General features: G+C 37.0%; 2 protein-coding genes across 2 annotated transcripts; both read left to right on the forward strand.

The window, feature by feature from the left end:
• The first annotated feature begins 14,886 nt into the window (after positions 1-14,886).
• On the forward strand, positions 14,887-86,590 carry LOC131033145 (uncharacterized). The gene is made up of 5 exons (XM_057964281.2): positions 14,887-15,123; positions 22,948-23,284; positions 34,817-35,053; positions 35,175-35,392; positions 85,536-86,590. The coding sequence occupies exons 2-5, from the start codon at positions 23,027-23,029 to the stop codon at positions 85,828-85,830; spliced, it is 1,008 nt and encodes a 335-aa protein (XP_057820264.1). The 5' UTR covers positions 14,887-15,123; positions 22,948-23,026; the 3' UTR covers positions 85,831-86,590.
• Positions 86,591-136,989: 50,399 nt separating this feature from the next.
• LOC131033155 (1-aminocyclopropane-1-carboxylate oxidase) lies at positions 136,990-139,139 on the forward strand. Its single transcript, XM_057964290.2, has 3 exons — positions 136,990-137,187; positions 137,883-138,130; positions 138,390-139,139. Exons 1-3 carry the CDS (start codon positions 137,086-137,088, stop codon positions 139,012-139,014), a joined length of 975 nt encoding a protein of 324 aa, XP_057820273.2. The 5' UTR covers positions 136,990-137,085; the 3' UTR covers positions 139,015-139,139.
• Positions 139,140-144,179: the final 5,040 nt, after the last annotated feature.

Here is a 144,179-nt window from a genome sequence, read left to right on the forward strand (position 1 = left end):
ACATGGGTCCCATCGAGCATACAAGAATGTATGCAATGAAAATATGCTTTCAAAATAGACTAAAATAACTAAGAAACGAACCCAAAAGCATAAATCAAAGCAACTTCAATATTAGGCTAAAAGAGGTCATGAAGAGCATAAAAAAAGTATGTCAAACCCCTTGTGTGGATTTTCCCATGATGTTTGGTTGGATTTGTGCTCACTCAAAATTTCTACAACATAACGGTGCTCAAATGGAAAAGGAGCAAGAGATAGATTTTTGTGTGTGTGAGGGAGAGAGATTGATGAAGATGGAAGAGCATGAGGAAGAAGAGAATCAAAATCACTAATGGTTTGATAGATATCATTTGGGATGAAAAGGATGAATGGTTGAGATTGATTTATTAAGATCAATGGTTGAGGATGAAGGAGGAATAACAAGGAATTAAAAATTCTTTTAGGGAACATGAGTAAACAAGACCATGTACTTGTTTAAGAAGCCCATATGCTTGATGTGATGGGAGGAATTGGCTTCACTTGATCAAGGATTAAGTGTGTACACATGATTAGCGAGTGGATTGGGTGGAGATTAGGATTAGGAGGCAAGTGGGAAAGTTAGGAGAATGCACGTGGATGAGGGTAAGTAGGATTTTTGAATTAATTTTACTTCAAAAGTGGAGGAAAGTGGGGATAGGCATTTTAATTAAATAAACAAGGGTATTTATTTAAATAATGGATGAGGATCTAAGGAGTAGTGTTGAATAGGTAAATTAATTAAATTAATTACCTTAGGAAATAGAGGTATAAGGATGATTAGTTGAATAATAATGAATTATTTCATTAATATAAATAGCTAGAATAGATGAATAATGGGAATAAATTGATCAAACACAAGTGATCAATTTTAGGTGTCTACAGTGTCCCTTGTCATTTGTATGACACCATAATTGATAAGTTGTTGAATTTTTTACTCCAAAGTTTGACATTCATTAGTTGAATGATCATATACAGACAAATAGAAGGATTTTCATGATTTTTATTTACATTTTCTCCTTTATTTTGGCTAAGGGAGAATAATCACATTGGCTTGAAGAACTTTGAACAAAATATTCTCTTGTTTAGATTAAAATTTAGGAGAAGAAGACATAGATGTATTAGACAATGGGGGAGGGAATTCAACAAAAGGAGGAGGTTGGAAACCTAAACCTCCTTTAGAAAAGTATGATGCATATTTCTCATGAGCCTCAATACTTTGCTCAATATATCCTAGGCCATGTCTATTGTATTCATATTTAGATAGGATTTTAAAGACAGAGAAAGAGGATTTTGCGGTACATTCAGGGCTCTATTTCTCATGGCATTCACTACACATTAGGGAAACCTCACATTGTTGGCTACACTGAATTAGATTGGGTTGGTGATGTCACTGATCAGAAGTCTACTTCTGGCTTTATTTTCTGTCTTGGCTTTGGTCCTATCACATGGTCTTGCAAGAAGCAGACTACTCATGCATGATCATCTATAGTGGCTGAGTACCGAGTTGTTGTGCTCTCCAGTCAGGAGATCTTATGGCTTCGACAGTTGATGACTGAGTTTGGTTTTCCTCCTAATAGTCCCACTGTTCTTTGGTGTGACAATGAGAATGCTATTCATATTTCTCGCAACTCGATAGAGCATCAGCGGATGAAGCACATTGAGCTTCACATGCATTTTATCCACCAGTTGATTCAGGATGGTTCTCTTATTCTGGAGTACATTCCCACTGCCGAGCAGGTTGTAGACATCTTCACGAAACCTTTTGCATCGCCGCGCTATCTTTAGTTGTGCTCTATGCTTGGGGTGAAGGAAGTTGTCCTTGGGGGGTCTTTATGATGCCTTCCTTCCTTCTTATTTCTTTCAGCATGTTCTTTTATCTCTTTTTGGAGAGGAGTTTTTTCCCACTGGGTTTTCTCCTTTTTTCTCCGTTTCATAGAGATTTTATTGTATTTGGGTACTTGATCAGGCCTTGTTGCTGGGACCCATATTTCCTACTTTCAGTAGCTGTTCTAGGTTTGAGCTTCTCCCTAAGTCTAGCTTAAGGGGGGGTGTTAGAGTAATCGAGTCATTACTCGATTAATTAAACAACTTTTGTTTAATTATTTAAGTTCCCTTTATCTCTTTTTACACTTAAGCTAACATTAGGTGCATAATAATTAATTCTTTTATTAATTATTATGTGCAAGCCTAAGTTTTCTCTTTTAGGGTTTCTTGACCTATTAGAGGTTAATTTTCTTTTCTTTGTATCATTATCACATTACACATTTTGTGAATATTGAGCTCTCATCTTTTGAGCATATTTTTTGTGTATTTGTTTTTTCTGTTGTTGCTTCCTTGCATCTCCTTGTAACAGGTTTATTTCAGCTTGCAGAGATCTTTTGGGCTCCTGTGGTGTTGTATTTCTCAACTCTCATAGCTCAAACTTCAAAATTCCACTATAATACAAGAATTTACATTTTTACAATATTTACAACAAGCTAATCAATGAACTACATTTAATAAAATAGTTTAAGATGAATCCCATTTACAAGGATCTCTAACAATTCACCATCTAACATTTCCAACTCAAAAGCGTTATGTTGCTTGCATTCATTGATATGAAAAGGACCCTCCCATAGGGAATCAAATTTATGATGTTGTCCGGGTTTAGTTACACATTTGTTTTATTTCAACACTAAATCTCCACGTTTAAACCCGAGTCAGAGCTCTCCTTATCAAACCATTTTTTCACTAGTTATTGTCGGGTACCCATTGCTTCATGTGCTTTCTCTTTAGATTCTTGCAACTCGAGTGATTATGTCAACCTAACCTCCATAGCCTCATTCTCCTCAACTGTTGAGGATTTTAACAATTGTAACGCTAAAATTTCTATGGAAATGGGAAGCACAACCTCTTTTCCATAGACTAGCTCATATGGTGAGGTCTTTAACATTTGTTTTGGAGTGATTCTATCGACCTAGAGTGCTATCCTTAGGTTTTTGTGCCATTCTCTTTTGTGTTCTGATCCTATTCTTTTGATCAACCTAATCAGGTTCTTGTTCGTGGATTTTGCAAGACTATTTCCCTGCGGGTAATGATTTGAGAAATATTCCATTGTCCATTGCAAATTGATAGATTTTGGAGCCAAGGAAAGCTCTAGCATTGTTTGAAATGATAGTTTTTGGTGGCCTAAACTTGGCAACCAATTCTCCTAAGAAGTTCAAAATTTTCGCCTCTATTGCATTCTTCAAGGGGACTGCTTCCACCCATCTGGTAAAGTAGTCTGTCACCATCAATATCCATTTGTGCCCCACACTTGAGATTGGGTTGATTATACCGATGAAGTCCAACCGCCAATGTGCGAAGGGTTCATCAACCACGATGGGATTAAGAGGCATAGTTGAGTTCTTTCTCTTTCCTACAATGAATTGACATTCTTTGCATGTTCTGACTAGTGAGTGCACTTCACTGAACATACTAGGCCAAAACTATCCTGCATACATAATTTTGATGGTAGTAGTCATGGTAGAGAAATTCCACCCGAAGGGCTGTTATGACATTCACGAAGAATCCTTTTTTCTTGCTCCTTATTCACGCATCTTAGGAGGACTCCACTAGAGTTTCATTTAAATAACACTCCTCCGACAAGTGTGTAACCACTGTTTTGTAATATATAGAATCTTTATTTATGAAAAAGGGAGGCTTGGTGGATACCTACCCATTTGCATGAAAGTAATCCAATCCATTACCCAACAACTTGCAAGCTCCAAATGATTAGCCAAAACTTGCTCTAATTGGTTTCTTTCATCCACAGTTGTGATTTCATGTGCCATATATTATCACAATCCTTTCCCACAAACTACCTTGGTTGGCCTAACCTCAATATCATACTCCAAAATTTTGGTGATCCAGTTAGCCCACTTCTCTTTTATTTCTCCTTCCATGACATATTATCGCACACTGGGGTGTGCGACATAGACTATTATTTTATTGCAAGTGATCAGATGTTGAAACTTCTTTAATGCTTTGACAATAGCAAAGGCTTGTCTCTCCATGAATTTATACTTGACTTCATAATTCTTAACTGCATGGGAATTGAACGCTATAGGATGATCACCCCTTCCTTCACCATCATTTTGAGTGAAAACCATGACTATACTATGTTCATCATTACAAACATACATAATGAAACCTTTAGAAAGATCCAGTTTGACTAATACTAGGGTGAAGAAATGGCTTCATTAACTTTCTCAAAAGCTTCTCTCGTCTAACTGGTCCATTTGAAAGGTTGGTTCTTCTTTAACATGAGGGTGATAGGACTAATCGTCCCTACAAAGTCTGATATAAATCTACTAACAAAATTGATCTTTCCTAGGAAGGATTGAACACCTTTCTTATTTACTAGTAGGGGAAATTCTTTAATAGCTACAACCCGGTCTGGATCAGTTGCATCGCCCTCTTTGGATACATGTCCAAGCAACTTCCTTTGAGGAACTCCAAAAATACACTTCTTTTAGTTCTAGGACACTCCAGACTCTAGGCATTTCTGAAACACTAATTCTAGGTGGTCAAAATGATCCTCCTTGCATTTGGAGAGCATAGTGAGATCATCTAGGTAAATTAATATGATTTTATTTATCAACTCCTTGAAGGCTATGTCCGTTTCTCTCTAGAAGGTGGCTCCTGCATTAGAGAGACTTAAGAGAATTTTGGCATATGTGAATGGTGTTTTGTGCTGGTCTTCTTCCTTAATAAAAAATTGATTATACCTAGAAAAACCATCCAGCATAAAAAATATCTTAGATCCTACTACCATCTATAGGAATTTCTCCATGGAAGGCAGAGGGTAGTGATTCTTCAGAGAAGCCTTGTTCCGATCTCTAAAATCCACACAAAGGTGGATATCTCCATTTTTCTTTTGACCAAGAACTAAATTTGAAACCCATGTGTTGTGCTTGATTGGATATATAATCCATGAGTCAATCAATTTTTGGAGTTTTTGAGACATTAAGGTCTCAATCTTAGGGTTGACTGGTCTCTATTTTTGCCTAATGGGATTTGCACCTTCAACGAGCTCAATAGTATCTTGAATGATCTCAATATTATAACCTTTCAAATCATCATAATACCAAGCAATAACACAATTGTACCTCTCACACAAGTATATCAATTTGTCTTTATCCATCTGTAGAACATTCTTCCCTACTTTTAGCTTCTTACCTTCACCAACTTGCAACTCAGTACAATCTCCCTTGTTTGTTGTGAATTTTCTTTTATCATTTCGGGAATCATCATAATCAAACAAGTTCTCCAGGGTGATTAGCCCTTTAGGAAGCTTGTTAGTTTTGAGTTGGATGATTTGATTGTCATATGCTTCCACTACTTTGGGTTGCAACTACTCAACAAACTCATAGAATTGTTGAATAAATATTGCACTATGAGCATCGCTTTCAAACACCTGCCAATTTTGATCATTATCCGGGATGACTAGTCTCACTATCACTCGGACATAATGTTTCTATTCTAGTAAGTCAAAAACATGATCAAACTTGGATCCTACCGTAGCCAACCAATTTGTAGTCATATTTTGCTTCCTAGGAATCCATTGGATATTAAAAGCTTCAAAACTTTTGATCAAGTCCCAGACTCTATATCGGTAAGAGCACATGCAAACATTTTTTGTTGCAGATGTGTCCCGGACTTGGTTGAACACTAGCTCAGAATCCCCAAGAACCTTTAACTGTTTGATGCCCATACGTTCTGCAAGGCCTAATCCTTGGAGCAACCCTTCATATTCTGCTTCATTTTTTGAACAAGCAAATTGGAAGCAAAACACTCTAAGAGTTTGTTCTCCAAACGGGAGTGTTAAGCACACTCTTGCTCCAGATCCTGATTTACATCTTGCTCCATCAAAATATAGAGTCTAGAGCTTTGAGACACGATTTTCTTTATCATTTTTTTCTTCTTGTTGATTGTTAGAAACTTTAGGAATAATTTGATTTTCATGAAAAATCACATGTCCCAATACCATTATCATGATAATTGCCAAAAAGATCTATTTCTATGAATTCATTGAGGAAGACCTCCTCTTTAGGGGTTCAGTCTCCTACCACTTTCTCATCTTCTATCAATTTAACACAAAACATTTTATTGTTTGTGATAGAGGTATGAGTAGCTTCGAAATTCATCATAGCTTCTTCAACTATATGTTCTGAATGTAAAGGTTTTGATAGTATTTTCAATTTGACTCCTTGTTTAGTTCTCAAAATGAGATTTCACCAATCTAGGGAAAGGTATTCGCCTATCATTGCAGTGAAGTCTCTTGACAAACAGAGGTAAAAAATATGGGGGAATATCAATTATTACCACCTCCTGGGATACAGTGATACTAGGACATGCATATAAGGTTAGTGGAAGATTTTTAATTACCACTATGACTTGGACCTTGTTCCCATCTAGTTGCATAACCCCCCTAACCAAAGGTTCATATTCAAGTTTTAGAAATTCTGCTATTTGTTTAGGCATGACAGTGGTACTAGCTCCAGAGTCAATCATTGAATTATGGAGCAGTTTATCCCCTACACTAAGTATTAAAAACAAGGGAGTAGGTTTTTGTGTGTATCTACCTTTTCATTTGCGGCAACATCCTCTTCGTTAGTAAGTACTGTAGCTTGGCATGATGGACCCCCAACCTCCGGTCCTTTATCTTTAACTTGAGTGAACCTCATAGTTGTTTTGTTCATCATTAGCTTATCTGGTTCTCCTAGAGCTTCTCGCAATAGGGACTTTTGCTCGAGAATGGCTAGGATATTCTACAAGGATACATTTATGGGGGCCTTCTTGAGCTACTCCACCACATTTAGAGTTATTGGAAGAATGGGATTTGGTTCTTTAGGCTCATAAGGCATGACCTCCTTAGGTTTTTGGAAAGGTGGTATAATGCCACACTGATTTTGCACCTTATCTGGACCAACCTTAGGTTGCTGAATTACAGGTTCCCCTATCAGTCTACACTTAGAGCGAAGGTTGTAGTTGGATTGCACTTGAGGAACTTTTGATGTTGAAGCATCACTAGCAAATATCACATCTTCTCCCTCCATCCATGAAAATAGTGCATGATCGAGAGTAATGACATGCCTTGCATTTGAGCTCTAAGCACAACGTTATCCATTCTCGAAGAAAAATAATCATATACTCTGACATCAGGTGTATTCCCTTGATTCCATTTCTCAGCTACCCTTTCCTGCAAATTGCCTCACAAACAATTTCATGGCATGTGTGCTTTGTTGCAAGGGAAACACCGGGATTTAGTCTCATCCACTAAATTATTCTAGCCTGCAACCAATTCATTGTTTTGGTTTGGAGGAATGGTTTGCAAGGGTGTAGGAATGGGCACAATCTAGTTGTTAGGTTGAGCTTGGGATGTTTTTGTTGCTCCTCCTTGGTACTGATTTTATTGGTATGGAGGATTTCCACTCTTATAATTCTAGAAGGAAGGCATTGTGGGCGTAGCCTGCTGCCTCTTGATGTTGATTATCTCGTTTGATAAAGTCTTCAATAAGTTTTTCATTTCATTTACCTCTGTCGCTAGTGAAGTAGAAGCCCCATCATTGCTTTGTTGGGTATTAGGGTATACATACACAAATTGAGAAGGTGTTCGTGAACCAGGAGAAGCTTGATCTTGAACTGAGGCTGACAACTCAGGGAAAACAAGTAAGAGTGGCCTAGGCAAAAGATTTTCGACATTAATAAGATTATTCTCAATTTTAACTATCAAACTATAGGAATTTGGCAAGGTATTCCCTCCAAGGGATTGAATCATGACATATATGTCAGAGTTAAAAGCCTTTAAATAGAAAACAAAGGCCATATCCAGAGGAGGGCGATCCATCGTTGAAATCCTTTGCTAAGTGTTGTGAAATCTAGTGTTGAAGTCAGTTATATCTTCTTGTGGAACTCGCTTTCTGGTTATCAACTGTTGCAATGTTGAAGTCAGTTATAGCTTCGTGTGGAGCTCGCATTATGGTTATCAACTATTGCACTAGCGAAGACCAGTCTCCTTTCTTTGTGAAATTCTCAAAGAAACAATCAACGTGTTGGTCCCAGACACCAATTGAATTTGGTTGCAAGGAACAACACCAATCTCGTGCTTTTTCTTTAAAAGATGTCGTCGACAGTCTTAATGCCACATTTTTTTGTGTGACATTATGCATAGTACACACATCCCTTGCATCCTGCAAGTGTTCTATAGGGGTTTTAGAATCGTCCCTTGTGAATTTGAGCAAAGCTTTCAAGACAAAAGCTAGAAAACATCCCATTGTGTGGGAGGAGTAGGAGGAATAAGAGGACTCCCACTATTCCATGTCACAAAATTATGGGAAGGAGGGGCTACCATTTGCACAGGGGCTTGAATTGGGGCTTGTGTACTTCCTCTCAAACTTCTTGCTTGGACTGTTACTAGTGGTGGTACCAATAAGCTAGGATTTATTGCGGTTTGGGATCTTGTAATAGGTTTATGGTTCATACACCCACTTATGGTTTTAATGTTTTTGGTCCCACCGAGCATGCCGAAAAAATAACTATCGATGCCTAAAATTATTTTAAGACAACAACCTTATGGGAAGTTTAATGAGCAGGGGACCTATTACGCTTCAATGAACAACCTTCAAGATTTTAGAAGCCGACTCTTCATATGGAAACGAAAAAGAGAGAGAAAGAAAACTGAAAATAAAACAAATTAACTAAGGCGATGCGCTAGAACTTTAAAACCTTACATACATAGTAAAACATACATAAAATGCACAATTTAAAGGCTAAAAACTTAATAATCATAGTTTGAAACAAGAATTCACTAGCATCATAATGCAATTCAAACATAACCAATACTGAATTGAAAGAGCCTGAGACATGGTTCGTCCAATGAAAGTTATGCTTGATATTATAAAAGCTTATACGGATTATGAAATTTTAGTCCTGTCTATATGACATAAAGCATTGTCCCATAATGGTCATAAACAAACATGGAAAGAGGCCAAAAGTTAGCACAATATGCATGAAAATAGAAAATGCTAAAATCTGAGCTACTAAGCTAAAAATTGTGTTATGAATGTGAATCCCCCCCAAGACAATCCTACCTTGTTCTTTTATCACCTCTCTCGACCTTCGCACAGATTCAAATGTAACAGAAAAGATCCCCCTCTTGATCTCATGGTTTTTGGTCACAATTTTCTCCTCTTGTGCCATCATTATAGGTCCAATCGCCTTGACAAAAATGGTCCAATCTATCAGCCTGTGCAACCCCAGAATGGATGTCAGCCGCTAGATTGCACTCCTGCATTTCCACAAGCCTTGGTGTTCTTCAAAATTATGTCCCACCGACACGTGGAGCTCTGCCTAGATAGTTGGACGCATGACAGTAAAACGAAGCCCCTTGCCTCCTTATTTTCTTTCTTTTCTCAAAAGCTTGTGGGTGAGACACATGGCTCGTAGGCGGGGAGTTTTGGTGCATTTGCCTTACTTTCTCAGAGAAGCCCCACCCGCTTGACATGTGGCGGGTTTGATTTGAAGTAGACAACCCTTTTTAGAGGTTGAAACAAAAATGCTTGGAGAAGACAAGTGGCATCAAGGTGGAGCCTAGTGAGGATAAAAGATGAAAACAACTCCAAAACCACACCTTGTCGACATGTGGCGGAAAATGGAGAAAACTTAATTGAAACTCGATTTTTTGAACAAAACAATGAAGGGGCCTGGTTATATGCTATGGATTTTATCCACAAGTTGTATGCCTCCCATTAGGGTTAATGCTTTGTATTTGCAAGAGCAATTTTTAAGCTTTTAGTTGCAATTTATAAGCTTTTAGTTTAGTTAGTTGATCAATGATGTTCCCATTTTTGTGATAACCCCAAGGTCATTCTTGTTCGCCCTACCTTAGAGCTGCCCCAAATATGCAAGACCAAATTTGAAAATTTTACTTGCATAATCTAGTTGTTCCCTATAACACTAAATTGAATCCCTTAATATTTATAGGAGATGTTAAACTTAAATAATTTGTATTATATATTAGGAATGAATTGTCAATTACTACAAAAATATCAAGATTGGGAGATATTAGTTCCCCTAAAAGTAAGCTTAGAGGACACTAATCCTGATAGTGCTATAGAAGAATGTATTGGATTGATTGACAATGTGAGGGTAACAACAAAAATCCTAGAATACCGAAGGGAAGATTACAAAAGCTTAAAGAATTTGGTTATGGGACTTAATAGGGAAGCATTGAGATTTTGTCAAGCTAGATGAAATAAATTAACAAAGAGCCTCACTCCATCTATAACTACGTCACCTCATCCTATTGAGTAGATAGATAAATTGAGGCCTTCATGGAAAGGCATATCACTTGGATTCCTTTCACATTTCATCCATCCCTTTTCCTTTATCTAATACCACACTCTAGTTATGGATGCATACTTAGTAGAATAGATTCGATGGGAGAAGATAACAGGTCAGAGAGGGTTTTATTTGAAGCAAGGAAATGGGGTTATTGAGCCAACAAATTACATGCTAATAACATTAGTGTATAACTTAGGACCCTAACTTGCTTGGGGACAAGCAAGATGTTAGTTAGGTGGAGTGATGAGCCTTATAAGTGACCTTGTTTATTTGTTTTATCCTATAATTTTCATGACATTTTGTATACTCTTAATACAATACTTGAGACTTAATTAGTTTTTAAGAATTTTAGTTTGAAGGATGATATATATGCTATGATGATAAATGAATGCAGATTTGTGATGTTTATGGAATGTTATGGGTTTTTTATGTTAACAATGATAGTTAAATGTGAATGAATGCTTTTTGAGAAACTAACTTCCAACAATAGAGGCTGATTACTAACTTGTAGCTAAAGGATGATTACCCATAGCATGTATGTCCCCTCTAATTAAAAAAATAAATGGTTGTGGAGGCATCGGTCATGGCACAATTATTGAGAGTGTGGAGTAATTGTTAATTTTTGTTAATAAGTAATAAATGTAGTCATAGAACAAGGAAAAAATTATGGAATGATAAGAATATGGTTCATAATGATGTTGTCTTGTTCTTGCACATTTTCTATTTATTGTTCTTTAATGATTGTATGAGTTTAAAGGGGACTATGACACCCTTGACTCTCTTTAACTAGGTTTTTATTATTGGTTATGGAAGACTAAGTCACCTCCTTATAATCATGGGAGAATTGGTAATTGTTAGGGTAGTTGTTTAGAGTCCTAAAAACAATCCAACTCTTAGGCCTCATGCATAAATCTTGGATCTTGCTAGAGTTGGAAGGTGATAGATAATATATCAATTAGTTAGTCATTAGATTTTGTGATAGTATCGTTTTATCAACAAGATTGTGTTTATGTATTTCTTTGAATCTGAATAAATGAAGAATGTTGGTAATGAAATTTTGGGTTAAATATTTAGTACTATTAGTTGAGGCATTGTAACTCCCTTTATATCATAGTTTATTGTTGTTATATTATTGATTAATTTGGTAGACTAATTGTTAAGTTAATTTTCCTATATGGATTGATATAATTAATTGGTAATGATTGTTAAGATAAGTTGTGTGTAATAAGTTGCAACCTAGTTAAAGTCCAAGAGGATTAGTAACTTGCAACCACTACTATGTAGTTAGAATTGCCTTTAGCATAATCAAGTTTCCAAACATAGTTATGTTTCCAATTCAGTTTGTTGCTTTCAATGACTGACTTAGAGACTCCTTAGCTTCACATATAGTGCCAACATTATCCAAGAAGATATATCCCTAGTTGATAATTAAATGAATCCCTTTGAGACAATAGGTTGCTAGATAAAGGATTTGTAGGTCTATTGAGCCAAATGCATGACTTTTCTACATCAATCTATTATACTTAGGAGTCATCTAGTTACAAAAAATGAAACCCCCTTCACAAAAAATGAAATCCTTTCCTCTTGGCATTTAGATGACATCTCTCAATCTTTATGGTTTATTGTTATTAATCCAAATTTTGGATCACATGAGAGGAAGTATTAAAGTCCATAAATGACAAAAAGGGCAAAGGAAAACTAATAAATTCAACACACATTAGTACCTTAAGGCACATTGGTTAGTTATAACAAAGTCCTTAGTTCATGGAAAAGAAAACTATAAAAAATTGCAAACAAAACTTGAGCCATTTCTAAGGATAAGATTTGTAATGTGTAGCATCATAAATTTTGCCCTCCAATGGTGAAATCCCAATTTCATTCTCTATTTAGCACTTGCTTTGGCGTACACTTTCCTAATTCATTTTAGGATCATTTCTAGCCTTGAACTATCCCTCAACTCAAAGAAATGCTATGCTCAGCTCTAAAGCCTTTACCAATGACCTCAAGCTTGAAACTTTCATCAAATGCTCAAGACAAGAATATGTCTAGTATCTTGGGCCCATATACTTGAATATCCTGCTTTGAAAAGGAAAATCGGCTTAGACTTGGGCACCCAATGCCCCTGTCTTACCTATTTAGCTTAGAATTCTTGGACATGGTGTGTGTCAACCTTACTTTGTGTAATAAGCTTATGGTTTCAACAGTTGATCATTATGTGTTGGCTTTTTATCAAAATATGACCTTTTTGACTCATACTTAAGCATGAATTTTAGCATTTGAAAACAACTAATGATTTGAATTCTATGGGAAGTTTCTACCAAAATAAAGACCTAGCTTTGTAAATCTGAAAGTGCTCTTCATCTACATACAAGTTATATTGTTGTTAGCACTTTTGAAGTTATGATTGAAGCTCTTTGAATGTTGAAGGATGAGTTGGAATCATTGAATAATGACCAACTTGTACCTCTCCTATTGTGGTTTGGTATAGTTCTTTATATGTTCTCACGTTCTAAGTTTTGATCTCCTAATCTAAATTATCTTGATCTACTGCCCTTGAGCATAATATTGTTTCTTGGGTTGATTATCATTATCTTGTTCAAGGCATTTCAAAATCCACTCTAACACACTTGAGTAGGATTCCACATTTGTTTATTTGCATTTATCACTGCTTGCCACAATATTAGACACACTTAAGATTCAAAGCACACACTATTCGCTATTATCAACTTGACTATTTGTGGAGGTTAGAATACTTAAATAGGGGCTTTGCTAAAGTAAGCTCATATATAGCTACAATAATCTTTCCTCTCTTTGTGCCTGTGTAGGTTTAGATCCAAAAGTTAACGATGATGAGAGGATACAAATGGATTGTATAGATAGACAATATTCATCATCTAAAGTTTCAGGTAAAACCTTAGGACTTGGCCCCCCAACACGCCTATACTCCTAGTTTTAGTTGAAATTTACATTGTGGCAAATTAGATACCTCCTGAGATCATTCCCAATTTAGTCTTCAACGACTTGCTATTTTGGGATCTAGGCACCTAATGCCCATGGATAGCCTAGTTTGCCTCTATTTCTAGTGCCAAGTGCCTCTATGTACCCTTTGCTCCATCTTGTATTTGTCTCTATGGAAATTTTCTTATTTGTTTATATTACAATCACTTAATTGGCTTTCCTATTGCACTTTTAGACCTAATTAGACAACACATCAATCAATCTGCCCTCTTTGCAACAAAGGAATGAAGCCTAGGTAGCTTGACTCTCCTTTTAGGTCGATAACCATGTATATACACCTTTGGCTTGTTTGTGTTCCAATGTGTTGTGGAGACAAGGTTGATCCAAATTAACTTACTGGTTAGGCTAGGATCACTTTTCACACATCACAATATGATTATCTTTCACAAAATTGGAACAGAAAAATACTAATGGATAAATTTTGGATCACATCCTATTCAACCCCATGCGAAACCCAAGCGATATTCACACAATTCTTAAGCATATTTTTAAAATAGATTCTACTTACAAAATACTTTTGAGGATCAATTGTTCTAGCCTCTTGTATACATTATCCCACTTCAACATCCCAAAGAATTTCATAACTTTTCAAACAAATTTTCAAAATTCCTTCACAAACGATACCATGATCACTCTAGATCAACCACTTCAACATTTAATAACTTGAAATGTTAATAAGTTTAAATGGAAACTTATAAAAAAAAAAAAAGACTAAAAGCTTATGCACAAAAATACATAAAAAAACATCTCATTACACTATGAGAAAGCGTTAGAACAAAGAAAAGCCCAAACATCATTATGATTTTCAATGTCTTAGCTCATTTGATTATGAAAGATAAGATAATGGATTCCACTACAAAGGTAATCTAATCCTTATGATTTTCTTTTAATTGTATTTTGCTTTAAAAAAATTGAGACGATTCTTGACTTGGGTACCATTATAATCTCTTTTTAAAAAGTGACCTGTCAAAGTAAAATGCTCATTTTATCTTAGCACGTTTCTTGCTCTTCTAGAAACTTCTTTTGAACTACTGTTCTCGCCCCTCCCAAAAAAATAGTGGAAAAAAAATAAAAAAGTCGAAGCTCTTTCAAAATGTGTAGTCTTCAACATGTTTTGAACGTGTCAATACTAATTCCAAATAAAACAAAACAATAAAATACAATTTCCAATTTAAAAGCAACATTTTCCAAAAAAAATAAAAAATAAAAAATAATAAAAAAATAAAAACAATTTTGAATACTTCAATACAATATCCGAGTTACAAGTTCAGTTTATATACAAGTAAGTATTATTTTTGTATTAAAATATTTACTAATTATTGTTTTTATATAAAAATTAATTTAATATTCGATAGACTTTTTTTTTTCAACACAAAATATTATTTTTTAATATTAATTGACGTTTTATTTGAGTATTAAAATAGATGCTGTATTTGAACGAGAAATTTGAACTTGTCATTCTCCACGCGTCATTGTCCACGTCAGCATCGGAACCGCATTTTTGCCGGTGTTTTGATCTTGCTTGTCATTTACTCATGCAACAACCTTCTGAACAACTATTTCGAATTAAAAAAGATGTCAGCCGTCTCTTTGGAAATCTCTGTCTGCAGACAGTTTTAACAGACAAAGAATTCCAAGGTCAATTTAGCTTTAAACAGATTTGCTCTGGCAGGAACAATGGTGGATTCTGCAGATTAAAAAGTACTGCAAAATTAGTGAGACCTGGTAATTGCATTGTTGATCTATAATTTTTTCTGCCTTACATTTTTAATGTTTAATTTTCTTCACGATTTAAGATAACTTAAGGAAGCCGCTACATTCATATTCCATGTTTCTGCTTTAGATTTTTGTTTTTAATTTCTCACGGCTTTAAATTATAGTCAAAATAATCCAAGGAAGCACCCGTACTGTTAATCTGTATTTATTCTGCCCTAGATTTGTCTCTTTTCTCTCAAGGATTCATATTTTAGTGAAAATGCTTCACGGAAGACGCTACACTTAGAATCTGTAGTTTTCTTACCGTAGATTTGTCTTTCTTTTTGGTTGTCCTCTTCACGAAATTAATTTTTGGAAAAATAACTCAACCCCGTGATACTGTCTGATTTAACTCTTCGCACAAAGAAATCCTTGTTTAACCTGGTTGAGTTGCAGACAAACCCTTGGTAAGGAAATTTAGCTAGTAAAAACCTTTTGATTAAACATGAATTACGTTGTAAGAACCTAAATTATTCATATAAAATCCTAGTTTAAATATAGTTGGACGTGAGTTTTGTAGAGAATGCTTGCGTAAGGATGAAGAAACTCTATTTTAACCTGGTGTAGTGGCAGGGAATCCTTAATTGAAAAGAAAAACGTTTATAATAAGAATAAATCCTCCAGGAAGGTTTTGCAGGGTTTAAATTAATTGGGGAAAACTCTGGTTTAAACATACATTATGCAGGGAAACTCTCGGTAGAACCTGAATGATCTAGATGGTACATGACTAAGCTTCAATTATCTGAATAAACTCAGGTAAATGTTAAACCTGATTTTTTGGCCTGAAAAAATCCTTGCTTAAGACTAACTAAGTTTACATTCAGAATGATTTTCTTAGTAGATCATAAATTGTCCAGAGAAAACTCTAAATTGATCATGCAAGGAACCCTGGGTAGAACTTAAATTTTGTTCCAAATAGTTTGTTTTAAGATTTTTTCACAGAGTATAGGTTGGTAGAGTAAACCCTGGTGTAAGCATGCATTATGTGATTGTGGAGAAAACTTTTGTAGATCCTGAATTGTTTAGACACTGCACAATTATGCCTTAACTGTCTGACAAAACTCTGTTAATACTTAAAACCATAGTTACCAGGAGTTGGGTACTGGTACTGGTATGGTAGACGGGGATCTCAAAAAGTAATTTAAGAAGCAGAATATAACACCCAGTAGCAGTTTACACTTACACAAGATCCATCTGATTGTCGGCACAGGCCTCTTCATCAACTTGAGAATGTCCATTGGTACGTATTCTTTGCATTCTGGATGAAGGGTCATGATTATCCATTACTCCTGTACAGAACTGACTTCTTGGGAAAAAGCAAGTGTATCCAAAACTAGCTTAATTCTTTGGTAACATAAATGCTGCAACAGAATCCAGTCGAATGCGCTGACAAACTACAGTTAGTGCCTTTGCAGCATGCTGTTTGAAAATTAAACAAAGGATATCCACAGAGAAAACTTATGGTTGTTTTGTTTATTCTTTGCATGTTATGTGGTTATCTGAACTTGATTCCTTTTATTAGGTGCGCATGCACATGCACGTACACACAGCTACACATTTATTATTTTTATATGTTTTTCAACTTTTTGTACAGATGCAGCCAAAATGCACCAATGACAATTTTTTTTGCTGTACTAATCTGCTCAAATACCTGTACTGTACTTGATCCTGAACCTGAACATGGACATGAACTAGTAAATTAGAAATTTTGTATAGAAAAACCTTGGTTACCCAAGAATTATCTGAAAATTCAAAAAATCCTTGGTAAAGCCTGAATTATCTGTACTCCAGAGAATGTGTGATTAAGCTTGGATTGTCTCCAGAAATTCTGCTCAACCTGATACTACCACAAAAAGAACCTGTGATTTCTTGCTATTTAGCAAGAATAACTTTTCATTAAGCATCCGTGGAACCTATGTTATTTAGAGAAAACCCTGGGTTAGCCATATATTATGTGAAGGAACCTTTGGTAAAGCTACTAAATTTTGAATTGTCTAAAGAATGGTTGAAACTTGAATTATCTGGAAAAAGCTTTCTTCAATCTGATTTTGCCACAGAAATAGCCGAGCATTTAATTAGCTTAAAAAAATTAAAATGTTATGCCTACATGACTCTTATAGTAATCTGGGCATAATTAAGCTATCAGTCAAAGCCCTTTTTGAGCTTGGATTATGCAAAGAAATCTTTGGAAGAACTTGAATTATTTAGGAAATGCTGGATTCAGCTTCAATTATCTGAAGAAGCTTTGTTGAACCTTGTTAATCTGCAGAAAAAAACTGTTGGTTAAAGCTAACTTGCTAGAGAATCCTTGTATTAGGCACAGATTATCATAAGAAAGCTTTGAAGAGATAAAATTATGTGAACGTGACCATTATTCAAGCATGAGTTCTGTGAAGAAGCCATCAGTTATTCTTAGAGTATTTAGACAATACTTTCGTAAGCTTTAATTATCCAGAGCGATCTGTCTAAACCTAGAATAGGTGATACCCTTGCTTGAAATACACAATGGATTTTTTAGCATAACATACTTTGTTCTAGAAAACATTTTGAGACCAAAATTGTTGAGAATGTCCCTGGTTTAAATCCTAATAACGTAAAATAGATTAACTAGCTTTGGATAAAGGTGACTCATGTTGAAAAATCCTTGATTAGCCTTAGTCACCTTGTTACATGTGGGTCTTTGGCTTGGTGCTTGTAGGGGGAACCTAGTGTGAAAATGATGCGGTTTAAACTTTTGGGAGTCTAGGTTGCTGTGTGTTAAATAGGGGTTATAGTGAAAAGTTGGAGTCTAGGCTGCTGTGTTAAAGAGGGGTTATTGTGAAAAGTTGTATGTATTAGTTATATGCAGGATTTTCTGAATCAAAATAAAAAATCTGAATCACCTTGTTCCTCATTGATGGACTTTGCAAAATCAGAAGCATTGCAATAGTGCCTTCCCATGTGATTCAAGCCGCAGTAGGATTATGGATTCTATATTATCTGTGTATACATGGTCAAGTTCTACTTTTATACTTGGAGAAATGTAATATGCAACTCTTTCTTTAATTTTTTTTGTGAAATTTTGCCAATTAAGTGGACAACTTGACACTGCAAACAACAAGCTTTTTCTGATAAGGAATCTGATTGGAATCTTTTCAATGATCATTCAATGTTCTGTTACAGTGTTGTTCAAGATTTTGACATTCACACAAGCATTACAATATGAACCGATAACTCAACTGAACCTGCAATCAAAGCTTCAGAATATCTTATAAATGCAACATGATATAGCTGATTAGACTTGCTACAGTAGTGTCAAAAGATGGACAGTCGTAAATTTCTGCTAATAACATCACTGCTGCTCATGACATCATAGAAGATTGGCATATACAAGATAGCATCTTTCAGCATTTAACATACATAGCATTGTTCAACATAATAACAAGTTATTTGAGAGGGATACTGATCAACACACTATCCAAACTACTGAAATCAACAACTCCAGGTGGCTGCAATATGACAGGGGCAAGTGATCAGAAATCACCATAAAAACACACACACCATCATTGCTGGGTTGATTCTCCATTATCAAGATACTTATTTTAGATTTTTTCCAAGCTATACAATTACCTTCAACCCTCACGAAATACCCAGGTCAAAGGTCTTAGAAGACTGAAAGATGAAAGGCAGCAATGAACAGGTCTGATTAAACTCCACACTCTACTATAACCCAACAAAGATAATCAACAGAGAAGAGAACCTCCAGCTCAATGCAACATCACCAAAATGGCAAATGGAGTATGCAACAAGTCTGAAAACACCTCCAGCAAGATACCCACAAAATTTAAATTCTTTTTTTCTTTTTTTTTTTAAAATCCAAAAGAAGGTTCTGCAACTAGGGCATTGCTCTAAACCCTCAGTTGTCTGGCCAGCATTAAGAGCACCTTAAAACATCACCAAAAAACACCCAAAAATCTTCGCTAATCACAAAAAAGAAAATCAACAAATCTGCAATCAAAATACCTTGTATATTTTCATTTTCTTCAAACCTCGATTCCAAAAAATCTGTGAAAACCAATTTGTTTCCTGTATTGAAACACCAAACCAGCTGTGGAAGATCTTTCACCACTGAAATTAGTGTATTTGACGAGGGTTTCTGTCCTCAATCAGTCTTGGAAGAACTTCTCTGTTCATCCAACAACATTTTGTTGTGTGTGCAACATTTGAAAATGAATGAAATGCGAGCCAAAACTCCAATTTATAGAGTTTGGAGGGAAATAGGGCATATTAAATTTCAAATATTTTATTTTCCCTTGAACCTGGCACCCTCTCCCTCCCAAAAATCTCTGCTAATCACCAAAAAGAAAATCCACAAATCTGCAATCAAAATACCTTGTATATTTTCATTTTCTGCAACCCCGATTCCAAAAAATTTGTGAAAACCAACGTGTTTCCTATGTGATAACACCAAACTAGCTAGGTAGGATCTTTCACCACCGAAATTAGTGTATTTGATGAGGGTTTCTGTCCTCAATCAATCTTGGAAGAACTTCTCTGTTCATCCAGCAACATTTTGCTATGTGTGCAACATTTGAAACTGAATGAAACGAGAGCCAAAACTCCAATTTATAGAGTTTGGAGGGAAATAGGGCATTTTAAATTTCAAATATTTTATTTTCCCTCAAACCCTCCCTTCCCTCCGATATTTTAAAAACATTTTAAGCTCCTCATAACACTTAGGCATCCAACTTTGGGGACAAAAGGTAACACTTTAATACTTGAACACTAAAGTGAATAATTAAACGCCATTTTATTACTTTATTGCAAATATTAAATAATACCATTCACCTTGTGGAAAAACTCACCAAGACACCAAGGAAACCAACCATGCAAGAACATAATTGATGCTGAAGGATGATGATTGAAGTCGAAACAAGCATTGACTATAAATAGAAATGTTCTCCAAGGATTGAGGAGAACAAAGTTAGAAAAACCTAGAAAGACAGGTGCTGAAATGAGCACTTACTATTAATATGGGTGTTCTCCAAGGACTGAGGAGAACAAACCCCAAAAAACTTAGGAATACTGGTGCCAAAATGAACACTCACTATAAATAGTAGTGTTCTCCAAGGATTAAGGAGAAAATAAACCCGGAAAAACACAGAGTGCTACAAAGAGTGTTGTCACCAACAAGAGCACCAATTGAACTCCAAATTATCACCGAATGCCACAAAATCCCCACAATTGAGCCAATGCTCACAAAACAGGAAGGTGCAAAAATAGGGACATACAAGAAAAGCATTCCATGTTAAATTACTTGAACTGTAAAATAGTTGGTGTGGAGTCTATACTTTACAGTGATGCTCTAATATAGTGCAAGTGCACGTGCACATGCATCTAATATCTGTATTGAATGTTTAAATTTCGCCATCTCCTGCCTTAATGGTTTATGATGCAATGCCATATACAATTTGGAATCAGACTTTGCTTTGCAAATTCATACGTTGGTGCTTTGCTCTACAATATTGACATTGGTGAGCTCAAGTTCCTTTCATCTGTGTCTTGAGTCCTATGTGGATGACAAGCTCATCCAGATTTCAGTGATGAATTTGTTTTTTTAATTACAACCTGTTACAACAAACACAATTTCACTGATCTTATCTTGTTTTTGGTAAAAGCATACAGTAAATCCCTATTTTAATCTTTAGTTTGGATACATATTTCTTTCCTTTTTGTGGTACTCTAGAGTCTATAGGATTTTCTTTCTATTCAAGGACTAGAACAAAGTCAAATTGGGAGAATTTAAAGTGGAGCTAATATGAATTGTTTGATAGTTGTCTTTCTTTGTAGAGGAATCTGCTTGTTTATGATTCAATTATCTTGGAGATGAATTTGAGCAAGGTTTGGGAATATGTTTAACAATTGATTAATTTTCTTATGGAAAATTGTTTTGAGATTATTTGTCCGTAAATAATGAGAATTGGTATAAACTTGTGGCAAGTAGTATCTGCAAGAATATCTAAAATTCACTTAACAGTGAAGTTGGAAACATGCGACATAGTGGATACTGGATAGACATATAAAAGATAGGCTATCATAAATTCACAATGTTCAACTAATTACCATTATTTTCCTAAATAGCTTAGATGTAAGAAAATTAAACATCTTAAAAAATAGCTCTAGAGCTGGTAATCTAAATGAAGTGTTAGTGTAATAATATCAATATGAAACCTCTTTTAGGCCTACTTGCATGTAGAAATGTTGCTGGAGCTGAGTTGTTTGACTGGGTACACAAAGCCTGCTCTGTGCTACTCCCCATTTCCCTGCTGCTAACACCTGGAAATCGAAATAATGTATTGTATGCTGGATTGTTTTTCCTCTTCATTTTCTGCTTTAAGTACCAATTATGATATAATTTAACTATAAGATTTTGTGCAACACAGATGTTATAAAAGTCTCCGACTAATTAAATTATCAGTTTTTTCATGGAAACATTCAATAATTTTCTTTTTCTTTATCTCAGCAAGTTAGCAACCATAAATCTATTCAATCTCTGATGGTTTTCCCCTTTAATTTTTACAGATGGTGATAATTTTTTTTTTTCTAAAAACATTTACACTATTTGATTCTACTGCTATTTTGTCTTTCAAGTCAAATCAGCTAGCACTAAATTATGTCTTTTCTTGTTAAATTGTAGTTTCATTTTTTTTTTGGATTTTGGGAGTGTTGTTATGTCAATTGATATTTCATAGAGTAAAAGTGTTACAATTTTTTTTTCTGACTAATCACGAGTTTTTCTAACTATCACAACTTTGGGACATCACAAAAAATTTCTGGATTTTCAGGGAAATACTCAATTTTTTTTTCTGTCGAAACATCCGTAATTTTTTTTGATATTTTGACAGTTTTCCTCAATAATCTTTACAGATGATAGTTTTTTACTAACAATATTTATGGTATGGATTCTAATGGTATTATGCCTTTTTGAGCCAAATTAAGTAGCACACTATGGCTTTTCTTGTTAAATGGTTGTTTGCATTTTTTTGTTTTGTTTTGGGAGTGTGGTTATGAGAGTAAGAGGAAATTTTGAAGGACAGTTTTTCTTTTTCATTTGCAAGATCTATCTTGGGGTTAGTTCACTTTAATTATAGAAGACAGAAAAATAAAAAGAGGGAGATTGAAACCTAAGATAATGCAGAGCATAAGGCAAAGAAAGTTCAGAATGACCTGTACAAATACAGAAACTGAACCCCAGAGAGAAGGGGCAAAAAGACTTGAGAAATCCTTCTGAACAATGGCCAAATGGAGGACAAATGACACTCCAAAACCTTCTTTCTCAATGGCATATCTTATTTTGTTTCCACTTGCTCCTTGTTAGAAAAACATCCCTTGTCTACTGCGTTTTGAAGACATATTATTATGTTAATATTAGATCAGAAAAAGTAGCAATCGTTTCAACTTTTTTGTTTTCTTGAAGTAGTTTGAACAAATATTTTCAACAAATGTTATAGCATGACATGGAAATCTATCTTATTTGATACAAGGAAGGCTTCACTATAGACTTCTGCTGTCATAACTGTTCTGTTAGACAGATTCAATATGATCGTCTATGTTATATAAAGTTCCAATAGTCAATTTGGTGGTGTTTGTTGATTTTAGTTACTGTCACACAAGCTCTGAAGTTGGAAATTGCGAACTGTAGAATTTATTCCTGCATGTGCATATCCTTAATTGTAATGGTAACTATGTTTACTTGTGTACTGCAATTTTATTCATTATTTTGTCTTACTAAATATTTGCTCTATTCTTCCTCAGGGCTATACTTGACTTGGTTGTCACAACTTTCTGATAACCATAGAAGCAAAAGTGGTTTTGAAGCTACGACATTAAGACTATGTCCAATTCTCCTAATGATTTGATGAGGGAGAGTAGTGTTGTCAACATTGAGCAGCAAAGGCAAGAGGAAAGTACAAATTATGTGAGGTTGGGGTTGTCAGAAGAAACAGAGTCTGATGAGTTTATAAGACGGCCTGTGCAAAAGTCCAAGTTTGTTTCATTATTGTGGTGGACCAAGGTCCTCTCATTATTTATCATTATAGTGGTATCTATTGCTGCCTTTGTTATATGGGGTGTTCCATTCCTTGTAGAGAAGGTATTTCTTATCTTTGCGAAACATCTTCATGCATGTTCATCGTTTCCACCTGTACTATGTATACACTATACTGCAACATACATTGGATTTGTTGCTTAAGTTATATCCACTGCTAAGAAAATGCTGGAGTTTAGAGCAGGTTGTCTTTTATTTAATATTCACTTCAAAATATCTTAAATAGCAAGGGAGGGAGATGGAAAATGGCTGACACCCAAGACAGTAAAATTGAATACAAGCACAGTACAAAGCATAATTTTGATACTCATTCTAGCTGATACAGACGAAGATGGCACTAAGTCAGGAATAACAAATTTTTTTCTTTAAATGTTTGTCAAATTTTAGGACACAATTGAAGTTCTATAGTAATTCAATGCTATGAAGTGTGATTATGATATAATGAATCAAATGTAGGAAACAATTAAATCTTTAATCTTAAGAGGAAAATGGAGAAAAAAATTTAAAAATGAAAATAAACAAAATCTTTGACCATGATAGAGAGACAAAGGAATAAGAAAAATTCTGTTTAGAATCATAGTAATCCCTCTAGGAAGACAATTAAAAAGCTTATTATAATTTCTACAGGAGGATAAAATCAATAAACACTGAATGTGCGTTGACAAACGCTGTACCAGAACATACATTGAGTAATTATTTGGTTGAACTAACATTCCAGTTCCTATATTAATTATTCTAAAATAATCAATTCTCTCTTGAAATGCAAAATTGAAGTGAATCCAGCAATAGATCTATCAGATATTGCTCCCCCGCTTTCTTTAGTTGATGGCCAACAAATGTCTTTCGTTCTTCTTCTATGAGGATAAAAGACTGCTTATCTTAATGCTTAGTTTAGAGCCACTGGTAACGACTGTAAAAGACTTGCTTATCTTAATGCTTAGTTTGGAGCCACTGGTAAGGGCTGCATCAGTGGCTCCTCAACATGTCCAGCAGATTCTTGTGTTAGGATCTTAGTGGTGCTTCTTCTACAAATCCCTTTTGACAAAAAATTGAGCTGTAGTAATCTCCAGTAATTGTGCAAATAACAGACACAAAACACTCCAGCAGCAACTATACTTATTTATAGTTTTTTATACTTTCTGCTAACAACATACATTCAAAGGGAAGTCTACCAATGCAGTGCAACTTACTGGGTAGTCCCAGCATGCAAAATCTATCCTAACTGATCTGTACTGCTCCAGAGGGTTTCTGTCCCCAAGATGATAGGTTCATGCCTAAAGGGTTTCATCTCCAATGTGTCCAGCTGCTGTAGCAATGCCACTAACACTGAAATGAGAGCTGAATGTTTGTTAATTTTTAAAAAATGTCTTCGCTTCTGCCCTCTGCTCTGTTTTATAGACTCAGCTCTCAGTGATCCTCAATCATGGGAAGTCAGTCCACAAACTTCACAATTAACTGACAATCAATTTCCTCAAATGCAGGCAGCTAATTGAATAACATTTCCTCAAAACTGCCAATGCACAAACATAGGCATTTACTTCTAATTTCTAAATTGGTGGCATTTACTTCTAAATTAGGCACTGAAGACTCAGCCACTTTATTCTTAAGATGTAACATACTTTTTAAACTAAAAGCTGAAAGTAACGACCAGCTTATCTGATTTCTAATCTTATATTGAGAACCCATTCACTAAGTAGCGGTGGATTGAAAAATGGGACAATGACAAGAGCTCAGGTCTCTGTGCAGATGTCATCCTGTAACAATTTTTAAGTGATCGCATAATTATATTAAATCAGATTGTGCTTCTGACATGGATCAGTGTTCAATCGCTTTCTATGGGTGTAGAAAAGGTCTTCAACCTTAATTTAGTGCTGCTTCAGGTCTACCTTTTTCTGTTTCTTTCTGCATGTGGGTCTTCCAAACCTTATATGTAATCATGCAGATTGCATGTCAAGCAATTTGTCAAGTATCTAAAAATAGTAGCATACTCATTCTCTGTCATCTATATTTTAGTTGCTCTATATGTTTATTCTGGCAGCTTTAAGTTAAATTAAGTACATTTCAGACATCTTTTGTGTCACTCTTGCCTTTGTATAATGAAAACTGAACACAATATTAGGGAAAAAGATCCTTGATAGATATATTATTAGATTGTGAAGGGGACTTTTGGTGAAGTTGAAGGAATTTGGTTGTCAGGTAAATTCTTAGCTTGATTGTAAATTGTAACAAAGGTAGCTGGTATCTTATGACAAAACTAGCTGGTTGAAAATACCTTAGCACAAAATATCTCTGATGAAGCTTATCTTGTTTGTTGCCTTGAATAATTTTTCTTTTAGAAGGAAAAAGACAAATATTAAAAAAATCCTACTTACACAACATATGAATGTTAAGAAGTCTTTAAAACAGATTGACAGACCTGTAAAAAGTATTGCTGCATAACGGTGACTATTGCAAACTCAGCAGTTGGGAAGGATTTCCTAACTGTATGAAGACTTTCCAGCAAATCTCTGCAAAGAGGTTGAATATGGGATTTAACGTGCCCTCGATTTGCAATAAAATGAAGTTTCATAAGAAAAAGCACTCATTAAAGTAGTTTTTTCACTCATTTCAGATTTTTAAATATATTCCTGGATGATCCCATATCCATGAAATTTATTTGATATTGAAGTATTACTTCAATATTTTTCCAATACTTTGAAGGTAAAATCCTATAAGCTTTGCCATTTTCTCTGATTTGAGAAGACAATTCTTTCTGCAATGCTCTTGCAATCCAATTTCTATAAGGGTTTTTTATCAGATTAGTACCCAAATTTTTATAGGGAATAAAAGCCCTTATGTATCAGATTCCCATGCATCTTCTGTTTTTCTGGTCTATAGGGACTAAGCTGCATTAAATAGAGATGAAGGCTTTCTATCCTCATCTGGAGTATATGAATGGTCGTGATAATGCATGCTTGCATGGATAATGCTCTTAGTTTTCCATAAATCTGATTATTTTGAAGGTTGATTGTACTTGGAGAAAACTGGAATGGGAATAGAGCTTGATGCAGATTACTGACTGTAAAATCCAGAGTTGCATGGAAATAGATATGGTATCAGATATAAATACAGTATAAAACACAGATGTATTGATTTTTCAAGACCCCCTGATACAAGTACAACAATCACAAAAATACACATTTTCAATTTTTTATGCACCTTAAAGCATAGAGCATAACATTCAATTTCTCTTTTAGCTAAGGGCACTTGGGGAAATCTCTGTGCTGTATCATGCACATGGCAGCATACCTAGAGTAGGAATTTAAGCATGTTATGCCTGTCTACTGTTTACACCACTTAATGGTGGTGCCCCATTAACAGGGAGTCATTAGGCAGTAGGTCATCACGTCCCCTTTGCAAATCAAAGCTTGGGGGTCAAGGTTGAGGCCTGATGCATTCCAGGTACCATGAATTGTGTATTGGAAGTTCTGCTTGATGTGTGCTTAAGTATTGTTAGGGATCAAGGTTCTGGGATGCTAGCCAACCCAAGCCAGAGTGTGGGAGTGGAGGGCTAGAGAGTTGTTGACTATGAAGGATCAGGGGTGCAAACATCCCAAAGAATGACAGGAAAAGGCAGTTGAATTTGGGGCCTTGGCACCCAAACTGGTCTTGGCCAGCTAATTTGTTTTGTGTATTGGTAGCTAGGAAGACTTTTCATTGTTAGGCATCATATATTATGTTCTGTATTTGTAGAACACTCATGTCAAGCCATCTTCTATGGACCAAAACCCCTAGGAGATTGTGATCAGTAGATGAAAACCCATTGATTTCTGGAATTGGAGGAAAACCCTTTGGTTCTTGACTGCATTCTCACTTCAGGGAGTGTAAATCAGTCCCCTTTGCAGTGGTGATACTATTATAAGTGTTGTGATTCAGTTGTGCAAGTTTATGTGTATTGTTGGTGTTTAATTACTGCTTTTGATATAGTCTGGTGAAGATTTTGTTAATGTTATTGAGCGGACATTGTGTCTATATTGCAAATTCATTGTTTCCATTAAAATTCTAGAAAGGTACATTACATATGCCACCTTATCATGAAGTGCGATTCAGATTTGGAACTTAAGACATACCAAGATGCCTAATTAACGTTACCCCATAATCCAATGCATTATAACACAAATTTTAAAATATTTTATTTATGTATATTTTGGTTGTAGTTATTATTTTGTTGTATTTTGTGATTCAATTGTGCAAGTTTGTGTATTGTTAGTGTTTAATTACTGTTGTTGATGTAGTTTGGTGAAAATTGTGTTAATGTTATTGAGTGGACATTTTGTCTATATTGTGAATTCATTGTTTCCATTAAAATTCTGGAAAGGACATTATATATGCCACCTTATCATGAAGTGAGATTCAAATTTGGAACTTCAGACTCACCAAGATATCCAATTACCATTACACCATCATCCAATGCATCATAACATTAAATATTTTATTTATGTATATTTTGGTTTTTGTTATTATTTTGTTGTATTATATTTGTGTCTTTAGTGATTTAATTATGTGTCTATGACCACTTTTTTAACGTTTTATTTCTTTGCATTGTTTGATTTTTTCATAGCCCTAAATCATGTTGGTGTAATTTTCATACTTCACTTTGAATAATACTTTATTCTAAGTGTGATATTGCACCTATTTAGTAAGTTTACATAGGATGTTAGAAATATTAAATTTTCTTTGCATTGTTTGATTTTTTTCATAGCCGTAAACCATGTTGGTGTAATTCTCATACTTCACTTTGGATAGTACTTTATTCTAAGTGTGATATTGCACATAGGATGCTAGAAATATTTAATTTTGATCACCTAGATAGCTAATAATGATGTATGTACACTTTGACTGGAGCTACTCAAGTGCCCCCATTGCTTCATGTTAGAAATATTGTCATTGATGTCAAAGACATATTGGGGATATTGTTAGTATGGTCATTGTCATTGATGTCAAGAAAGATGAAATGAATGTCACAAATCATGATGTTAATAGATGCAAAGAGTGTTAATGTTAGAACCAGAAACATAAGACACAGAAATCTGAAACAATAAAATTTCACAAGAAAAGATACACAAGTATTTATCCTGGGAAAACCCTCCACCTCAGGGTGAAAAACCCAGCCACACCAAAAATCAATCTTTATTAATGTCGCAAACTGAATACAAAGCTCTCAAGCTGAATAATTTAAACACAATTGAAAACACTTATCAATCAGAGGATGAAGCCGATAACACCTGCAACTGAAGGCTTCTACAAAACAGTCAGCACAAAGCTTACTGGGACATATAGTAATTATCCCCCTCGATTACACACAAGACAACAGAGAAAATATATAAGCAGAAGAAGATGCTGACTCTAAATGATGCACCGAAGATCACATAAAATTATATAAACTCTTTCTTGAACTTTTTCACACACTTGCGAAGCACAACAGCAACATGCCTTAATAGGTAAGGCTCAAAACAACTCTAAGTCAGAAGAAGGTGAAAGGCCGAAAACGGAAGCAGATGAAAAGCCAACAATAACGTCCGCAATACACAAGGTGTCAGTTACGATACAGCTGTTCCATAAACCACCGACGAAGGGAGCCATATAGACAAAGAACCGACTGCACCTCTCCTAGGATGAAATATGATAAGTAGAGGAGACACAACAATCACGCACAACATACTCCATGAAGGTGCAAGGAATATGAAGAGAAAACAGACGGTTATCAAGAAAACCGATACACTCCAGCTAGATTGAGGAGAGAAAGAAACACAAAACTCAATAGTCGAACAATATAGGTGAACTGAAAAATTCACAACCATCGCAGGTGATGACGTCTACTGAAGCTACAACATTAACACTCCCTCTTAGCAAAGGAGATGTCATTTAGAGATTTTCAAGTCATGGAGTCTCTCAACATTACAAACATAATGGCTATGCCCATATGTGTAAAAAGCAAAACTTTATCACGGTTTCTCTCAATGTGATAGCATCATGGATTCACTCAACATGATGTTCACCATGGCTACTCCCATGTGTGAAATAAACACAAGCTCTCATCACGGAGCGACTCAATGTGATGTTGTCATGTAGTCTCTTGACATGAGATCCACTATGGCTACTCCCATGAGTGGAAAGAGCAACAAGGGCTTTCACCTCAAATTTCTCTGTCACAGAGAAAAATGCATTACAAGGGCTTTCACCTCAAATTTCTCCGTCACAGAGAAAAATGCTTTACAAAGGCTTTCACCTCAAATTTCTCTGTCACAGAGAAAAATGCATTACAAGGGTTTTCACCTCAAATTTCTCCATCACAGAGAAAAATGCATTACAAGGGCTTTCACCTCAAATTTCTCTGTCACAGAGAAAAATGCATTACAAGGGCTTTCACCTAAAAATGCATTACAAGGGCTTTCACTTCAAATTTCTCCGTTACAGAGAAAAATGCATTACAAGAATCTTCATGATGACGGTCTCCCTCTGAATTTGATATCAGCCTTCTGATCTCCTCATCCAAGGTTGCCTCTAATGAAATGTCAGGCTCCTTCTAAAGCTAAAAAGTCAAGCTCCCTCTGAAGCTGAAATGTCAGGCTCCCTCTCACTGGGAGAGCCCTCTTGTCTCAATTATAATAATTTCAGTGTTGTAGTGGTCAAGAAGTATGTTGGAGCATACCCCAATTCCAAATCTCCCATCAGCAGAGTGACCAACACTTTCAGTAGTATGGAACATAATGATAGCTTAGACGATGCTCAAATATAGCATTCAGTTTCACAAACACATGCTATGCATCTAGAACATGTGTAGCCTCCACCCCTTTATTGCCGGTTCCCATTGAGTTAGTCCTGTAGCTGATTCTTATCTTGGCATAAGACTCCCCCGGCACTGTTCTTTATATTAGGAATCTTTTGGTAAGCATTAAGGTTTGCTCAAATACACCACATACTGAATGTTCTCTCCTTTGAACAAAACAGATATTGCAGATTATAGCAATGACAACAATGTGATAAATCATCATAGCAAATACAAGCTGATAGGATGCAGATGAGCAACGACACAGAGAAGCCGTGATCTTGTCCTTCCAAAAACAATAAAGTGGACTTCACATGATGTGATACCCTCAGATCAGTCGCATTCGAGTTTTTGCAGGGGCGCTCAAGAAATCCGAAATAGGAAGAAATGAAATCACAGCTTAGAGAATGTCATAGTCTTCAGAAAAACATAGTTTGAATAACACCAAACAATAAACAAGCAACCCTCCCAGAATCCTAAGGCCTACACAAGTATTTATCCTGGGAAAACCCTCCACCTGAAGGTGAAATACCCAGCCACACCAAAAATCAATCTTTATTAATGTCGCAAACTGAATACAAAGCTTTCCAAGCTGAATAATTTAAACACAATTGAAAACACTTATTAGTCAGAGGATGAAGCCGATAACACCTGAAACTGAAGGCTTCTACAAAATAGTCAGCACGAAGCTTATTGGGACATATAGTAAGAATCCCCCTCGATTACACACAAGACAACAGAGAAAATATATAAGCAGAAGAAGATTCTGACTCTGAATGATGCACCAAAGATCACATAAAATAATATAAACTCTTTCTTGAACTTTTTCACACACTCGCGAAGCACAACAGCAACATGCCTTTATAGATAAGGCTCGAAACAACTCTAAGTCGGAAGAAGGTAAAAGGCCGAAAATGGAAGCAGACGAAAAGCCAACAATAACGTCCGCAATACACAAGATGTCAGTTACGATACAGCTGTTCCATAAACCACCGACGAAGGGAGCCATATAGACAAAGAACCGACCACACCTCTCCTAGGATGAAATATGATAAGTAGCGGAGACACAGCAATCATGCACAACATACTCCATGAAGGCTCAAGGAATATGAAGAGAAAACAGACGGTTATCAAGAAAACTGATACGCTCCAGCTAGCTTGAGGAGAGAAAGAAACACAGAACTCAACGGTCGAACAATAGAGGTGAACTGAAAAATTCACAACCATCACAGGTAATGATGTCTACTGAAGCTACAACATCAACAAAGAGCAGTTTGAGAAAATGGACGGTGACCAATGTAATTGCTGGCCAAGATCTATTTTACTTGGACCTTTAAAGATCAAAGAACAAAGCCAATAATATCTAAGGCAGTACCCAAACATATTCAATAAAGTCTACTATGAAAAAGAAATGTCTTATTTGCTGGCCAACCTCTCTCTAAATAGATTAATTGAAGTTTAAACTAATATTTACATCATTTGGGTGGACCTTCAAGTCATATTGGTGCATTCATCATATAGAAGGCAAACTATATGATGGCCGACTTTCTTGGTAATATGAAGACTAAAAATATCTCATTGTGGCCAGCCATATCTTGGGAAAAGATAGATATAAATACATATTCATTGGCCAAGTCAGAGTAAGGTAAGTCTAACAAAAAATGCAAATGCAATATGGCAGTTATTTTAGGCAGTAATAAAGATTAAAGTGAGCATTGTTATGAGGAACAGCAAGTATAATGAAGAGTAGATTACATTATTTAATCACAGTTTATGAAAAGCAGCGATTTTCATTATGAAGTGGCAGCAATTAAGGTGGTGAAAATACAGCAATCTCATAAAGGATAAAGGCAGTGATTGAGTTAAGGCAGATTTATTAGAGAAGGACATGACCATTCAAATGTTTGTATCTATTTTAAAGAGTTGCATCTTTTCATGCAGGTACGAAGAAGATGTAATTAGAAGGTGCGATTGGAGTTAGAAACGCATGTATTAATGTAGATCACTCAGATTTAAGCAGATGTAAAGAAGAGTTTAAAAAGGAGATAGAAGCATGGAATAATGAAGAAGATATGAATAAGTTAAGTTGAGGAAGAGTATAACAGCAGATTTTGTGAAGGGGGTACATGCAGATTTGAAGGAGAAAGAGTATAGAATACATATAAGTATATAGCACGAAGGCCAAAGAAAATAAAGTATAGAATTATCGAGTAAATATATGAAGTAGAACAAATTGACCATTATCTGTTGAGGAAGCAACATTCAAAAGGTTGAACTTTGTTGTGGAAGTTAGTACTTTTTAAAGGAGAGATTGTTGTCTCTTGCTAAGTTGGTGCTTAGCTGTGGGGGTTGGTGCCTTAAGTAGGTTGATGCCTATGAATTGTGGGAATTGGTGTCTACCGTGGATTGGTGCCTACAAATCATTTAAGAGGGGTTTGTTGTCTCTTGTGAGTTGGTGCCTACAATGTTGTAAGAGAAGCATTTATATAAGCAATACTTTGCTGTGGTTTTCTCGTGTAAGGGCTTTCATATAAATCTTGTGTTGAATAATTGTTAGATCTTGTGTGATTGATATTGCTATGGTTGTTCAAGTTTTGAAAAAGTACAAGTTTGTCTTGTACTGATTCACCCCCTCGCCCGCCTCTCAATATAATTGTGTGCTCATCAATTGGTATCGGGGCGAGTTACTTCAAGTATAGCTTAGTTGCCAAAAAGAAGATCTTAAGAGCACACATAGCAATAGAAACAAGGAATGATATCTTTGAAAGTGAAGACAAAAGAAAAGAAGAAAAGGCTTTAGAAGAGGAAGAATATGACAAAGATGAAGAAGAAGTTGATTTGGAACAAGAACGCATTTGTGCTCTTAGTGAAATCAAAAAGCTCAAGAAAAAGAACATGAAACTGAAATTGCAAATCCAACCATTTGAAAGAGAAGATGATGATTCCAAAGCAAAATTATCATAAAGACTTGAGGAATCAGAAAAATTCATTATTGACTTAAAGTAACTTGAAGAAGCAAAAAGAATGGAGGAAGAAATCAGAATTCAATTAAACAAAAAAGATGAATATTTTGAAAAGCTTGAGTCTGAAATTGTTTCGTTGAAGAAGGAATTGGAGAAAACATGTGCTCAATTGAATAGAAGCTTGAAGAATGAGAAGAGTATGAACATGTTAGATGATATTATCAATAGCCAAAGGCCAACTTACAATAAGACCGATATTGGCTATGAGGAAAGTCAAAGTTCAAAAGCTACACAATTCTCAGAGAAGATAAATGGAGAAAAGCGAAAAGGCTATGAAGATGTCCTCAAAAGTCCTATCAACTAATGAAGGTAGCAAGAATAGTAAAGTCCCATAGAAATGAAGCACTCCTAAAGTTAATAGAAGCAAATTCAGAAAACATTTTCCTCCAAGGCAAGCACACATGACAATGTTTCAACATTCTTTCTTTGTTTATTGCTTTTCATGTAATCATTTTGGTCATAAGGCAAGAGATTGTAGAGCACATGTGGGATATAATTATGGCTGGAACAAAAATAGTTGTTCTTATGGATGGACAAATAATAACTCTAATTCATTTGCTCCTTTAGTAGATTATAATATCATAGGCGACAAATGCAACAACTATGGGCATAGAGCAAGATTTTGTAGAAATTGTCTTATAGAACTTAATCTAAGCAAGAAGAAGGAAAAGTTTGGAAGAAGAAGCAAAGCAAGAGAAGGAGAAATCTATACTTATGCAAATTGCATTTCATGCACAATAGGTATTACTAAGTTCAAAGGAGAAGTACAAATTCAGGGGTAGCTAATCATTGCATTATCTTTCAGCTCCATCAAGTTCTTGATTTGTTAAAGTTGAGAGGTTGATCCAAATTATTTCTGGACAGATATAGAGAAAAGTATGTCACCCAAGCGACATAGAAACAAAGGGGGAGAGTTACATTAAGGGGGAGCTTTACATAGAGCAGGAACATTACAGAAAAGAGAGTTAGCAATTGAAATGCCAAACATTTCATCCCTAGTTTTGATGGTTGGTTTTTTTGTTTTCTTACCTTGGGGAAGCTGAGGAGAGATATTAACTACCTTTCTCATGTCTTAGAAGAGGTTAGACACTCTTTTTTGTGGTGAGTAGAGCCATCATTGTGTGTGCATGTGTGAGTTTGTAAGACTGAGTGATTTAGAGCTCTTGAGTCACATTAGAGCTTGTTCAGATTATATTGTGTTGTTCCAGATCATGCTTGTTGAGTTTATTTCCACAATTGTTGATGTTTAGATCTCCTTTATGCCATGGTATACATGCCTTTTATAATTGTAAACCATCATAGATGGTAGAAACTGAAATAGTTGTCAAGGTGGGTTATTTTTCAATGACTAGCATGTCCTCCCTAGTTTATGGATCAAAATCTTTGAGTATGCTTTGTAGGTTAATTTAAAAGAAAAGTACTAGTGATTGGGAGAATCCTTTTAAAACAAAAATGATGTTGCACAATGCAGTTTGAAATTGACATGTTAAGCTAAATGTATAGATACCTTTCATTCTCATTCTAGTTTTAAACAATCATGATATTTTATAGAAGTGAACCAGTTAGGCCTAAGCATTACTGGTGAATGCCTGATTCTGTCTGAGCAATTTGTTGCTGTGAGAAATAAAGTAGGAGATTTGTGGTCGCTCTCATTTGAGTGTAATTCATTTGCCATGTTTACTTACAGCAACATTTTCTTCATTTTTTCTTCCTTCTGAGAAATGTTTTTTCTTTGGATTGTGCTAGGTTGTCCTACCACTTATGAAATGGGAGGCATCAACCTTCAAAAGGCCTGTTCTCGCATTTCTTCTTACTGCCACTATGGCCATTTTTCCTGTTTTCCTGCTACCATCAGGGCCTTCCATGTGGTTGGCAGGAATGATTTTTGGTTACGGCCTTGGATTTCTGATAATAATGGCAGGAACTACAATAGGCATGGCATTGCCTTACTTCATTGGATCACTCTTTCGGAATCAAATAAATGTATAGATTCTGACCACAAATTATAATAGCTTGCTATGAGTTTAGAGTTCTTGGTAGAATTTTCAAAAGGCATATTTCATTCAAAGTTGGTACTAACAGATTCTAAAATTTAATGATTCAGAGATGGCTGAAAAGATGGCCTAAAAAAGCTGCAGTGATAAGGTTAGCAGGAGAAGGTAGTTGGTTTCGTCAGTTCCAAATTATTGCGCTTGTGAGAGTATCACCATTTCCATATACTATTTTCAATTATGCTGTTGTTGCCACAAATGTCAAGTTTGGCCCATACATTTGTGGGTCAGCTGCTGGAATGGCACCAGAAGCCTTAATTGCCATATATAGGTGAGAAATTATTTGCTTTTGTTTACTAAAATAAACTTCGTATATGTTATATTTATTAGTAAAATATGACTTTTAGTTTTAGACTATCTTCTTGTTTTGATTGGTTGTTATTCTGTTAATTGTGAACTTTGTATCCAAAGTTCCAAACAATAATACCATTCTAAAACTTTTGAAACTTGGTATGACTAGTTCAAGACTGATATTGAGACTCGGTTTTGATTCTGTTGGTCTGGCATTGGCTTTTCAAAAGGCAGACCCTTGTTAGGAAGCCTGGAACATCACCGAGAAAATTAAAGTAGGGTGGAGTTATATTTTAGAAATTACAATTTCTTGGATGTTTTCAATGACTATTCTGTTCTTTAAGATGCACAACTGCCAAGCATGGAACAAACTTTTAATCAGATGTGTAGAAACAAGACCTGATAAGATGATTAAGAATTGCGTTTATTAATTTTTTTTCTAGTAGCAGTTATCCTGTCCAGAACATCATTTGTGGGATCTTCATCCCTGTCATTTAAATTCCTTGCTTTATAGAGAAAGTGAAAGTGAACAACTCTTCCTTTTCCACATCTTTGCATTAAACGTGTTCTTGTGCTATTTGTCTGGTGCCTCAATTTCCATCATCTATCTAGTCATCTTGGTCTGCTTAAACTCTCTCTTCTCTCTTCTTGGAGTTTGATCTGAAATGTTAGTAATAAAAATATACAGTCAATTCCAGAAAAATATTGGCTAGCATTTAATATGGACTGTGGAAATTTCATGATTTTAATCTTATGCATCAAGTATGTTTCATAGGAAAAGTATCTAATGCTATGAAGTTTAGTCTAAATCTTCCATATTAGAACTTTGGTAATTATAATTTCTTCTTAGAATACACATGCTTTCCCAGAATTGCTTTCTTTTTATATTTCATGTCTTTTGTAGCAGTCTCGAGATTTTCCAGATAAGAAAATTTGCTTGGAACAATTGTTGGGACATCCAGATTATAACTGTTTTTGTATAATATTGCTATTATGCCTTTCCTATAAATGTGAGAATGATAGTGGTGTGTTGGAAGTTGTAACATTGTTTTTGTTTCATGATTCCGAGGCAGAATAGTCTCTATTGATGTTTATTAACATCTTACTGGCTTTTTTTTATCTATCGAGTATAAGTGTAGTAGAGAAATAGAAGAAAGACTTTCAATATTACAAAGCCGCAAACAAGTGACACTTTCTCATTGTATTTGTGCCCATTAAATTTGCTTATAAAAGGAAGTCAAGTTGACTATCTGTCAAACAGCTTACACACAAACAGAAATGAAATCTCTACAAGAAAATTGCTCTCCTAATTTGGGTGCTAGCTTAAATGGAACCACTAACATGAAAATGTTTGATCAATTAATGACTAATACATCTACGATATATCTAGCATGCCTCCTAATGGCTCAATCAGATTCAAGTCCAATCTTATCTCTATATTTGATAAATTTATCTTTACCAAGCAATTTAGTGATTTTGTTTGCAGTCTGCTCCTCTGTAGGGTGGTAATAAATTGGCTTATAAAGGGAAGTCAAGTTGTCTATCTGTCAAATGGCCTGCACGATCAAAGATAAATGAAATCTCTACAAGAAAACAGCTCTCTTAACTTGGGTGCTAGATTATACAGAAACCCCTAACATGAAAATATTTGATCAATTAATGAGACTAATACACCTATGATATATCTAGCATGCACCCTAATGGCTCAATCAGATTTAAGTCCAAGCTTATTGCTAAATTCGATAAATTTATCTTTACTAAGTGATTTAGTCCTTATGTCTGCAATCTGCTCCTCTGAAGGGCGGTAATAATCACAAATGTCTTAATTATCAACCAATTGGTGAATTTAATAGTGATGAACTTCAATATGCTCAGTGCAGGCATGATAGACTAGATTCTTTAGCATCTTGAGGGCTTTCTGATTATCATAAAAGAGTGAAGTCAGTGTAGTTTGACCATGTTGAAAGTTAAGTAATCCTTTGTAATCACATTGCCACATATCCTGTACTAATAGTTTTCATATATTTTGCTTCAATGCAAGAAAAGTCAATTGTATGTTTTAACTTTCTTTGCCATGAAATTACTACAAACCTGAGAGTAAAAATAAATCCAAATTTAAATAGTGAGTATCAATTGATCTAGCCAAATTGAAATCAGCATATCCAGAATCCAGAGTACTGATAAACAATGTCAAAGGTGAGCGTTCCTTTGACATATTGAAGAGCACATTTTGTAACTTGCCAGTGTTCTTCTTGAGGCTTGGACATGAATGTAGAAGATAGCTGACTACAAAACACAAGTCCAACTCACTGGTAGTGAAGAGAAATCAAATTACCCACTAGTTGAAGATATATTGAATCATTGACAGGTGGTGAATCAGAGTTAGTTGAGAGTTTTATCTCGACGGCAATACTTGGAGATTATAGTCAAGAGTTTTATCCAAAGTTCCAACTGCAATACTTGGAGATAATAGGTTACACTCATTTTTGAAACTTTCTAGAATAGCTTTGGCATACTTAAGTTTGTGATAGAAATATAGCATTCTTAAGTTGCCAAAATCCTACACCTTAACAATAATGTAGGAACTTGTGATGGCTCATTGAAAATAGAACAAAGGTTGAATTTCACTTTTTAAATTGGCTTGGCTTTGTGGCCAGTAATGATAAGATTATTTTCCTAATTGTTCTTATCATTTTGTCTCTATCTTGCTGCTGTATGTACCCTTCCATTCCAATGCACAGGTCTTAAGGGTAGTAATGCTGCAACAAGTTGTATGTCCAATACAAGAGATCTATGTTGCATGCTTTCCTCCCTTGAATTAAAGGCATTGTTCCATGAGATGCATCCCTTATCCAAATCCTTACATTTTAGAGAGTGGGATTTTCCTAAGAGGGGGAAGAAAATAGTCCCTTGAAAAGAAACAAAAAACCTTTTATGAATTGCAAAATATCCTTTTTAAATTGCAAAAATCATTTTTTTTTAACAAATCGGAAACTTTAACTGTCTATATGGAGAACAAGTGGTTTTCAGGCGACTTCTTTGTACGTGGGAATTCGTTTTGCTTGGGAGTGGCCATGGGCAGGAAGCTATTTGTGTAGGCTAGAGGAGGGGCATCCTGTTGAACATCAGTTTTCTTGCTGGATTTTGGCATGTGGAGCACAATAAGGTTGAATATGCTTGCGTGACCTCACACCATACACAATTGTAATTTGTAAACAATAGTTAATGTATAGGACAGATATAAGGAAGGGGAGCATGAATTAATGCTGTATAAAAATTAAAATTATGAGTGGAGGATTGTGGGGGATCCTTGTAATCATATGGACTTTTGTTTTACTTAAATAAATATTGCAGTATTTTTTATAATCTATATCTTATATAATAATATATATTTATAAATTGGTGGCGAGGTTTTGCAAAATTTGAGAGGTTAGTGAGAATGAAGGCATGTCAAGACAGAAACCTTCATATTGTTTTTTGGGTTGTGAACAACCACCATTTTAGAAGGTTGTGGAGGATATGCAAGTGGTAGGGTAAGGGGATGTCGTAGAGAATGGGAAGTGAGGAAAATAAAGAGAAGGAACAAATCACTCCATGGGTGAATTTTGGTCTCGTCAGGAGAACCATTTGGTTGCTAATAATCTAGTGCATGTCATGCCAAACATGCTGCAAGGTCGAGAGGAAAAATGTAAACAAGTTCTGTTTTCTGAAGAATATACCGGCAAGAAGGCTGTGAACGGACCATCCTACATGGATATTATGAGTGATTTGTCTTAGGGCAAGAAGAGAAAGAAATAGAAGCTGAAGGTCAAAAGCTAGGTATCAATGGTTGGCGGTTGTAGTTTAAAGATAGCCAAAAGGCCTATAGTGGAGTTTGTAGAGGACATGTTAGAGGAGATGGGGCATTACTTGGAAATGGGATTGATTGGGAGGTTTAGTGCTCTTGGGCCCTCTCTTCCAAAGTTGAACCAATGGATTGAGTATACGTGGAAGCCTTTTTGGAAGTGACAATGGTTATCCATCCTAGTGCGCGGATATTGTTGTGGTGGTATGCGATTCTTTGTTAGAAATATGATTTTAGAAAAAAAGGCTGCATTTCTATTGGGATTCTTCTTTGTTCATAAAGTTGTGGCTTCTGAGCTTTAATCCATTCATAGAGAATTTCAAAATATCACCAACATGGTAAGGCTGCCAAATCTTCCTTTGCATTTTTGGATACATTCAACATTGAGAAATTTTGAAGATTCCTTTGGAAAATCTTTAACAATGTTGCTAAATACCCACAAGCATACATTATGAGCAACTATGCGAATCTTGTTGGAGATGGATTTACTTAATAATTTACCTTTAGAAATTGGGCTGAAAGTAGCAAAAGGTACTTTGGAACCAACCTTTAGATTATTAAAAAAAATTCTTTTCGTTGTTGGACTTGTTTTTAGGTAGGACATAATGCAAAGGAATGCACAAATTTATAAAAGGTCTTTTAGGCAATCCTCATGGGGGAAGGACACTTGTCCACAACATCAGCTGGTTGGTAACACTTTAGTTTTGGCACCTAATAGCTCAAAGAGTGATAAGATGGAAGAAAGCAATAAAATATCAAGAGATAGGAAGGAGATAGAGATAAAATCAACACAAGTTGAAAATAAAAATGTTGAAGAGATCTAGGGTATGGTTGAGGAGCCAAGGCAGATCAAAGAGTGTAATTGTGATGTTGGGGCAATAGAACACAGACAAACCAAGAGTAAATGTCAAAACTTTTATGTTTGTCATATGCTAATTCAGAAGAATGTTAGACATGCAAGGTCTCCCATAACCCTTTGAAGAAAAATTTACCCTAGAAATAGTTAATAAGAGTGAGTATAAAGATGATGGCGAGTCTCTAATTTGTCCCAAAAACAAAGGATAGACAATGGTAGTCAGTAAAAAATTCAAAAAGGTTGTTGGGATTCTTTGAGGGATGGAGATAGTTTTATAGCTACTAGGAATATTTTATTTTGATAGAAATTGTATTGTATCTTTGATTATTCATGGGCAGAGGCCCTATAGAACCCCTCACTAATCTATCTAATAAACAAATAATATACTTATTATTAATTACTATTAATTTAATAAATACTAAATGCAGTATATATTAATTGTTAAAATATTTATACAATATTATAGATAGTAATAATAAAATAATAATTATAATTTTAAAACTATACATGTTACATATACATATATTGTAGTTACAAGACTTGGACATGGCTTAGATTTGCTAGGCTGATTTTTGAATCAGACTTGTTCTCGACATGTAGACTTGACAAGCTGAAAAACCATTAAATATGGATTTTTAAAGGGTTTAAGCTTTTACTATGCACCCTTCAATAAATAAACTTTAAAGACATAATTAGTCTGTCATTTAGAAGCCACTTTACTACGTAGATAAGTATACGTTGATGAAACAAGTACAAAAGTGGATTTGAGTCTAGGAAAACAATATTTTTAAATATATAAATATTCTCAAGTGTTCTAGGTGTACAAAAGTCATGTATTATGATATCAATGGCACTAGAAACTAAAATTGATAAGAACTTCACCTATAATAAAATAAATAAATTGCAATAGATAGATCTCACATGACGCAAGAGATTTATGTGGGCCAATATGCCCTAATATCCAGTATATGCCGAATATAGTAAACCCTTAAGGTAGAGTAACACCATGTAATACTCCTTATGGAAGAAGCCACTACACGCTATATCTCCAAGAGATCCCAAATGCAATATCATACTTCACATGTCTCTTACAATCACATTGACATTCGCCTTCCTTTATACATACCTCTTCCTAATAATACTATGGAAGGGTAAATCCTAATGAAGGCCTACTCAACTCCTGATATAATTAATTACATAAATTCATAACATGACCCAATATAACTAACATAAGGGATGTGTGCCGCATGTCAACATCTCCATCCACCTCAATCCCTTATAGTATTGCAACGTCGTAAATTGCACCCCGTGCAATTCCACGTCACATAAGCACTTTCGCCTTAAGCTGATTGGGAACATTCATTGCTTGTTTGTCCTTTTGTCCACGTGAATTGCCTTCTCAGCTTAGCGTTTGTACTTCTTATCAACATGTTGATTGATTGACTAGTGGACTCTAGTGCACCGTAGAGACATTCACATGTTGCGCTAGTGTCTTGTGAATATGTCAGTCCGCAAGTGGCTGTTTGAGCATTATGTCTGCGCTTGGAAGAGTTAGTAACACCTTTGTCCGTGGCCACCGACATTGGGATTCCTCTTAGAAGGCTATATCTTATGCATTTGGCAATTTACAAGGACTTCTTGATCATTTGGCAAGTTCCAAGCTGTTAGCATATTTTCTCTAGGTCTCTCACAGGTTTCTCTAGTGATTATCGTCCACCATTGTTGCAGCTTCAAGAGCTTCTTGGGTGTTTATCTTCAATCCTTCGAGCATCAACTTCTCGTGTGTTGAAGGGAAGTTCTCTCCCACTTTCATTCATCGTTTATTGCTTCCATTATCATCTTATTGCTACATTCATTATCATTTATCAATATCTCTCTCTTTATCATTCACCTTTCCATTGTTACTATCATCTGGGTTGTCCGTGGAGGTGGGATCACCAAAATGGGGGTCTGCTTGAGGCAGACCTCTAAACACAACCCCCAACATTTTCCTTTGTTGCTTGTGTGCAGGCTTCCAATTGAGGAAATAAGCTCGTTTAGCGGGAGGCTTCAATTGTGGACGACTTGTGAGTTTCCAACCACCTTTTCCTATCTCATTCTAGTTTCTTGCATTCCATGCTGTTTACTTTTCTTGTTATTATATCATTTGCTTAGTCGTATAGTCGTGTTTGTGTCTTCCGTATGATCTCTGTACCTTGTCCGTATAGGACGGTAGCGCACCGCATTAGTGTCCCAATTCTGCGTGTTCGTCCCAAAGGTAGAGGCTTAGCAGAGTTGTTTGTAAGTCTTGTCTGTAGCTTGTTAGTTTAGTTTTGTACTTTGCATCCTTTAGCGCCAATTCAAGTGAGGTAGAGAGAAGGTTGGTTTGTTCCTTGGAGCTTATCACTTCAAGGGTAGCAAATCCCGTCCTCTACAAGTATTATATCCCTAGTTATGTAACATGCCATCCCTCCTTGACATTTTTCATCCTTGAAACATGAGAAGAAGCAAAAGAGTATGATTGCCACAAGTTATTACAAATATGATGCCATGACCAATCATTTAGCCATCCATAATTGATTCTTGCTGTACCTTTCACTTGATAATTCTTGGATACCATTCTTGAGCCATAATTTGTTGCATCCATTTGATTTCATTCCTTATTATAGTAATTCCTATGCTTCCTTGAGTAGTCATTACTTTTATGATACCATTGATTGTTGTAATTATGCTTTTGATTCCAGCTAGGTCCATAGTGATTGTCTTCTTTATTTCTTGTACTATCATTCCAACATGATTTTTTCCTCTCACAATGATGTGGATTCCTATATACTATACCTTGTGCTCTCATTGGAACCTTCTTTGATTGTTCACAATTTTCTGCCACTTGTTTTAGTGATTCCTTAGTAGAATTATTTAACTCTTCATTTTTCTCAACATCTTGATCCTCTTGCTTTTCTCCTAATCCATTGTTACAATGAAATTCTTTAATTTTCTCTTCCTTGACCTTCCTTTGGATTTCTTTGTGTAATATCTTTTAATGTAATTTTTTTTCTTATATATGCCAAAGCCTCGTGAATTTGTTTTGCACATTGATATTCAATGTTCCCAAGGATTCTAACCAAGGATAACCAAGAACAATATCCAATGCATCCATATCCAAAGCATGAAAGTTTGAATGTAAAACATATTTTTCTATAAAGAGCTTTAGATCTTCATAAATTTGAATATCCATACCTATATCATACTGTCCTTGATATTCTTTGCTTGTATATGTATCTTTTTTGCTAATTCTTTGTTGATGAAGTTATATTTGCTGCTAGGGTTCATAGAGATAATAACAATTTCCTTTTGAATGCATCCATGAAAAAGAAAGATTGAATCTTCCTTCCTTGGAGCTAAAGTGCATGTACCTGTATCATCTTCCTCTTCTTCTTCCATATCTTCTTTATTTTCTTCCTCTTCCTCTTCCTCTTCTTCTTTATCTTCATCCTCATTTTCTTTCTCATCTTCTTCCTCTTCTTCCCGTCCTCCATTATTTTGAGCCCATCTATCTGTTGATGTGTTTTTTATGCACATGCGATCACAAAATAAAATACCTAAGGTACTGTTGACGTGTATTTTGTACACAATCATACACAGAATAAAATACCTAAAGGCATCTTATCCTCTCTTGAGAAAATAGTCTCTAACTGCTGAAGATTCGCGTAAAGGATCAGTTAGGTAGACTCCAAGGTTCTTTTAGTGGGGTCTCCACGTGTGGACAAGCTCCAGTGGTATGATGTGATTTGCTGGAATCACAAGGGGACTTACATGTGATGATTGAACTTCCGATCTGCTTTGCTGGACACAGGCTCTTACTAACTTAGATTAAAAAATGGAAAAAGGATGGGGGTGAAGAGAGGATCTAATCCTAACACTAAGAATGTAGGAGCAATGATTTGATTTTTGATGAAACTCTAACTAGGTCTTGTTTTGACATCAATGGAACATCTACACAAGACTAGTGCGATCTTCTAAGGGGAGCTTTATGATGTTCAAATTATCACCGCAGGCATAGACACCATCCAAGTTGATGCATATCAATGAAGAGGCGACAAATTGAAATTGAGCTTAAGCTGAACGATTCCAGTCGACTACACAAGGCAAGTTTGCAATCAACAAACTGCTAGTAGTATGGATGTACGAATTCCACCATCAATCAATCACATTCCCTCCATTCATTTAATCATCTACCATCTAAGATTGAAGACTCAACAAGAAACCATGCAAATTGCAAGAAAAACGACATATTTCACCATTACTTCAATGAAAATGGAGTTTGTTTACAATCAATGGCAACAATTTCTTGCCTTGTCCTCCTATTCTACTCTAATTGCTATTCTATCAACTATATTCTAACTCTTCCAACTATTTACAACTCTCTCTAACAATTGCTAATTTATTGCTAATTAGCCTTTACAAATGAAATGCCTGGGCTTATATAGTGCCCACAATACAATTTGATGGCTTAGATCAATTCAAGATCAATGGCCAAGATTTTACAATGAAAACCCTAATTAGGGTTTGTTACAACCATTACATAACATTTAATGTTTGACCAATGATAAAATTGTATTGCTTGGACACATGTCCCTTTTAGAAAAATTGACCAATGGATAGCCAGGGTAGGTACATCGGAGTTTGTGCCACCTTCCATGAGTTAAGTACATTGAATCTGGACATGCTGAGATGGACTTCACTGATTGGAGAAATGATGACTAGGACGCCACCTCATTTGACACTTGGAACTTGGTAGATATTCAACTTGATGTTGTTGAGAAGCTTGCTTTAATTAATTCATCTGGAACTATTTTGCTTCTTCAACGAGCCCTTGTTCTAACTCCTTGCGTCCTTGATGTGCAAGATGATGATGTACCTCGCCTTGGAACGCTGGATTGAAAGAGTTCGCCCTTGTCCTGGCTTGATCGTCCTGGCGAAGACCGTCCTTGATCCGGCTTGATTTTCCTTGATGAGATCTCCATTTGATGCCTACACAACATTTCAAAGTTAGTACCATGATTTTGCAATACATAACATAAATTAGAGAGCAAATTTTTAGGAAACCTAATGATAAGTCCTTTGTTAACCATTTCCTAAAAACGACTGAGCTTATTGAAATTCAAAATTCAAAATTCAAAATTAAGGCAATGACGATCAAAATTCGAAATTAAAACAAGAGATCTTGCCATACCTTACTTAAGAGCTAACTCTAGAATGCAAAATGAATAAAATTGCCTAGGCAAAATTGAAATTCGATAGTCTTGATGTGATCTTCAAAAGAACGTTCCTCTTATCACCTTCGCCACCCTTCAAGTCTTGGACGTGATCTCCTCTTCAAGTTAGCAATTTCGCCATCTTTGATATGTCATTGACGTGATCTCCAATGCCTTGGACAAGTTCGCACTTCCTTGGATAGTACTAACGCCTTCCTTTGGATATAAATTCGCACCTCCTTGAACACAACTTCGCACTTCTCCCTTTGTCTTCCTTAAATCGCACTTGAGATGATAAAAATGATAATGTGAAAATAAAAATCTTTCACCTCCCTTATATAAGCGCCTCTCACCTCACAACTACCTTGAGGCCGACTTTGGTAAAAATAAAGCAATTAAAAACGAATTTTAAAATAAAGTAAAAGGCCGACTTTTAGTAAAATAAACAAATAAATATCAAGCGCTCCACTCAATTTTTATTAAAAAACTTAATTAATTATTTGCCAACGTTTTTTTAATTTAACAATTTCGATTTTTTACAAGGCAAAAACAATTAACTAATATCAAGCGCAATATTTAAATGCCATTTAATTGAATTTTCAAAACTTATCGAATTTTAGCACTTAAATAAATTCAAAAATGTTTGTTTTAGCGTCCAAAAATGAAAAAAGTGGGAAGATACGTACCTCATCGCCCTGGTCCCTGACTGAGGGACAGGAGCGATCCATCAACTTTGTCATGACTCTTGCAATTTTTACGTCCAAGGTCCTCATCTCCACGTTGATTTTGCGATGTTTGTTGGGTCCTTCAAGCTTGAATTTCTTTCTTGTGCGAACAAGTGCATCTCATGACCATTATCGCCCTGGTCCCTTGGAGAGGGACAGGAGCGATCCTAAGGTTTTCGCTTGAAATTCTCCATTTTGATACGATCCTTTCCTTGTATCATCTTCCAAATGCCATTTAAAACCTTGTGCGTCCTTGTCTTAACGTGATTTTCAAAGAATATCATGTGTTTTGCCTAACATCGCCCTTGTCCCTTGGAGAGGGACAGGAGCGATCTCCATGTCTTCACGTTCATCTTGTATCTTTGACCTTCGAACTTCCATTGTAAGGCGAATAATATCATTGCTTGTCCATTCCACGCACGTCCCACTTGCTTTCATGAGGTGTTTGGATGTTATAAGGATCATCGCCCTTGTCCCTTGGAGAGGGACAGGAGCGATCCATGTCTTTTCTCCGTTTTGAGCTCAAGTTGGTAACATTTGACCATGGTTCATCGTTTATCGTCTTCGAAATAATGTCTTTTTACCTCGTCCATCCTCGCCTTGACTTGCCTTTGAAGGAGTATGAGTGTTTTTGCAATAATCGCCTTGGTCCTTGTCCAAAGGATAGGAGCGATATAGACTCCTTAGCTTGATTAATAACATTTGGACGTTAAAAACCCTTGAATATCACTTTAAAAAGATGTCTTGAACCTCGTGTGACCTTGAAAAAACTTTGACTCAACGTAATTTTGCATGAATTGATCAATACACTCAATATCGCTCTGGTCCCTTCCTGAGGGACAGGAGCGAAGTTCAACATTGTGAGCTTGTTCTTGTTTTTATCAACTTGCAATTATCTTCAATGCGTGTAATGACGTCCTTTCGATCCTCTTGGTAGCTTAACACTTGCTTGTCTTTTGAAATCGATGCCTTAATGGAAATAACGCTCTGGTCCCTTCCTGAGGGACAGGAGCGATCCTGGGTCTTAGAGTGCAAATCCCTTCAATGCGACGACCTTGATGCTTGCGTTCGATTGAAAATGCCTTGAAACGTCCTTTGCCTCCTTGTTCATTGTCTTGGAAGGTCCTGAACTTGGAGGAACGGCATCATACTTATTATATCGCCCTGGTCCCTTGGAGAGGGACAGGAGCGATCTTGCTCTTGTAGGCTCCATCTCACTTTGTCATCTTCGAAAATTATATTCAACGGATTCGCAATGCCTCCTTTCATTCCTTCGAACATAAAATTTGCTTGATCTTTGCCCAGATCGTACCTTATGAAGAATTTCGCTCTGGTCCCTTGGTGAGGGACAGGAGCGCATCGCCTTGGTCCTCCAGTGAGGGACAGGAGCGAAATTCTCTCTGGATCCTTAGTGAAGGACGGGAGCGAATTTTGACTTTTCGCACTCTCTATCAGGATAACTTTTATGGAATATAACATTTAAGTATAAGAAAGAACTTATACTTTAAGTTATATTCCATATATACTTTCAGGATGTTTGAGAGTGGTTTCAGACCTCCAGGAGTTATATTGCAAAATCTAGTTTTTGGAGGTTTTTTCAGTTTCCAGACTTAGTCAAATTTCAGGATCAGGACATTCCAGACTTAGCCAAATTTCAGGATCAGGACCTTACTCAAGCCGGACCTGCTACCCTGTAGATCTCCCCGACAGCGTTTCAAGTTATATTCATTTGATAAAATGCACCTCTTTGGACCCTTTCACATCGTCAAGACGTTAAAATCTTGCAAGGACAAAGCAAAATTGGATTTGTAGCTCCGGTCCTTCACTGAGGGACAGGAGCGATTTTTCCCCTGGAGGCATTTCTGTGCTCATGAAAATCTTCAATTTGTATTCAATGGAAAGATCTCGCCTTTCTCCATCACTTCCAATTCGTAATTCATCTTGACCCTGCAGGAATAGTAAAATATTTGAAAACGAGCTCCCGTCCTTCACTGAGGGACAGGAGCGATTTTGCTCCTAGAGGCCAAAATATCATGATTTTACACATTTTAACACTTCACAAGGCGAAAACAAATCATTAGAGATGCCTAGGATCAAAAATCAAAAATGTCAAAATTTGGTCAAAAATATTCAATTGGACAAAAATTCACATTTCATCTTCAACACTTAGACAAATTTAAGCTTTGCATCAACATTCCAATTGAAAATTAGACCATTTTGGCGAATTTATTGCATTCAAAATTTGCATCCTAGAAGAGGAAGCTCAAAAGCTCTCAAAACTGACTGGATTCTGGCCTGAAAAGACGGTAATTAGAACCCTAAGGCTTGACCCTAAATCCAGACAACTAACAAACTAACAAAACCCTAGAAAAAGCAAAGCGAAAACGAGCAAAACGAGCAAAAAACATGGGTCCCCATTTGCAATGGGGCGATGTGTGAAAACGTCACAACAGGTACCTTATCCTCTCTTGATCAAAGTTCCCGATGCTGAAGATTTCGTCGAAGGATCAGTCAGAGTAACTCCAAGGTTCTTGTATGTAGGTTCTCTACGTGTGGATAAGCTCTTTGTGGTATGATGTGATTTTGCTGGAATCACAAGGAGACTTACGCTCGATGACCTGAATGTCTGATTTGTTGGAATCACAAGTCCTATTTACTAACTGGAAGATAAACAAATGGCAAAAGATACAGGATTCAGGAAGTCTACTCTACTACCTAGAATGCGAGAAGATGGATGAATGACTAGGTGGAGTCCTACTGGGCTGGGTCTCACCATCAGGTAGAACAATTCAACACCAACTCAGTGCGATCTTCTAAGGGATGTTTCAAATATGTCCAAATCGTACACCATCAGATACTGATCACCATTCAAGATAATGCGTGAACAATAGAGGTGTTATGACTCGGGATTAAGCTCGTTCTATGCCAGTTGACCACGCAAGGTGCACTTACAATCAGTAAGAGGCTAGTGGTATGGACCAGACGGATTCCACATAGGTGCATTCAACAATTTTCTTCATTCAATCTAATTATTTACCATCTATAATGAAGGTTCAATAAGAGACCATGCGTATTGTAAAGAAACGACACATTTCACCATATCTTCAATGAAAAAAGGGTTCATTTACAATCAAGGCAACAATTTCTTGCCTTCTCTTCCTACTTTATTCTAATTTCTATTCTATTCACTATCGACCGTTAGCTATTCTAACCTCTATCAACTAACTATTAACTATTAACTCACTATCCACTATTAACCTTTACAAATGAGGAGCCAGGGCTTATATAGAGAAACCTTTTACAAATAGATGGCTCAGATTGACTTAGAACCAATGGCTAGGATTACAAGATAGAAACCCTAATTAGGGTTTGTTACAACAAACTTCCTTAGCCAATGAAATAATTGCATTATTTGGACACATGTCTTCTTTGGAATATTTGACCAATGGATAATCGGGGTAGGTACATCGAAGTTTGTGTCATCTTTGATGAGTCGGGTACATTGAATCTGGACACGCTGAGGTGGACCAATCCGACTGGAGAAGTGATGACTGGGATGCCACCCTGTCTGACACTTGTAATTTGGTTGATGTTCAATTTGATGATGCTGAGAAGATAACTTTAATTAACTCTTCTGAAACTATTGGCTCCTTCAACGGACCCTTGCTTTAACCTCCTTTGTCTTTGATGTGTAGGATGGATGGTGTACCTTTCCTTGAAATGTTGGATTGGAAGAGGTCTTCCTCGATGATGCTGGACTGGAAGAGGTCGTCCTCGATGATGCCGGACTGGAAGAGGCCGTCCTTGCCCTGGCTTGGTCTTCTTTCATCTGCAAAACAAACCATAAGATGATTAAGGACACATAATGTATTTATTCTAACATAGCATTTTCTACCTTAAATCATCAACAAGAAGATATCAAAATGAGTTTGCTCAAGATTCTTTCCAGGGACAGGCTCTATAAGAATTTCGCCCTGGACCCTTTGGAAGGGTCAGGAGTGAATTTTGCATTCCTGGCTCAAATTCTTCTCACTTTGTGACCGTACTTGCTTAGATACATGCCCAAGGATGCCCTCATTCTCAACCAACACCAAGCTTGATGTAAATTTGGGGCAAAAGAGAGGTTTTAAGAATTTCGCTCTGGACCCTTTGGGAGGGTCAGGAGCGAAATTTGTATTTTAGGACAAAATCCATTATGTCTCTACTCCAAAATGCCTTCCAAGGCAAGCACACACTAGTCTTCTCTCCACCAAAGCCTGGGAATCCATCTCTTGATCTTCATCATGAGCAATTTAGGTGAAATTTAGAATTTTGCTCTGGACCCTTTGGAAGGGTTAGGAGCGAAATTCAAGTTTTAGGTCTCAACTCTTCATTTCCTTCACTTCAATTTATCTTGCAGGGCAAAGCAACATCATTTCAACCTCAACCACGCCTTAAGACTCCAAGTCTTGACTTGACACAAGGAGGAAATAGGTAGATGAAGAATTTCGCTCTGGACCCTTTGGAAGGGTCAGGAGCGAAATTCACCTTTTAGCTCAAAATTTGCATTTTTCATGGTCAAAAATCTTTCCAAGGCATTCCAAATAGCTTCTCCCACCCTAGTCTAGGCTTGACATCACTCAAAATTTGGAGAAAAGGATGGTTTTAGTGTTTTTCGCTCTGGACCCTTTGGAAGGGTCAGGAGCGAATTTCTCTCTATGCTTGTTTTCCCTCACTCAACTCCATTTCTTTCACTTTCTATAATTGGAATCTCATCCTTGGATCCCTCTCCCATGCTTGCAACATTTTGTTTGACCTCAAAATGACTAGAAAAGAGAATTTCGCTAGGAATCATGGCCAGGGACAGGACCTATAATGAATTTCGCCCTGGACCCTTTGGAAGGGTCAGGAGCGAATTTCTTCCTGTAGCCAAAAATCATCATTTTTGAAGGCAACAAACCATTCAAGGGCAATCCTAGGGGCATCCCCAACTTGGTCTAGGCCTGGCTTGGCACAAATTTTTGGAGGATAAGATGGGTTTTAGGATTTTCACTTTGGACCCTTTGGAAGGGTCAGGAGTGAAAATCTTGTTTTGAGCTCATTTCTTCATATTTGATGACTCTTGGCAATTCAAGGACATGCCTAAGGACACCTTTAATCTTGATCCACACTAGACTTGGCATAAATTTGAGGGAAAATATAGGTTTTGCACAACTTCGCCTTGGACCCTTTGGAAGGGTCAGGAGCAAATTTCTTGATCTTGATCATATTCCTTCATCCTTTCAACTTCAATTTTCCTTCAAAGGTAAGGTCAAGCCACCTCCCTTCCATCTATGCCATGAAAACCAAGGATTTAACTTATTTTGAAGGGAAAAATAGGTGATTATAGGAATTTCGCTCTAGACCCTCTGGAAGGGTTTGGAACGAAATTCTTGATTTGGCTCAATTCCTTCAATTTCAATGATTTCTAGCAACTTGAAGTTACTCCTAAGGACCTCTCCCATCTCAATTCACTTTAGTCTGCAATTGCCTTTGCATAAAATTGGGGAAAAAAGGTGGTTTAGTGAAATTTCGCCCTGGACCCTTTGGAAGGGTGAGGAGCGAAAATCATGATTTGGGCTAGATTGTTTGTTTTTCAAACTTCAATCTTGTTTGGGAGGCAAACACAGATCATTTTCCACTTGAGGAACCAGGTTTTAAGCCCATTCAAGGTAGCAAATGAGGTTTATAGTGAATTTCGCTCTGGACCCTTTGGAAGGGTCGGGAGCGAAATTCATCTCTTAGGCAAAATCTTGATCTTCCAAAACATCCAACTCCCTCTCAAGGCAAGAACATACCAATTCATCCACCATCATGCCAATGCCTAGTCAAAATAAGGAAGAAAACAAGAGCTATAAGGATTTTCACTCTGGACCCTTTGGAAGGGTCAGGAGCGAAAATCATGTTTTGACCTTGATTCTTGATTTTTCCAACTTTAATCTTCTTTGGGAGGCAAACATAGGTCACTCTTCTTGCATCTCCATCTTGGTCTTGACTTTGGCAAAGGGGAAAAGGAGTGTTTTCAAGAATTTCGCTCTGGACCCTTTGGAAGGGTTAGGAGCGAAATTCTCATTTTAGTCTAGAATCCTTCATCTCATCCTTCTCTAGTCATTCCCTTAGGCAAAAAACATGTCAAACACTTCCATACATGCCTTAGAGACCAACACTTAGCCAAAATTAGGAAGGAAATGAGGGTTATGAGGATTTTCGCTCTGGACCCTTTGGAAGGGTCAGGAGCGAAAATCTTGATTTGTCCAATTCTCTCTCAAACTTTATCAATTTCAAGATCCTTTCAAACTCCATTCATCATTTTAGGCAAGATAGAAGGTCAAATGGAAGATTTCGCTTTGGACCCTTTGGAAGGGTCAGGAGCGAAATTCACCTTAGGCTATGATCCTGACTTCATTTTTTCACATTTCTTCATTCAAACAAGTGTTTTTACCTTCATTCAAGCCTAGGAATGGGTTAGCTCATAGTTTGGGTCAAGGTGGAGTGTCTTGTAGAGGAATTCGCTCTGGACCCTTTGGAAGGGTCAGGAACGAAATTCCTATTTTAGGCTCAATTCACCTCCAAACTGACTTGACTTTGTCTTAGACTTGATCCTAGATCCATTTCCTTCTATATCCTTGCAAATTTGCTCGACCATTCAATGATTTAGGTGAAGAATTTAGGTCCTTTGTGTGTGAGATTCTGCGAGAAGCGAGAATCGAACCAAGATTTGATGTCGGTCGTAGATCACATGCAACTCCTCACGCAACAGATGATCAAAGATCAAAATAGCTGAATGAAGATAATTTCGATATGAGAGAGAAATAGAGACAAAGAAGAGAATTTGGAGAAGACTCTCACCGAACTATCACTTCACCTGCTTGACTAGTGAAGGTGAGAGTATAGTGCTTATTATATAGAAAAATATAAGCATATACATCCAAGGGGTGCATTAACTCCTATTCCCCATAAAAAGTGGGAGGTTTTACCTTCTTGGTAAATGCCAAAACATGTGGCATAACCTCCTTACATGAAGACAAAAAAGGAGTTGAGAAAGTTGGCACATAAGGCCAAAAGAGGGTGTGAAACCCAACTACCCCATAACCCACTTAGGAAATGACAAAATAGTGGTTATGAGAGGTGGCACAAGCAGCCAAAAGAGGGTGTGTAACTCAACTACCCATGTGAGGTGGAGAGTTACACATGTAGCTGAAGTATTTCACCACGTGTCCTCATATAAACCACTCCTATTAACCTAAGCAAGCTTAAATAATATATGTGTAGGAAAAAATAAATATCCCCTAACATAAGGAAAATAAAAAACCTACACTAACACCCCCCCTTAAGCGTAGCTTAGGTGGGTGAAAATATGGGTCCCGGCAAATGCAACCATGTTAGGTACCTGTTGTGACCATTTCACACATCGCCCCATTAAAATGGGGACCCCCTCTTTTTGCTTGTGTTGCCTGTTCTTTTTCTCTGCTTTTTAGGGTTTTTGGTAGTTTGTCAGTTGTCTGGATTTAGGGTCAAGCCTTAGGGTTTCTGTTTTGTCGTTTTCAGGCCAAAGTCCAGTCACTCTTGAGAGCTTTTTGAGCTTCCTCTCGCAGGATGCAATTTTGAATAAAGTGAATTCGCCAGAGGCTAAGTGAGTTGGTCTATTTTCAATTGGAATTTTGAATGAATTTGCCTAAGTGTTGATGATGAGATTTCGATTTTTGTCCGATTGAGTAATTTTGACCAATTTTTGAGAATTTTGATAACTGATCTCGGGCATTGGAAATGACTTGTTTTTACCTTGTGAAGTGATTAAAATCCCAAAATCTTGATATTTTGGCCTGTAGGAGCAAAATCGCTCCTGTCCCTCAGTGAAGGACCGGAGCTTGTTTTTCAAAATCTTACTGTCTCTGCAGGATCAAGACGAATTTCGAATTAGAAGTGATAAAGGGAGGCATGATCTTTCCGTTGAATATAATTTGAAGAATTTCATGAACACGGAAATGCTCCAGGAGTAAAAATCGCTCCTGTCCCTCAATGAAGGACTGAAGCTCAAAATCAAACATTGCCTTGTCCTTGCAGGATTTGAACAACTTGACGATTTGAAGAGATCAAAGGAGATATGTTTTATCAATTGAATATAACTTGAAGTGCCTTCGTGAAGGAAAACGGACCAAAAATACAAAGTTCGCTCCTGTCCCTCAGTCAGGGACCAGGGCGAAATTCAATGTAGCTCCCGTCCCTCTCCCAGGGACCAGAGCGAAATTCCTCATAGGGCAAAATTTGGGTAAAGATTGAGCAAGTTTTGAGTTTGAAGCAGGAAAGGAGGATGAAATGAACCCGTTGAATACAAATTGAAGATTACAAGACATCAATAGGAGACTCAAATTGGCCTAGGCGCTCCTGTCCCTCACCAAGGGACCAGAGCGATTTTTGCCTTAGGACAATTTCTCGCCAAGTTTGAACAAACTCCCGGCCAAAGATGAAGGGAAGGGGACACAATGAGTCCATTGAAGATAAATTTTGAAGTTAGCAAGTTGTGATGGAGCCTACAAGTACAAATTCGCTCCTGTCCCTCAGTCAGGGACCAGGGCGAGATGTTTGTTATTATGTCTTTCACTCAAGTTCAAACCACTCCAAGTCAAGGTGAAAGGTGGCAAGGACGTTTTGAAGCGTCTTGACGAAGAACGAAGTATCAAAGGTCGCCAATGTTGGGAGAATTGCACCAAATATCCAAGATCGCTCCTGTCCCTCAGTCAGGGACCAGAGCGAAATTCCTATGAAGGCCTAAGTTTTGAAGGTTTATCAAGTTTCGAGTGTCCAAGAGGGATCAAAGGACCTCATTCTACATGGTGAAAGTGATTGCAAGTTGATACAAACAAGGTTGAGCCCAGAATACCCAAATTCGCTCCTGTCCCTCAGTCAGGGACCAAGGCGATAATCATCATACTAGCCAATTCTTTCAAAAATCACGCCAAGTCAAGGTTGTACAGGGTTGCACAGGGTCTAAGGTGATCTTGAGAAGATGATATGCGAGAAAATCAAACTTCAAAAGGTGATCAAATTGAACCAAGAAGCTGTATCGCTCCTGTCCTTCAGGCAAGGACCAGGGCGATTTTCACATCACTCATTATCCTTCAAGATCACGTCAAAGCCAAGGTACACAAGATCAAAGATATCGTTTGGAAGGCGATGAACGAGAAGTTGAGGTTAAGAACGAAGAATTTTGGCTAAGAGCATAAAGATCGCTCCTGTCCCTCACCAAGGGACCAGGGCGAAATCCATCTAAACATCTAAATGCCTTGTTTAAAACGAATAAAGCAGGCGTGGAATGAAAGGACAACGTCATTACTTGCCATATGATGAAGATTGGTGATTGAACAAGCAAGATCAAGGAGAAAACACCAAGATCGCTCCTGTCCCTCGCCAAGGGACCAGGGCGATATCACCTCAGGAGGCATTCATTTACAAAGTCAAGTTAACCAAGTTTGAAATTTCCAGCAAAAATGCCAATTCAACGTAAAGATGGATATTTTGAACGTCGAAAGCACGAGATTCCAGGCTAAAATGGTAATTCGCTCCTGTCCCTCAGTCAGGGACCAGAGCGATAATGGTTTGCATCTTTCCCTCCTCCAATTTTGGCGCTAAACATTTTTGAATTTTTATTAAATGCTAAAAATCGATAAATTGGAATATTTAATTGATAGCATTTAAAATTTGCGCAAAACATTTATTTAATTAATTTTGCCTATTTAAAAATCGAAAAAATTAATTATAAAGGCAATTAATTAATTTATTATTATAGAAAATTGGAGCGCTTGGATTTATTTTATAAAAGTCGGCCCTTGTTATTTATTTAAAAATCATTTTAATTTCTTTATTTTGGCAAAGTCGGCCTAGAGGTAAATGAGAGGTGAGCGCTTATAAAAGGAGGGTGAAATTTTTCATTTTCACATTATCATTTTATCATCTTTCATATGCGATTTTGGAGAAGTGCGATTGGTATTCAAGTGGAGCGAATTTCCATTCCAAGGAAGGTGCGAACATCATCTTCAAAGGGGAGTGCGAGCTTAGTTTCAAGTGAGGCGAACTTGCCAAAGACTACGTCAAAGGCATCCCAAAGGTGGCGAAATTGCTAGCTTGAGAGAGATCACGTTGAAGTCACCAAATATCGATTTTTGCCTAGACGATTCTCTTTATTTTGCATTTTAGAGTTAGCTCTCAAGTGAGGTATGGCAATGTGATCCCTTGTTTTAAATTTTGAATTTTGATCGTCATTGCTTCAAATTTTGAATTTTGAAATTTTGAATTTCAATAGCTCAATCGTTATTTAGGAAATGATAACTCAAGGATTTATCATGAAGTTTCCTAAAATTAATCTAATCTATGTTATACATTGCAAAATCTAGTTCTTATTATGAAATGTTGTGTAGGTATGGCGACCCCGAAGGCAGGAGTATCCACCAGTCGTCCAACTCTCATGAAGGAAGATCAAAAGACCGAAGAAGTGGAGACCAAGATCGTGTCTAAATGGAGCAACATTGGAGATACCAACTTGGGCAACTTCAGTACGAAGAAGTTTCGAGAGGTCCCTTACATTGGCAAGCCATCACCTGTCGCTCGGAGAATAATTGAAAGTGGCATCATTAAGGCGGCCGGCTTCCCTCCAGCGGTACAGTGCCATGAGTTGATGATCGAGTGTGCTCGTCATTATGATCCTCAATCCAGAACGATCGTGTCCAAGGAAGGAAACACTTTAGCTTATCTTTCAGAGGAAGCTATAAGTGAGGCTTTCCATCTTCCAGAGCACAGAGATATGGTCTACAAGAGCATAGAAGGAGCCAGGTCCATGTACGAAGATGATCCAGATGCTTGCCTAAGCATCATCAACAAGAACTGGTTACTCAAGAGTCGTCCTCGCCTGAGCAAGATACCGAACACACCACACAGGATTGATTTCCAGGAGGAGTACAGAGATTTGATTACAATGCTCAACCGAGTCACAGGTGCACCTCAAGCTTTTTACTTTGAAAAATGGATGTTCTACTTCATCCAGGTGATAGTTCAGGGTAAAGGAACAATACATTGGGCAAGAATGATTAGCCATTGCTTGGACGTACAGTTGAGGAGACTAAAAGCTACCAAGTCCTTCCACATGAGTTCATACGTCATCTATGCCTTGATCAGAAGCTTTGAGTACGCAGGACTACCTCACAGAGGAGTGATTGGAAGAGGACCCGGCGAGGTCAGAGTTTGTGATTCCTATGTTCACTTGCATCATCCGCCAGGAAGCAACTACAAGTTAGTTAATGATACCTTCACAATGAACATTACAAGGACGTTGCAAGGCGGGATTCACAACAGATTATCTCAGGATGCGCAGGAACTAGTAAAGAGGTACGGTGCTTGGTTTATCCAATTTCCGAAGTTTACTTATATCAGAGTTCATGGATGTCCTTCACCTCCATACATGTTGCCAAGATATCCGACAGACAAAATAGTGTTACTTGAGGTAACAAGACAGTTGGCAGCTTATGCGAAGGCGTTCAGACACAGGCATGGGAATGGAGTTCCGGTACCTATCATATTGGGCAATTCAGTTGAGGTATGTCCTAATGCTTTAGCCATGGATGACGCAGAGAAGGAGTTAGCTTTGTATTCTTTTTCATTCTTTGCCTTGAGAGAAAGCTTTGATCCACATGGATATTTAGAGGAGACAGTCGGTAGGAAGTTTAAGCATGAGTTTCAGATAGAAGATTTTATGATGAATCTCATAGACGATCTTGAAGTGAAAAGAAAGATGCATTCTAGATTGCCTTTGGATTTCATCAGGAAATGCAAGATTTACAGAGTGGCCGACCAAGCTCAGGACAGTGGTAGACATCTCCAGTCATCCTATGATCGAGAAAGCAAATCAGTAAGGTTAGATTGGAATGAGCCCGAGGTTGTGGATCTAGATGCTTTGATGGCTCCAGTCTTGTCTTGTACTCGCAGATGGGTTGATGTGCAGCATTAGAAGTTGAGAGAGCAGGGCATAGCTATGACTTTCACCTTGGAGGAGAGACCAGCTGAAGGAGGAGCAAGTGTAAGCGAGGGCAATCCTAATCCTAGAAATTCAAGTGAAGGCAACCTTCGAAGTGTAAGTGAAGGCAATCTCCATCCAAGAGGCTCGAAGAGGAAAGAGAGACCTGGAAAGAGAGAATCTTCCAAGAAGAAACAAGAGGCCAGCCGAGATCGTTCATCCGGTACATCTTCTCGACAAGAGAAAAGGACATCTGAGATAGAGGAGTCTATGGAGTCAATGGTACAAAATGATAAAGAAGGACAGGCACCTCAAGGGTCACCAAGTGGATCTCTCCAAGATTATGAGTTACATGAAGACAAGAACAATGACGAGGTAACATCCCCTCCTAGAGAAGAAGAAGCATTGCATAAGGAGATACAAGTTAAAGAGACAAGATCGGCTATCCCAGATTGGTTGAAGGAAAGATTAACGAAGGTGATTGTGATCGAGGACGAAGACAATGTGATTGATTTAGAGAGCCTTGTTGGACATTCCCAGGAAGTGACAGAGAAGAGAAAGGCTACCAAGATGTCCAAGATGATTAGAGATGAGACTGGATCCATAAAATTACAGATAGCTACACCGTCCGTGGACAAGTACGAAGGTGAGATCCTAGCAGAGGAATATGATATAGAGACATTTGAGCTAGGTCCATCCACAGCCGAGCAGACACTAGATGATGCCACCGATTCGTTTGAGGCGTTGAAAGATAAGCTTAGGGAAGAAATGGAGAAGAGTAGAAAGCTTGAGAGAGAGGTCGGTGCATGGAGAACATATTTCAGCCATCTCAATCAGCCTTTAGGATGTCAGGATCCAGCAAGATCACCCATACAGGCACTTCCCCTTCAATCAATTGGTGAGGCAGAGAGATTCAGGAGTATGGTCCAGCGTATGAGTACTTGGATGGATAAATCTCATACAGTCGCCACGGAATTTGCAACAAGGATGATGCAGACCATTCATCGAGCTATTCAGGTTCTTGAGATCATCCACAACTTGATGATAACAGTGGCCGCTTTTGCTCATACCAAAGATGTTATCATCCCTGTCTTGCGAGTAATCAGACAAACATCAAGGAAGGTCTTAGCGCAGGAAAAGATCATGGATGGAGGACCTCACAGTTTACTTCAATGGTCAACCTTACTCCAGATGAAGGAAGTTCTCTTCGAGGACATCAGTACTAGATGCAGTCATGTTGAGGAGGTGATCAACCCGATCCAGGACAGAGTATTTGAGGTACTTCGTACCATTCTTGGCAGGAGGATCGAAGTTGAAACAGATGTGGATTTGCAGGAATTAGAAGATAGAATCAAGGTCATCTTTTGCAAGGACGCTAATATTACAGATGAGCAACAGGACCAGATGTTTGCTACCATGCTCTTGATTGAAAAGACTAAGGAACTTGAACCTGGATGGGTCGCTGCTCTTCTCGAGGCATTTGATCAGGTCATCCACTTGGAAGAAAGAATGAAGAATCTTCCCGAGATTCCAATTGTTGAGATCGAAGGAATCGTATCAAGATTCATTGCATATGCTAAAAAGGAGCATTGGAAAGGGAATAAGATTCTAGATGAGAGGTTGTTGTAGATGACATGGCACCTTAATTGTCATTGGTCTATGTCTCCTAGATTTTTGTGTCAAATTTAATATTTGGCTATGCATTTAATATTGTTCAGTAAAAAGGGGGCTATTTGTAATAAACCCTAATTAGGGTTTAGGTGTCATGATCTTGACCGTTGATCTGCTTTTTGATCTGGACCGTTCATTGTAATTGAGGATGCTATTTATACCCTCATTTCATTTCATTTTGTAATAGCTAGAGAATCAGAGAGTTAGAAATTATTAGAGAGATTAGAGTTTAGAAGCAATTTACTTTTGTAGCAAGATTGAGCTTTGGGAAAGGAATTCAAGCAATTGTTGTACATGATGGCTTTGAGATCAATGAAATATTGAAGTTATGGTGTTTTGTTGCAATTTTCTTGGTTATCTTCATGGTTGTTCATTTTCCTTGAATCATTCTCAATCAAAGTAGTGTGTTAATTCGAAGGACAAAGTGTTGGACTTGATCCTTGGTAGGATTCGCTTTCCAAACCACTAGCTTCTTGCTGATTGTAGGAACGCCTTGAGTAGTCGACTGGAGATATTTGAATCACTTAAATCTTCAATCGTTATTGTATCTTGGATATGTACCTTCGTGGTAGTGTCTTGATCTTTGATGTATTGAAAAATCATTTGTTACCTTAGAAGATCGCATCAATTTCAATTGAGTTGTTAATTTATGGCAAAATTGAAGTTGGTAGAATCTCACCAAGTCTTGTTCACATCAAGTCATTCTTAGGGTTAGACTAGATTAGACCTCTTGCAAACCCTATCCTTTTGATATTTTTTGAAAAGCTTGTTTAGTTTAGCAAAATCTTCGGCAACGTAAGGCCCCTTGATGACACAGCAATCACAACGACCACTGGTGCTTATCCACACGTAGAGACCCTACTAAAAAGAACATTGGAGTCATCCTAACTGATCCTTCTTGCGAAATCTTCAGCAGTTAGCGACTTTATTCAAGAGAGGATAAGATGCCTTTGGGTATTTTATTCTGTGTATGATTGTGTACAAAATACACGTCAACAGTACCCATGTACATAGATAGCCCCCCCAAAAGAAGAAGCCCCCCCATAAGAGGAATAGCCCCCCCCCTAAATAAGGAGAGAAAGAAAGGAGGACAAAGAAGTCCCTCCTGCAGTAGACACCTGTCGTATCCCAAGCAGAGATCGCAAATGAAGGAACTTGCTTTCGGTGAAGGGTTTGGTGAAGATGTCCACAATTTGCTCCGTTGTAGAACAATACTTAAGATCAATGATGCCTTCCTAAATGAGCTCCCAAATATAGTGCATATGTATCTCAATGTGTTTCGTCCTCTGGTGATGAACTGGATTTCTTGAGATCTGTATAGCACTTTGATTATCACAAAAGATGATAGTAGGCTTCCTAATTGGAATACCAAACTCAGTGAGAATATTCTGAAGCCAAATAGCCTCAATGGTGGCATTAACTGCCCCTCGATACTTAGCCTCTGTTGATGAAAGAGCAATTGCAAACTGCTTCTTACTCGACCAACAAACTGGACCATAACCAAGTGAGAAGCAATACCCTGAAGTGGATTTGCGATCCTGAGAATCACCCGCCCAATCTGAATCCGTATATCTCACCAAGTCAATATCCATGCCTGCTGCATACTGAATTCCATAATTGTGAGTACCCTGAATGTAGTGGAGAATCCGCTTAGCTGCTTTCCAATGCAACTCATGTGGCTCTTGCATGAATCTAGAGACCATGCCCACCGCATATGAAATGTCAGGTCTTGTATGAGTCAAGTAGATGAGACTCCCAACAATTTGTCGATATAAAGTGCTATCAACCAAGGGTGAAGGGCACTTAGCCTCAAGTTTGACCCCAGACAAAAAAGGAGTAGGTGCAGGCTTACAGTCGGCCATGCGAAATCTAGAGAGCATATCGAGTGCATACTTGGGTTGTCCAAGAAAGATGCCTGAAGAAGATTGAGTAATCTCAATTCCCAAGAAGTAACGTAGAAGACCCAAATCTGACATCAGAAATCTATCATGTAGAGCAGTTTTCACTACCTTGATGGTGGATGAGTGACTCCCTGTGATCAACAAGTCATCAACATAGAGAACTAGAAATGTGAGAGTATCATCCTGGTGCAGAATATAGACGTTTGGATCAGAATGGCATCGAATAAAACCAACTGTCAGAAGGAAGGAGTCTATCTTGGCATACCAAGCTTGAGGAGCTTGTTTGAGGCCATAGAGAGACTTTCGAAGTCGACACACAAGTGAAGGATCTTGAACAAACCCTTGTGGCTGCTCCATGTAGATTTCCTCCTGAAGGTCACCATGAAGAAATGCACTCTTGACATCCATCTGATGAACTTTCCAACGATGGGTTGCAGCAATAGCAAGGACAAGTCGGATGGAATTCATCTTAGCAACTGGAGCAAAAGTCTTAGAGTAATCAACCCCTGGAACTTGGGAAAAGCCTTTTGCTACCAAGCGAGCCTTATACTTATCAACCGACCCATCTGCTACAAATTTTGTTCGATAGATCCACTTGCATCGAACAAGTTTCCTTCCCTTAGGAAGAGGAACTAAATCCCATGTGTTATTCCTTTCTAAGGAATTAAACTCTTCTTGCATTGCAGCATCCCATTCGAGAACACCTATAGCTTCTCGAAAAGACTGTGGATCAGAAGCTGAAGCAATGAAGAGATGTGGAGCTTGCTGAAATTGTGACCTAGTTCTTCTAGAATCTGATGGATCACCAAGCCAATCTCCTGCTGACTCAAAAGTTTGTCGAGCCCAAAGAGGCACTGAAGCTGGAGAGTCTGGGGGAGAATCATCAACCTCTGAAAGATGACTATGAGAAGAATGTGAATCCTCACCATCACTGTCACCATCTGAAGTGGAGGAAGAAGACTCCTGAACAGGATTAGGATGATTAAGATCCTCAGAAGAACTGTCAACATCATGCAATGTCTTCAATGTGATAGTGGATGGAGAAGTGGTATGAGAAGAAATAGAAGAACTCTCCTCAAAACGAACACTCCTCTCAATGAACAACTCATGTGTAGAGGGATGGAGAAGTCTATACCCTTTGACATCATCTGGATACCCAACAAATATGCAAGGCTTGCTCTGCGGATCCATAGTCTTGCGTTTCTCTGCTGGAATGTGGGCCCATTTAAGAGAACCAAACACTCTGAAATGCTTAACTGTAGGTTTCCGACTGGTCCAAGCTTGAAAAGGAGTTACCCCCTTCACAACTTTATGAGGAACTCGATTCTGGATGTAACATGCACAATTGATGGCCTCTGCCCAATACTGAGGTGCCAAAGACTTGGAGTGAATCATACAATTTGCCATCTCCTTCAAGGACCTATTCTTCCGTTTTGCGACACCATTTTGCTGAGGACTGTATGGAACTGTGTGTTGCATGTTGATACCTTCTGAAGCACAAAATTGTTCAAACTGATTATTAACATATTCAGCCCCATTATCTGTACGCAGAATCTTGATGAACTTCCCAGATTGTTTCTCTGCAAAAGCTTTGAAATCTAGAAAATTCTCAAATACCTCAGACTTTTGTTTGAGAAAGTAAACCCATGTAAATCTGGAAAAGTCATCAATAAATGTTAAGACATATCTAGCCCTACTGAAAGATGGTTGTGGAAATGGTCCTGCCAAGTCACTATGTACCAACTCCAATAGCTGTGGAGCTCTCCATGCTTTGCCTTTATCATACTTCCCCTCAGGATGCTTACCAAGAATACATCCCTGGCAAACTCCATCAAAAAATCGAATAGAAGGCAACCCTGAAACCATGTCTTGTTTACTGAGTTGTTGCAAGTAACGATAGTTCAAGTGGCCAAATCGTTGATGCCACAAACAACTAATCTCATCTGCATGAGTGAGTAAAACTGTCGAAGGAGAGTCAGGAACAAAGTGAGAAAACTGATATAATCTGGATTGATGATCTGCTTTTCCCATAGCAATAGTAGACCCATTATGCATTTCACTGATTACCACTGTATCTGGCGTGAACTCAACTCGCTTGCTAGAACCAGTGTGAGTGATCTGATAAACAGATAGGAGATTAGTTGATAAAGATGGAACACAAAGGACATCCTTAAATGTTCCTTCGCCCACATCAACAGACCCTCTCCCATGCACTTCAACAGGAGTGTCATCACCCATTAGTATGGAAGGCATAGAACATGGCTCTAAAGAGGTGAAATCATCTTTTGAAGAAGCCATGTGGTGCAAAGCACCCGAGTCAATTATCCAAGAATTGGGTTGTGAAGCAACAACAACTAGGGCCTTACCCTTTCCTTTCCCTTTACTCTTATCTGTATCCTTAGAAGATCCTTCTGATGAACTCTGTTTGACTGAATCAGGCACCTTGATATTATTCTTTTCAAGAAGATTTGAAAGGTGATCAATTTGTTTCTTTAAACACTTATGTTCATCATGACCGGGCCTCTTACAATAAGAACACTTGACCTTCTCTTTCTTAGGTTGTTCACCTCTTGATGAAGAGGTCTGATTATTTGCTTTTGAAGTAGCAGATTTCTGATCTTTTTTCTTCTCTCCTTGGTTCTTTTGTTTCTTATCTTGCTTACTAGACCCTTTTTGTTCTTTCGTGCCTTGATTTACAAGTAAGGCATGTGACTTAGAGGGTTTTATTGTACCCATTTGAACCAATTTGTCTTGCTCCCTAGTGAGTGTTGCAGCAAATTCATCCAGAGAAGGCATTTTGAATGTGGTACCTAGGGCACATTTTGTAGCATAGAATGTAGAAACAAACACTGAATAGTTAGGACCAAGCTTAGAAAGAATACTCAAGATCAGTTGCTTATCATCTTTCTTAGTTCCACACCGTTCCAACTGCAATCTTACAGACTTAAGTTTAGTGAAGAAGTCTTGTATAGTATCAAAATTGGTTGGATTCAACCCTATGAGTTCATTCTCTAAATGATGACCTCTTAACTCATCCTGCTTACCAAAGAGGTTTTCCCAAAGTGGTCCACACTGCATTTGGTGTAGTGGCAGATTCAATGTGAAAAAGAAGGTCTGAAGAGACTGACATACATAGAGTACCAAAAGCTTCATCACATTTATTAAACCATTTAATCTTTTCTGCAACATCTTGAAGTTCAGTTTCAAGTCCCATAGTAACACGATGATATCCATGTCTTTTCAGATATATTATCATCTTAGATTTCCATTCAAAGTAATTATATGGTGTTAAAAATGGAACTATAGATGCATCCATGATAGTAGAAAAGAAGATTGCAAAGAATCAGGAAAAGTGCAAGAAAGAAGGCACAAGAGACACCCCCCCTTTTCACTAGTCTCAGAAATCACCCCCCCAAATATTACAAGGTTGGCACTTTATAATTAATGCATTTACAAGGCTTTTTATCAGATTACAATTCTTTAAGAAACCAATAGAGATTTCAAATACAAATAATTTGAGACAAGATCTGAAACAAATCAGCCTTATAACTGCTTAATTTATCTCAATACCTTTCCAACAACTATTAGTTTTGAAAAACAGAGTTGTGAGGAGAAAGATATGACCAGTTGAAGAGAAAAAGAAGCAGCTGGTACAACCTTTAATATCTGATAGAAAAAGGCAAAAAATTTCAATTAGACTTGCAATAATGGAGAGTGCTCATTTCAAGCTTTCCGTCAAGTATTTGTTTGCAAAAATCTGACACCCGAGGCAAAAGTTGTGCAACTTTTAAGAAATGTTGCTGAATTTCCTTGATAGAAAAACGGCTTAGGCCCTATTCAAGCTCGATTTCTACAAAATTTATTCATTCTCTGGAAATACCATCTGAAACCCAGAAGTTTTTCGACGCTGAGAAGAAAACTCAGAAATCATTTTTTGTGAAAGTGAACAGAAGTTGAAACACTAAAGTTGAAATGAAAACAGCTCCAGTAAAAAAAAATTTACTCTGATTTTTTACTGTGTCCTCCAAACTTTGATTTTGGTGAAGTAAAAGTCACTTTTGACTTTGTCAAGCCTTATGGACACTCTGAAAATTCTTATTAAGCTTTCAATATTACTACAAAGCTACAATCACCCAGATTTTACAAGAACACATACATGTAAACCAGATTTAACTAGAAGCTATTTTCCTTTAAACTGTTTTGATTCTCCAGATCACACAAGAATGCAGGAAAAGAGCATACTTAGTTTTTAAGGAAAATATTAGCTATATAAAAGTCTCAAATCTCTTAAATAAAAAAAAAAAAAGCAATGAGCTATACCAGACAATAAGCTCTGATACCATGTGAGATTCTGCGAGAAGCGAGAACTGAGCCAAGATTTGATGTCGGTCGTAGATCACATGCAACTCCTCACGCAACAGATGATCAAAGATCAAAATAGCTGAATGAAGATAATTTCGATATGAGAGAGAAATAGAGACAAAGAAGAGAATTTGGAGAAGACTCTCATCGAGCTATCACTTCACCTGCTTGACTAGTGAAGGTGAGAGTATAGTGCTTATTATATAGAAAAATATAAGCATATACATCCAAGGGGTGCATTAACTCCTATTCCCCATAAAAAGTGGGAGGTTTTACCTTCTTGGTAAATGCCAAAACATGTGGCATAACCTCCTTACATGAAGACAAAAAAGGAGTTGAGAAAGTTGGCACATAAGGCCAAAAGAGGGTGTGAAACCCAACTACCCCATAACCCACTTAGGAAATGACAAAATAGTGGTTATGAGAGGTGGCACAAGCAGCCAAAAGAGGGTGTGTAACTCAACTACCCATGTGAGGTGGAGAGTTACACATGTAGCTGAAGTATTTCACCATGTGTCCTCATATAAACCACTCCTATTAACCTAAGCAAGCTTAAATAATATATGTGTAGGAAAAAATAAATATCCTCTAACATAAGGAAAATAAAAAACCTACACTAACATTGTGGAATTTCGCTCTGGACCCTTTGGAAGGGTCAGTAGCGAAATTTGACATTTTGGCCTTTTCGTTAGGATTATTTTATGGAATATAACATTTATGTATAAGTGACATTTATACTTTAAGTTATATTCCATATATATTGTCAAGATGTTTGAGAGTGGTTTTGGACCTCCAGGAGTTATAATGCAAATTCTAGTTTTTGGAGGATTCTTCAGTTTTCCAGACAATCAAATTTCAGGATTAGGAAGACATTCCAGACAATGCCAAATTTCAGGGCATTTGAAGATCAGGATGACATTCCAGACTTCATCACTTACCAACTTGACCTAGCCTAGACCCTCAAGGATGATACTCACTCACCGAGCAAGACACAATTAGCAACAAGAGAAAAACCAGGCCCTAAGGAAGACTCTCAATGAAACCCTAATTCTGGGGCCCCATGGACTCACCCTGGCTTAAGCAAAGCCTTCCATCCTAGTGATCCCTCTGGCAACACTCAAAATGCAAAGGCTAATAGACAAACCCTAAAAAACCCAGAAAGCAAAAAAGAAGGTAGGGGTTCCCATTTGCAATGGAGCGATGTGTGAATACGTCACAACACTATCCAAGAAATCTTGTTCTAGTTCATCTAAAGAGGAAATATTTTTTATTTAATGTTGCATACCATTTCTTAGCTTCACCCCTTAAACATTGTGAAAACCAAGATTTCCATAGTCTATGTTCACCATAATTTATTTTATATTTGTGCCACCACCATTCTAATACATCTCCACTTCCATCAAAATAAGAATAATCCATTAACCTAGGGTTTAAGAAAATATGATATCAATAGATTACCATTCCATCAAATCCAATTGACCCAACTTTGATATGACCAAATAATGATGTAGTCGGCCTTGAATCAAAAACTTTTATTCATAGACCCCCAATTAATTTTGATGAGCCTTCCAAAAATGTAAGAATTTCAGAAAAAAATGTTGATTTGCGACTCGGAAGGTGAATTTATGAAAATTAATAAAATTGCAATAAGTCACAAAGTACTAATGATAAAAACCTGATTTTTTGACTGTAGCAGATTCATATATCTCCTCAAACACCCTTTAAAAATTAGGCATAAATTCGCTCAGATCAGTGAGAGATGTGACTTAAAAAAATTAGGGTTAAAACCTTGATTCTGTAATAACTCGCCCAATTCGGCTTCAACTGCTCTAAAAATTGGATTGAAGATGCTTTAATATGTGCTTCAAAAACTCTTTAAAATTCAGAGAAAAATTCACTTAAATCGGAAAGATATGCGATTTCCAATATGACTTTCAAATTTGAAGAAAAATGCCTTGCCTTCACGGTGCCAAGATCATGCTCAGATACCACTTGATAAGAACTTCACATATAATAATAGAAATAATAAATTGCAGAAGATAGATCTTGCATGACAAAGAGTTCTATGTGGGCCAATATGCCCTAATATCCAATATATGCCGAATATAGTAAACCGTTGAGGTAGAGTAACACCATGCATTACTTCTTATGGAAGAAGCCACCCCACACTATATCTCCAAGAGATCACAAATACAATATCATACTTCACACGTCTCTTACAATGATAATCACCTTTTCTTTCTATATATACCTCTTCCTAATAATACTACGGAAGGGTAAATTTTAATGAAGGCATACTCTAACTCCCAATATAATTAATTACTTAAATTATTAACATGACCCAATATAACTAACATAAGGAATGTGTGCCACATGTTGACATGTCCATCCACCTAATAATATCATATTTCTAGATACATAACAAAAATCGTAACATGGAGTCATCGACAATGGCAGAAAGGTGCTTGTATCCCTCACCCTAGCATCACTATGTGGGATTTTGCACTAGTATTTTAGACAAGTCTACAATGTTTATTACAACCATAGGAGGATCATCTAGGATTCAAGTTGACTCAACAACGAAAAGAATTAGTTTAATTCAATTAATTGGGGTTTAATTGAAAACAAGCCGACAAAATAAAAAGCCGCCTTGCTTTTTAATCTTGTACAGCCCACAATTATTCCCTTTTTTTCTTTTCTTTTGAAACTAGAGCGAGTTTGGGGACAGCAGTCCCTAGTGAGGTCAAGGGCTAGCGCCCTTGTGTGCTCCCCGTTGTGATATAGGGTGGGGTTGAGGGGCAAGGTCCCCACCACCAAGCGCAAGTTAAGGCCTTTGAAACCACACAAACTTTCATGGTACATGCTAATTTTTAATAATTTTATTGCTTATCAGCAAGCTCAATGAACTTAGATGCCTCGCATACATCAGTTTTAACGAGTCCCTTTGTCAAAAAAACAAACATTTATTTAACTAAGCAAATAAGAAATAAATGAATAGAATCTGATTTTCTCCCTAAATTGACATATTATTTAGTTATTTAAATTTTAGTTTTTTACATCTAATTCATTTATAATCTAGAATTTAATTGTAAATATGCTTCACATTTACTCATTTCCATTGATCAACATAATTCATGTTAACAACTTTATAATACAATTTTGCGTAGGACTATTTTTCACACATGGTGCATATGAGAGAATTATTCTTCCTATAGTTAGTTTACTTCAGAAATATACAGTTTGGTAAGACCAATGGTCATAATCCTGATCACAAGTACAAGCATATTGTCTTTGTAGCAACTGTATGCAGGGAGAGCATCATCTAAGTACATATTAGTTAGTTTCTATTTTTCTTCTGTTTACGATTGTTTCTTAATAGAAACATCATCTTCGTGAATGCTATATGTACACTTTCATTCTTTTAATAAAATCATTGCATTCCATGAACATGGTATCAGAGTGGGAAAGAAAAAAAATCGTTTTTTTTTAAAATTTCGAAAGAAACTTTCAAGGTTTTTGAAAAACGATTTTTTCTAGTGACCTGTGTTTTGGGTTGACTTTTTTTATCTTAAAATTTTCGCAGGATTCGTGGGCAGCAGATTACTTCTTTGCACAACTCGCGATTTTCTTTTCGCGTTTTTTGGGCTCGTGGTCTCTGGTTTCCGTGATTTTTTCTTTGCATTTTGTGCTCACAATTTTCCTTTTGTGCGTGACATCTTCTCGGTGATACGCGACAATTTCCTCGCGACACACAGCGTGGGTTTTCTCTTCAGTTTCAGCCCGTGACTGGTGTTTCTCTCTGCTTGTGACGCATTTTTTGTTCGCAACGATTTTTCATTCATTCTTTTTAGTGTTATGTGCATTACGGGATTCGTTTTTTTTTGTAGTGATTTTTTTTGTCTGTGATTTCTTCTGAGATTTTCAGTGCTGGACCTCTTTCTTCCGCCAAGGTTTTTTTTTGGCTTTTCGATGCGAACTATTATTGCCGCAATTTTCTGCCAAAATCGTCTTTGCATTTCGATCGAGGGTTCTAATTCTTTTGGCTAGGGTTTTGCAGATTACCCTCTAATTTTTGCCGGAATTAATTTTCAACAACAGATTCCTTGTGGGTTTTTCTCATACTTTTATGGGTTGTCATCGGAATTTTCTGGGTTTGTAAAAAATCTGTGCATTGGGATATGTGCCATCCGTACTTCTTTCAATCTCGAAGTTTGTACTTGAATCTGCCTTAGATTTTGCATTGGGATTTGTGCCTCAGGTTTCGTGCTCTTCAAAAATCACTTTTTGCCTCTAGTAATTCTCGTTTTCCGTGCCTCGGGAAGTGTGCAAGATGTTGTCTTTGACCAACATAATGTTGGAAGGCAGTCGGCGATTTAACGGCAAAAATTACAGCACATCGAAGCAGTGGATGATGATGATCTTTGAATATCGTTGCCTAGATGATCTCGTTTTGGGTAAGGAGACTTGTCTTACCATAGCTGGACAAGATCAGGATAATTTTGACGAGTGCAATTGGGAAGCAATCATGCTTATCAAACTTTCGGTTACTAATGATCTGTTGCCTCAAGTGCCGTCCGACAAGATAGATGCAGAGATCTGGACTATTTTGAAGGATCTCCATGAGACATCAGACAAGAGCTGTGCGTTCTTTATGAAGAACCATCTATTTTCTATCATGATGGATGAGGGTATGTCCTTACAAGAGTATTTGATGAAGATTAAGGACATTCGAGATCAACTGGAAGCAATCGGTCGAAAAATGGAGGAAGAGGATATGGTAATCATCATCCTCAAGAGTCTACCTAAATCCTATGAGCACTTTTTAGAAACAGTCAATGTTACTTCAATGAATGATGACTTGAAATTTCCAGTATTGCGCACCAAACTTTTGCAGCAGGATCATTGGAAACAACAGTTTGGCAGCAGTGCCACTTCATCCTCCTCTGAAGAAGCAAGCCTTCGCAACCAAATCTTTTCGCAAGGATAAAGGCAAATCTCAGTCCTCTCAGCACAAAAGGCCCCAGTCAATCTCAGGATAGCTTGAAGAAGGAAGTTCAGTGTAACTATTGCCACAAATATGGTCACTTGATAAAGGACTGTCGAAATAGTATGGCTTCCGAACAACAAAAGTAGGGAGAGTCTTAGCATAAGGCCAATGTCGTAGAGCATTCAGAGCAGAAAGAATTTGCATTTTACACTTTCATCGCGAAAAGACTTGTGGATCATGTGAAATCTTCTGCTTGGTACATAGACTTAGGTGCATCTCGAAATTTCACTCATTGGTGTGATTGGTTCACAGACTTCTCTCCTTTCATTAATTTAGTCATTTTTGGAGGAGGTGAAAAGTATATTGTTGTCGGAAGGGCAACGTTCAAATACAGTCTGGTGGGAGGAATCTCATTTTCCTCAATGTATACTACGTTCTTGGCATGGAACTAAACCTTCTCTCCATGAACCATATTATGCGGCACTCTCCTCAGCTTGACGTGGTATTCAGTTCACACAAGTGCTCGATTGTTGATCGTGCGACTCGCACTACTGTGGCTGTTGGCATCGAGGATCATGGTCTATACAGACTTGTGGATATGGGTGATTCTCTAGAGCATGCCTTTGCACTAAATCATCTTCTATCAGCATTCTCTGGCATCAGCGGTACGACCACTTGAATGTTCATTATCTTGCTTAGCTTGTTCGAGAAAATTTAGTTCATGGCTTACCTAAGATTTAGACTCAAAATCAGCGAGTTTGCAGAGCTTGTCAGACTAGGAAGCAGCACAGGACACCATTCAAGGATGGTGACTCATGATGAGCCTCCAAGGTACTACAGTTGGTTCATGTTGATGTATGCGGACCAATGAATACACCTTCTATTACTGGTTCCAGGTATTTCTTGCTTTTTGTAGATGATTTCAGTTGTAAAATGTGGGTGTACTTTCTTAGACAGAAATCAGATGTGCTTACTGTATTTATGAAGTTTAAACTTTAAAGCCTTAGTAGAGAAAGAGTCTGGCTGTCCCATAGTCACTCTTAGGTCAGATAATGGGGGGTAGTTTTTCTCTACCGCTTTCTCCAACTTTTGTGATACTCATGGCATCAAACACCAGTTAACCACACCATACACCCCTCAACAGAATGGTGTTGTAGAGTGTCGCAACCGCACTATCACTGAGATGGCTAGGTCAATGTTGGAACACATGAGTGTTCCCAAGAAATTTTGGGCAGAAGCAGTATACACCGCAGTCTATCCTCCTTAATCGGTCTCCCACACAGGCTGTCAAGGGGAAGATGCCTAAGGAAGCTTGGATTGGTCGCAAACCTAGGATCAGTCATCTAAAAGTCTTTGGCTCTTTAGCATATGTTTGGATTCTAGATGCCAAGCATTCCAAGTTGGATTCCAAGAGTCAGAAACTTTTGTTCATAGGGTATAGTGACAATGTTTTACCTCCAACCACAAATCAGGTGCCCCCCTACTCATCTCCATTTTGGAAGTGGCCTCACCCTTCAACTAGGGTGGCAGATAGTAACATTTATAGAAATGCCATAACCAATCTCAGAACCGAGTGTATAATAAGTACAATCACTATTATATGCAGTTAGCCATGTAGACTCTAGATACCCTCTAGCTACTCATGACTTCTGACTATCATGCAACCGTGATAGTATGAAATATACCAGCACAGAAAATACTTTGCAAATCTAAAAGATGACTCAGAATAAGCATAAAATATGTCAATTCAGAATTACTCTGTAAATCCAATATAGATTGTTCACAATGAAGAAATCAACACCACTGATCTAAAGCTCAGTTCAGGAATACATATAATAGCAGTTCAGAAATACGTTTGTCAACTCATACAACAACCCTTGGTTCAGAAGAAAGATCACTACACTTGTTGCAGAAAACAGGGAAAACAGTGGCAAATCTTGTAATCGTCCATAATCATAATAAACCCACAACATACATAGTTTGAATCAGAAATGAGAGTTTACACAAGTCGGGTTGCTGATTGCAGGCATATGCAGTCAGTGGAGGGCTTGAATGTGCGCATTGGCAGTGGTGCAATAAGAGGTTTGGAAGTTGATGTTGATCCGGCGATAATTGATCTGGCCTGCTGACTCATTTAGTCCTGGCTGCGTTCCAGAATAGAGTTGCCTTCCATGTTGTGTGTATATCTTAAGCAGTGACCTTGTACTCTTGCAATTGGGAAGCTCCAGTGATTCCTGGACAGGTGAATGCTTGGATAACTTGGTAAAATAAATTGACGTTGATTAGCAAAGGCTGATCAAGTAAAGGTTTTGTTCTACTACTGCTAAGGTTTTCGTCCCAGACAAGGCACACCCTAAGCAGGGAATCAAAAGGCTTAATTCGTGATGCCCAAAATAAGACTCCCACCACCTATAAATAGGCGCTAGCAAAAATTATTCTCAAGGTCGGTCCAAAGAAAGAAATAAAATGGCATCTTACAGGTTGGTCACTAAAACAAATAAAATTTATTATTATTAATAATAATATATTTAATACTATTATGAAATTATTTAATATTATATATTAATAAGCAATGTTAAAAAACACTCTATTTCTTGCTTTGAACATGTCCAGCTGAAACTTATTTGGTGACATGATAGTCCTCCCCTCTCAGACTTTGCTTGTCCTCAAGCAATGATGACCACCAAATCACTGCCCACTTCATGCCAATGATGCTTCTTGATCGTGGGTGCTGCTCTTGTGAATATCTACTCCACAATCCAAACAAATCTGCAGCATTTTTAATTAGTTCTCTTCAAGAAACCACTTCTGAGATTCAAACAGTCCATCAAGATTAATGGCAGATGACATGCTGGTCATGTTCAGATTGAGAATCTCAAGCATCATTTTAACAAATTTAATCGAAATATCAAAATCATGAGAAGCAGGTGACTTGTTTCCAATGATGCTTCTATCCTGCCTTCCTGCTTCTGTTATCCCCTGGAACTTATCCAAGTTTCTTAACCTATGTGACAAAAATGGTACAGTATATGTTTTATTTTCAGCCTTGGTCCACATTGTCAATGCTTTTAACCAGAAAAAATAAGCTTCTGATTACACATTTTCTACCAGATGTTGAAACATATAAGTTGTTGCAGACCAAGTGCTTCTACAGGTGGTATGCATTCCCATTTTGCAAGTCATTTCATTTACAACCTCCAGAGTTAACTTTTCCTCTTGGGCCCAGCAAAAGTTTTGGAAAATGCAAGGATCTGTTTCCATTTTGTCATGTTCAGCAGCATAGTCATCCATAACCCTTGCCTCATCCACCAGTCCAGTTTACTGTTTTATGAACTTGGCATGACATTAAAGACAGAATAGAAAGATTCTAAATATTAACTGACTTATAGAATAGAAAGTTCCTAAAAACTAACTAAAAGACTAAAATGACCATTATAAGCTAAATATTACAATATTACTTTAATACCCTCCCTTAATGGTCATTCTACTAAGTACAACATTTGTCTCTTAATTTTACAACTAGCTGATACAACCCATGACCTTCGATGCCAACTGCAATGCTTTTCTTGTTGTTGAATCTCTGGCTGCCTTCCAGCACGATGTTGGGTAACGAAGCTATCCATCCCGTTATCTAGAGACACGAAAAACAAGATAAACTGTAGCTTCTCAAATACCTTCGATTTTTTTTTGATAAAAAATTGGAAAAAAAATTGAAACCCACGATTTAAATTCTGATTACCCATGATTTTATCCAAAAATTGTAAAGAAAAACTTGCTGAAGAAAACCCAGGTTTGATAAAAATTCAGAAAATTTGCAAACCCTCGTGTGCCCTAGAAACCCTAGGTGCACAAAACACAATTTTGTGATTTTTTTTTGTCAAAAACCAGGTCAAAAAGCCCCCATTGTTTTGGAGAAAAAACAGCAATGCCTACGATTATTAAAAAAATTTGCAAAAACTTAGTACTTTTGTAGGAATGTCGTTCACCCTAGAAACCCTAGACATGACCTCAAAATGCTGCAAAAAATTGATACCTGTGATTTTGATGAAACAATTGTGCAATAGATTGTCTCGGGCATAAAAACCTTGTTGTGAGCAGAACCCTAGTTGAGTAGATTGTTGTAGAGAAAATGCCCAGAAAACCACGATTTTTGTCTGAAAAAAAACATGCAAAAAAATAAAGTCTCAAAATCTTCAATAGTTTTGGCCAACTGCAAAAAAACCTTCACCAATCGCAGAAAAAACCTTCTTTCAAATGCGCAAAATAACTAGAAAACTACTCTTTTTTATCAAAAAATTGTTCAAAAAGTTTGCTGGTAAAAACCATCGATCTCCAATAGAAAAAACCACGAATTTTATTCTATAAAAAATTTGCCAACAAAACCCCAAGATTTTTGTTTTAAGAACTGATAAAAAAACTTTTACAAAATTTCTAGGTAAAGACCTGTTGTGACCATTTCACACATCGCCCCATTAAAATGGGGACCCCCTCTTTTTGCTTTTATTTTTTTTGCCTGTTCTTCTCTCTGCTTTTAGGGTTTTGATTAAGTAAGTGAGTTGTCTGGACTAGGGTTAAGCCTTAGGGGTTTCTTTTGGATATTTTCAAGCCGATGTCTAGTCAAATTTTGAAGATTATTAAGCATCCTCCTGAAAATTGCAATTTTGAAATAGGATGAGCCTGTCAGGAAGTCAAGTATGTCTCAGGTTAGGTCCAGTCAGGGTTTTTTGAGGGCAAATTCAAGCTATGTCTAAGTGCTAGCATTTTGAGGATGGAATTGTGCATTTTTCTCTGGGTAAATTTTGACCAAATTTTTGAAGGCTTGATAACTGGTCCCTGGCCTTGAAGATGACCTAATTATGCCTTGTGAAATGATTGAAGACCTAAATTGTGGATATTTTGGCTTATAAAGGTGAAATCGCTCCTGTCCCTCTCCCAGGGACCAAGGCGAAAATGTTTTTTGGTGCATATTGGTTACTGACTTGTTTAAATTGTTTTGTGCAGGGTCTCCAGGGGAGATGATTGGACGTGAATTGAAGATTTTAAGGATTTTGAAGATTTGAAAATGATGAAATTTGGAGGATTAAGATAAATTTGCTCCTGTCCTCCACTGAAGGACCAGGGCGAAATGATTTATTTTGGTCATTTTTGACCTTGGTTGATCAAATTGAAGCATTAAGGGTACAAGGAAGAATGAAATGAGCATAATAGAGTATCCAGACTTAGTTAAAAGCAATGAAAGGTTGAACTTTTTGTCTAGCAAGATGAATTCGCTCCTGTCCCTCACCAAGGGACCAGAGCGATTTTCTTTACACACACCTTTTTGGACCTTTTCTGGATTTGGGCTCTCGTTCATGGATTGTAAAAAGATGATATCTTCCCCAGCAAAGGAAATTTGAGATGAAAAGTGAAAAGATTTGGCCTTGAGGACAAAAGGTGCTCCTGTCCCTCACTGAAGGACCGGAGCTTGAATTCCAAATTTGCATTATCCTTGCAAGATTTAAGTGATTTCGCGATTTGAAGAGGTCAAGGGAAGTATGTTTTGCCCATTGAATATAACTTGAGTGGGCCACAATGAAGAAAATCAACCTAAGTAACAAAAGCGCTCCTGTCCCTCAGCAAGGAACCAGAACGATTTTCTAACAAGGCAAATATCTTACAAAGTTAAGGCAAGTTTTGTGTTTGAGATGAATGGAAGAGGGCGTAATGGATCCATTGAAGATTATTTCGGGAGCTAGCAAAGCACAAGTGAGCTCATAATAGCGAAATCGCTCCTGTCCCTCAGCAAGGGACCAGGGTGAAAAACACATTTTCTAGCTTCCCCCTCCAAATTTGGACGAATCGAGGCCAAGGCACGCGATTGCAATGATATTTAAAGTGTTTCAAGGAGGAATGAAGTTGCAAAGACCATAAAATTCGATGAAAATTGGCTAGAGCGCTCCTGTCCCTTAGCAAGGAACCAGAGCGAAATCTTCAAATATGCCTAATCGCCTAACATTTTGAAATGCTACTTTTGTTTCCAAGACTCAAGATGGAATGGGGAATCATGTTTTATGCCTTAGGAGTAACTGAAGGTCGATTTGGTCAAGAGATTGTGCAATAAACTAAAAGGCGCTCCTGTCCTTCACTAAAGGACCAAGGCGATTTTCTATAAAATCAACAATTTTCCTCCAAAACCACGCCAAGACAAGGTGATACAAGATGGGGAATGCCTTTCGAAAGATAGTGAACAAGGAATCGCCTCCAGAAATCAACAATCCTAGGCTCAAATACAAAAATCGCTCCTGTCCTTCACTAGAGGACCAGGGCGAAAATCTTTGGAAAGCCCATTTTGTCTTGAGAAAGCGAGTTGAACATGCATAGAACGAACAATGAAGATCATTGCTTACCCCCAAACTTGAATTGGCAATTTAGAAGATAAAGATCAAGGACAAAAGACAAAAATCGCTCCTGTCCCTCACCAAGGGACCAGGGCGAAAATGCTTTAAGGCAGGTTCCTTCCAAAGATCACATGAATTGAACTTAAAGTTCCCAATAAAATGCCATGTTGAACGCCAAAGGTGAGGTTTTGAACGTGAAAATAAGAAATGCAAGGTCTAAAATGCATGGGCGCTCCTGTCCCTCTCCAAGGGACCAGAGCGATGTTATTGATATCCATTATTTTCCCCAGGCTTGAGCGCTTACTTCAAACAAATCGCATTAAATGCCAAATTCACTAAAACCTTGAAATATTTTAATTAAATTGGCATTTAATAAGGGTGCGTTGGTATTTAATAATTAATTTAAGCCTTGGAAAATCGATTTTTATTATTATTAAGGCATTCGAAATTAATTATTATTAAATAAAAAATTAAAAGACAAGCGCTTAAGGTATCATTTTAATGTTTTGGGGCAAGTCGGCCTTCTCCTTTTATTAATTTTTGTTTATTTTTGGTTCTATTTTACCAAGTCGGCCTATGGGAAAAGGAAGTGGTGAGCGCCTATATAAGAGGTGTGTTGAGCGATTTTAACCCATCATTCAATCATTCATTCAAGTGCGATTTGGAGAAGCAATAAAAGGTGCGAAATCTGGTCTAAGTTGGAGCGAATTTTGTTGAAGGCTAGAGGTGGTGGAGTTGATAAAGGAAGCGCATTTTGAGGACTTCGATCTACCTTTTCCCTAGCGAATTTTCCTAATTTTGCATCATTTCTTAGAATTAATCCTCAAGTGGAGGTATGGCGAGATCTTCCTAGTCCAATGTTGAAATTTTGAATTTTGAATTTCAAATTGCGTAGTTAAATTTAGGAAATGATAATTCAAAGATTTATCATGAAGTTTCCTAAATTAAAAGCTTCAATCTTCTTTTCTACTCTATATGTTTAAATTGCAAAAATATATTGCTCATTATGAAATGTTGTGTAGGTGTCAAGATGGCGACCCCAAAGGCAGGAGCATCCACTAGTCGTCCAGCTCTCATGAAGGAAGATCAAAGGAATGAAGAATTGGGGACCAAGATCGTGTCAAAGTGGAGCAACATTGGAGATACCAACTTGGGAAACTTCAGTGTGAAGAAGTTTCGAGAGGTCCCTTATATTGGAAAACCATCACCTGTCGCAAAGAGAATAATTGAAAGTGGCATCATCAAGGCGGCCGGTTTCCCTCCAACAGTTTTGTGCCATGAGCTGATGATTGAGTGTGCCCACCATTATGACCCACAATCAAGATCAATCGTGTCCAAGGAAGGGAACACTTTGGCTTACCTTTTAGAAGAGGCTATCAGTGAGGCTCTTCATCTTCCAGAACATAAAGATATGATTTACAAAAGCTTGGAAGGAGCCAGGTCCATGTACGAAGATGATCCAAACACTTGCTTGAGCATCATCAATAAGAATTGGTTACTCAAAAGTCGTCCTCGCCTGAGCAAGATTCCCAACACACCACATAGGATCGACTTCCAGAAGGAGTACAGAGATTTGATAACTTTGCTCAATCGAGTTACAGGGGCTCCTCAAGCCTTCTATTTTGAGAAGTGGATGTTCTACTTCATCCAAGTGATAGTTCAAGGAAAGGGAACAATTCATTGGGCTAGAATTATTAGCCATTGCTTGGATGTGCAGTTAAGAAGACTGAAGGCTACCAAGTCCTTCCACATGAGCTCGTACATCATATATGCCTTGATCAGGAGTTTTGAATATGCAGGACTACCTCACAAAGGAGTGATCGGAAGAGGGCTCGGGGAAGTCAGAGTTTGTGAATCTCTTGTTCATTTGCATCACCCACCAGGAAGTGACTACAAGTTAGTCAATGATACCTTTACGATGAATATCACCAGGATATTGCAAGGCGGGATTCACAATCGGTTATCTCAAGATGCACAAGAGCTTGTAAAGAGGTATGGTGCTTGGTTCATCCAATTCCAAAAGTTTACATATATTAGAGTTCATGGATGTCCTTCACCTCCCTATATGTTGCCAAGATATCCGACAGACAGGATCGTGCTACTTGAGGTGACTAGGCAGTTGGCGGCTTATGCGAAGGCATTCAGACACAGGCATGGAAATGGAATTCCTGTGCCTATCATACTAGGGAATTCAGTTGAGGTATGTCCTAATGCTCTAGCCTTGGATGATGCGGAAAAGGAGTTAGCCTTGTATTCATTTTCATTCTTTGCCTTGAGGGAGAATTTTGATCCTTATGGGTATATAGAGGAAACAGTTGGTAGAAAGTACAAGCACGAATTTCAGATAGAGGACTTTTGGATGAATCTCTCAAGTGATCTAGAAGTAAAAAGAAAGATGCATTCCAGATTGCCTTTAGATCTCATCAGGAAATGCAAAGTTTACAAAGTGGCTGATCAAGCTCAGGACAGTGGCAGACATCTCCAATCATCTTATGACCGAGAAGACAAAGCAGTGAGGATAGATTGGAACGAGCCTGAGGTTTTGGACTTAAAAGCTTTGATGGCTCCAGTTTTGTCATATACTCGCAAATGGGTAGATATACAACATCAAAAGTTGAGAGATCAGAGCGTACCAATAACTTTTACTTTGGAGGAAAAGCCGAGAGAAGGAGGAGCAAGCGTAAGTGAAGACAATCCTCATCCCAGAAGCGCAAATGAAGGCAATCCTCATCCCAGAAGCGCAAGTGAAGGCAATCCTCATCCTAGAGGCGCGAAGAGGAAAGAAAGACCTGAGAAAAGGGAGCCCTCCAAGAAGAAACAAGAGGCCAATCGAGATCGCTCATCCGGTACATCTTCTCGACATGAAAAAAGGACATGTCAGAATGTAGGACAAGAGAAGAGGGTACCTGAAGTTGAGGAATCTATGGAATCAATAGTACAGAATGATACACACGAAGAAGGGCAGGCATCTCAGCGTTCATCAAGTCAATCTCCTCAAGTTAATGAGCTGCATGAAGACAAGAATAATGATGAAGTGACATCTCCTCTCCGAGAAGAAGAACCATTGCCTAAAGAGATATAGGTTAGAGAGACAAGATCCGCCATTCCAGATTGGTTGAAAGAGAGACTTACAAGGGTGATCGTGATCGAAGATGAAGATAATGTAATTGACTTAGAGAGCCTTGTAGGAAATTCTCAGGGAGTGACAGAAAGGAGGAAGGCCACCAAGATGTCCAAGATGATCAGAGATGAGACAGGGTCCAGGAAGTTGCAGATAGCTACACCAGCAGTGGACAAATATGAAGGTGAGATCCTGGCAGAGGAGTATGATGTAGAGACCTTTGAGCTTGGTCCACTCACAGCTGAGCAGACACTGGATGAGGCAACTGATTCATTTGAGGCACTTAAAGACAAGCTTAAAGAAGAAATGGAAAAGAATAGAAAGCTTGAGCGAGAGGTCGGTGCTTGGAGAGGCTACTTTAGCCATCTCAATCAGCCTTTGGGACCTCAGGATCTAGCAGTGTCTCCCGTGCAAGCACTTCCCCTTGAATCAGTTGGCGAGGCAGAAAGAGTTAAGAGCTTGGTTCAGCTTATGAGCTCTTGGATTGACAAATCCCATACCGTTGCCGTTGAGTTCGCAACAAGAATGATGCAGACCACCCATCGAGCTATCCAGGTCCTTGAGATCATTCACAACCTAATGATAACAGTAGCCGCCTTTGCACACACTAGAGATGTTATCATTCCTGTTCTACAAGTTATCAGGCAAACACCAAGGAAGATCCTAGCACAAGAAAAGATAATGGATGGGGGAGCTCATAATTTACTCCAGTGGTCAACTCTACTCTAGATGAAGGAAGTTCTTTTCGAAGACATCAGCACCAAATGCAATCAAGTTGAGGAGGTCATCCATCCAATTCAGGACAAGGTGTTTGAGGTGTTATGTTCTATTCTTGGCAGAAGGATTGAAGATGAGACAGATGTGAATCTTCAAGAGTTGGAAGAGAAGGTTAAGGTCATCTTTTGCAAAGATGAGAATATTATCACAGATGAGCAAAGGGATCAAATGTTCGCTACTATGCTCCTTATTGAGAAAATCAAGGAACTCGAACCTGGATGGGATGTAGCTCTTCTCAAGGCCTTCGATCAAGTTATCCACTTGGAGGAACGAATGAGGAATCTTCCCGAGATTCCTATTGCTGAGATTGAAGGAATTGTGTCCAGATTCATTGCATATGCTAAGAAGGAGCATTGGAAAGGGAACAAGGTTCTAAAAGAGAGGTTGTTATAGATGATGTGGCACCTTAATTATCATTGGTCTATGTTTCCTAGATTTTTGTGCCAATTAAATATTTGGCTATGCATTTAATATTGTTCAATAAAAGGGGAACTTTTTGTAATAAACCCTAATTAGGGTTTAGGTGTCAGAATCTCAGCCATTGATCTTCTTTTGATCTGGGCCGTTCATTGTAATTGAGGATGCTATATATACCCTCACTCATTTTCATTTTGTTATTAGAGAGATTAGATGAATTGCAATTAGAAGTTAGAAGATTAGAGCTTTTGAGAAGAAAGTTATTTTGTAGCAAGATTGAGCATTGAAGAAAGAATTTCAAGCAATTGTTGTCTATGTTGGCTTTGAGATCAATAAAATATTGAAGTTATGGTGTTTTATTGCAATTCTCGTGGCTATCTTCATGGTTGTTTACTTTCTTGAATCATTCTTAGTCGAAGTAGTGTTTAAATTTGAAGGACTAAGTGTTGAGCTTGATCTTTGGTGAGATTCACGTTCCAAACCACTAGCTTCTTGCTGATTGTAAGGACGCCTTGTGTGGTCAACTGGAGATATTTAGATTGCTTAAAACCTTCAATCATTATTGAACCATTGATATGTACCTTCATGGTAGTGTCTATGATTCTTGATGAATTGAAAAATCATTAGTCACCTTAGAAGATCGCATCAACTTCAGTAGAGTTGTTATTCCTTGGCAATACTGAAATTGGTAGAATCTTACCAAGTCTAGCCTACATTGAGTCATTCCTAGGATTAGATTAGAATTCATCTCTTGCAAACCCCACCTTTTGATCCTTTTTGAGAACTTGTTAGTTTTAGGAAATTTTGTTCCTGCAATTCGGAAACGTAAGGCCCCTTGATGAAACAGCATTCACAACGACCACTGGTGCTTATCCACACGTAGAGACCCTACATACAAGAACCTTGTAGTCATCCTGATTGATCATTTTTTTGCGACATCTTCAGCAATCAGAGGCTTTATTCAAGAGAGGATAAGGTACCCTTGGGTATTTTATTCTGTGTTTGATTGTGTACAAAACACACGTCAACAAGACCACAAATTTTTTTATTAAGAAACTTCACCAAAAAGAACCTATCTTTGATACCATAAAATGATAAATGTTCTATTAACAAAGGAGAGGAATACTCCTTATATAAGCAATTACAAAAGATCTTTCCATAACAGAAGCGATCGAGAACTACAGACATTATATAAAGATTCTAAATACTAACTAATTGACTTACAAAATAGAAAGTTACTAAAAAGATTAGTTCCACTGAGTCTCCTAACGAGGGAACAGGGGGATGTGGGGATGAGTTTTGAGGCAGGGGGACCAAGGGCCTACATTTGAGGATGGTGACGGAGCGGTGGTGGGGGCGGTGCTGATATAAAAATAGAGATGAATTGAAATCTTCAAGGCAAAATCTGTAATATAACATCTTTGTGAGTGCCTATGAAAGGCCAACTAGTTTTCACGAAGTTAAAGGTTGCAATCAGTATGTAATGGCATGTGCCATGTAGCAAGTGATTCGGCGGCATCCTTGATAGAGGTGGTCGTATTGTGGGGGGACGTTTCCCCCATGTCTTAGAAATGTCCCCCTACAGGGGACATGGGTGTTTTTGGGGCCGATGCGTCCCTGTGGAACACTGCTAAAAACTAACTAAATGACTTAAATGACCATTATAAGCTAAATATTACAATATTACTTCAATAATTTCCCCACATTCCACAAGTGTTCAAAAGTGTAGATCTAAAAGCTGTCTTGCATAAGAGAAGCTTGTTTTCATCTTTAATTTTTTTTCATAGATAAAGAAGTTTTACTAGGCCAAGTGGTGTACTTTTATATTTATTGTTGAGTCTGAGTCTTTTTTTATTAGGCTTTAATTTTCTGAATTTTATGGCTGAGTGTGACTGACAGCTGAGTCTGACAGACTTTGCAAATCTGATCAGAATCATTCACTTCCTAGGTCACGAATCTGTTGGCCTCATTTGTATGCAACTGGCTTTGGATTTATCTAGGCAAGTCTCTCTCTCTGTCACACACGCACACACACCCACACGCACACGCACATGCATGCATGCACGCATGCACTCACTCACCTGCTTGTTTGCTCCTTAAAAAGTGACCCTTACTGATAAGAAAAAAAACAAGCAGACTCATATTTTCCAAATCAAGAAGTCCTAGGATTCAGTTTGGACTACAAGTAAACTGCAACATATATGATATATGCCATCGGCCCATTGCTGTATTTACCTAGTTATTTGAAATTCCATTGTCATTGATGACTTTTAGATTGCATACCTGGCCTCGACACTTTAGGTTTTGAACACTTTTCTAGTTCTGTCAAGTTTTGGAGCCTACTCACACATGTTCACTGAAGTTCCTTGTATCATTTTTTAGCTTAAACCTCTGCTACTTTGGATTCTTGTTGAACCACCATTGCCATGTTTGCAACTTCGTGTGGAGAGCAGTTTGACTTTATGAGCTTGATCAGGGCTTCCAGTAGACATATGTTGGTCGTCTTACTCACTCACTCCTTCGCTCGCTCACTTGCTCACACCTTAAAAAGTGTCCCTTACCGATCAAAAAAAAAAAGCAGTCATATTTTCCAAATCAAGAAGTCCTAGGATTCATTTTGGACTACAAGTAAACTGCAACATATAATCCATCGGCCCATCTCTGTATTTACCTAGTTATTTGAATTTCCACTGTCATTGATGACTTTTAGATTGCATACCTTGCCTCGACACTTGCTCTAGGTTTTGAACACTTTTCTACTTCTGTCAAGTTTTGGAGCCTACTCACATACGTTCACTGAAGTTCTTTGTATCATTTTTTAGCTTCAACCTCTACTGCTTTGGATTCTTCTTGAGCCACCATTGCCATGTTTGCAACTTCGTGTGGAGAGCAGTTTGGACTTTATGAGCTTGATTAGGGCTTCCAGTAGGCATATGTTGGTTGTCCTTTATCTCTACCCGTTCCTTTTCCATTGAATCGGAAACCTCCTGAGTCCATGGGACCCTTTGCATTCTTGAGTTCCTCTTCTTCTGAAGCTATGCTTCTCAGGATTGGAGGCTTCACCGTCAACAAATTCAGAAGAACCATCTTGTGTATCGAGTGGAGCACTGATGACACTCTTACCGTTTCTCTTTTTATGCTGTGTAGTTTCTCTGCAGCCTCTATAGACTACTGGTATGTTTGTCTCCTGAATGCATGTATAACAACTGGAGGTCATGCATGAATTTGAGGTGAAGAACATGAACCCAGAGATCCAGCCACTTAGAGAAAGTTTGATCCTCTCACCAAGCAATAATGTTAGAGAATTCCTCATATATTGAGTTAATTCTCTTATGCAAGTTGACTGTAATGCAACTCATATAAGTAAGCTTCAGATTTTTTACCCTTTTATAAGCAATTTTGTATATTTTATAAACATGGGCACATTTGCTGATTGGATGCTAAAATTCAAGTTAGGTCAACTCCTAGGGAATCAGCTCCACAATTAATAGAGTTGCCTTTTACTGACCCAAAAAAATATAGACATGGCTTTTATATTGTGTTCCCGTGGGGGAGTTGAACAGGTTGCTGATAGCATTTAAGTTACATTATCAACATATATGGTTCCTTCAATAATTTCCATCTCATAATGCAAATTACATTATAGTATGCATTGTAGTATTGTACGATCTCTCTACAACAGGGGAACTCTTTGCAAGGGAATTTCCTTCTGGGGAAGCAGGATTACTTATTTACTCTTATATGACTTTTCAATAATGTTAATTTGCTTTTACTCTGGAAACCTTCTCTTTTCTTTTGGTGTGGATGACATTCTTTTATTGTCTTGCAGTGGCCTCCTTTTAAAGACATTGGCAGACGTCAAATATAAAAATCGCCACCTAACCCCTGTGGAGATTATATATAATGCAATTTGCTTTGTCGTAGCTGTTGGTACTGCAATTGGCTTCACAATATATGCAAAAAGAGCTTTACGAAATATGCAGGAAAGTGGTGAGTCACATGAGGAGGTGGTTGAAAATGGTGGGTCTATCAGTTTGGTAGAAGTGGAGTCAGTTTCAGCAAGGTACTCAAAAAGTTCTACAATGGAGAGCTCTAGGAATGATTCTACAAATGTACAAAATTGAACATACAACTGTGTTGGCATGGATCTAAAGAATTAACTTAGAGATATATACATGTAACTAAGGTGGAATGCAAAAAGCAGCCTCCAGTAGGCATTTCATACCTTTTACAGGTATTGCAGTGATGCTTGCTTAATGCAGAAACAAGGATTAAACTGGTAATATTCTTGAGTTTCATGCTTCATTTTTGAGGTATATAATTTTGTAATTTACTTTATTACAAGAACCAATTTGTCTGATCAAATTCAAGTTATTCAGGGGTAATTTATTGAAGTTGGCATTTCTTGTGTGATACTTCATTTGTACTGGGTCCATTGGTTGCTAGTGATATGTGAGGCCATGCAGAATGATACAAGAACTGAGTTTTATAGAAGTTGGTCTACCAAGGAGATTCCACCATGGTATGCCATACCAATCTTGAGTTTCTATTGATGTACAGATTTTGGACTCAAATGGAGATATTGGAACGGAAGTACATTTCCAATTGTATCTCTTTGCTGTGATTTGATAACTGGTAGATAATGGCAAAATATTCTGTGTATTTTTCTGTGAACTGGGACATTCGCTTCTGCAATTTCTATCCACATGATATCTCACTGCCAAGATGTCTGGTTATTGAATCAACAATGTGAACTGGAAATTCAGTTGGAAGCTTAAGTTGGACATATGTTTTGCTCATGTTTTTAGGCAATTCATGTGGTAGCCATATTAAAAAGGTAAAATAGAATATAAAGAGCAATGCATGATACTTGCCTTTTCATGACTTCATTTTTCCGCCTGTCATATGCAATATCCATGGATTTTTTTGGTCATTATTGTATAGGAAACGTTTTTATTTGATTATTATTTCTTATCCTGGTATTGCCATGGAAAATTGTTCTGAAAAATGATTTTCATTCCTAATGATATAATAGTATTTGACAGATTCAGTACTTAAAAATTTTCTAAGGGCGATTGTTGCTTATTAGGGGATTGAAATTTAGAAGGGCATCAAACCTTGCAATTTGATGCTCTATTCTTGGATGTATTAATATTTAAATAGCTTTCTTTGTATCTATAAACAATTTGAGAGCGACACATATTGCAAGCCCCAGCTATTCATCCATGAAATAGTAATTTGCTATTGTAGACAATTGTGTTTTACAGAAGTTTTTGAATAGCCTTTATGTTGATCATTTTCAGCTGAAGGTCATCATAAATTCTCTGTTCCAGACAATAAATGAAGTTGGAGACAGAATATAATATGAAAATTCAGTCCTGTTGATGTTTTTAAACACAATTTTGCACATTTTGATGCCACTGGGGTCACAATATGTGCATCAAAATTTTCATTTTCTTCTCTAATTAGTCATCAAACTTTGGCCAATTGGTCAGACTTACTGGACAAAAGTTTTAATGAAATTTAATATTACCGGATGTTGTGCAAGTTACTGTGTTTTGTATTTTACTGTATTTTACTGTATTAGAGGTTAAAAGTTGTTCAAATGGACTTTCCGCATGCTAATGAAATATTGGTTATCTTACCTGTACCCAGAATACCTTGGTTGTCTGTGTTCCTGGTATACGAGTATTCATGGCCTAATGTTAGGCCTGCATTTTTTCATTTTTCCTATTTTCACTCTTTTTTAGTCCATTTGATTAGCTCCCTGAGCTTGTTTTCTGAAATATGTGAGTAATCAGAGTAATATTTTCTTGGCATACGTGTATTCATGGAGCAATATTAGGCCTGCATTTTTCATTTTTCCTATTTTCACTCTTTTTAAGTTCACGTGATTAGCTCCCATTCATGTTATTCAAAATATTTGAGTAATCATGGACTATATGAGGTCTATGCATATTTTTATTTTTCCTGTTTTGCCTTTTTCAGCCCGTGTGGTTGGCGCAGCATTCTTGTGACCTAAAATTCTCTCGAGGATATTAAGGAAGGCATTTACTTCAAATTTCAAGGTAAAAACTATAATGAGAGGAAGGTTTCCAAAGTTCATTTTAAACAAGGGTCATTTATTAAGAATAATCAAAATATTAATATAGTTTTCAATCGTTTTTTATTTATGGATGTACAATTAATACTTTTAGTAATTTCAAATAATATTATAATTTAACAAGTATAATGTGATGCTATGGCCTATTTCTACCTAAATTAGTTCTAACCTTTTACATAGATGGAGGGGACATGAATTTTGTTTTCTTAATTGGAAAAGAATTAGGTGTAATTTGTACAGGTTGCTTTCCCTGTACAATTTGAGGATTTAGATGGTAGGTGGCTTTTGGATGGCTTGGGCAATAAGGGGTTCAACTTCCCATGACTAGGGTAGGCTAGTCGCAATGGCTCCTTTAGGGATTGTGTTGTGACATTTTCACACATCGCCCCATTGCAAATGGGGACCCCCACTTTTTTTCTTTCTAGGTTAGTTGTCTTAGCTTAGTCGTTTGGTGGTGTCTTTATCTATTAACTTTTTACTTAAGGAGGTGCAATGTCTTAGGTTGTTTGGAAGTGGTTAAGTCATAGCTCTCTCTTTAAGTTGGATGAGGTCAGTTTAGCTCTCAAGGCCTTGGCAGTGAACGATTTGTGATGATCATTTCATTTGATCATCATCATGATGTGCCTTCAAAGATCAGAGACAAAAATGTTGAGTTTAAGTGTGGAGAACTGTCAGACGAAGTAAAATGCTTGGTGAGAGGGTAGTCAGGATATAAAAAATGATGGATAAACCTTGTTAATGTGAGAAAAGCCCTTGAGATGATTGAAGTAGCAAAATGCAATAAATTAGGTCACTTCTAGTGACCCTTCAAATTCATGACTTACTTCATTGTAACTTCAAGGGACACCCAAAATCTCCGATCTGCCTAAAGTGACTTCCAGTTGCACTCTAAATCCATGACATCTTTTGCTTATTGTCAGTGCCCCTTGAAAAACCCAATCATCTTATGTGGCTCCCAGTGCCACTTGAAATCCACGACAACTTATAAGCATTGTCAATGCCCCTTCAGAAGCCCAATCACTTTGCAAGCACTGTCATTGGTACCCCAAAAACTTGATCAACCCATGAGCACTTCTAGTAGGAGGTAAGATTTACGAACTTCTTGAAGGTTACTTCCAGTAGGGGTCAAAAAGTCCAACTTGCCTATGTTATTGCCAATGCATCCCCAAATCCACAACAAGGGAGATGATATGAGTTTTAGTGCTAATGAGAGGAGAGGGCCCACTTGGGCATAAACGTTCTAATTCAAAATTTTAAAAAACAAATAAAGTCGGCTTTTGGCATAGGAATTTGAACTTTGCAAAATCAATAGAATAAAATTTAAAGACAAGTTGGTCTTGTGAGACAATAAAAAACCAAAAGACATGTCTTTCAAGATTATTGCCGAGTTGATGATCACTTTGTTTGATCATCAACTAAGGCGAAATTTGATTCAACTCCCCAGGAGTAGCAAATTTGCCTTCAAGATCAGCAATCTTTCATTATCAAAGCTTGGTGATTAACATCAACAAACAAAACAACGATCTTCATCGAGCATCAAGTGATAACCCTTTAGCAAGAATAACGATTTTGATCAAGAAAAACATAGCGAACTTTGTTCCCATTTAGGCAGATCACAACGAACTTCATCAGTATCAAGAGCATCAAATTTGCCATTACCAAGCAATATTGATACACTTTCAGAATGCAATGATTTTGATCAAACAAGATAAGCAAAATTCAACCAAGAGACCTTTAATACATTTGCAAAATATAAGGAGAATTTTGCCAAATTAGGGGCAGATCTTAGACATTATCAGTGTAAACAAACATTTTTTAGGTTTGAATTGATTGTCTTTGATCATTTCTGTCAAGGTTCGAACCTAAAACCTAAACTTAGACCTATATCTCATGTCAAAAGCAAAACAGGGTGAAATCTTGCTGGATAATGTGTGAATCAGACCCTAGATAGTCATTTCTAGGTTGTAGAGAGAGTTTTAGGAGGGTTTCTAAGGAGTAGAAATTATCGAACAAGGGCTGTTACACATGTTCTTTAGAGGTCTTCAAATATTGCTTCTCATTTGTGATTATACTTCAAGGAATTTTCTTTGTCCTTGCAGGTTTGATACAACGTGATTGTAAGGAAATGGATGAAAGGATGAAGAAAGCTCATCCAACTCAGGATGTTCAAATTCATGGAGCAAGGGCAACACAATCAAGCATTCAAAGGTTAGTAAACCCAACATGAGGATGATGAAAGTTCAACACTTTTGAAGGTGGACTTAGGGAAAAGAGGAGCACTTCCGCAAGGCAAAGAAGACTCAACAATGCATAGGATGAAATAGCAAGGAGAAACTTCACAAATCCAAGAGACCAAAGTTTACAATCCAAGGCTTGGGGCAACATTCCTTTACATCAAGGCATCAGTTCAAGGATTCAACCACTACATGGGATAGCTCTATGGATAACATGAAGGAGTTTCAAGTCAAAGACAAGTAAGATAGATCCAAGGGACTAACATCACAATCATGAAGGAGAGAGATTCAAGGTATGGAAGAACTCAACAACAAATGATGGGGATCAACTTCGAGATGACAAGAAGTCTAAACAAATGAAAATTAAGAATGAAGGAAGTTGAAGAGTGCAATGAGGATGAATGAGCACGATGATATAACCAATTAATTTCTAAATTGGGGAAGGATGACTTAATCTAGAGATATTACCTGAACCACAAACACTTGTGATGAGCCAAAGGAGGAGCTAGCTGAGGTGGCGTTGGAGTCATCACCTATTCACCTTCACACTTCATTCCAATTCAAGGCGTCTAGATTTAATGCACCCGACTCATCCAATGAGGCAGATAACTACCACATGTGGGCACACCCGACTCATCCAATGAGGCAAATAACTACCACATGTGAGTACACAGTTTGATGTACCTATCCTCATCATTAATTGGTCAAAAATTCAAAGGACATGTGTCCTATATTTTATGAATTTATCATTTGTCAAGCATTAATTGCTATGTAATGGCTATAACAAACTCTAATTAGGGTTTTTATCTTTCAATATTGGCCATTGATTGTGAATCAATTTGAGCCACTCATTGTAAAGAGCTATCTATATAACGTTTCATTCTCTTATTTGTAAAGGTTAATAGAAAATAGTTCAATAATAGGTTAATAGTCAATAGCAAGCAAATAGCTAGAGTAGAGTAGGAGAAAAAGAGATTGTTGCCAAGACTTTGTTGCAAGAAGCATATTATATTTATTGAAGATATGGTGCACTTCATGTGTTGATTCAACATTTGCATGGTCTCTACTTCTCATTTATTTTCATGTTGATTAGATGGATGGAAGATCTTTGTGCATGATTGATGGTGAAATTTGTATGTTCATACTAGTAGTATTTCGTTGATTGTGAAGTATCTTGCGTGGTCAACTGAACTCTTCAATACACTTAACTTCAATATGCATCTTTGATCATGGATATGCATCCCCTTGATGGCCTTTATGTTGTTGGTGGTGATTTGAATATCATATGACTACCTTAGAAGATCACACTAAACTTTGTGGAGTTGTTGCTTTGCATGGAAAAGAAAAGTCTAGTTGAGTTGCTTTGCTTGGTCTGTTTAATTCCGATAGCCTGTTGGCTTTGTAAAGGGCCAGTGCCCTAGTTAACACTGCTTTATTTATCAAAAACAAAGATTGTCCATCGCTCTTGCATTCCTAGGATTAGACTAAACTTCCTAAACCCTTCATCTGTTTATCTTTTTTTAAATCAAGTAAGTTTCCACGTTCCAGTAGCATATAAACATTCAAGTATCAACATAAGTCTCCCTTGTGATTCTAGCAAATCACATCACAATTACGGAGTCTATTCATGTATAAAGTCAAGACCTAATTATCGGAACCTTGGAGTCATCTCGTGTGATCACATTGTTCAGCATTCAAGAGTCTTTGTTCAAGAGAGGATAGAATACTTAGTATTTTATTCTATGTTGCATGAAGTCATAAAAAAATATCAATAGATCGTTGCAATTTTTATTTAATGTTCCAAGGGTTCTCTTTGAATTATTTCTATACTCATAGCATTGGAACCTTCTCTTGGTTGTAGTATGGTCGATTCTTGCAATTGTTATTTAATGTTCCAAGGGTACTCTTCAAATTATTCCTATACTTGCAATATTGGAAACTTCTCTTGGTGATAGTATGGTTGTTTCTTGTACACTCCTTTTCTTGATCAGGAAATCATCAAAATCATTCTTTTCTTTATCTAACATTCCTTTATCTTCTACCCTACATCTTTAATGAAAGACAAAACGACACCTTGTGTTCTTAGTGTGTTCATATATGCATTTAACCGATTTGCACTAATATCCAAAATGTGTTGTGTTATTTCGCTTATTGAGGACATTTTTTGCTTGGACTAATTGAGGTTTGGGATAGGCTCATAAAAAATTGTAGTCAAATCATAGCTTGTGCACAAAACCACATCATCGTCCTTTACTTGGTAAGGTACTTCAATTGTACCTGACACCTTCATTTGTATTAAAGTCGATGTAATAATTCCTCCATTTGATCTCATGGTCATTTGCATAGTTTACCCAAAAATGTTTTATATTTGACACATCTTTTAAAGAGGAATAGATCCATTACTCAATTTTTGTTCAAAAGGATCATAGTTTCACCTTGCTTCATTGCAATATTTCAAATTGTGCAACTATAGCTTTGGCACAACATAATTTGTAACAAAGGTACCATCCAATGACAATAGGAATTCGTACTCTTGTTCTATGCTTGGACTCCAACTTCTGTGATTCAATTAATTGCTTGCTTAATTCCAACAAAATAATCTTATCCATACGATATCTAGGCAACTTATATGGGGCATTTGGAAACCCTTCAATTTTGATGTAACCAAAAATTGGAAACTAGATAGACCAATTACCATGTTTGTCAACTAAAGCTTGAGCAAAAAGAGATGACCTCTTGGATTTGTCTTCCTCCTTTTTTCTCACCAATGACATCGAAAATGCATCATTTACTCTCTTTTAATGCTCGAGGGATTGCTTGTATTCAAGCAATGGGTAATGATCATATACCAAATTTTGTGTTGGCTTCAACCCTAAGGTTCCTCTTCTCTCAGGGCTTGCAAATGTAGATCTTGTTGAGATGGTATACACTCGATAGGAAGTCTTAACATTTCCTATTTGTTTCAAATGTTGTCAATTGCTCATATAAGTTATCTTTAATTATTTCTACCTAGCGAAGAAAGGTTTTCCTCCTTAGACAATATCAACATAAAAATACATCCATGGTTCAAAGGTTGTAGTAGTAAGTAACTCCATATCTTTTCTCAATAGAGTAGTAATATCTCCTAATTCTTGTTGAAAATCACTCCTATATAGGGCTTTTGGGATTTTGGAGACTGATTTCATGGGGTGTTCCATCCACTTGATGTTACTAATCCTCTTGCATTGGTTCAAATCTACATTAAACTACTTATCAACTTCCTCATGATTTATTCTTCCTATTAGCATGTAGAATTGGGTATTGAATATGTTTATTATTGATTCACTATTCAAATCAGCAAACACCCTCCCTTCTACTAGTACTTGCCTCTTTTGAGAATAATAGTTGATGCACTGCAAAATGGACAAGGTTAGTCTAAGATAAACAACACAAGAGACACAAGAAAATCGTTAGTGTTATTCAATCAAAAACTAATCTAAACAGGCATATCAAGAGAGACACTAAAATCATGCTAATATATCTAACTAATGAAATAAAGATAATGAGGCATCTCCAAATGCCTCTTAGCATGCTCTTAGCTCTTTCTCCCTTGTTCCTCTCCTCTCCAAGTTCCAAAATAGTGTAGCTCTCAGCAGCTTTTTGCACTATGGATGCTTATGGAGGATTGAGATTGAAAGAAGCTAATATTAAGCTATTGATGCTAAAATGATTTATTTTAACCAAAATGACAATACATGAGTTTGCTATGCTAAATGCTCTCTAAAAATGCCTATAGCTTAAATGCATACAAGTTTTCAGGATCTGGATTATGAAGAAATGGACTCTATTTATAGGAAAAATGGAGCAATGGATGGTTGAGATTGAGTAATCTCAACAAGGGTCAGGATTGAATGATTTCAAATCCATGTGACGGCTTTCAACCCAATCCCAGGATGACAAGTGTCAATGTGAGATAGGTTGAGAGGAGAGGGAATAAGCATTAAATGCTTGACATGACTTTGGGAGTTAAAGTCAAGGTTAATTGAATGAATAAACTCTTTATTCAAAGAATAAAACTTTTATCCAATGGATAAATTCTTGTGCAAAGGCAAGAAGGATAAATATGGTCAAAGCAATAAATGCTTGGGGGGACAAGTTTGAAATAACCATAAATGGTTATGTAAGAGCCATAAATGGTCATGTAAGAGCCATCAGTGGTTTTTGAAGACTTTGGGGGTTAATTTGTTGAACACACAAAACATTAAATGCTTTTCAAAGACTTTTTAAGTCTTTGAGAAGTGACTCCATTTTGCTTAGGAATGTGACAATAATTAGGGGATGGATTAGGCTAATTAGGAAGGGGTTAGAAGAATCTAGAAGGGGATTAGATTTTGCAAGTGGATTTGGTGGGTGAGGGAAAATAGGATTTTATTTAAAATAAAAATTCATTTATTTCAATAAATGTGTGCAAGTTGCATTTGTAGGAAAATGCAAGTGGGGGGGGATAATGATTTAAATAAATGTTTTATTTAATTTATTTAAAAGAAGAAAAAGGGAATTTAATTAAATAAATAGATTTTATTTATTTAATTGATTTGAATTTGATTTAATGAATGAATTAAAATAAATTGAATAATTTATTTAATTAATAGAAGAATGTTTGGAGATGAATTAATTAAATATTAATTTAATTAACTGATGGCTAGTGGATTTTTAATCAAGTAAATAGCGAATATTTATTTAATTAAGCTGGACAGATTTGTGTGACTACATTTGCCCCTCTTTGAGACGGTGCGGTTTATCGCGTCGTTTCAAAGAAAGAAAAACTGGTGTGAAGAAAATGCCCCATAAATGTTAATTTAGTGGGTGGTATGCCCCCTCGAGAGATGGGCCTAATTTTTTTGAAAAATTGGGCGATCTCTCGAAAAAGAATGAAAAGTGGAGGGGAGGTAGAATAGAAGAAATTAGAACTAATGATGAAAGAATGGGAGAAAATGGAGTGAATATGAAGAAACAACAAGCCAGTGAGTACCCTGAGGTCATGCAAGAGATACATAGCAGATGTAGTGTGGGGTTTGGATTGATGCTATACAATTGATCAAAATTGGTTGGACAGTCTGGTGCAATCGGTTTAATTGCCCCGGTCAAGTCAAAGTGTGACAGTTGATGTCAGTTGGTCGCTTGGACATGATAAAGTCTGAGTAAGTGAATCAAAGTGACCTGATGTGACTTAGACAATTGATGTAATTGCCCGATGAAGTCAAGGTATATGAAGCAAAATACTCGTTGAGACGTAGACAATTGATGTAATTGTCTGTTGGATTGTGTTTGATTGGTTGATCAATTGATAGTGTGTGCGTGTGATGGATGGTTGTGGGGAATCATGGCAACCCCGTTGAGACTAGGTCATTATGATAAATGCCTGATGTAGTCTAGGATTACCATAATCGATTACCTGTTGAGACCCGAAGATACTTGATCAGAGTATCTGTTGATAGTCTAGGTGTGTGTGAGTCGAGTTACCTGTGCAGAGAGAGTAACTTGCTTGGCTTATTGGATGACTTAGCATAGGAAACACAATCCCTCCTATTTAGAGATGGATGGTGATGAACGTGGCTTGATTGGGTTGATTGAGAAACGATGTAGGGTATGTGATGCTGACTATCGAGATGGGGAGGGTGAGGGGGGGGGGGGGGTTCGATGTTAGATAGAAGAAATAGAGAACCTATGACTCATTCCTATGGAAGAAGAGAAAAATAGAGTATGCATTATTATGACTATGTATGCATGATATGCAGCTATTATGAATGTATGGATGGGTGGAATGCAACGAAATGCAATATATACAGATGAGATGAGATGACGATCCATAGTGCTCTATTTTCATCATTGAGCTTTAAAATGTTGGAAGAGAATATAAGCATCTTAACATAATGATTCAAGATGACCTGAGTATTCCTTACATGGATTTTATATAGCAAGTTAATACAAACGACTTGATATAAGGGTCAAGTCGATCAGAGTATTGCTTGCGGAACAGACAAGGATTATCTCTGTTCATGCATGACTTGGATCGTCCTCCTTGATCTTAGGCTGATCATATCCTGAGACAAGTGCATACCGTACTAAGAGATAAAAACCTTTATCCAAATTGGATGAGGGGGGGTAGGAACCAAAGGAAGAGCAATGTTCCTGCAAACAAACAGTATATACATAAAGAATAAAGAATAAGGATCCTTGGTAATGGTTCATGCTCATATGGTCGAGGTATACGCTATAGTCAGCAAGCCGTAATGATCTATGACTGCATTTGGCATAAGATCACATAGCTTGGTGAACTTCCCACGTAGACACCATTAGTACATGCCCCAGAACTTCATCGGAAATAATGTGCCAACGATACAAAACAATGCTAAAAAGATCCCGATATAGATAAACGAATGATTGTACTCACAAATCAAGCAAGTATTTGATAGCTTAACATAATTTTCTTGTCAAAGAAAATGTCACTTTTGTCTTTGTTTTGGTAAGGAAGGATGCATCCTTGTTTAAAGACAGTTTGATTGTTGATGTTGATTGTGTTGGTCGATTGGTAAATGGTCATTGTGTGAGTATTTTGTCAATGTTTTGTTTTGTATCTGGGCGGATGAGTATGTACAAGGTGTTGCCATGTTTTTGTTGGATTTTTGATGGTTTTTTCGTTGTTTTTGGACTTTGTATTGTTTTTGAATGTTTTTGGATTTTCGTGAGTTATTTTTGAATGTTTTTGGATTTTGTGAGACATTTTTGAATGTTTTTGCCAATGAATCACTAGTAATGTAGAATCCACTTCCATCAATAGGTTAAGGGCATTGCCCCCAGTTTTAGACATGACTATGAAAAAGCGGGATGCAAGACGCATGGAGTACTATCTTAATTGCAGATGAATAACAAGCCATGGTTTTGGATGGATGGATGTGTGTATGAAGTAGATGTGATCGCAACAAGTCTGAAAGACAATGGAGCCATAGCCTTTACGAGTGGCGCCTGTTTGCTAGGTTTTCACCATCGTACTTATCCAAGGTGCCATCGGAGTGGTTGTTCACCGTTTGGATGCATGATTTTTCTCTTACTCTTTTTGGTGTTTTTGTATTTTCTTCAGGACATTTTTTTGAATGTTTTTGGTATTTTTTGGTATGCAGGGGAGCCTGATGCTCTGTTCAGCTTAGGTATAAAACCTTTTGAGGTGCATGCTGTTGATTGGGTCTGCAAGTGGTTCTCCTTCTGATGTAGCCAACTGATATGCCCTGGACCCGAATACAGCAGTGACAACATATGGGCCTAGCCAGTTTGATTCAAACTTGCCCTGATGTTCTCTGTTTGGTTGATTACAAGGATTCTCTTGTAGAACAAGATCACCTACCTCAAATGTACGAGGTCTAACTCGGTGATTGTAGCTTCTACTCATGTGCTGCTGATAGGCTTTGAGATGGTTGTACACAGCTTGTCGCTTCTCATCAAGTAACTCTAAGTCCTGAAGACGGGATACTCTGTAGGCTTCATCATCGATGAGATTGTGCAAGGAAACCCGTAATGATGGTATTTTGACCTCAATAGGCAAGATAGCTTTTGCACCATAGACCAATGAATAAGGAGTTGCACCTATAGGGGTTTGAATGCTAGTTCGATATGCCCATAGCACTGGATTTAGTTGAACATGCCAATCACGGCCGACATCATTGACTGTCTTCTTTAGGATTCTTAATATGTTTTTATTGGATGCTTCGGCCTGACCATTGCCTTGTGGGTAATAGGGAGTGGAAAAGCGATGTTGGATGTGAAATTTCTCACAAAGTTCACGAACATCCTGATTTTTGAAAGGAAGACCGTTATCTGTGATGATGGACATGGGCACACCATACCGAGAGATGATGTAGTTGAGGATGAATGAGGCGATTTGCTTGCCGGTGACTTGGGTAAGTGGAACAACTTCGATCCACTTTGTGAAATATTCAGTGGCGATAATAATGAATTTATGGCCATTAGATGAAGATGGATGAATTTTACCGACAAGGTCAAGGACCCATTGACAAAAAGGCCATGGTGTTGTGATTGGTTGTAGTTCCTGTGCTGGTGCATGTATCAGGTCGCCATGAGCTTGACATTTCTTGCATTTTCTGACAAAGTAGTAGGAGTCTTTTTCCATGGATGGCCAATAGTATCCATTGCGCAAGAGTTTCTTGGCTAGTGATGAACCACTTGAGCGAGTCCCACAAATTCCTTCATGTACTTCTTCTAAGGCCTTTGTTATCTCATCTTGTTCTAGACATCGAAGGAGAGTACCATCAAGACCGCGTCAGTATAGGGTTTCAACAATAATGGTATATCGAGCAGTTTGGTGAATAAAGGTTTTACGTTGGTTATTCGATTGGTTGGGAGGAAGGGTGTGATCACGGAGATAGGTGTAGAACTCACCATACCATGGGGATTCAGAACCGACAAGGTGACATATCATCTCGGATTCGGGGATATCATAAGCGGGAATCCAAAGCTGTTCGACCAAGAACTCATAGCGTGTTGAATTTTGTGGAAGATCTAGGAAAGATGCGAAGGTAGCCATAGCGTCAACAACTCGATTCTGATCTCTTGGTATTTCCTCAAAAGTGATAGTAGTAAATGATGTCTTTAGATTGTCCACCATTTGCTTATATGGCATGAGTTTATCATCCTTGGTCTGATATTCATCTGTTGCTTGTCTAATGACCAGTTGTGAGTCGCCATATACTTGAAGTTCTTGTAATTTCCATTGTACGGCTAACCTGAGTCCCGTGATCAAGGCCTCATACTTTGCGATATTGTTGGTGCACGGAAATGTGAGCCTGTAAGACTTCGGGATGCTGCCACCTTGAGGTGTGATAAACAGAAAGCCTGCCCCCGAGCCATGTCTAGTGTATGAACCATCAAAGTATAATTTCCATGGGTGTGTTGTTGTGATCATGAATATCTCTTCGTCTGGAAAATTGGAAATGAGAGGATGATCGCCTATGAGAGGTGCATCGACCAACTGATCTACAATAACTTGCCCTTTGATAGCCTTACGGTCCACATACTCGATGTCAAATTCACTTAGAATCATCACCCATTTGGCCAAGCGACCTGTCAATGCTGCTTTGCTGAGTAAATACTTGAGTGGATCAATCTTTGCAATGAGTTGTACCTTGTGTGTTAACAGATAGTGCCTCAGTTTAGTGGCTACTAAGATTACTGCTAGGCAAGCTTGCTCAATAGGTGTGTAATTGAGTTCATAGCCCACCAATGTGCGAGAGATGTAGTAAACAACACACTCTTTTCCTTCTGTATTATGTTGTGCCAGTAGTACACCCAATGCTGTACTTGTTGCTGAGATATAGAGTAACAATGGTCTGCTTAGATCTGGTGGCATTAGCAATGGTGGATTCATGAGATAGTCTTTAAGCATCTGAAATGCTTGCTGGCATCTGACATCCCACTGAAAGCGGATGTTCTTGTGTAGCAGGTGTGTGAATGGGTGACACTTATTAGCCAATTGTGCAATGAATCTTCAGATGGATTGAAGTCGCCCTTGTAATGTCCTTAGCTGACTGATATTCTTTGGAGGTGGCATGTCCATGATTGCTTTTACCTTTGCTGGGTGGACCTCAATACCTTTGCTTGAGATAATGTATCCTAGAAGCTTCCCGGAGGTTACTCCAAAGACACATTTCTTTGGGTTGAGTCGAACATGGTATTGTTCCAGTCTATCAAAGATTTTATCTAAGATGTGGAGATGTCCTTCTCTGGTGAGTGATTTTGCTAGTAAGTCATCAACATAATCTTCCATCATAGTATGCATCATGTCATGAAAGATGGTGGTCATCGCTCTTTGATAGGTTGCTCCTGCATTCTTGAGACCGAAAGGCATTACATTCCAGCAATATGTGCCCCAGGGACATGTGAGGGCTGTCTTATGTTGATCTTCTGGTGCGATCTTTATTTGATTGTATCCTGAAAAGCCATCCATGAGTGAAAGCATGGCATGTCCTGCTGTTAGATCCACTATGATGTTGATATTTGGAAGGGGGAAGTCATCCTTAGGACATGCCTTATTTAGATCTCTAAAGTCAGTACAAATGCGGATTCCCCCTTTTGGTTTGCCAACAGGAACAATATTGGAGATCCATTCTGCATAATCAATTGGTCTAATGAAACCAATATCTAGGAGTTTCTTGAGTTCTGTTTTGACTAGCACTGCAATCTGAGGATGCATCTTACGAAGCTTCTGCTTGACAGGTTTGGCTCCTTCTGCTACGGTAAGGTGATGCATGACTAAATCAGGATCAAGCCCAGGCATGTCTGCATATGACCATGCAAAGTTGATCTGATGCTTTTGAAAGAACTCTATAAATTTAGGCTGTTCCTCTGGAGTGAGAAGAGATGCCAAATGTATGAGGTGAGGATTTTCAGGAGTCCCCACAATGTATTCTTTGGTTTCCTCGATGAGAATCGTTGATCGTTCCTGTTGTGCATTAGCAGGGAGAATGTCAAACCCTTCATCCTCAGGCACCTCAGAGAGGTTTTCACCATTGGATACGCTCTTTCTTTTTACTTTTGTTGGATCAAACAGTGCCACAGTGTGGTTTTCACTGGAAGATCCATGTGCTATTAAGTTCAATGGCAAATCCAGCTTTGTGATCCCCGCTTGGTAGGTTATCCCTTAATTCCAAAAAGTCAATGATAGCCTCATCGTTTTGGAAGAAGTCAAGACATGGGGGATTTGGTTGGTTCCATTCGATGAGTTTAGGGTGGATAATGGGCATTACTTCATCAATTAGGTTAAGTGCGTTAGATGTATCAGTGAGGGTTAAGATGCTATGGTGAAGGTCGTTAATGGTAATCTCCCTGTTAGAATCAGGCGTAGGATGAGACGTAGGGTCTATGGAAGATGTTTCCAGTTCAGGAACCCAAGTGGTCTTTATCTGTGCTTCTTCGTAAACAGGGATGTCTTTGCGCGGTGGAGGTAGTGATGCATCTTCCTCATCTGAAGTGTTAAGCTGTACAGAATCAAATTCCCACTCATGTGAGTCGGTCTCTGAGTTACTTTCCAGCATCCGATTACTATACCATACTTGGATGTCTTTTGAGTTAAATACTGTAGGTGTGATTGGTTGATGTACCTTTGTAGATGAAATGATTGGTGCTGCAGGAAGGTCGATGGGGATTAAGGAATCCAATACAGGGAGTATCGGTAGTGTTGACTCAGTTGCTTCTGCTGGAACTGCTGGTGCCATAGATGCTGCTGCGGGCTTTGATACAGTTGCTGCTACTAATGGTACTATGGATGTAATGGTTGCTGTGGATGGGATTACTGGTTTGATTGGTGGGATGATTGGTATTGTAGACGATGGTGTTGGGATTTTGAGCTTCGGTGGGGCAGTTGTGATGGTGTTTGATGCTGCTTTGATAATGAAAGGTGTCCTTTTTGCAGTAGGCTGACATAATGGTTTGCTGGGTTTTCCTTTGAATTTGAGTTTAGGAAAGATCTCTTTTTCAAAGCCTAGGCCTGTATTACCTTTGGGCTTGAATTCCGGCAGTAGAGGTTCATGTCGTCCTTGTTTGCCATATCCCAAAGCACTCTGACCATCATATCCCATTCTTTGCATAATGAGGAGGCCTTTGCCATACTAAGCCGTAGGAAGTTTAACTTGCGGTATATCAGTGGTGGTGGGATCTTTATAGATCCAGTCCGCTAAGTCCTCATCTTGGGTTTCTTCTTCTTGACTCTTTCCAAGGATGAAAGGCGTCAAAGCACATGCTGGCGTGACTAGTGGTTGCTGGAATAACTGCTGTGGTTTACCATGTGTTCTAGGAGAAGTGGGCATTTGTCCCACACAAAAGAGTTGACTCAAGTTGTATTCCCCAGGGCCTTCCTCTGCTATCTTCATCTTAAGCTTTTCTTGCTTGGGTATAGTGGTGTTTGAACTGGCAAGAGAGGCAGGACTTATATATGATGTGGAGGAAATGGCTTCTCTATTATTAGGAACGGTAATCTTTGGTTGATGGCTGATATTATGATAGTACGCAAAGGGATTTGCATCGCCCAAGATTGTGATCTCTACACCGTTATGTGGGAACTTGATACATTGATGGTAGGTAGATGGAACGGCTTGCATGGCATGTATCCAAGGTCTTCCTAACAATAGATTGTATGGCAGAGGAAGGTTCAGAACCTGACAAATGATGTGCTTTACCACAGGGCCCACTCGGATTGGTAGTACCACAACTCCTTTGGAGGAACGCTCCGCATCGTCATAGGCTTTGATTGTGATCTTCTTACGAGGATCCACTGATTCTACCGCATATCCTAATGCTGTGACCAACTGTAGTGTACAAATATTCAGGCCTGCTCCATTATCGATTAAGACTCGCTTGATCCTATGCTGGTTGATAAAGCCTTCAATGTGTAGCAAAGCGTTATGAGGTTGCTGGAAGGAAGAGTTGTCACTTTCGGAAAAAGTGAGACAAGGTGATGACTTTAGATTTCCAACCATGGCTTGAAATTGGTCTGTATTCAGGTTTGCAGGGACTGATGCCTCTTGGAGTGCTTGATCCAAGATAGTTTTATGAGAGGGTGATAGGTGCAAAAGCTCTAAAATGGATATAAGCGCAGGTGTTTTGTCTAATTGTTCCACAATATTGTACTGCTTTGGGATGGAGGTGGTGCCCTGTGGAGTTGCCTTTAATGTGATCTTGCCACGATGTGTAACAACATTGCAATTTGAGCTGGGATTTTTGAAGGTTATTGTTGCAACTTGTTCATTGGCATCATACAGATGATTTACAGTGTAATTATACGCAGCCTGTGTATAATCAGTGGTATCAGTGCCTCACCTAGAAGTGGAAGGACCCCTTTGATCTTGCGATGGAAGTGGATTTTTGAACATCAGATGATCATTATTTGTTGTTTTTGGGTCATGTCCTTCTATTTCAATTTCTCCTCGGTCAATAAGATCCTGAATAAGATCTTTCAATCAGTGACAATTACTTGTCTTGTGTCCTCTTCCTTGATGGAATTCACAGTGTTCAGTATCTCTCCACCATGCCGGTTTGACCTGAGGCTCATAGTTTGATAGTTTAGGTAGAGTTACCAAATTTTGAGAAATGAGTTGTCGCAATACTGTTTCAATGGGTTCCCCTAAGGGAGTGTATGTTCATTTTTGTTTTTGCTGACGAGGTCTAGGTTCATCGTGAGACGTGATGCGACCTTGATTGGAAGGAACATTTGTGTTGTTCTGAGGTGGAGGATTCTGTCCTACAAACCGAACCACAGGTTGTGCATTTTGTATAGTCCTGGCATCCACAACCCCATCGTTGATGATATTCTTGTTTTTATTCCAGAAGTTTGGTTTATCACTATTGAAGCGTGTGCGAGGACCATCCTTTGGTTCATTATAGATTTTGATGAGTCCTTTCTTGATGAGGGCCCGTTCACATTTCAAACCCTTGGTGATCATATCATTAAAAGAGTCTGTGTCTTTGACATCCAGGTGAAATTCCATTTCTTCGTTTAAGTTGGAAATGAATATTTCCACTAGTTCTCGTTCAGGTAACTGAAGAGAACGTCTGCTAGACATTTGACGCCATCGTTGCAGGAATACTGAGAATAGTTCACCTGGTTTTTGTTTAGTGTTGCACAGATCAGCCATGGTGATGTCGCGTTCAATGTTATGAGAGTAATGAGCTAGAAACTTCTGGATGAGTTCCTCAAATGTTCTAATGCCACCTGGTAGTCGGGAAAACCATGATGTGGTTGTTCCTCCCAAGCTTTGGGGAAAAAGGCGCATTAGGTATGTGTCTTCATATGCCACTTCGAGGCAAGCAGAATGAAATTCTCTGACATGATCACGGGGATCTCCCTTTCCTCTATATTTTTCAAATTTGGGTGTTTCGAATCCTCGGGGAAAGGGTGGCATATAAAGATTCCTATCAAAAGGATAGGGACAGATGTCATTGAGTGAGAATTGGTTAGTCTTGACACCACTATGAAGTTGTTGGGCGAGATTCTCGACTTGTTGCCGCAACATCTCCATTTCGTTTGGAGGAGGAGGTGGTGGGTTACCTCGAGGAATGTTATATCTGATGGAATCTCTACCTCTTTCCTCTTCATGGCGACTTTGTCTTTCTGATGCTTGTCTTAATTGGGCAAGATCAAAGTTAGAGGGGAGTTTGGCTCCTTCTTGAGCGAGTTTTAAGAAGTGAGCATCCGCATTGCTCTTGAGTATTTCGTCAAACAGTCTGTTAAAGAGAGGGTTATGCTGAGCCCTTTCTATTGTTGCAGGAGTAGGAGTACTTGGGTTTTCATCATTCACATTTCCTCCAAGTGCTTCTTGAAATTCATTGAAATTTTCTTCTTCTTCTTCTTCCATTTCTATTTCTCGTTGCCTTGATTGTGATCAGGTTTGAGCCATTTTGCTTACAAGCTTTTGTTGAAGGTGAGTGAAGATGATGATGAGTTTTTGATGAAATGAGAGATTGATGATTGGTGAATTGTGTTGCATGTGGATCTCTAGCACTTTTAAGGTAGATGTAACCAAAATTCCTTCTTTGAATTGCTTGTTTGTTTGATAAGTTTGGATGTGATAAGGTGTAGAGAAATCTGAGATGTGTTACAGATTGAACTACCTAGTAATGAGAGGATTCACTCATGAACTAGTTTTAACCTGCACAGATGTGTCTCTTAGGATGAGCTTATCCTAGATGTAGAAACAATCTAAAAAGTGATGTGAGGTGTTTGATTCAAGCAATATCTAAAAGAGAACTTGGGACAAGAACCTCTTAATGTTTTGAGAGTTGGAACAGATTGATGATGAAGTGATGATGTATGAATAAGATGATGGATGAAAATGTTTTCAACTTCAATAAAAACTTTGTGTTACAAATGGGACAAACTCTACCTCTTCCCTTTCGGGTGGTGGTGGTATTTCTCGAGCTGTGTTGTATGTGATACAGATGTTTGGGAAAAAGTTCGGATTAATCTTACCTCCTTGGTTTTTGTGATAACTCAGAGCTCTGTATTGCATAAAAGCTCTACGGTTCAATGATTCTGAATCAAATTCGTTTGTTTTGCCTTGAAGGTAGAGACACATGTGACGCAGAAAAACTCTATGGGAGACAAAGATTTGTCTATTTATATAGAAGAATTTCCTCCTTTTGATCAAAGCCTTTGAGCTTAATGGTCTTCTTTTCAAGTTGATATTCTGATGATGCTTCTTCTTTCGCAAGATGTGAAGAATGGTCATAAAATTTGACTCTTTGTTGTTTGCATTTTGTTTTTGATGTGTTTGGTTGTTTTGAGAAATGTTTGGTTGGATGAATACTTTGTTTTTGGAAGTGATTTTTGATTTTTCTTTGACAAGAAAAAAAAGCAAACACACAAACACAAGAATGTTGCCTCAAAGGCACAAATGAGTATGGGTCTAGATCGACCCAATCCTTGGACTTGTATATGACCCTTCCTTTAGATGTATTTTAAGGTGTATTTTCAAAGCCTGAAGTCGGCTCAATTTGCACTTGGTCTTTGACTAAAACGAACACACTTCAAACACTTTTTATCCCTAAGGTCAAATGGCCAGTTGTGATAAATTTAGCCCACATCTTGATATTTCTTCGACTTTGGTACTACATACCTTATGAATCCTGCCGTGGCAGGTAAGGATGTGATATACTAAGTCTTGCACGAGCATAACAAATAGATGATCCCTATGATGGGGGAGTCACCACTTTTATCAAGCCACAAGTGACTTTTCAAAAAGCTATGTTTCTACTCAAGGAAATAAGTATGGTGAGTATCTTGGGAGCAAAACCATCTATGCTCTTGCACTAAATTATATCGCAAATATCCTCAATCAATAGAACGAGTGGGCTACTACTTAAAGGTGTTTAGTCAAGTTCGATGTTTTTGGACATAAGTTCATTCTGCAGTGACTCACTTAAGAGCCTTGTAACTGGTGGTGGGGCCCATTTGTCCTTTCGGCCAGTTACACTGTAGGAACAACTATACCCAAGGCTACAACTTTTGCTCTCACCTGATTTCTATAGCGGCTCGAAGGATTTACCGCTCAAGATCGTTCCCAAGAGTATCGATCCCTTGACAGACCTCTCTTAAAAAGATAAAATTTGAGTGTTACTAAGACTTTTCTCTTGCACCTAGGACCACGAAAGCCAAGGGAGAGGATAGTGTGTGTTAGAGGTAGGACCACTCAACTGACTTTTTTTTTTTTTTTGCACAAGTGTGCCAAACACGAAAAACACTTGTTCTTTTTAATCTGCCATTGCAATGTGATCTAACTATTTGGAGATGTTGCTCCAACAGTCATGATGTTCTTTTTAATTTCAAAGGCAAAATATTTTGTAAACTAGGAAAAATGAAATCCTGGTCAACTTAACAGAAAGCACGTTTTGCTTGAAGTAAAATTGTTTTTAAGTTTTGAATGAAAATGGCTTGTTCTTTTTAGATTGCCCAAAACAAAGTGTTGATTGTAAATTTCTTTAAGTTGATGCAAGAAAATAAATTTTGTTTTGTTGATTTTAAGCACCAAAACGAAGTTTGTTTCCTAACTTGCAAGAAATAAAGTTTGTTTTGTTCAATTTTTAATGCACCAAAAGACGAGTGACCCTAACTAGAAAGCAATGAAATTTTGTTTGTTCAAGTTTTAAAAGCACCAAAAGACAAGTTTGTGATTTTTTAAAATTTTTTTTTATGGTGAGTTTTAAACCTGCACAAACAACAAATTGTTTAGTAAAATCTATGTCCAAGGGGGGCTTCCACAAGCCTAAAATTTTCAATTTTTTTGGTTACAAGGTGATTTTTACGACATTTTGTTACAATAGCGCTAGTCCGTGTTTGAACAGAGGCGCTATTTAACGCAAACACGCTAAAAGAAGGGGAAAGACAGAGAGGCAAAAGCGCTGAAAAATTGTTAATAGCGCCAAAACAACTTCAAAAGCGCCAAAACTGTTTCAAAAGCGCTGAACTTGAGACAAAAGCGCCATTGTAAAAACAATAGCGCTAAAAGCATAAGTGTCGATAGCGCTAGAATGAGTTCAATAGCGCCAAAGCGCAACCTGTGTGACACTTTCAACATTCAGACATGTTAGTTTTTTTAAAAAAATGATATTTTTGGTGTTTCGATTCACGTCGGGTTCACCAAATGATGGACTACAAAATGGACAAGGTTAGTCTAAGATAAACAACACAAGACACAAGAAAATCGTTAGTGTTATTCAATCAAAAACTAATCTAAACAGGCATATCAAGAGAGACACTAAAATCATGCTAATATATCTAACTAATGAAATAAAGATAATGAGGCATCTCCAAATGCCTCTTAGCATGCTCTTAGCTCCTTCTCCCTTGTTCCTCTCCTCTCCAAGTTCCAAAATAGTGTAGCTCTCAGCAGCTTTTTGCACTATGGATGCTTATGGAGGATTGAGATTGAAAGAAGCTAATATTAAGCTATTGATGCTAAAATGATTTATTTTAACCAAAATGACAATACATGAGTTTGCTATGCTAAATGCTCTCTAAAAATGCCTATAGCTTAAATGCATACAAGTTTTCAGGATCTGGATTATGAAGAAATGGACTCTATTTATAGGAAAAATGGAGCAATGGATGGTTGAGATTGAGTAATCTCAACAAGGGTCAGGATTGAATGATTTCAAATCCATGTGACGGCTTTCAACCCAATCCCAGGATGACAAGTGTCAATGTGAGATAGGTTGAGAGGAGAGGGAATAAGCATTAAATGCTTGACATGACTTTGGGAGTTAAAGTCAAGGTTAATTGAATGAATAAACTCTTTATTCAAAAAATAAAGCTTTTATCCAATGGATAAATTCTTGTGCAAAGACAGGAAGGATAAATATGGTCAAAGCAATAAATGCTTGGGGGGACAAGTTTGAAATAACCATAAATGGTTATGTAAGAGCCATAAATGGTCATGTAAGAGCCATTAGTGGTTTTTGAAGACTTTGGGGGTTAATTTGTTGAACACACAAAGCATTAAATGCTTTTCAAAGACTTTTTAAGTCTTTGAGAAGTGACTCCATTTTGCTTAGGAATGTGACAATAATTAGGGGATGGATTAGGCTAATTAGGAAGGGGTTAGAAGAATCTAGAAGGGGATTAGATTTTGCAAGTGGATTTGATGGGTGAGGGAAAATAGGATTTTATTTAAAATAAAAATTCATTTATTTCAATAAATGTGTGCAAGTTGCATTTGTAGGAAAATGCAAGTGGGGGGGGATAATGATTTAAATAAATGTTTTATTTAATTTATTTAAAAGAAGAAAAAGGGGATTTAATTAAATAAATAGATTTTATTTATTTAATTGATTTGAATTTGATTTAATGAATTAATTAAAATAAATTGAATAATTTATTTAATTAATAGAAGAATGTTTGGAGATGAATTAATTAAATATTAATTTAATTAATTGATGGCTAGTGGATTTTTAATCAAATAAATAGCGAATATTTATTTAATTAAGATGGACAGATTTGTGTGACTACAATAGTGTTTGATGCTCTTTGTAACTAGTTTTAGGTATTGCAATGAGGTAGGAAATGCTATTTCTTTATCAAGTCCATCAAGTGCTATCTATTTGGCTTTGGTTGTTGCATCTTTGTTGGTTATCCTTTGATAAAATTCCTCTAGGCTTACATGACACAAGTCTATGTTTGATATGATTCCCCATCACTTAGTGATTTGAGATGTAGGGGTGATACCCTTAAGGTCATAATTCATTCTTTTCTTATAATCATATACTCCTATTCAATAGATTAAACACATGTATTACTATTTTTGGTTACTTAGGGTTCACAACAAGTTTTACTCTTCACCATGTAAAACTTTAATTAAAATCATTATTCATTATTTTTGAAATTCTATTATAGCTCCAATGATTCAAATGGTCTTTATTGAATTACCTAGGTTTTCCAATTATGACAATCACATTCAATAGCTAATTTCAACTATTGAGTTTAATTAGGTTTTTTTGTCTTTTGATAATTTACAATTTATAACCCGAATTTTTTATTCCCCAATTAATAGTTTCAATGTTAGCTTTACCTTATTAGAAATTTTGAAATTTGTAGGAAAATAAACTATGATTTGGACTAGAGGAATTTTGGGTTCATACCTTCACGAATGAATTCAAACCTTCAATTGACACACTGTGATGAGGATGCTCTAAATTTTAAAACACTTCATCTTTATAGCCTTCCAACAACGCGACAACTCTTTGCGATTGCTTGCATTCTTTTTCCTCATGATAATATTCTCTTTTGGATCCTCTTTCTCTTTGAATGCTTTTGGTAATGAGATCATGAAATCCTTGTTTTAACATAGAAAATCTACGTAAATTTGTTTTCAATCAATGTGCTATGGAGTTTGGTGGATGATTAATGCTCAAAGTGGGATAGTTGTTTGTCGGATTCAAATTACAATTGAAGCTTTTAGTTTTGAGTTTCAAAAGGTCACAATTAGATAAGTTCCTTTTACAAGCTCCTTTTTTTGCAAAGGTCTTATTATATCATCAAATTTAGCATACAAGGGGTTTTCCATGTGAATTGACTTTTTCACAAGGCTTTTGAGCATTCTATCTTGATAAAAATCACTTTTTTGGAACCTCACTTTGTGCATGAATTTTAATACCTGTAAAGTGGAAAATTGGGAGCTTTAGCCAATTTTCCACGTGGGAAGTGTGGGAATTTACTAAGCTCAATTTTCACCTGGGAAAACTTTACATTCAAAAGAGGGGTTGAATCTACTAGATCCAATACTAAATGATGCAAGGATTGAATACTAAGTAGATTGGTTGAAATTGGAATGCAATTGACCCTCTTTTGTAAGTTGATTAATTGAATCTAGGAAAAGTGTTGAAAATGAGGACAAAGTATGTGAAAATAGCGAGCTACACATTCAGGATTTAGTCGTGCACCTAGATCTGAGAATTTTGAGATGATTAGAGCTGCTTTGCGAAATCAGGCAAAAGTTGTAGGGACCATGTGTTCGGACAGGGGTGCCCTCTAATCGGTCCTCTAAACTTTTTGTGCATTGAAAAGGGTTTTTCCATCTCTGCGAATAAAGCCTAATTCCAAAAGTACAACTGCACACCTATTTCCTGCACACAGAAAGAAAGGGAAATGTATTGGGAAAAGGGGTTTGCCTTCAGGTCAAACCCCGATTTTGGAATTAACCGAGTGGTTGAAATAATGTAAATGAAATGATTGAAAGTATAAATCCTCCTCTTTGAGGGGATGTTGAATTGCTTGAAAATGAAATGCTTATACCTCCTTGTGAAGTTTTGTTTGCCTCCACATGGAATTATGATTTCATGAAGTAGAATGACGATCTCCTCTTCAATGCTTGAAATCTTGACTCTATTGCTACTCCAAAGCTTGAAGAAAGATTGAAAATGCTCAATTGCTCTTGAATGCTTGAATGCTTGATGACCTCTTGCGTGTATGCGTTAGATCTTGTGTTATTTCAAATGAGAGGGGAAATCCCTCTTATATACTTGCCAGTAGGATTAATTGACTAATTTTCTGACTTGAGACAACATAGGGGGTATTTTTCAACTTCAAATTTGAGTTAGATCCAAGGGAGGGGATCAAGATAGGCCCCAATTAAGGGGTCCCAGGGTGCTATGCCCTGGTCCTTCCCTATTTTGGGGCAGGATCAAGGTGGCCCTTGAGTGCATTACTGAATTATAAGGTGTTTTTGGTGTGCATGGGCATATTTAGGTCTCTAATTAGGCCGAGGGGCACAAACAAGGCGAAGACCCAAATGCAATTGAAAATTGCAAGGGGTGCAATTTTAGGACATTACATTTAGCTCCCACTTTAGCGAGAGTATGAGCTTATGTAAATACTGCCTGTAAAGTATAAGGAATTCAGATTGAAAGACTTTCACCACATCAAATGGGCAAGATTCACCAAGCCCCCAGTGGACTTTAGGTAAAGTATAAGGAATTCAGATTGAAAGACTTTCACCAAGTCAAATGGGCAAGATTCACCGAGCCCCCAGTGGACTTTAGGATCTTATGACTTCAATGATGAGGTAAAAGGGAAGATCATGAGAGAGAAAGAGAACCATGACTTCAACTGGTAAGGTTATCTTACTATGAGTCATGAAAAGAATACCAAAAATTACAAAGCAAAGACAAAGTTTGCTAAATAACTTAAAGTATGAAAAGAGAGAATCATGAGAAAAGTGTATGCCCCCACGTTAAAGTGATTGCGTATGCCTTATCGGGAGAAATTGCTTTAAGGTAGGATACACCCAAAGAAGACAAGCACGTTATCACAATAATTTAGCCCCCAAGAGAGGATAAATCAAAGGATATTGAACACAAAACACAAAACATGAGGTGGTTTCACCTAACTTTGGAGTCAGTATGCTTTTTATTATAACTCATGTATATCATGTATATGTATATGTATATGCATAGAATCGTCCTCATCCCCCAAAGAAAGTAAACCACCATGGAAGAAGGGAACACGTTTCTTTTGATTCAACATGGGAGAGACCAAAAGAGATCTCAACACTTTGCATCATCCTCAAGTAGACAACACTTGGGATGAAAAATAGAAGAATAAGGAGAACAAATAGAAGAATGCCACAAATAAGCCAGAGAAGAGAGAGAGAGAGAGAGAGAGAGAGAGAGAGAGAGAGAGAGAGAGAGAGAGAGAGAGAGAGAGAGAGAGAGAGATTCTACGGTGCTAATGAAGCTAATCGAGCACATCGTCTTCCCCCTGATCTTGTTGATCATTATTTCGGGAAGGTGGACACCACACAAGAGGAGCCACATCGAACACATTAGATGGAGATATCGCAAGTTCCAAACAAGGACCATGCTCTAATGCTGAGTCACTTTGTTTGTTACTAGGAGCTAGGATTAATGTTTTTGAAATTTTTGCATATAAGTCATTGTCAAAATCAACATATTCATATTCATAATAAAAAATGCTAAGATCAACATTTTCATCATTAAAAACATTCTCACCTATTTCTTCATCAAGATTAATAAGAATAGGATCTCTAACAGGAATAGAACTTGAACCATCATTTGTTTTAAGCATTTTGCGTCTTGGAGAATTAGGTTGAATATCTTGTTTAGGAGAAAATGGAATCATGTCAATTCTTTGTGTTTTAGGAGAAGAAATGGTTTGGGAAGAAACTTCACGAGCTTTGGCATGATATCTCTGTCAACTTTCTTTCGTAAAATGATTTTGTCTAGTTTCGGCTGAAGGTTGAGAAGGTTTAGGTTCATCAGATATAGGCTTTGTCTCTTCTTTTAAGGAAAGATGAATGGGATGAGGTCTTTTAGGTTGGACAATAGGAGAGGCCAATTGCTTCTCTCTATAAGATGAAGGAGGAGGAGCTACACCATATAAATGAGGTATGAAAGGTGTAGGAAGGAGACCGGGTCCATCATGAGGAGGAGGGATAGGTCTAGCCTTAGGAGGAATAGATTGTTGTTTAGGAGGAAGATTTTTTCTACCTTTGGGAGGAAGAGTGGACTCATCCATAGGAGAAGGAAGAATATCTCTTTTCTTAGGAGAAAGGATACTCTTCTCTTTAGGAGAAGGAATAGGTGCCTCTTTCGGAAGAAGATAATTTCTTTCCTTATGAGGAAGAATAATCTTATCCTCAAGAAGGGGTATATGATCATCAAGAGGAATGTTAAGTGTTGGATTTATATGTTTACTCAGTGACAAAATCATTTCATTTTTCTAGTTTTGATATGATCTAAATTAGAGAGCATCACTTCTAGGTTGACGAGGCTTGAATTGTTCGAACCAAAAATAATCAAGACACACACCTCCATGCCTCAGTGTAGGTTGAAATATGCTATGATTAACAATTTATGAGGAAATTTCAAACACTTGTGGATAGTAGAAGAAATCACTTTCATGGAAGAGAGCCAAGAATTTCCCAACTTCAAACGAAATTGATCAGATGTAGGAATGATAGAAAATTGAACATCTAAGTATTTAGTGCCAAAATCAATAGGAAGTGTTATAGAACCATAGAAGGACAAGAGAATCCATCAAAAACTTTAACTATCACATCAATATCATCATATATCACTTGATGCAATTGCAAAGTATAAATAAATTCTTCAGTTATCACATTAACCATGCAAGTAGGATCAATAAGTACTCCTCTAGCGTGTATACCTTTGATTTTCACACTTATGTATAATGGGCCATTGGGTGCCTTAATGGTCTCACTAGGATAAAATGTTATGCACAAATCCTTAGGAGGTTCTTGTTGATCTACAAGGTTCGCCACATTATGAGTTTCAAGGCCAACATCATTGGGAGAGAAAGTAAGATGATCGGTCTCAATGACATTAGTGGAATGGGATGGTAAACGATCAGTGAAAATTTGAAGGTTCTGATTAGGAGGAGCTACGGATTTGTTTTCTTTATCATTCACACCTGCCACATATATGGTATTGTTATCAATCAATTCTTGAATCTTACTTCTCAATGAAAAACACTTCTCATTATCATGACTAGGCTGACGATAATATTGACAAAAAAGATTTAGCATCAAAGTAAGGTGAAGTTGTCTTAGATAGATCAATTGGTTTAATTTCAAGAAGTTTTAACCCATTCCTTGGTATTAACTGAGACATAATTCCATGCAAAGATTCATTCAAAGGAGTAAACTCTTTTTCTCTTTTAAAGAATTTAGACAAAGGAGGGACACCTATAGTGGCTGCTACTTGAGGGTTGTTGTTGATGTCACTGAATTTGATGAATCCTTTGTTTGTTTTGAACTTCACAAATGGTTGTTGAGCACTATCACCCTTACCACTCGGAGCCATGGAAGGAGATGATTGTTCCAATTGACTCACAATCAGTTGATAATTGTGAAGTACTGCGCACAACTGCGGAAAGGAAGGTAAACTTAGTTAAGAGAAATTTATCCCTAATATATTTTTGTAAATTAGCAATGAAAATATTTTGAATATCTTGATCAGGAACATGAAAAGGAATCTGAGAATACAAATGCTTATATCTACCAATAAAATCAGTCACTTTTTCTTTAATTCCTTGTTTACAATGCATCAAATCAGTCAAAGTAACTTTAGGACCAATGTTATTGTGAAATTGTTGATTGTAAGCATTAGCCAGTTGTTGAAAAGAAGTAATAGAATAAGGAGGCAAAGAACAATACTATTGCAAAGCTCTATTCCTTAATGTTCTAGTAAACAATTTGGCTAACAACCTTTGATCATGAGCAAAGTCACTACACAAAGTTTGGAATGTTTTAACATGTGTTAAGGGATCACCTTTTCCATTATAAAGTTCCAATTGAGGGACTTAAACATGTTTAGGAGGGATGAATCTAACAATGTCATTGGATAATGGGCTCGCTACATCAAATGTGGGTACATTATACTTGGATTGATTGATAGAAGCTATTTGTTGTTGTAAGGAAGACACTATTTGGGCTAGACTATTGATTGTAGCTGCAGTAGAAGGATTGAAATTAGACATGTTGGATTGAGAGGGTGGAGTAATATTGTTGAATGGAGGAAGAGATTGAGAATAAGGAGGTGGGACACTATGATAAGTAGGTAATGGAGAATATTGGGTAACACATGGAAGACTCATAAGAGGAATAAAGGAATTGTGATTGAAGGAATTGTCCCCTTGACTAACATTTGTAAGTGGTGAATGTGATTGGGTAACAAAGGGAAGTTCACTCATGGTAGGAGAAATGAAAGAAGAGGTATTTCCCCCATGACTAACATTTGTAGGTATAACATTTTGTTGTAGAGGTAGTCATGATGTTTGATGTGAAGGTAGGAACACTAGTCATAGGAGTTGTCAAAGGAATGAAATGATTAACTTGATTAGGAGGTTCTATATAAACTAGGTTTTCAACACAACTCTTCATAGGCATGATATTAGAATCTACAATATGAGCAATACCACACAAGATATCAACACCATGTTTATCACTTTGAATCATTCTTTTTAATCCTTCAATCAATGAGAGAGCTTCACTTACGAGGTATTCTTGACTCATCCATTGTTGAAAATTGTCAAATTGATTGTCCATCTTCGCCAATTGAACAACAAATACCCTAGTTAGCAATCCCTCCTCATTATGAGAATTATCAAGAGGATAAATGGGAATATCTGTAGGATGAGAAGAAGCACCAATATCCTCATTGAAAAAGATAGCCAAATTAGGCTCCATTTCCTTGATAATTAAACCTTGGGCAACCTTAATTCTACGACTTCTCCTAACGAGGATACTATAGGTATGACTAATAGTAGTAAAACTCATGCATTAGGTAAAGAGCAATGCAATCTCCTAAGATTTTGAAATTTAGAATTAGGGCTTTGTTAAAATAACCTCTTAAATCAAATTTAAAATTATCCCCTAGAAGATAGAAATTTGAATTTAAAATTAGGGCTGAAAATGACATCTTAATTTTAAACTTTTGAAAGGAGGGAGAATGAAAATTAAAGTTAGGGTTGTTCAAATCTAATCTCTTAATTAAAATTTTGAAATTTTGAAATGTTGAAATATTGAAAAAATCAATTTAATTTTAAAATTTAGGGTATATGTAGTTGACCACTTAATTTTAAATTTAAATTGAAAATGAAAATGTTGAATTTCATATTTTATTTCGACCTTAGGGTGACCTAAAATCAATAAAATTTCACAAATCCCTGTAATTGTGCAGTAAAATACAGTCAAAACAGGCTCCTGAAATTTGAGCAAAAAAAAGTCGGGACCAAGTTGGTAGCAGCACGGTCCGAACACACGGTAAAACCACCTTTTTACCAAATTTTCGAGCAAGCAAGATATTGTGATTTTAATGTGAATTCCAAAAGGATATGGGAATTGGAGATGTCTAGATATGGGGAAAATAAGCCTTGAAGGTTGAAATAGGACACAATTAGGATGTTTGATAAAATGATTAACTGAAAGAACAACAAAAAGGGCACACTTATGGGCCGACTTTTATGATGTTTATAAGAGAAAAAAGATGCTTTAGATTAAATTGAGCCAATTAAATGCTTAAAGGAAAATTTGAAATTGCACAATATTAATTTAATTTTAAAAATTAGGGTATGTTGCATAAACTGCTTAATTTTTAAAAATTAAATTTGAAAATTTGAATGTTGCAAGGAGGGAAAATGAATTTTGAAATTGAAGCAAAGACCCAAATCTGAAAATTAATTCAAGATCTACACAATCCACAAGGTCAATTTTAAAATTAAAAATTAGTGTTTTGTGATTTAACCACTTAATTTTAATTTTTTTGAAAATTAAAAATGTAAATGAGAATTTGAATTGCAAAATTGAAGGGTTCTCAGATATGAAACAATCAATCCAATTTAGATAAATGACAAGCTCAATTTTGAATCTAAAAATTAGGGTTTTTGTGAATTCAACCTCTAAATTTTTAAAAATTCCAAGGAAATTAAACTTGTCAATGAAAATTTCAATTTTAAATTGCATACACTCAGATTTGAAAACAAAAATCAGAATTAAGGGTGTAAGGAGTCGGGTTCACCAAAATGTAAAGTGGAAAATTGGGAGCTTTAGCCAATTCTCCATGTGGGAAGCATGGGAATTTACTAAGCTCAATTTTCACTTGCGAAAACTTTACATTCAAAAGAGGGGTTGAATCTACTAGATCCAATCCTAAATGATGCAAGGACTAGATACTAAGTAGGCTGGTTGAAATTGGAATGCAATTGGCCCTCTTTTGTAAGTTGATTAATTGAATTAAGGCAAAATGCTGAAAATGAAGACAAAGTATGCGAAAACAATGAGCCAAAGGTTTGGGATTCAATCGTGCACCTAGATCTAAGAAGTTTGAGATGATTCGGAGTTGCTCTGCGAAATCGGGCAAAAGTTGTAAGGATCGTGTGTTTGGATAGGGGCACTCTCCAATCGGTCCTTCGAACTTTCCACGTGTCGAAAAGGGGTTTTCCATGTCTACGAATAAATCGTAATTCCAAAAGTATAACTGTGCACCTATTTACTGCACACAAAAAGAAAGGGAAATGTGTTGGGAATAGGGGTTTGCCTTTAGGTCAAACCCCGAGTTTGGAATTAACCAAGTGGTTGAAGTAATGTAAATGAAATGATTGAAAGTATAAATCCTCCTCTTTGAGGGGATGCTGAATTGCTTGAAAATGAAATGCTTATATCCCCTTGTGAAGTTTTGATTGCCTCCACATAAAATTATGATTTCATGAAGTAGAATGATGATCTCCTCTTCAATGCTTGAAATCTTGACTCTATTGCTGTTCCAAAGATTGAAGGAAGATTAAAAATGCTCAATTGCTCTTGAATGCTTGAATGCTTGATGACCTCTTGCGTGTATGTGTTAGATCTTATGTTTTCTCAAATGAGAGGACAAATTACTCTTATATACTTTCCAGTAGGATTAATTGACTAATTTTCCGATTTGAGCTGACATAGGGGGGATTTTACTGCTTCAAATTTGAGTTAGGTCCAAGGGCGGGGATCAAGATCGGCCCCAATTAAGGGGTCCTAGGGCACCACGCCTTGGTCCTGCCCTATTTTGGGGCAGGATCAAGGTGGCCCTTGAGTGCATTACTGAATTGCAAGGTGTTTTTGGTGTGCATGAGCATATTCAAGTCTCCAATTATGCCGAGGGGCGCAAACACTAAGGCGGAGACCCGAATGCAGTTGAAAATTGCGAGGGGTGCAATTTTAGGACGTTACAATAAAAAATAAGATTTTGGGAAAAATCATGTGGATGAAACTCCCAAATGCTTTTGTGTTTGATTTAGATGAACAATGTTGTTGATGAAATCAAAAAGACTGGATGATGTCATGGTTTGAAGCAGTCACCAGTAAGGAGGGACCTCAAGGAGATCAGTCCAAACCAATCTGCAAGAGTAAACACAACATAAACACACAGATATGATAGAGTCAATGTAGAACATATAGTTTTATTGCATGGAAATTGATTACATCCAATTGGTAACAACCGGGTTACAACATATCGACACACAAGCCTGGTAGAATAGGTCACAACCGGGACCTTGAATCGAAAGATCTACCTTCTAGCCATAGTCTATCTATCTGATACTCTGATTGATCCTAATTGATCGCATTCTAAAGAATGATTACAAATATATATATCAATCAAAGGATTCTAGTCGGCCCAAAAGGGATCAAAATCCGAAGAACAAGACCTAACGTGCAAAATGAACAAGGTCAGCCTCCGCCAAGAGATTCCTCTGAAAAATCAAAAGGATGAAAACGTAGAAGGTTGGCCACACGCCAAGAAACATCGAGATCAACGCTCCTCAAGCTTCGGAAAGGGTTCTGGTAGATCACTAGAATAGGTCTCAGGCAACCAGTAACAAAGGAACAACCGGTAACAAGAAATTGTCATGGAAATCGAAAGTGATATCTTGTTGGAAAGTGATCCAAATGAGATGCGGTTTGAAAGCAAGAAATATGATCAAGTCTTCACGTAGAATCCAACTCCACAAGATCTAGTGAGCCAAAACCGGGACACACATAAAGAAAACTGAAACTGCAATCAAAACAAAAAGGAAAATGTTTTTGGTTGATGCAAGATTGATGTGAACCAGGGATAATCCTGCATCATGGTTACATAATCATTATGTCAATATGATGTATTGGTTGATAGTTGTTTGGGATGATGTTGTTAGTGCAATGTAATGATGATGTCATCTTCATATGATCAATGAAAAATATAAATGAATTGGTTATGTATATGACTTATAAGAGTTCCATTCACTTGGTTAAAGAATTTCCGAAAGGGATAATGACATCATAATTATGCAAAGGTGATTACATTTGTGTACAAACGCAAAAGTTTTCAATTGACCTAACTTAGTATATAAAATTTTAATTATCAATGTTCAAGTGGACCTTGAACTTTTGTAAAAAATAGAAATTGACTTTAAAAGGCTGGGTGTTGAAAAAGTTAATCAAACATGATTTGTCACTTTTGATTGGTAAGTTCAAATGGATGCCATGTTTTTGCTTCCCAATGAAATCATCCGAGAATAGTCATAAAATTGCTCAAGACTCTCATTGCTTGGGCAATGGTTGGTCTATTGTGGATCATATTATACATGAAACTCTGAATAGCACTAAAATAAGGTACACAAGCCATGTTCACCTCATTAGGTGAAGTTGGGCACTACTTTGTAGATAACCTTGTACTCGCTAAAACAAAAGCAAGCATATATTTACAAGTTGTCATATTGAATCTCTCCAACACTAGGTTCACATAATTTCTTTATCTCAACCAATTTTTTTTGTTTATATTTAGCATTTCATTGTAAGTAGGGTCATTATCAAACAAGTGAGCATATCACCCTTTTTGGGTTGATCCATTCAAGTCTCCATTGAGAGACCCTTTAGTTTTTGTCTCACTTGATATGGTTGAGAGACATGTACACACCACTTGAGACACCTATCTAATGCACACCTACACATGCTCTCACACTTGTCATATGAGCTAACATGTGTTACACATTTGGAGGGGTATCCAAACATTTAATCTTACCTTCATATCTCCTCTTGCTCGCCTTTATATGCAAGGTTGATCATTGTACATTTGAAACTCATTTTTATTAATATGTATGTTTTGTGCTTATTGTTCACTTATGAAAGATATCATTAGATTTTCTTTCAGATCTTGACTTCTCCGACATGGTGCCAGAGGCATCAATAATTAGTTACTTCCTAAATTTTGGCGAATCTAGCCATTTGCCTTATCAATAGAGGATTGTGGAGCCAAATGGACATTTCCATTGAGTCTAAAAGACTATCAGTTTTGGCAGAGGCAAGTCAATGGCAGAACAAGTTGAGGATTTGACTAAAACAGTTGCCAGAGCTGAAGAGATCATGGACACTTTTAACCCCAGGTTCGAGCAAATCGAGAAAGACCTGACTGAGAGGAAAAATAATGAGATTGGTATGGATCAAAGAATGGAGGAAACTGATAAAAAAGTTAAGAAAATTGAAGAAAGCCTTAAAAGCATTGCAGAACAAAGCTTAAATATTCTGAAGGCTTTATCTGGCAACACAAAAATCCTCACCATCAAAATGGAAGAGGAGAAGGACTCCCTGGAGATTGAACCTGACATGGATGCCATGAGAGAAGTGCAAGGACCTAGAACAAGGACCAGAGGTAAAAAGGAGGAGAAAAAGCCAAACAAGGACATGGAAGAATTCAAAGCTGTTGTGACAAACTATGATCAACTGGTGAATAAGGTGGAGGAGCTCCTTAAGTCTTTTTAGTTGTGTCGTGTTTTCTCTGGTTTTTTCTGCCCTGCTGTTCCTTTCTTTTGCTCTCCTTTCGGTTGACTGGTTTTTGCCAGTCATTTTGTAAGCTGTTCCTAGCAGATCTGGATGCTTTTTGATGAACTATTTTATGCTCCTATGTTAAAGGTTTTGGGTCCTTAAAACCTATTTTTCTTATTAATCAGAACATTTTGTTTGAAACAAATAATAAATTTAATTATTTGGAAAATTGTTTTGTCTTGTACCCTTTGCTATATGGTTGTACAACCATACCTTGCATAAACTTCTATAATTCTATAGATTTTTTTGTTTCAAAGAAATTTTTTTTGGTCAAAATTGAGTTTTGTAGGTCTATGACTTTTTTTTACTATTTTCAAGGTTTACAAGACTTGCTTTTGCCTATTTTTGGTATTTTGTGGTTTCGCTTGGAGATGTTTGACTGGTCACTCATATTTGGTGTGGATGCAGCTCCATAGGGGCTTCACTTAGTGAACTTGGGTTATATCATGTGCGTTCATGGCATACTAAAGAATCCCCCTATTTTAAAAAAATATTGCCCTCAACTTCTTTTTTCTCACCCCCTCCCAATACACAACCTAAATTAAAAGCCCCCCTATTTTCATCAGTAGGCAATATATTGTACCCTCATTTTTGGGATATTAAACCCCCAATATGAACACGTGATATAATATTGCCTAGTCAGTGAAGCCCCTATGTGCTACTCACACAATTAATAATATTGTTGTCGAAGCCATTGATTATTTTTGGTCAAAGAGCCAATGAGGGAGGGGCAAAACCATGTGATAGAGAAGAAACACATTTCAACAAGTGGTGGTGCTAGCTTGGAACTATCAAAAGGAAAAACCTTACCAGGTGTTCTTGTCTTGGATGAAGTTGTTTTGGTAGTAGTTTAATTCATTATTCAAAATTTTAGTGCCATAAGAAATTCAATCAACTCTAGTATTAGTATTATAACTCGGCATTGGATCCAAGCTTCCTCATCTATTACTCCTTGATGTGACTAGTGGACTATTTACTAAGGAACATCGACTATATTGTATAGGTTCATCCCTTATTATTCCGTTTCCAATGCCTCCTGGAGAACAATGAGTTTGCTGGAAATCATTAGAGGGTCTAAATTTTAAAGCTAAAGGAATTTCCCTATCACCAATCATCCTATTTATAATTTGAGCATCTTGAGAAATAAATATATATATTAGACAATTTGTACCTATGAACTTCTTTTTTAGTTCTCTAAAAAAAAGACAAATTCTCAACTCTATTTAGTTGCTATGAATGGAAACATAAGTGAATATTCATATCAAGAAATCAAGATTATATAGGGTCAAAATGGGTTTAGAACGTGAACATATAGCATTTATAAAAAATGTAATGGTATAATCAAATGATGAAGCCTATAGTAAGTTGTGCATGACCATTCGATAGAAACCTATTCCAAACAAAAATAAATGCAAACTATCTCTACATACTGTGGTAACAAGAACCTGAAGCAATGATAGGAACCTCCAATGAATGAAACAAATTCAATAGAAAAAATTATATTTTTTAATGGTGACACAAAATTTAAATGGTAAAAGGGAACTTCAAATAGTGACAGGAACTTAACAAAACAAAATGACTATTCACAAAAAGTTAACACACATGCAACTCATTTCCTCATTTGTTTGGAGATGATCAATAAATCAAAAGAACAACCTTAATAGTCATCATATTCTACAATATATGAAAAAAAGGATTATAAATCAACCACCCACAATCTTTATTTAGACATACCAAAACCAACATAAACAAAACCAAAGTATCCCCTGCTTTACCGACTCTATCTACTCTCCTTCCTTCTATGTGGTTGATTCTTCTTCATTGACCAATGCTACATTCCTTTCTACGGATGTCAAAAGCTCCTCCTAATCTATTTTGTTAGGTGTCTATGTGTCTTGGAACTGATTGGTCTCTCTATCTCTATCCAATTGGTGTATCTCTGCTTGTTGTCTTTGACTCTTCTCTCTACTTCTACCCAATTCCACCCAATGATCAATGTTATGAGTTTTGTTTCTTATTTGGTGTCCCTCTCCCCATACACACACATTTGGTCTATCTCCCTCCCATTTCGTTTCAATCATTTCATATCATTTTTCCCAATACAAATAACCTCCCCATAACTAAATATTGATGGAAAATAATTTTTGATAAGGCTGGATGTGAAGTTCTCCTCCAATAAGCACACCAAGAAGATTCTTAACACTCAACAAACCAAATTTGTGGGACAAAGAACACAAAATGAACAATCAAAACAATAAAAGTAAAATATAGAACAATGCTTCTGAATTAGGCTTCCCCAAAGACAAAATAAATCATAAGCTTTGGCACATGAGGTCATCAATAAAATGACACAATATCTTTTTGTCAAGAGATTCTCTCTCATTGACCCCTAGGTATGCACAATTGATTGCCTTTAAACAAAGAAACCTTCTTGTAATACAAAATTAATCCATGGTCCTCTATCTCAACTAATAGGAATGTTGTAAGCTTCATACGCCTCTTGGAAATCAAGAGAATCCACATTTAGATCCTTCAAGCTCTCAAACCCAACACTAGTATCCCGAATGTTATGAAAAAATAAACTGCTTCAAATCAACACATAAAAAATGTCACTTGCTTGCCAACTCATACAATTCATCAAGTTGTCCATTCTTGGAATAGGGGGAATTCATGCACATTATCCATTCTCCTTCTTTCTTAGGTAATAGAGCTATAGGAACAACACAAGTGCTAAGACTCTCTTATCAATCCTTTCTCAAGCAATTCTTCAACCTTTAATTTTATAATCTCAATTTCTCTGTTTGTTATAATATCTTCAACTGTTGCAATCTCATTCTTCACTTTTTTTTTTTCAGCCACTCTTGCACTTATCTCTTCATCTTCATTATTTCCTTTTGTGCCCTCCAAGAGACATGTCCTTGCTACAAATTCCTTATCTTCTACTTATTTCCATTTCTTGCAATCACAACATTATTAGGAAAATAATTCTTTTCCAATGCGCCCATTCGACTTTCAATCTTTTTCAACTCTGCACGGAGGTTCCTATTCCCCACTTCTTCCCAATATTATTTCTTGGAGTGAGTATCCCAAGCCAAGATCATGACTACAACAACTTCCATAGAAAGAGAGAGATAAATATTTCACTAGGGAAGATAAATGATATTGTTGAGATGATTTACAAATGTACAATATCCTTGCTTAAATAGAACTGAGATGATGAGGTAGTTACAACTACCCCTGATACAAAATCAAATGCATGATGCATTATTAAACTAATATTAAATATTGAGCTATGACTCATCTCTATCTAGAATTACACCTAAGATAACTAACATGAATAGTATTAAATGAGAGTTCCATGTGAAAACTAAGCTATCCTAAGTAAACTGCTCTATTTGACGCCACAAAGGTGTTGTTACTTGGTGGAAGAATGCTACTGCTGATCATTTAACAATCAATGCTCCTGACTCTACTTCTCTTGGCTCCTCTCATGAGGATGATGTCTCCTCTCAGGACAATGTTGTGCCCCTCACGACTACTGATGCTCCTATTGATCCTCGCTTTGTGGCCTCATTTCTCGAGGTTCCCACTGCAGCTTCCCTTGTTCTGTAGCCATGATCTACTCCTACTGGACCTTCTTCTGGTGCTGTTTTGTCACAACCTGTTGTTGTTCTGCAGCAGCCTCCTGCTATTCTATTGTAGTACTCTGTTGACACCACTGACTGTAACCTTGTGGGGCCCCTTCCATTTGATCTCTCTTTTGATGGTCCTAATGACAACATCGCCTGGACAGTGGTTGCTCGTAGGCGGAACAGGAAGTCTTCTCCCCTTTCCCAAACCCCCCTTTGTCGGGGTTTAGGTGTCTCTCCCCCTCCTTGATCGGGGTTTTGGGTGCTCTCTAGATTGACAAGGCTTTCTTTTGCTTGTCTGATTGTGTTCTGTTTCTTACTGCCTTCGGTTCAGGCAGTTGTTTTTGTTGCCAACATCATGTTTTTTTTGGTTTTGCTTGTTTTCGATTGATAGTTTTTACTATGTTAAGGGTCAACGCCCTAGTTAACGCTGCTTTACTAATAAAAAACAATGTGAATAGGTGCTAACTATAAACTAGTTAGGATATAACCTTATTCATTGCAACAACCCCCTTAAGTGCAACTATGGGAGAAAAAATATTATGCAAAATGCAATACTAATATACAAGTCTCGACAACTAGGCTCTGCTAGGTACCATGCAGAACTAATCATGCAACTAATCTCTTACAAATAGAGAAAAGGAGAAAACCTCATGGGACAAAACTCCTCTCCAAGAAAGAGATAATGCAAATCATATACAAGTAAGGAAAGGAGTTATGTATGGGGGTCTCAACACCAATACCCCTTAAGAACTACATTCATCACATGAATCCAATCAATAGAGTCCTATAGGAGGGAAAGATAGAGACAACATTGCCTCCCCATAATGAAGTATACTCAAAACCACTGAAGCATGTCAAAAGCCAAAAGAAATGCCCATGATGACAAGCAATATGTCTCCCCTTGGGAAGAATAAAATCTGATGGTGCATGTAGAAGAAACTCCATATTAATGATGTAATGAGAAGGAAGAAGTCTCTCCAATGAAATCTCTAAAGAAGAGTAAAGTGCCTCCAAAAGATCAATAATAATATATAGTTTGAAATTCACAAGAAATCAATAATGTATGCTCATGAATAGACTGGAGAATTACATATGCAGTTAATCAAGAGTGAGATATGGAACAAATTGGATGGCGCCAAATAAAATGGTGGAAAGATATATCACTAATTTGGAGACTACTAGGATCTCAACAAAGTTGGTGAAGGGTCTTAGACTAGAAGGAGATGCAAAATGAAAAGCTCTGATTCCATCTTGGAGCAAGGCTCCCAAGTTAGGAACATGACTGCAACAACTTCCATAGAAAGAGAAAAATTATAAATATTTCACCAGAAAAGATAAATGATATTGTTGAGATGATTTACAAATGTACAATAGCCTTTGCTTAAATAGGAAATAAATGATAAGATAGTTACAACTACCTTTGGTACAAAATTAAATGCATGATGCATTATTAAACTAATGTTAAATAATGAGATATGACTCATCTCTTTCTAGAATTACACCTAAGATAACTAACATGAACAAAATTAAATGAGAATTCCATGCAACAAATAAGCTATCCTAAATAACTTAACAATGTGAATAGATGCTAACTATAAACTAACTAGAATATAACCTTAATCACACTAACACTCTTGCCAAAGTGGGATTATCATAGGTCTCCTCATGACCCATCTTATCTTTCCCTTCAAATTCTTCGTCTTCCTCAAATACTCTCAAGTCCCTCTCAAACAAACTTACTTTCACAATCTTTTCCAAAGCTTTTGTGCCTCCTCTAGTCTCTCTAGTCATAGGTTTCCACAACAACAAATCTGTCTAGGAATCAAGAGCTTTATAGTTTCAGGTATCCTGTCTCCTTAAAAATAAAAATATTCTAGGGTTTTCTTGGGACAACTTCAAGCTTCTTTTACCTGCAGGTCTTGGTGGATCCTCTCCACTCTCAGGATTTTGTGGCTATAATACCAAAATAATAGAAACCTATTCCAAACAAAAACAAGTGCAAACTATCTCTTCCTATAGTGGCGATAGGAACTCAGAGCGATGACATGAACCTCCAATTAATGACAAGAATTCAACGAAATCAACTATATCTGTCAATGGTGATAAAGACTTCAAATGATAAAAGGGACCTTCAAATAGTGACAAGAACTTAACAAAAAAAAAACTAGTTGCAGAAAGTTAACACACAACCGATTTCATCATTTGTTTGGAGAGGATCAATAAATTAGACGAACAACATCAATATTCATCATATTCTACAATATATGAAAGGATGATTAAGAAACAATCATCTGCAATCTTTATTCAGACATATCAAAACCAACATAAACAAAATGAACACATCCCCTGGTTTGCGATTCTGTCTACTCTACTTCCTTCTACCTGGCCGATTCTTCTTCATTGACTAATGTTACTTTCCATTTTGTAGATGATAAAACTCCTCCCAATCAATTATGTCAGGTGTCTAGGTGTCTTACAACCGATCAATTTCTCTATCTCTATCCAATTGGTGTCTCTCTCCCCGTCGTCTTGGACTCTTCTCTCCACTTCTGCTTGATTTCACCCAGTGACCAATGTTACACATTTCGTTTCACATTTGGTTTCTCTCTCCCTAGGCACATAAATCTGGTCTCTCTCCCTCCCATCGCCTTTCATCTGTTCCATACTGTTTTCCCCAATGCCAACAACCTCCCCATAACTAAATCTTTACAGAAGAGAATAACCGTTGACAAGGGATGTGAAATTCCCTTCCAATAAGCACACCAAGAAGATTCGTGACACTTAGCAAACCAAACTTTTGGGATAAAGAACACAAAAATCAACAACCAAAACATGGAATGATGCTCCTACATCATCATCTCTCTAGATATTCTCTTCCATTTTGAATCAACCACAACACTTATGATGTATGAGCAAAATTAAAGATTTTGTTTAACAAACAAGATGTTATGAGAGGGCATCAATTAGAACATAAATCAATAAGTTGAAATCCACAAGACTTCAACATAATACACGATTTCTTCATCAAATTGAGTTTTATCTTGTGTTTCAACTCAAACAATGTGGAATTGAAAAGAAAGATGGAAAATTGGTTTTAAGTGTCTTATCCAAGCTAGGTCCTCACTAGTCAATATTTGTTTCTACTTTTCATGAAACAAAAACTAATTTTTATATATGCTTCCAATTTTGGGAGAAGTCATGCTGTGAGGCCATCAACAACTCAATTGGTCATTTCTTAAAGGTTAATGATTCTATTTCCCACATAGGTCACTCCACCTTCACTCACATTTTGGTTGACATTAACATCTCCAAACCTCTAAGTTATGAGGATGTATTTCTGATTATTGGGAATAGGCCTTGGATGTGACTATTGGATTATGAGGGCCTTCATTTTTGATGTCGTTGTTGCTTTGCTATTAGTCACTTGGATTCATATTTATCTCTATCATGTTGTAAAGGATTAGCTACCTAGTGGAAGGATGCAAAGGAAGATCACTTAATTGTTGAGGTTCCTACCTCTTTTGAGGATGGATCTGCCCAAAAATCTATTGAGATTCATGTTCTAGGTATGGATTCGTTGTTCCGTAATGTTCCTAATACGTTTCCTTCTATTTCTTCTTTGTCTTTGGACATGATATGGTCCCTTGTTGCTCCTGTTATGGACCCTCCTCCTTTGTTTACGATTTCCCCCACAATGGACCCCCCTGCTAAGTGTTCAACTCTAGTTGTGTTGGGGTCCCCTTTTGCTCCTATCAGGGATCCTCGTACTTTGCCTATGATTTCCTCACAATGCATCCTCTTGCTAAGTGTTCAACTCTTTTGGTTGCTTTCTCTTAGCTTCGATATTCACTTGTGATTGATTCTTGTCTCTTGAATGGATACCTTGTTATCCCCCCTTTGAATGATGTTGATTCTATGGTGAGGGAGTCACCTCTTGTTTCCCATTGTAATGGTGTTCCAGATGAAAGTATTACTTGGATTATCATCCATAGGAGGAGGAGAGGCTCTACTTTTTCTTCGCTTTCTTTTTCATGTGTTGTGAATGAGAATCCTTTAGTATAGGGTTGAGACCCTTACTTCCCACTAGTTCTTCAATTGTTTATTTTTCCAATATTACATCTTGTGAGATTTGCTTCATTTGCCTTGATGGTTGAACTATTATGGATTCGGACCCTTCCTGTGATTATTTAATCAAAACATAATAGTAGTAGAAAAATAACCATACTAACTCTACCTCTAATTCACCCCCTTTTTAATCTATACTATTTTTGATATATTCCCTACACATTTTTATTTTTTCATAATCCGTCATATTTGACCACCCAAATTTGGGTGCCTTGATTTATCTTCATTATGTATTCAAATATATTTTATGACATAAGTTATAAGAATGTCACATTACTAGTCAAATTTCTAATGTAGCCACCCTATAATTATGCTCTTATGTGTCATCAAAATCCATCATAAGTAACTCCCCCTTTATAGTATCATATGAAATTTATATGCTCTCATAACCTCTTACACAAATTCCAAATTAGTCAACATGTGGCAAAGAGTGCCACTTCAAAGTGAGATACTCCACTCTTCACGTGAAGATAATACTAAATAAATAGAAAGAAAATAAATAAACATATGAAGCCCAACTAACATTAAGGAAGAAGAAGAGGGAAAAAGAAATACAAAGACCACAATACATTGAAACAAATGTTAAGCACCACAACCCAAGGATTCAAGCATAAGAGACAAAAGGCATATAACTCTTGGAATGAAAAAGATCAACCTTATGAAAATGTTTTAAAACCAAAATGTTCTAAGGAACACTAAAGAGCCCCTTCTAAAAAATACATATAAAAATATTTTACTTCTAACTTGTATCCCTATTTTAATATCCTTTCTTGAAGTGAAAAGGAACAAAGAATAAATGAAAGGGTTCTCTTTTGAAAAGTCAAAATGTAACCATCATGGGGGCTCCCAAAATATAACACTAGATTGCTTTTTATTAAAAAAGTAGTAAAACAATGATGTTTCCTCTGTTGACAAACAATAGTGCTAGCAATACTATCATTTGGAAATCAAACACAAGGGGGATCACTATCAACACTAAGAGTAGGGTGTTGACTAGGTGACAAATTTGCCATCGAAGGCTAGAGAAAGATAGGAGAAATAGGTGGAGAAGAGACATCCAAGGGTCTAGAAGGGGCTACACAAGTAGCGAGAGGTGGAGGAGGATCCATGGGGCATGAGGAGGCCAAACCAATAACAAGAGGAACAACATCATCCTAGGAGGAATCATCATTAGCATATGAAGAGTTGTCAAAGGAATAATTGGAAGTCAAGATAGTTAGGTGATCACCATTAGTGTTATTCAACTAAGTGGCAGTTCCATTATGATGTGAAAGAGAATAATACATGACCAAATGACCAGTAAATAAGCAACAATGGCATCAAAGGGGGAGGCCCTCATAATCCAACAACTAAGTCCATGACCTATTCCCAACCATGAGAACCACATCCCTAGGAAGAGATATGGAGATGTCAATATCAATCATAATGCGTGAAAATGTAGAAAGACCCATGAAGGAAGTGATATCATCAACCTTCAAGAAGTGACTGATAGAGTTCCTAGTGGCCTCAAAACACGAATTCTCCCAAAAATGAAGGGGCCATATTGAGAAGACGAACCCACACTGGACACACACTAAGTGGTTCAATAAGAGGGTTGAAGGACGTTGTCTATTGTTTGATCGAGAGAGAGTGAACACCCCAAGCCCACAAATTGCTCCACACCAAATCATAGTCAATAGAAGAAACAAAAGAAGCAAAAAAAAACCTTAACACAAGGGAAAAGCTCAATGTTACTATAAACTATTGGATTCTAAGAATCCATCACCAAGTGATGAAGATCTAGGAGAGAATGCCAAAGAATAGAAAATATATCGACCAACCCACAACATTGGTATACATCCACATTTTCCACCACATCTTTGCCACAAACCACAACAAGGGAGGTCTTGGCACAAGCAAGAGGACAAGATTTCCCCTTGGGAGGAAGGGAAACAACACATTTGGAAACATGGGTGAAGCTCTGCCCACTAGCAGTAGAAAAAAGGCCTTGGAGTAGTGACCCCAACACGAGAGGGAAAAAAATCCTCACAAGTAAAAATTGGATCAGTAGAATCACCCAATACCAAAATAGTAGGAACCATAGAGGGATCAGGTAAGACGAAACCAACAACAACAATGGAGGGCACAAAAACTCCTACATGAGATACATAGCTCATAGGTGCACGAGGCAAAGACACCAAACCAAATGTCACAAGCATAGAAGCAAAGTTGAGACCAAACACTATTGCAAGAGTCAAAATTGGAAGCACCAAACTATCTGTTGTAGTGGGAGGCGTGTTCAAACCAAAGGTCTAGGTAGGAGTCGATTCAAACAAATGCATGGCTAGGAACCGTTAGGGAGCTTTTTTTAGAACTTTTTAATTTTTTCCTCAACAAAATAACAGGCCATGAAAAAAATGAAATCTTGATTTGTTTAAAGAGAGAAATATTGACTAGTCTAATAGCCAGTTTACACATTGCGACATATAGATAATGTCCCTCTCAAACAAAAAAAATTAAATTAATTCAAACATCTAAATATTTTCACCACCAACATACAAAATTAATTGAACAAATCAATGCTATACAATTCAAAATATAAGCTAATTCAAGAATCCTAATTAAACAAACATTAAATTAACTTGTAGAAAATTAAGTTGTGTGAATTCTAACCAAAAAAAAAAAAAAGTTATATTTGCTTAAAAAAGGTATAAGATTTGAATTAAAGACTAAACATTTGTGAAATACAATAGTGGAAATGGCCCTAATGAATGAAAAGACAACCAAAAAAATAAATAAAGCTTTCAAATCTAATTGTCAACCATATTAACACTAGCGTGTATTCATTCAGAGAGATATGGTGGAATAAGTTGGGAAACTACTTTGACATGTAAATTCAATCTACCAATGACTTTGAATTCTTGATAAATGGTATTACATGTTGGTGTAAGATGAAGATACAAAGGAGACATAGGGTCTTACTACATTAAACATTAACAATTATTAATCTATATTCCTAGTTGCGTAAGCTTGTTTAGCATTTGATTGTCTTTTATCTTTCAAGGATATTGTTTGAAATGGTCATTATCATGATTAATGTAGAGAACAATAATGGAGGAGATAGGAAGACTATTATGGCTCAAATACTAGAGGCTTGTGAGTCTCCTAGATTCGTTCAAGTACATTTGGCTATTTATTATTTTGGTTATAGAAGCAAGAGAAAAATGGGTTGGCTATTGATTGGGCATTCTAACTAATAAATTATATTTTAAAAGATTATAAATGCTTTTTTATAAACTCTTCAATAGAAATCAATATCATAGTTTGATTGATATATATTTTTTTAAATTTTTAAATTTGAGTGATTAATAAATAGTAAACATTTTCATAGGGGTCAAAATATTTTATAGAACTCATAAATTTGGTAAAATATTCGCATAAGGGACATGGAATATTTGCCCTAGTGTCAAAAATGCCTTGTATGACTTAAACTTCATATATTTTTGCACCAAATTGCTTTCAAGTTCATGAAGGTAGTTTGGTAACCTATTAGATTGGTTGATTGGATGTCAATCAATGATTTTTTGCCAATGTGGTGCTGCCACAAGCCCCCTATGATTTATTATTTAGGTATGCATAGTCAATAGATGATGTATGCCCTATAAAATATCCTTAAAAATAAATAAATAGAACTATTGTATATATTTCTTATACAACTATGTTAATGCCTACTTTGGTTTTGCCAATGCCAACATTACATAGAACATTTTGCAAGATTTTAATGGTACAATCCATATGTTTTATGAGGGAATATTACTTGAGGGCCCCAATAAAAATGTTTCAAATTTGATGAAATGAAAATCAATCTTTAGGTTCCTAGGTCTTCTATACACAATGGTAAAGGTTAAATTTGATCCAAAATTCTCTAAAAATAAAACTACATTCCAAATTTAACCACCTCCTAATTTGAAACCCTTGTAGATGCAGTCTCCAATGCCCATTTAAGAAAAAATAAAAGGTTAAACTGAAATTTTTGAACACCCTAAATTTAATAGTTAGCTTGAATTTGCACTAACTTGCTCCAAAATGAACTTACGATACAATGCGACAAAAAATAGTCTTCCAAAATCTAGTATATCTATCTTTTTTTGTTGATTTTCTATGTTATCGATTGATGCAAGAGAACTACATACTTAGATTTTAAGATCAACCAATATTTGTAATCTATCTCTTAGAAAAGACTAGCAAGAAGCAACCCAAAAAACTCTTATGCCATGTAAGAGATGGTATAAAATGCTCTATACCATACAATATTTAGCTATGGAAGTAGCCACCCAAGATCTAGGATCTTCAATTAAATTACAAGGAAGACAAAAAATGAGAGAGTAATTCTAGTCTATCAAAGATGAAATGCACAACTTGAGTACATGAATATGGTTGATTGAGATTAAAATGAGAAACCCTTAGCTATATAGCCCAAGGTGAGACATTAAACAACATTGTATAATGACATGTATTAATCTTATGAATTATGACATAAAGTGATAATGCCCCAAGTATAATAGTATGAATAGGACCTAAGAGGTAAAGTGTTAGGTAATATACCCCATTCACATAAACACCTACAACATAATGCTCTAGCTATATCATGTAGATATGTTCCTTCAAGTCACTATGTTGGATTGTTGTCTTTATATCCACTAGTCTATTTATAAATCAAAACCTACTATTATAGATAACATGAACATAATAGATGTCATCTTAACAATTGGAGAAAAAATATCACTAATGTATATCCCATGAATCTAAGAATATCATTTTGCAACCAAATTTGCCTTATGCTTCTGAACACTTCCATGTAAATTGATCTTCCTTTTGAACACCCATTTATAATCAATGGGTTTCCATCCATCAAAAAATGGTGCTAAGTTCCATGAGTCATTTTTTCAATGCTTTCATTTCCTCATCCATAGCTGCTCACCAAGACTCAGAAGCATCCATGCCCATCTCCTCCTCCATAATTCTACACCCATATGTATTAGTGTAGTGTCATAAAATTGTGACCCCTACAATTTTAACCACATTTTAGGTCCTCACCTCGGCAACGACATCTTCTTCCCTAACCAAGACCTATTTCTGCATTCTCACCCCTTCACCCTTCCTCCTTCAAGACTTGTGGCTTCTTTAGACCTTGTTCGGGCCCCAAAATAGGGTAGGACAGGGGCGTGGTGCCCCTGTCCCCACTTCTTAGGGTGACCCTAAGTTAGGTCTGCCCGGTCCCCTATGCATAATTTGCCTTCGGGGTTTGCAATTCCTCTTTGTTGGCCTTCGGTGGTTGAAAGTTAATCCTTGAGGCATGTATGAAAGGGGATTCAATTCCCTCATTTGGGAGAAGGATGTGAGGCATAAGGATAAGATACGAGATTTCAAGGTCCTCATCAAGCATTCGAGCATTCAAGTCTTCTTCATTCATCCATTGGAGCAACATTACAACATTCATTTGCAAGCATGTGTGTGTGTGTGTGTTAGGGTTTTATAATGTCACATGCCATTTCATACAACGCTTGTGGTTACATTCAAGAAGCAAAGCAATCATTATCAACAAATTGCAGATCTACTAGGTATACACTTCCATCATTTACATTTCAGCATTTGCAATTACTTTCTTTCAAGGTTGATTCCTCAACTGGGGTTTGATTGAGGCAAACCCCTATCCACAACCCTTCTCCCCTTCTTTTCTGTGTGTTGGTTGTAGGTGCATAGCTGTAATTACATGTTTGGGCTCCATTTGCAGAGATGAAAGAACCCTTTTCGTTTCGTGGATTTTGTGGAGGACCATGTACACTCCCGCCACGGTCCTGACGACTTTACTCCAAATTTGTAGGGTAGATCTGTATTAGTGTAGTTAACTCAGATCTAAAAGTACATCGCGGTCTTGAACTGGTAGCTCCTCATTTCACTCATTTCCTCTCTTTTCCGCATAGTCAACAAGTCAACTTTCCTATTTACAAAAGAGGGCATATCACACCTCAACCCTTGCAATCCACTTGGAATTCACATCCTTGTCTCTGTTGGATTTGGATCTAGTGGATTCAAGCCCCTCTTTTGAATGTAAAGTTCTCCCAAGTGAAAAATCATCCTAGTGACTTCCTTTCTCTCTCCTAGGTGGGGAGTCACTAGGGCTCAATTTTTCCACTTTACAATTAATAATCAAAGAAAAAATATGTCTCTAACTAAGAGTATACATATCTAGTTGATGTCTATGTCAAATCGACTTCCTTAAGAGTCAAGGTGGGGATTATTTCTTCTTGTAAAAAATGTGTAAATTATTTAAGCTCTCCTCTTCTTTAGGTCCTTTACAACCTTTTGGTTTAACCTATTTGATCTTTGGGGCTAGTAAAACCACGTCTTTTTTCCCACCCTCTTATGTCTACAACACTATAGGAGAAGGCTAAATATAACACTACATGCATAAAACCCTTTCTACCATTGGTCCCATAGTTTTTAAAATTTCACACCAACTCTATAGCCAATGAAAATACATTTAAGTGCCTTGTTCCTCAATATTGATTGTAACTCCCACCTTACAATGTCATAATGACACTTAGATGTCTTACAACTTGTTACACACATTTTAAAATGGTCAACAAAAAGTGACACCTAAAAAAGGGATGCTCCATTGCTCATGTAAAGACAAAATAATAACTAAATGCAAAACAAAAACATAATCGATAAAAACTAACATACATCAAGAAACAATAATAAGAAACACAAAGACTAAAATACATCAACTAATAGTAAGCATCACAATCCAATAAATTGAACATGAAAAACACCAAATATACTAGACAACAAAACACCAACCTTGTCAAAACAATTTGAAACCAAAACATTACCCCCCCTCTCTCCCCCCCCCAAAAAACAAAAGCCATCCCCTTCCAACAAAAATGTCTCCCTATTTTAATAGCCTGAAAGACCTCTCCTGATAGGTCAAAATGTAACCATCATGGGGCCAACATGTGGCAAAAAGGTGCCATCTCAAAGTGGGATGCCCCATTTCTCATATAAAGACAAAATAATAAATAAATACAAAGAAAAAAACAAAATCGATAAAAGCTAACATACATCAAGAAGCAACAATAAGAAACACAAAGACTACAATACATCAACTAATAGTAAGCTCCACCTAGACCCTAAAAAACCAACCTTATCAAAACTATTTGAAACAAAAACATTACCCCAAACACAAAATCACCCCTTCCAACAAATTAATTGGTCTCCCTATTTCAATAGCCTGAAAGGTCAAAATGTAACCATCAAAATATATTTAAGTGCCTTGTTTTTCAATCTTGAGTGTAGCTTCCACCTTACAATGTCATAATGACACTTAGATGCTCTTACAACCTCTTACATACATTTTAAAATGGTCAACAAAAAATGACACATTAAAGTGGGATGCTCCATTTCTTATGTAAAGACAAAATAATAACTAAATGCAAAACAAAAACATAAATTGATAAAAACTAACATACATCAAGAAATGACAACAAGAAACAACAATAAGAAAAACAAAGACTACAATACATCAACTAATAGTAAGCACCACGATCCAATAAATTGAACATGACAAATACTAAATATACTAGACAAAAAATACCAACCTTGTCAAAACAATTTGAAACCAAAACATTACCCCCCCCCACAAAAAAAACCACCCCCTTCCAACAAACTAGCCTCCCTATTTTAATAGCCTAAAAGGCCTCTCTCAAGAGATCAATTTGTAACCATCATGGGGCCAACATGTGGTGAAAAGGTGCCACCTCAAAGTGGGATGCTCCATTTCTAATATAAAGACAAAATAATAAATAAATACAAAGCAAAAAATAAAATCAATAAAAACTAATGTACATCAAGAAGCAACAACAAGAAACACAAAGACTGCAACACATCAACTAGTAATAAGCACCACAATTCAAGAAATTGAATAAGACAAGCACCAAAATACTAGACCCAAAAGACCAACCTTATCAAAACTATTTGAAACCAAAACATTACCCCAAAAAACAAAAGCACCCCTTCCAACAAACTGGTTTAATAGCTTGAAAGGTCATAATGTAACCATCATGGGGCCTACAAAATTTAATGCTTGACAACACTGTGAGAGCAAATTCGTCCCGATTTCTTCTGAAAGATCAAAACGTGACCATCATGGGGTCTCCCAAAATTTAATTTCTTGACAACTCTCTGTGAGCAACTTCGTGGCTGTTTCTATATAAGAGAAGTTCCCTCAAAATTCTGAGAGGATTAGAACACCTGCCCACGTGAAAAAAGAAAGTCTAAATTGACCAGAGAGGCAATTTTGACTAGCCCAATAGCCAGAAAATTCACTATCACAGACAGATCATTTCCCACTCAGTTTAACTAAATTCAAGCACATCAACATACAAATTCAATTTTAACATATCAATTCTTGTATAGTCCAAAATATATGCCAAATTAAGAGTCCTAGTCAAACAACAATTAGATTTATTTAGCTATAGAAAAATCAAGCTGTGCGGTTTGAAATGAAGACGAAATGTGAATCTTTAGTCAAAAGACCAAATGGAAATGTGGGCAAGACAATGTAGAAATGGGTCCATTGAACTGTCACACAACGAGAACAATTATGCTTACAGGTCTGATCGTTTACCATATCTTCAACAGTGTTTATTCAAAGAGACGTGGTGGAATAGGCAAGGAAAGAAATCTCACACGTGAATTGAATATCCCAATGACTTTGAATTCTGGGCGACTTATAAATAGGGTTTTAGGGTTATCAACATTAGCAAGAGTTCATCTATCTTCTCAGTAGTGCAAGTTTGTTTAGCATTTGATTGTCTCTTGAGCTTCCAGGAATTCAGAAATGGGTGTTCCAGTGATTGATGTAAAGAACATTGATGGAGGAGACAGGAAGGCCATAATGGCTCAAATTGCACAGGCTTGTGTGTCTCCTGGATTTTTTCAGGTATATATGCTTGTTTCTTATCCGGGTTATATTAGAAATAGAAAAAAATTGGGTCAGTTGTTTTGATTGTGTAGGTAAAACATGTTTTGAAGAAATCTCGATTACTGTTGGGATTGCTTTCTTATAATCATTTTGCTGTTATAATCATTTTACTGTTGTCATGTTATAATCTTACTGTTGTTTTGATTATGTAGATCAAACAAGTTCAGATAAAAAAATGTAACATATATATTAAAAAAATAAGGTCAATTGTTGATTGTAAATCAGTTTGATTGATAAACGTCTCAATAACAATGCACATCATGGATTGACTAGTTTTTGGTGTGATCGATATAAACAGTAAAAATCAGGTGTCCATATGTTTTAATATTAAAAAATCAAAAAGTTATATGATGATTTAAGATGTTTTAATTGTCAACCTATTTTTTATCAGTTTTTATAGTTGATTAGTAATTTACAAGAATTCATCTTACATATTCATTAAATAAATAATATTATAATATTTCATAACAGTCTGTTAATTATTCATCACATATAAACAATGTTTATATGTAATTTTCAAACATATTTTTTTAAAGATTTCTCCCAATCAAATCATCTGTAAACTATATAAATTATTCATTGCAAACGTTTGTGATTGATAAACTCTTCAATAATATAGATGAAATTGAACTAAAGTGTTTCTAATTTTTCAGATTACAAACCATGGCATTGACCATGGTCTTATGGACCGTGTGAAGAAGGTATGTTCACAGCAATATAAGATTAACAGAGAACAAAACTTCAAGGATTCTTCACCAGTAGAGGCACTGAACAAAGCCATTGAAGCTGAAGCAAAGGGAAAACATGTTGAGAAGATTGAGAATCTGGATTGGGAGGATGTTTTCCAAGTGCACGAGATGAAAGAAACAAATTCCTGGCCTTCAGAGCCCCAAGATTTCAAGTGCGTGTGCAATATTTAACCAACACTAATCTACACTATTGCACATCATTTTATTTGGTCTTTCTATATATTTCCCCTTATGTGGAATAGTAAGTCAGAATAAAGATTACAATTCTTAAATTTTGACATTATTTTTCAAATTCTAAGATTGTTTTGAGATGTTATTTTTATGAAGGTAAACATTATCATTGAAGGGTCAAGAAGTCTGATTCAAGTCAATGCAAAACATCTAACACATTAACATCTGCATTTTATATAGGGAGTTAATTGAGGAGTTCCGCAGCCAAATATTCAATCTGACAGAGAAACTGTTGGAAATAATAAGTGAAAGTTTGGGGCTAGAGAAAGGATATCTAAAAAGGGCATTTGCAGGGGGAGACAAGGAGAAGCCATTCTTTGGTACCAAGGTGAGCCATTATCCTCCCTGCCCCAGGCCAGATCTTATAAAGGGTATCCGTGCTCATACAGATGCAGGTGGGCTCATTCTTTTGTACCAAGATGATGAGGTTCCTGGCCTTCAAGTGCTAAACAATGGTAATTGGATTGATGTGCAACCTATGCAATACTCAATAGTTGTGAACATAGGTGATCAGTTAGAAGCAGTGAGCAATGGCAAGTATAAGAGTGCATGGCATAGAATTCTTCCAACAAAGGACGGGAACCGATTATCACTGGCATCATTCTATAATCCCTCATACAATGCAGTTGTCAGCCCTGCACCTCAACTTTTCGTTCAAGCCAATGGGAATTCTGCTCATGAATTATCTACTTATCCAAAGTATCCGTTTGGTGACTACATGAAGATTTACTCTGAGCAGGAATATGATGCAAAGGAGCCTCGCTTCAAAGCAGTGGGAAGGTTGAATGAACAAATTGCTTGCTGAATGGGAAACTATGTTCTCTATTTTATTTTTTTTGGGCAGTGGAATTGTTTTCTTCTCTACTTTATTTTTTGTAGTGTAATTGTTTTCTATCTTATGCAATAAAAATTCAGTGTAATCGTTTTCTATCTTATTCAATAAAAATAATGTTCCAGAAAAAACATGGTCCATTAATTTACCACTTCTTTTAATTGAATAAAATTGATAAAAAATTACAAAGGACATAAATAGCAGTCAAAAGGACTGCACATGGAAAAAATTTAAGACAAAGACAACAACAAAACATCCTAAAGAGATACTATCATCAGCTGTAACAAACCAGCTGGATACACATTACAAAACAGCTTCTGAAGCAAAGAAGATGGAAACACATTGCATAGAAATTTACAACCAGCTGCAACAATCCAGCTCATGAAACAAAGTTGTTGAATACAAAACAAATAAAATTTGCTTGACATAGATTTGTCCATGACATTGCATAAACTGCTGTTAAACTAGACATGAAGAAGATCTAAAATTCTTAGAAAAAGGCATAAACTAAGCTCTAATACCAACAAATCCTTAAATCTGAGAAAGAAAAATGCGCAAATAAATATGAAATTACAACTCAGTTGTCAATCACTGGCAATACACAGCGAAAGAAAAAAAAAATAAAAAAATTATACAGACTAGAGGCATGCAAGTTATTCCTTGCTTTCTATTAAATCTGAAAATAACTTTTACAAAACAAACTACAAACTCAAAATAAACTACTGTCTAAAACTATTACAATACTTGCAACATTCTGGACCTGCACCCAATCAAAATATCCGGAGCTTCTCAAAGCTCTCTCTCATACACATGTTGCTCACTTAGAGCTACTAAATCAAAATATCCGGAACTTCTCAAAACTCTCTCTCATACACATGTTGCTCACTTAGAGCTACTAATGTTAAGAGCAATCACTGCTTTCTGGATAAAACAAAAACAGAGCTGCTGCTGCAAACTAAGAACATTCTCTGCTATTGTTGCACATACTGACTTCAGCCTTCTTCACTAAGCTATTGAATGATTTAGAGAACTTTCTCCTCTTTTGTCTTGGGATTGTCCACAAAAAAATTCTCCTTCGAATTTAAAATTCAAAGTTACTTACCAGCATTAAAATCTGCATGTCAGGAGCAAGTTGGAGGAAACAATTTCCATGTCAATCTTCTGCTACAATCTTTTGTAGGTTGCATTTACTCTTGGCTGCTCCTAATAGGGTAGGTGTGCACGGGAGAGCAGGGAGGTGCAGGGAGAAATTAGTTTTCCAACACTCCCCCTTTGTCTTGAGTCATCAAACAAGATCATTCTTGATCCAAAATAACTATGCCCAAATTTCTTCTTAGGTGCTCGAAACTATCCTTATCCAATGACTTGGTGAAAATGTTTGCTAGTTGCTACTCAGACCTGCAAAACTCTATTTTTAATTTCATCATTCTAAAACTAATTCTCTCATAAAATGATACCTGATTTCAGTGTGCTTGCTTCTTCCATGAAAAATAAGATTTTTTGTCAAAGCTATTGATGAAACATTATTGCAATACATTGTGGTTCCATTCTTTTGTTCTTCCTTCAAATCTGCCAAGATTCCTCTTAGCCAAATAACTTGACATGCTGCTGCATTTGCTACTATATATTTAGCCTCAGCTATAGATAGGGCAATAATGTGTTGCTTCTTAAAAACACATGAGATTACATCCGAACCCAAATGAAACACATAGCTCGATGTGCTCTTCCTATCATCTATACTTTCCGTCCAATCACTATTTGTATAACCAACCAGCTTAGAATCATGTGCTACATTATACAAAATGCCATATCCTTTGGTCCCATTGACATACCACAAGATTCTTTTACCTACTTGCCAATTGGAGTCTTTTGGATTCTCCATAAATCTAGAAATCAAACTTGCTACATGCATTATATCAGGCCTAGTTGCTATCAAATGCATCAAACTTCCAACCAAACTCTTGTACATGGTTAGATCCACATTGTTACTGCAGTCTTCCTTGCCCAACTTAAGACTTACGAGTGTTGGTGTTGGTGCAAGTTTTCTATTATGCATTTTAAATCTCTTCAAGATCTCATATGCATATCTTTCTTGAGAGATAAAAATACTATCATGCATTTATTTTACTTTTATGCCTAGAAAATACCTCAAGAGACCTAAATCTGTCATCTCAAACTCTTTTTTCATGGCTTCTTTGAAATCAACAATGTGGAAATTATCATCCCCAGTGAAAACTAAATCGTCTACATGCAATACAACAATTTTGAAATCTTTCGTTGTTTCCTTGATGCAAAAAGTGGGCTCACCATTGCTTTTTCTATTGCTCATCAAATATGAGTCAATCCCCCTCTACCACGTCCATGGAGCTTGCTTCAGCCCATAAAGAGCCTTCTTTTAGCCTATATACCTTGCCTTCATGATCTGGAACTTCATAACCAAGTGGCTACTCCACATACACTTCCACTTTTAACATCCATTCAAGAAGGCAGACTTCACATCCATTTGAAATACCTTCCATTTATGTTGGGTTGTAATTGCTATGACTATCCGCATGGTTTCCATCCTTGCAATAGGGGCAAACATCTCATCATAATCTCTCCCAAATTGCTGTTTGTACCACTTGGCAACCAATTGTGCCTTATGTCTCTCTATTCTTCCTTCAACATTACTCTTGATCTTATGGACCTATTTCACCCCAATAACTTGCTTGTAGGGAGGCAAATTAGTTAGCTCCCATGTTCTATTCCTTTCTATTGCATCTATTTTCTCATCCATGGCCTCACACCATTTCTTCTCTTTGATAGCATCCTCAAAATAAAGTAGATCAACCTAAAAAAATAATGCAAAATTCACATTCTCATCAAACTCATCATCGTACCTTTTATTTTGGTAGATCTCCCTTAGACTCTTAGTCCTCTTTGGCATTAGAGAGTTGAGAGTGGGGTCTAAACTCTCACTACCGTTGCTCTTCTATTGTGTAGACTCTCCGTGGATTCATTCAGAGTTGCTTTGAGCAACTTGGAGCTATCTAGAGATATTTGGAGTCGACTGTCTAGCTATCTACGACTGTTTACCTTTCTGCTTGCTTGTGATAGGAACCATCAAAAGCTATCTGGAGCTCTCTCCAGCTAAATTTTGAGACAATCTATTTAACTGCCTATTTATGTCAAGAGCTCTCTAGCACTGTTTGTGACCACCAAGAGCTACTTGGAGTCACTCAGAGCTTTCCATATTTGCTGCTACAACATCTTGCTGATCTTCATACTCATCATCTTCATCATCAATGAGCACTCCATGTGAGGTGGATGAATAGGTATCTACCAAGCCATCCCATGTCTTATTCTCAATGAACTCCACACCTCTACTAATGACGATCCTCTTGGTGATGGGGTTATACAACCTATATGTCTTGGAATCAACACTATAGTGAAAATGCATTTCTCACCCTTCTCATCCAACTTTTGCCTCTTCTCCTTTGGCACATGAGCATATGCCACACACACAAACACTCTTAAGTGTTCAATGGTCTACTTGCATTTTGTCCATGCTTCCTGAGGAATCTTGTCACAAACCACCTTGGTTGGACTTCTATTTATCAAATAAATAGTTGTTGCTACAACCTCTTCCCAATACTCATTTGGGAGTCCCTTTGCCTTTGGCATGCTCCTTGCCATCTCCACAATGTTTCTATTATCCCTCTCAACCACTCTGTTTTCCTATGGAGTATAAGTGGTTGTCAGCTCCTTCTTGACGCCATTTTGCTTGCAAAAATTTACAAAAGCATTGGAGGTATAATCTCCCCCACGATCCGACCTTAGGAATTTGATGACATGTCTACTCCCCTTTTTAGTTTGGTCTTTAAACAATAAAAAGTTATCAAAATCTTCAAACTTATGCTGCAAAAAATAAACCCATGTCCTATGACTGTAATCATCAATGGAGATCATGAAATAATGGCTCTTGCCAATGGATATGGTTTGCATAGGGCTAACCAAATCAGTATGCACCAGATCCAATGGTGCTCTTGCCCTTCTTAAGTTGTCTAATTGAAAGGGATGCCTATGTTGCTTACCCAAAATGCAAGCCTCACACTTGTTAGTAGGCTTTTCTATCCTTGGCAAACCATCTACCATTCTTTTCTTGTACAATAAACTTAAACCAACATAGTCTAAGTGTCCATACTTGAGATGCCATAGCTTGGAGGGGCCTTCAATAACTGCCTTGTAGGCTGTTTGCTGCACTATTATACATTTTCTTTGGTTGGGAGATGCAGCTACAAACTGAGAAGAGAAACACATCTCTATCCTCAATGGAACCATCTTGTTCTTTGCCATTTGAACCGCTACAACAAATTTCTAGCTCCCATAGTTGGCAAAAATGATACGTTCACCGTTCTTCATCAGCACTTTGTATCCATTTTGGATTAGCTATCCAACACTCATGAGATTGTGCATTATACTAGGAAAAAAATAAACATTTTTTTATCTCCTTCTTACCACCTTGCTTGGTACGGATCATAATAAATCATTTGCCCACAACTGGAACTCTTCTATTGTTCCCCATCTTAATCTCATAATTTCTATTTTTATTAATGAAAGAAAAAGGACTTTCATTACCACTCATGTGGTTACTACAACTATTGTTCAAATACCAAACCTCAGGGTTGCCTTCTTGACGAATATTTCACATGATGAAGGTTGTGGACTAATTACTTTCAACCACATTCACATCAACCATGTTTTCACTTTACTTTGATTGATTATTGTGCATTTTCCAACACCCACTTGCATAATTCCCAAACTTATGACAAAAATAGCATTCAACATTGCTCTTGTCATGTACCTTTGATTCAAACTGATGTTCTTCTTGCATTTCTTGGAGCTAGTCTGAGAGCTGCTTTCTCCCTCATTGCTTTGAGCTCATCTTGAGCTATCTCCCCTAACACTTCCTTGTCCGGAGTTGCCACGACCTCTTCCTCTTGATCTCTTGACAACATTGTTTCTTCTCCCTTTGCCTCTTGCATTGGTCCAAGCTTTGAAAACCTGCTCTTGGAAAGATGTAGCGGACCTATTTAGGCACTACTCATGGGTTTGAAGAGAACCCGTTAACTCATCCACTATTAATGTAGAGAGGTCTT

The sequence above is a fragment of the Cryptomeria japonica genome, chromosome 4, assembly GCF_030272615.1.
Source record: "Cryptomeria japonica chromosome 4, Sugi_1.0, whole genome shotgun sequence".
Lineage (NCBI taxonomy): Eukaryota > Viridiplantae > Streptophyta > Pinopsida > Cupressales > Cupressaceae > Cryptomeria > Cryptomeria japonica.

What these genes read in the sequence shown, in the direction of transcription:
- LOC131033155 (XM_057964290.2), top strand. Translation starts at nt 137,086, where the DNA reads ATGGGTGTTCCAGTGATTGATGTAAAGAACATTGATGGAGGAGACAGG. An exon ending in TGTCTCCTGGATTTTTTCAG is followed by an intron (nt 137,188 to 137,882) that starts GTATATATGCTT and finishes CTAATTTTTCAG; the next exon opens with ATTACAAACCATGGCATTGA. An exon ending in TCAGAGCCCCAAGATTTCAA is followed by an intron (nt 138,131 to 138,389) that starts GTGCGTGTGCAA and finishes CATTTTATATAG; the next exon opens with GGAGTTAATTGAGGAGTTCC.
- LOC131033145 (XM_057964281.2), top strand. Translation starts at nt 23,027, where the DNA reads ATGTCCAATTCTCCTAATGATTTGATGAGGGAGAGTAGTGTTGTCAAC. An exon ending in TCTTTCGGAATCAAATAAAT is followed by an intron (nt 35,054 to 35,174) that starts GTATAGATTCTG and finishes TTAATGATTCAG; the next exon opens with AGATGGCTGAAAAGATGGCC. An exon ending in GCCTTAATTGCCATATATAG is followed by an intron (nt 35,393 to 85,535) that starts GTGAGAAATTAT and finishes ATTGTCTTGCAG; the next exon opens with TGGCCTCCTTTTAAAGACAT.